A 143,266-nucleotide genomic window follows, 5' to 3' on the forward strand; every position below is an offset into this window, starting at 1 on the left:
TCTTCACATCCCCGGATGGCAGGGTGGTGTAACTGACCAAGTGATTAAATGCTTCTGATTGGAGTTGCAGCCGATCAAACTGGGAGGGACTCGAATGAAACAATTGGGGCTACATTAGTGTAAAAGAGGGGTCAGTGGGTTCAGAATCAGATCCAAGTTGTGCATGTTCACCATAAAACATAAAAACACCTCAAAGTTGCCTAGTTTGGGGAGTTTCGTTGTTGTTTGTTTGTTTTTTTTAAATACACCCTCACTCAAAAGGTTCGCAAACTTTTCAAATAAACCTGAGTCTTGTGGTCTTGCATTAAAATCATGTGGAGTTTGTGGATCCTGTGCAAAACCAGTCTCCCAGCCAACTACCTTCAAATCCAATGTTCAATGTGAGATTGCAGTGGAAGGGGTAAAGTTAGAAGCCCAGAGGAAATATTCACATGGACCCCTGCAGGGCATATTGGTTGAGTGTTGTACAGCTCTGCCTGGCAGTAGGCTTAAGTAATGGTATATTTTAAACTTGGCACCTGTCTGATCATCCTCCTTGAATAGTGTTATCATGTTTGAAAACACTTTGCTTCACTGATGGCTGTTCTGCTTTGATCAGTGTAGAACTTCCCCTAGTTTGACATGTTTCTGGGACTTGCAGCGTTGTTCACCCATTTTAGTCTTCAGCAGATAACAGTTAGATAAGGCTCAGCATGGGGGGATGGATGAGATGGCCTCTTGAGGTCCCTTCCAGCCCTACATTTCTATGATTCTATAATTGGGGCTTGGTCTATGCACATGAGCAGGGTAGCAAGAATCCCAGGTACACTCCTATGAAAGCTACCCAGACCTTGGGTCTGGATACATGTGGGTAAAGGGATGTTGCATGCCCCCTTTGTCCTTTGACCAAGTTAAGTAAGGCCTTGGTTCTCTTTACTCATTGGCTCTCTTTACTCATTGGCTCAAAGGGTGTATTAATTTTGCCGGTATAGGCCAGCAACAAATTGCTACTCCTCCCATTGGAGCAAGGAGGAAGGAGAGAATAAGAATGGAAATTCTAGGGCATCTCCTTGTGTTATGCAACATGCACGACACTGTACTCAGGGAGTGTCTCTAAAGGTGCAGCCTAACCCATAGTGAGCTTGAATTTCATATCCCTCCATTGAAGAAATGCATCCACTGCTCTAGCAACATGCATGCGTAACAACCCACACACACGACTCTTGGAGGGAGGAGCCCAGGTTGCAGCAGGGAAGAGTTTGGAGGAGGTATCACGAAGCCAATCTGTTTGCACCTGGCTGGAACGTGAGCTGTAATTGCAACATCTCTGTAAGTAAATCACTTAATAAAGAGCACATTTAGTTTTAGAAGCCTGGAGTCCTCTCCTGCTATTACCCAGGGCATGGTACATGAAACAACTGCAGGCTGAAACCTAGCGAAAATCTTTGGAATGGGACAAATATCTCCCTTCCACATGCCCCACTCTCACCTGTGCTCATTTGTCACTGCTACTGCAGCACAGATCACTTCATCTGGGCTCAGCCCCCGGTAGGTTGCCAGGCGTCCAGTTTTAGATCAGAACGCCTGATAAAAAAGGGACCCTGGTGGCTCTGGCAGCACCGCTGACTGGGTCATTAAAAATCTGGTTGACGGAGCAGCAGGGCTGGTAGGCTCCCTGCCTGCCCTGGCTCCGCGCGGCTCCTGGAAGCAGCCAACATGTCTCTGCAGCCCCTAGGCGCAGGGGTAGCCAGGGAGGCTTCGCGCGCTGCCTATGTGGCGAGTGCCAGCTCCACACCTCCCATTGGCCAGGAACCACAGCCAATGGGAGCTGCAGGGTGGTGCCGGGAAGTGCACAGAGCCCCCAGACCACCCCTGAACCTAGGGACCGCAGGGACATGCTGGCTACTTCCAGGAGCCGCCTGAGGTAAGCGTCGCCCAGAGCCCATGCCCCTCACCCCTTCTGCAACCCCCTGACCCAGCCCTGAGCCCCCTCCCTCCTGGAGCCCGCACCCCTCCCCCCTCCCACACCCCAACCCCCTGTCCCAGTGCCCTCCTGCACCCAAACTCCCTCCTGGAGCCCGTACCTCTCACCCCCTCCTGCACCGCAGCCCATGCCCCAGCCCTGAGCCCCTCCCGTACTCCGAACCCCTCGGCCCCTGGTGGCTGTGGCATGTTTGTGATGGGCTTTGGCTCACAAGCAATTCCCTTCAATAAACACTTTCCATGCAAACCACGATCTGACAATGGAGAACTATATGGCCACTTGGTATTGCTGCCACCCTACCATCATCTTTTCATGTAAATTCCATATACCTGGGATAAGGTAGACACGCTACTTCTTCTGGACAAAGGGTTTTCTTTCTCCAACCCCATGCCTTCTCCCCTTTCCCGTCATCCACCCTCTTTTTCCTTCCTTTTTACCAAGAAATAGTGCAGGGGCCAACAGGGGCACAGGATGGAGAGATATGATAAAGAAGGGAGGACTGTAGACTCTCAGGAACAGGGATCATCTTTGTGTTCAGTGTTTGTACAGCACCTAGCACAATGGGGTGAGGTCCATGACTGAGGCCACTAGGTGCTATGGTAATACAAGTCAATAATAAATAATAAGAGCAACATGCCATGTGGTGGGAACAAGTCATGGGCAGTATTGTGGCTGGAGCTTACATGAGTATCAGCATCTGTTCTATTCCTATTTGACCTGTGGGAAAGTTCAGTGGGTTTATAACTTTGTATGTCAGTGGTTGGGGTTTATTTTGGAAGCATAAGGATAAGTTTCTGAATGCTCCTTGATCCCCACACGTACTCCATTGTGATTCAAGACCAGTTCTAATCAACCTGTGTACTGGGTCAGGAGGACAGACTGCTACAAGACTAACCAATAAGAATTTTATAGCCAGGCTCTTCACCAACATCTGAAATACTGTCTGTCTGAGAGCACAGATTTTGCTAAAATTATCAGCTTTGGTTAGCACTCCAGCCCTTTTCCATGGGCTGGGGCTTGTCTGTCTCTTGCTTCGCCAGATGCCTTGATGAGGTTTTGTTATGGATGCCCAGAAACTGAATTAGGTCGCATCCAGAGAGACAGAGCCATGTTGTTGGGCAATTGTGCCTGGCTGAAAGAAACTGACAGTCATACAGAGTTACTGATTTGTACAGGGTGCAGTCACAAGGTTATGTAATTCTGAATGTGACCTGTATATATTTGTGTATGTTTTAACTGACAGTGAGCTGAGCCTTGAAGGTCTTAGGAGCTAATTAAAGAGTAGGCTGCTTAAGTAGGAGTTGCACAGAAAACAGAGCAGAAAGCAGGCCATTCAGTTAGAATCATAGAAGACTAGGGTTGGAAGAGACCTCAGGAGGTCATCTAGTCCAACCCCTTGCTCAAAGCAGGACCAAACCCAACTAAATCATATCAGCCAGGGCTTTGTCAAGCCGGGCCTTAAAAACCTCTACAGATGGAGATTCCACTACATGAAGTGAGCTGTAGCTCACGAAAGCTTATGCTCTAATAAATTTGTTAGTCTCTAAGGTGCCACAAGTACTCCTTTTCTTTTTGCAAATACAGACTAACACGGCTGCTACTCTGATACCTCCCTGGGTAACTCATTCCAGTGCCTCACCACCCTCCTACTGAAATAGTTTTTCCTAATATCCAGTCTAGACCTCCACCACTGCAACTTGAGACCATTGCTTCTTGTTCTGCCATCTGCCACCACTGAGAAGAGCCTCGCTCCATCCTCTTTGGAACCCCCTCCAGGTAGTTGAAGGCTGCTATCAAATCCCCCCTCACTCTTCTCTTCTGCAGACTAAATAACCTCAATTCCCTCAGCCTCTCCTCATAAGTCTCCCCAGTCATTTTCATTGTCCTCCACTGGACTCTCTCCAATTTGTCCATATCCCTTCTGTAGTGGGGGGGACCAAAACTGGACACAATACTCCAGCTGTGGCCTCCCCAGGGTCAAATAGAGGGGAATAATCACGTCCCTCAATCTGCTGGCAATGCTCCTACTAATACAGCCCAATATGCCATTGGCCTTCTTGGCAACGAGGGCGCACTGCTGACTCCTATCCAGCTTCTCATCCACTGTAATCCCCGGGTCCTTTTCAGTGTGTTTGGGTCACTCTCTGGGGTGTAGAGCAGGTTCCTCCATAGCAAAACTGCAGTTGGGATGTATGGAGAAATAAGTTATGAAGCAAAACAGAGTGAGTTGTGAGTTCAGCAAAGTTCTGAATCCAAACCTACTCCAACGTTAAAAAGCACATTTCCATCTTCAGTGTGACATGAACTGCTTTTCCCCCAGAGAAAGTGCCCCCCCTCCCCCATCAAAGTGTTCTTATTGAACAGAATCTTTTTTTCTATCTAATACAAACTGTGAGCTGGTATGAATTTCTGACGTACCTGTCTTCAAAATGGCAGGATAGTCTCAATGTTGGAACATCTGTTCAGCAACCAGGGAGCAGGATTTTTTCCAGGCCCTCCGCCCCCGCCGGTTAGCTGCTGGTGGCATCTGTTGGCTGCTGCTTCAGGTTAATTCCTGCTGACGCACTGGGGCAGGAGTGGCTCGTTAAACTCCACCCGGAACGCAAGGTTTGCTGCTGGGGCAGTGAGTTAGGGGGAAAGGAGTTCAATCAGCCAAAGCTAAGAAGAGTTACACTGGTTCATGGCATGTTATTTTGGAATTACCTTTTTGGAATTACCTATTAGTTTGTTAATAAAAACAAACAGGAAGAGGGACTTTTGGACTCTGTGTAATAGAGCTCATCAGGAATTTTCCAACACAACCTTTTTATTGTCTGAAATGCTAATTCATCAAAACTGAAACTGTTTGCCTGAATGGGTCGGTTTCAGTTGATCTCCCAGTTTGAAAATTTTGGGGGGAGAACAGTTTCAAACTTATCAAAAAAAATCCCATTTGCACATGTTTTGAAGTGAAACATTGTGCTTTCCAGTCTGAAACGCTCCTTCATTTCAAAATGGTAGTTTATTTACACTAATAATATTTCAAAAATAAAAACACCATGATTAAAACAAAATATTGCAAAATTGCCTACATGAAATATTTTACTTGCCCCAATTCAATTTTTTTTTAAATGATCAGTTCATGAAAGTTTTCAAAATTTTTACCTTTTGTCCTTATTCAGAGGCTGTCATCTGCAGCTTTTATTTGGAGCTGGTAGGGACTACACCAGCGTCTACTCCTGATTCCCTCTGCTAGAGGTTACAAAAAAGAAGGAAAAGAAGAGAGCTCTTCCAGTAGTGTCAGCTAGTTTGTAATCAGCAATGTCCAAAGGAATCTGAAACCTGTTAAGTTCCTCTCCAAGGAGCCAGTGAGCTGAAAGGAAGACACTGACTAGAATGAACACCTCTGAAGGTTGGTGATAGGGACACAGTGCAGTAAAACCTTCCTTTAGGACCAGATTCAACACAGTCCTAAGCATGTGCCTAACTTCAAAGTGTGCAAGGGTTCCACTGGTTTCAATGAAAATCCTGGATCATTTCACTGCACTGTGCAAATTACAGCTGTTATTTGAGTGACTCTCTACTTTCTAGTTGTTCTGTGGAAAAGATGCAGAGTTCACGAAGGTCTGAATGATTCAGCAAGTTACTTAAGCACTTGCCTAACTTTGTGCAGGACAGTCATGGCAGGAAGTCACTTTGTCATACTCCTCATTTACATACACACCAGGGCAATGCAGGCACTCTAGCCAGGGGCATGTGAAGTAGGAGTGCCCTTTAGATCATGTGGGACTGTGCTGGTTACAGTGCATCAACTGCAAGTCTCAAGTCACTTCATTACAATACATTTGTTAGTTTCTAAGGTGCCACAAGCACGCCTCGTTTTTGTGTGTGCACATTATAGCGGTGTGAGTGCCCCCCCACCAAAGGTGTTCGGGGGGGGTTCTGGGTTTGCAAACGTAAGCTACATCGCCTGAGATTTTTTTAGCTGCTTTAATTCCCTCTCTAAGAATCGAAAACTCCTCCCTTTAACAAGCTAGTGCCCCCGCTAGCTGGCATGCTCCTACTAATACAGCTAATATTACGCTAGCAAAGCAGGGACACAAGCTCATTCAGCGCTGATAATATTTTGGTGTAATGCAGCACATTGCTTTTCGGTGCAAACCTCAGCCCCTGAACAGCCCGGGCCCACAGCCTCTGAATAAGGCTGTATTGTTTGCTGGGGAGTAGCCTCTTGGCTCATAACAGCAGTCAGCACCTTATCAGCTAGCACATTAATCTTAATTAACAGATCAACAGCTGCAGTGCCTCCCTCCAACTCGCCAGAGCATTCACAAGCTCGGCCTGTGCACAGTGCTGTACAGCAGCTCAGACATCACCATTGTTTCCACTACAGGGAGGGCCAAATTCTGCTCTTGGCGCAAATGTGGAATCACTTTCGCTGACTTCAGCACTTCGATGCTATCCCATGACAGGAGCGTTGTAAATACCCGACTGGCACTAGGGGGACTGCGTGCAGAATCCAGGCCCCAGCTCATGTCCCCTCATGGTAAAGCCCAGGGGAGTGGGCCCAGCAGCAAGAACATTCTGTGAGGTGCCCGCTGTGAAGTTTCCACAAAATTCTCCTTTTCAGGAGGTGGGTTTGACCCATTCTCCCACCCCAGCAAGAAGCAGTAGATCTGGCCCCCATACTTCATGGATCACCCAAGCTCTGCCAGCAGCCCGTGACTCTTGCATATAGCCCTCAGACCTTTGCTTTGGCTGCAAATTTCTTCACACCTCTCCCGGCCTCCCTGCCAATCATGGCTTCAAGCCTGGGCTTCCTTGGCCAGTTTCTGCCCCCAAGAAAAGTGGGGGAGGTCCCTGGATGGCCCAGAGATGTAGAATGGGCAATTTAGCCTGGACTCTACTACCTAGTACCATTGGTTGCTGAGGGGATTCATGCACCTGGATCTACTTGCAGTCCACTCCTCATGCACAGGGTGCTGGTTCCAGACAGGGAGCTCCACAAGGTCAAGGGAAGATGGGAGGGTCCATGCCACAGAGGCTGTTGAACCTCCTCCCCTGCTCCATGAGGGAGGGGTGAGATCCGCATGTAGGGGGGACCCTCTAAACCAGAGATTCTCAAACTGTGGGTCAGGACCCCAAAGTGCCAGGCTGACTTGGGCTTGCTGGGGCCCCAGCCCGAGACCCACTGCCCAGGGCCGAAGCAGAAGCCTGAGAGCTTCAGCCCTGGGCAGAAGGGCTCAGCTTACAGGCCCCCTGCCTGGGGCTGGAGCCCTTGGGCTTTGTCCCCCTCGCCTGGGGCAGCGGGATTTGGGTGGGCTCAGGTTTCGGTCCCCCCTCCTGGGTAGTAATTTTTGTTGTCAGAAGAGGGTCACGGTGCAATGAAGTTTGAGAACTCCTGTTCTCAGTGAAACAATTCCCCTCCCCGCATTCTATACAATGGTAACTCAGTAGAGGCTTACACCTGATTCGTCAGTTGCTCTTGTGATCAAGGTGGTTACCTGTTGGGTATTTTAAGTAACTGCCCATTTCCCCTTCTCCTCATATTACTCATAGTTCAGGTTAAGAGTCTGTCATGGGTATTTTTATTAAAAGTCAGGGACAGGTCGCGGGCAATAAACAAAAATTCACAGAAACCCATGAACTGTCCCTGACTTTTAATAAAAATATCAAACAAACAGACAAACAGAGCTCTGCTGGGGTTTGCAGCTGCTCCAGCCCTGGTACTGCTTCTGTGGCCGGGCTGACTGCTGCTGCATCAGCCCCAAGGGGCTCACCGAACCTGGCAGATCAGGGCTGGCCGTTGGTCAGCTGTTCTATCACACCGTCCCATGCCCCCCCCCCCCCCCCCGACCACTGTTCTGGTGGCCCCAGGGCTGGCTGCTGGTCAGCTGCTCCGGCAGCTGCTGAGAGCTGCCCCAGAAGAAATCACAGTGGTCCTGGGGGGAAAATAATAATAATAAAAAAAAAAATCACAGAATCCGTGACCTCTGTGACAGAATCATATCCTTACTAATAGTCCCTGATTCAGACAAACACTGATGGCCGGATTTATATTGCCGAACCCTCTCTTAGCACCTTTTCCTTTGCAAGCACTTTGGGCTTCCAAGAACAGTTGGGAGAATTCACAATATACCAGCCAACAGCAGCCCCAAACGTGATGCTCTGTCCCCAGCCCACTGCTTTCAACTCCCTGTTATTACAGCCTTTCCCTTTGGCAGCAGAATGCAGGGCTGAGCCACTAGGAGACAAAAGAATCTTGGAAGAGTCCGTGCATTTCACTCTAGCTGGTCTCATTGCTTTACAGTGCTTTGCTCTAGTTTCAATATTGTTCCAAAACAATAAATAGTTAATCAGAGTCTGCTACACTACATGCTACATCAAAGAGGTAATAGATGCTATGAATAATAGTATATTACAACAGGATGGGCTGCTAGGTCAAAACTTCCACCTGGCTAGAACTTGGTATATAAAGACTTAGCTAGGGAAGCCATTTCCCCCCTTGTCTATTCCCAAACTCATGCTGGTTTTTCATTCAAGAGTTTGAGACCATTTTTATAACTTAAAATGGCAAGAATTTGTGTTACAGGTAAATTGATAATATGATAAAGTTGAGGCCAAAATTTTCAAAAACAGGAGCCTAATTCTACATACACAGCAATTAGATTCCTAAATAAGTGTCCTGATTTTCAAAAGTAAATTTCAGTGGAAGCGACTGGGAGCTCAGTAGTTTTGAAAATAGACTATGGAGCCATGCTTTAGACATCTACTTCTTAGTCTAAATGCTTTTCCAACTTAGGAAAAAAGAAATGGAGCTGAAATACTGAGGCTTTAAACATTAGTTGCTGTCCATGTGCAGTAGCTCTTGTCATTAAAAAGATCATAAAGGTTTTTACTATGCTGACTTAGGGTGTATGTTAAGCATCTAACTTGCCTTGACAGACCATAAAGGAACTTTTGTGACCTATTGGGCCAATGATGTGTGAAGAAGTGTTTACACCATAGTCTATAACTGGGATGCATTGTCAGTGTTAGTATGTTTTGTACCAAAATAATGCTTCAACCTGACAGATGGAGCTGCTAGGCTCTGATGCGTAAATAATGCATATATTCAACGTAAAAATTTGGATCAACCAACCTGTTTAATTGCTCTATAGATTGTATTTACTCAGAAGTACCCAGGATGGTATATTAACATTAGTACACATAACTGGATGTATTTAGCTGATTGTCTTTTAGGATCTTTTGAGTCACAAATATGGCTTTATAAAAGATCCTGAAAAGCTCACAGAAGGAAGCCCATTATAGTCCATCATGTCAATTCTCACACAGGGATAGGAGTCAGGAAATCTAAGTTCCAGTCTCAGCTCTGCTACTGATGTGTGTGATCTCAGGAAAGTCACTTAACTTCTCTAGGCCAGGTTTTGATCTCATTTACATCAGCATAAATCTGGAGTAACTGTGCAAAATCAGATTCTGCTCTCATTTACACCAGTGTTAATCTGGAATGACTTCAGTGAAGTCATGGAGTTACTTGGGATTTACAGTGGTGGAACTGAGCACTAAAGTGGAATCTTAGTTTTCCATTAGTATCCAGGAAAAATGGCAATGCTGCTCACCCATCTTTATAATGCATGTGACACAGCCTTCATGGCTAGATGGCCTAGTGGCTAGGTTGTTGGTTAGTCGCTAAAGGGAGTGGTAGGGGGACTTGAGTCCTCCCTCTCCACCAGGTCCCAGGACCATGTGTAGTTCAACCTCTAAGCAGAGGGTTGGGTCTCCCTCCTAGCAGTGGATGGACAGGGAGCTGGGGGGCAGGGTCAACAGCGGTTTCTCTGGGCTACTTCCTACAAGTCTTTTTAGTTTGGGGCATGGCCCCACAGTCCAGTTGCCCTGCAGTTGAGGCTTATCCACAGGCTCCCCTTGGCAGGGGAAGGCTTACTTGCTTTCTGTGGTCACACTGGCTGTCAGGTCACTGGTCCATCCCTTTGGGCAGGCAAACAGAGAGCTCCTACCTCTTCACCAGTCAGCCCCCAACTGAGCCAGCCTCCCTTCATTTCTTCCCCCTCCAGGCCTGGCATTGGCCGCAGGTACTGCGGGATAGGGCTAGCTGAGCATATGGGTTTTCTTTAACCCCTGCTCTGCCAGGCAGCAGTTTCTCTGCTCCCTCACAATGCACTTCGAGCTCTACGGATGTGTAGTGCGTCACACAGAAGCACAGACAAGTGAACGATTTAATCCTGCATTCCAGTGAAATCCAAATAGATGACTCGCAGATAGAAAATTTGGCAGGTGTCTTTATAAATTGAAGCAGTAGCCCCAATCATATCTCTGTAATCATCTGACTAAAAGTGCTCAGGAATTCATATCCCCAGTGAAAAGAAATTCCCTCAGCAGCAATCTTGGAATGTCTTGCTGAGAGTGCCTAGACGGGCACCAACTGGGGGGGGGCGATTGTAACCAGGACACTGATTACTAAGAACTGGACTTAATTGACAGCTTATTTCACTTTGTACTGATTTCCAGTCCCACCCACCCACCCAAACCTATCCAAGCAAGGGAACATCGTCATAACCCAACACCAGTCTCTGGCACCAGCCAGTTCCCCTTTTAGCGATGAAAAACAAACGTACACCAAACCCTGCCTCAATGATTTCTCTTGGAGACATTGACATGCCAAATTTTCTCTTTCACGGGACCAGATTCTGCCCACCGTGAGGGCAGAATGCACAAAATGAATATTTTCCCTATTATCCTCAACTGCAGGTGATTGGGATAGGGCAGTGCTGGGCAGGACATAACCCGTTAGCTGTGTGCCTATTGTCTCCTTTCGGAACAAATCGGTTGAGTGAGGGTAGCACTCTGGAGCTGGGCGCCTGTGGGAGGCAGAAGCAGTCTGACAATCAAACACTGCAGAAGTTTCTCTCCAAAGTGACAGTGTGGGCTGAAAGGAGGGGACCAAAGCATTTCAAGTGCTAGGGGTTGAAGGGCTCTTTCGGATGTATGCTCACTGCCATCTCTTTCCATCTGGATAAACCTTCTGAAATGTTTCCCAGTCGAGGAGCAGCCCTGTGTAGACCGTGAGGCTCTAGGAGTGTGGCACAAGTTCCACCTCTGGTTTTTACATGCTTAGAAAGGTCCCGTCCCTTTGGTGAAACTGCTGGCTAGAGACGCCCCCAGACTCCTCTTCATGTGTGCACTCACAGAGTGCCTAACAAAGATCCTCCAGAGCACTGCCCCACTTTATAGACCCATCCACACAGTATTATTTCAGGTTTCAGAGTAGCAGCCGTGTTAGTCTGTATTCGCAAAAAGAAAAGGAGTATGTGTGGCACCTTAGAGACTAACAAATTTATTTGAGCATAAGCTTTCGTGAGCTACAGCTCACTTCATCTGGTTTCCTTTGCCTGCCTTCTTCCCCAGCATTAGCCCCACGCTTTGCCCCTGGGGATGCAGCCACAAACCGAATAGGGGCTGCTGAACACATGGAATGGTTTCTTTAGCAACGATAGTAAAAGCTCGCTGCAATTTTCTTGCTCTCACTCACATGACTTTAGCTGCCCAGGTAATGGGGACTGTGGAAGCAAAGAAACTGTAAGCATCTGGTTTACATTACAGCTGCTGATAGGAATCAGCCACACGCTCCAGCCTGCCTGCTGCGTATTTATTCATTTGTTTGGCATCTGATTGATTGATGGAGTCCCTATCGCCCGGGCAGCAGCCTGGCACAATAATTCACTCAGGCTCATGCTGTAACAAAGCAGGGTGCTTTTGCCCTGCTCAGTGCTAGGCTGGAGGAGTCAATAGCGATGTAGTGCACCCTAGGTCCAGCATTAGGGCCCTGATCCTGCAGTCTAATCCGTGTGCACGGAGCCCTGCACCTGTGCTGAGGGCCCTTGGGCAGCAGGATTTCCTGTGCGGATCCAATTGTAAGTCAAGGGCCTTAGTTTCCTTCTGTCCCCTGCAACTTAATAGCTCAAACGACGCCAGAGAAGAGACTCACCAGCCCCTCCCCCGTACAACGTGTGCCGTACGTTACTGCCACTGCCCTGTGCCCTCTGGCTCTTCAGGCAGCTGCCACGTGTGACTGGAGCACCCACATCTACTGCTGCCTCAGCCCATTCAGCCCCAGCCACTCTCACTCTCACGCCAATGGGGCCCAGGCCAACCCTCAGGTGGGCTCTTCCGTGGGAGTGGAAGGGCTGCTCAGGGCTTGGTGAGTTTTCCCCAAGAAAACAGAGAGGCAGAAAGGGGAAACGCAGGACTCAGGGATACCTGGTGCCTGCTAAATGGAAGGAATCAAGCCCTGCGGAGGTGCATGCCTGAACGAGGCACCTCTGGGCATGCAATACCCCGGGCCAGCACCGGGAGTGAGCCGGAGGCACAAGTCAAAAATTGCCCCTGCCCTGCCCCCAGAATACATCCCAGTTTGTTTCAAGGCCCAGCTTGGTTTGGTTTCCTTGTTCATTTGCACTGGGGGCCTGTGTGTGTATTTCCTGTATGTTCCGGAGGAAGGTGAATGTCTCTGCCCCCTTGGAGGTTGCTCTGCTCTGATGCTTACCCAGTGCTCACCAATGGCCAGGCTGCTCTTTATGACACTCATGCTGTTACCATGTGTGCCCACCTCTGGCTGTTGCACCCACCTGCAGTCCAATACTTCAACTGTTGCTCTTTGGCAGGGGCAGGGCAGTGTACCTCACCTAGCACAATGGGGCCTACGTCCCTGCTTTAGTCAGGCCTCTAGTCCCTGCCACAAGTCAAATAATATTGGGGCTATAACCCCATTTATAACACCAGCAACATTATTTTACTTATTGAGTGCACAGGATCCCAGGGGCTTACAGGCATTAGGCCCTGACGGTGTAAAATGTGCGATTGCCCTGATGGTACCTGGTGGAGCAGCCCTAAGATCAATCCTTGCCGTCGGTGTCACGACGACACCAGACCTCAACACCTGGGCTTGGCTGTTTCGTTATGGATGAGAAAGCCCCGAGATGTTGGCTCATTACTAGCTAGCTTGGGGATCAGCAGCATCCATCAGTAGGACATTAGAACAAGCTGCAGCAGGGAGCCAGGGTCAACATAGCAGTAATTAGACTATCCCCTGCTGTTTGTTTCCATGCTTGTGGGTTTAAGACAGACTATTAATGTGCCTTAATCACTATATTATTTTTAGGGGCTTTTTAAATGAGAGCAATGTAAAAAGGATACAGGGGTGTTGGAGCTTTTTTATAGGCTCCCAAGAAACACAATGATTAGGGTGCAAGAAGGAAATTTGTAGGGGAATCATACTTGGCTAGCTCCTTTCTCCAGCATTTTAGAATGTTTGTTTTGTTCAGGGACCTTGGTTTTTAGGCAACTGTTTGTTAGCAACACTACTAGGAAGGAGATAGAGGATGGCCCAGTGGTCAGGGGCTAACCAGGGACTCGGCTGACCTGGATTCAATTGCATGCCATGCCCAGAGACTGCCTATAGGACCTCTGGTAAATAATAGAGTGAAATCCTGGCCGCCCTGACAACAAGGATTTTACCCAATTCCCCTCTCTGTGCCTCAGTTCCCCATTTGTAAAATGGGGATGAAAGTACTTCCTGGCCTTGTGGGAGTGTTGTGAGGAGAAATACATTAAAGATTGTGAGATGCTTGGTTGCTATGCTAGCAGGTGCCACGTAAGTATCTAAAAGTAGATAGAGCATGGGGCTATTTGCTAGAGCTTGCGTTTCATACATTTCTTTCCCTTTCGTCTTATAGTACTAATTGTATCGAACAATGTTAAGCTCTGCTATTCACTGGGCTGCTTCCCACATGGAAATAGCCTATAGAGTTTAAGAGGGATAAAAACAATAGTTTTCTGCTGAATGCTGCTTCCCGCATGGAAATATCGTAGCAAGATTAATAGGAAAAAAAACAGTAGCCTTCTTTGAAAATGTAAGAGGGTTCTTCTAAAGTTACCCTAATCATGTTGGGCCAGAGGCTGAAATCTTTACTCTCACTGAGTTCTCTGAGGAGCCCCATTGATTTCAGTGGACTTGCTTGTGGAATAAGTACGATTTAATAATACGAAAAAAGCAGAATATGGCCCTTATAGAACTTCAGAGGATTAAGTCCTTTCTTTTGGTTGGGGGGGAGGGATTTAGCCATCATATATAATTTGATTTCTAATTCATATTCTTAGTCTAAATTGTACAGGATGGTGCAGTAGAATGGTCATGTTCCATTCAATCCTAGAGGACTTTTGCCACATGGACTCTTATTTGGATTTGAACAAGAGGTTAATAAAGAGACTTTACAGCTTTTGCTGGATTAAACCACATTGCTAATGAGAAGGCCTGAAGCTAAAGGAACACCGGTGATTTAAAACAAATTTTTTTTTAGTTAATAGCCCAGTATCCCTTGTTCCATGAATGTGTAGCTGCCATGCTCGGTTCAGGCAGTCTGTTAGGAGGTGTTTGAAAATACTGAATGGTGTGTCTTGCACTGATCTGAGTCACTCACTGCGAGTTTGTGCATAAGAAAGGGTTTGGGGAGTGTGGCAATGGCTTCTGTTGAATGCAGCAATTCGACACTCATGCATCCCTGGTTTGAAAGCATTTTGCTTCTCTAATGTCGTACATTGGCATTTGCTGCTCTTGTGTGGGTAGCACCAGGGCACTTGTGCATGATGTGACTGCACAATAGTGTGGGTTTCTCTGAAGCCTCATCATGGGAGCTGTAATATGATGAGCACAATTATTTGCAGCAGCTTTCATCTACTAGCTTTACTGGACATGAATACACTGGAAGCGGTGTCGAAGGGATACCATTCTAAGTGACCCACAAGATTGGAGTCATTCCCACTGATTCACATATACCAGGGGAGAAAGTGCCTGAGACTGACCAAGATCCATTTAGCCAAACAAGCTCTTCTGCCCCCTCCAGGATCCCACTCCTTAGTCTACAAGCTCATAGGCAAAATCTCTGGATTGTGTGTGTATGTACATACACACACACACATACACACACACACATACACACACACACACACACACACACACACCCCCTTTCTAGCTTTAACCGTGTCTTCTTCAGTTCAGAAACTAAAGACAGGGTCACATCTCCCCACTTCTTCCAGCTCTCTAGCTCAGTGGGTTCCCAAACTTTTCCTCTCACACCCCCTTACCACTAATGGAATGCTCCCACAGGCCAGGAGTGGAGGTGCAGCTGTAGCAGGCACCAGAGCAGAGCTGGGGGGGCAGGTGGGTTGGATAGTGCTCCCTCCCTGCCTACTGTGAGGTCTGGCCTGGGTCCAACCACCTCCCCACCGGACATTCCTCCACACCCCCTGATCGGGGGGTGCCTCACAGTTTGGGGGGCCACTGGTCTAGCTGGAAGCCAAAAAATCAGTGGAATAATATGATATAACCCAGTGATCCTAGCTAACTTGCCATTGCTCATTAAAAGCAGGTTGTGCCAAAGCCCTGAGAGAGCTGCTACGGGAATCATACCTGTGACCTACATCTACCTGCTCACTGTGCTGCTCTTCTTGATGACATCAGTGGCTATTAAAGGTGCTGTTTCTCTCCCAGGACTTGGCTCCTAGTTACTAGCAGGCAGAAAAGCCCCTGATTTATGCCTGTTTAGCTTCTGTTTCAGAGTCCGCATGAGAGGGCAATGTGCCACTGGCAGCCTAGATCAATTAATTGTTGCCCAGCTGGGAGCATTTGGAATTTCTGAGAGTGAGCTGGAAAGAGGTGGGGAATTAGGACACTCACCCTGAATGTCCTTTCATTCTACAGAATGTCACTGGCTGCAGGAGATGGTGAAACACTGCAGGCAGCATATGCTGGTTTTGAGGATTTCGTAGCTGTATTTGAGCTGGGTTTGTCAGATCTGGTACTGCTGGAGAGCTGCATTTTACATTGGCATAGGCAAGACAAAAAGAAAAGGAGTACTTGTGGCACCTTAGAGACTAACAAATTTATTAGAGCATAAGCTTTCGTGAGCTACAGCTCACTTCATCGGATGCAAGACAGACCATTACAATAGAAAGTAACAGAGAGCCAGAGCATGGAGTGGATCAACAGAATCTCCCTTAGTTAATCTCAGGGCTAGGGAGATTCTAGCCAGAGGACACTTCCTCCAGGCTCCACCTCTCTCTAGTTGTGGTCATTAAAGACCACAGCACTTGTGAGACAAAGTGCTGTTAAACCCCATGTCAACCCGTAGTTTCAATAGAATGCATGGTATTTGCTTCGTTTGCGACAGACAGCAATGCAGTGAGATTAATTCAGTTTCTTTTGCCTCCTCCAGCGTTTTCAGTGTGCCACAGATCTCTGTACTGACAACACAAAACTATGAGGTAGCTGTTGTCAGGACAGAAGCTGGAAGTTTTGGGAGCTAGGTTTGTAAATTCTGGACAGCTGGGATTTTAGTGTGGGAGGCAATCTGCAGTTGTAGAGTAAGCACTGTTATGCTGGAAGGTGTTAATGTCTGCCATCAATCACAGACCTGCTTAAAGCTAATGGGTATGCTAACCATCTTTCATTCAGGCTAAATGGAAGGAAAAATTAGGCCCCCTTTACATAGTGATAGCTGAAAACCATAGAAGCTACTACCCAAGGCAGTAGGTGTATGGCAACATGAGAGCAGTATCTGGTAGATACAGAGGGGTTTCTCTGGGACTGATTGAAATCAAAGGGGCTAAGGGATAGTTTTGCAACCTGGGTGTGTGCAAGAGGTAGAAAGCCAGCACTATCTAGTAGACAGCAAGAGAAGTAGTCATGAGCATGGCCCTGGGAAGAAGCAGGGGGATGATGCTTGTTGGGCACAGGACTGGCAGGAAAAGCAGGCTTGGAATTGTGAGCAAGGAAACTGCCTGGTACTGTTTGTTCCTTTTGTGTCCAGGAACACAGGACATTGTGTACATCTTGTAAATAAATAGAAATACTTTGCTTGGATCATCAGTTCCTCCTCCTAACCAACCAGCCAATCAAGGTCCTGCACACTGGCTAACAACTCGAGCCCAAAGGGGCAAAAGTACAGCAGCTGAATGTCTCTGCTAAAGCAGTCAGCTGTGAATCATTAACAATGGTGACATTTACCTTATCATTTTAGGTTTCATAGTTGTAAAGAGACAGGCTGGCCCAGTGGTTGGGATACTAACCTAGGACTTGAGAGAGCTGGGCTCACTTCCCTGTGAGCATGTCACTAAGGTCTTATCTTCACTGTAGCACGAGCTGTAGCTCGAGTGTTGCTATAATGGTCGAGTGCAGGCAGCCGGACCAGGAGTCTAGTCTCAACTCCTCCCTTTGTTACCAAGCCATATCAGCAGACAGGACCAAGCTGGGCCAGGTTTGAAGGCAGGAGTCAGGAGCAAGATGGGGCGAAAGACGAGATCTGTAACAGGAGCCAGCTATTCTGCGGTGTTGCTCAGACAATTTCTTGGTTTGAATAGTTCATGTGGACCGATCAGGTGGCCGCAGGGTTCTGTCATTCTGGCTTCTCCAGGCGGTACTTCCTGCAGTGTCTAACCCACCACTAATTCTTGATGCTCCTTTGCCTAGCTCCCCAGTGGCAATGTGGAAGTGTCAATCATCCATGACTCCACAACTGCAGGTTCTAGCCCTGGGGATCCTTAGTTATCCATAACCTAACTCCTATCCACACACAAAAAATCTCTATTTGGGTTTGTAAATTCTGGACAGCTGGGATTTTAGTGTGGGAGGCTTTAAACTCCAGCTACTTACCCCCTTGCGGGAGAGGAGGTGTTGATGCCTGAGCAGTAGTGATGCATCACTCTGCAGCTGGAGCATTGCTTTGCAATGTTGTCAAGTGGAGTGACATTAGTTAACTTTTGCAGCGAAGACAAGTCCTCGGTGCCTCAGTTCCTCCTCTGTAAAATGGGATTAGTAAATACTACTTCACTACCCCACATTTTCCAGGTGATTATGGCAACTGAGGGCTAGACACAAAATCTTATGAAAAGAATGGCCTATTTTCTCTGGCTGGGAACGTATTCCTCCTCTGAAGAGTGGCTGATCACAAGGAGAGCATGTGTGCACACGCCCTGCTAAAGAGAACACTTGCCAGTTGGAAGGTCTAAAAAAAATGCAGCACTTCCATTTTTGTCTGGTAGGCCCAGGGGCTGGCATAAAGGAGGGGAACATTGGAGGACATGCTCCCTTCTCAGTTCACTCCTGTTCAGATTGGTTTTCATGTTGCTGTTCTCTGATTTTCCTTGGCAGAGTAAATACAGCACAAGGACAGGTCTGCTCAAGTTGCTCTCATTAGCCAAACAATACACACACACCACACCGAGTCCATGTGCTTCCCCCAGACAAGCTGGAAGCAAACCAGAGCCCTGCAGCAGGACTGGGATACCATGGGTTCCAGAGGACCCGCTGCCATAATAGTGGGAGCAGAATTAAAGAGGAGTCCTGCACAGGGCTCTAAAGCAAACCCCAGTCGTGGGCTACAGGGCTATGGCTGAATTGCCTGCTGTGTTGCCCCCTGGAAGTGACTGTCAGGATTGCCGTGTGGATTCATGGAACTCTGGCTGCTTTCACGCTGCAGCCTCCAAGCGACAAGCTATAATGCTTCCCTGGGAAGCCGAGCGAAGGTGGCTGCAGGCAACAGACTCCCCTCAGTTCTGAGTCAGAGCTGCCAGTCATCACACAACACCCAAACCTAGCACCTTCCCAGAGCAGCCTCCCCTCGCGCCCACTGCCTCTGATTTGTCTCAGCCCCCCCCCATGTCATCACATTTCATGATCATTTGCAGTCATGCAGGTTTCCCTTCAGTCATTTTTCTCCTTCCTATTGTATTACAGTGACTCCCAATTAGCTCCTTGTCACAGACTGTCACACACCCATCAAGCTCAACACTGCAGTAATAATTAAACCCTCTGGGTTGCCAGCACAGCACAGCACTTATCCCTACATCCAGGCCATGGTTTTAACTCCAGCCCTGGTTTTACGTCACTAAGTTCACACCAGCAACATTTCTATTGAATAGCTGGGAAGCAATTGGAACAGCTAATTACACAACCAGCCCCCACCGTCTCCTGATAGGGAGAACATACCCTGCAGCAAACACATCAGTGCACGTTGCTATGAGGATATTGTTTGGCTCACTGACGGTTTTTTCCCCCCTATCTGCTATATTCCGCCCATCAGTGCCCAAGCTCCTACAATCCCCCCAAACTCTTTGTGGCAAAGTCCAGATTCAGAACAGGAAGATTTCAAAGACCTTGCACGTTCTCCTTGATGGAAATCAAGGGCAGGAACGGCTGGATTAAGGATACTAACTGCTTTTTTGCAGTGTTGTAGAAGCTGTGATGGTCCCAGGATATGAGAGACACCAGGTGAGTGAGAATATTTTACTGGACCAACTGCTGTTGGTGGACGGATCAAGCTTTCAAGAACTCAAGGCACAGTTCTTCAGAGATTGGACGCACTGTGGTGGCCACCACCGTCTCCCTTGATGCCAGTTTGATGAAAGAAAATTGCAACGAACAGCTTCGGGCTTTGTTTAAACATTCATCAGCTTCAGACATTCACCCCAACCCCCAGCTGTGCACACACACAAACCGCTCCCAGCTTCCCGACACTCTCCTGGGTGTCCCACAAGGATCTGCAGTCAGGGACATTGGCATGGCCTAACATGGCTCCCAGGAAGATGGCATCTACATCTGATCAACATCCCTCTGGCTGTAGGGCAATCTATCCCCAGATGGTCTCTGATCCTCCTCCAACTGGCGCTCAGCCCAGAAGCACATTGTGGTGCTTAGCAAATAATGGGTGGGATTTTCAAAAATGCCTAAGGTAGATGGACACGCCAAACTCTGTCAAACGCTTGAAAATCCCCACCCATGTAACTGGCTTAGCGGACACTAAAGCCGCCCTGGAAATCAGTTTGCTGTCTGCCTCCAATGCAACGCCAAAAAAGAAAGAGCGGCTGAAGCACAAAGTGATCTAGCAAGCGATGAGGAGAAGATCTCGGGGGGCTGATAGCCAGCACGACTAAAGCACTCAGAGCCAGGCTGGGGGCCATTTTGGTGTGTGTCCAGAGCATATGCTGATTTTCCTCCTAGCTTCTGATCATAGTGGAGCAGGATCCCAGCAGTTACACATGAGCATAGGGGCTGTCGGTATCCTCACACTCCGGCTTACAGCTGCAGGGCAAGGCTGGTTTCAAAGTAGCAGCCGTGTTAGTCGTATTCGCAAAAAAGAAAAATGAGTACTTGTGGCACCTTAGAGGACTAACAAATTTATTTGAGCATAAGCTTTTGTGAGATGAGCTGTAGCTCCACGAAAGCTTATGCTCAATAAATTTGTTAGTCTCTAAGGTGCCACAAGTACTCTTTTTTTTTTTTTTTTTTTTTTTTTTTTTAGGGCAAGGCTGTGTGCTAGGTTATATAAAGCTGTGTGTGTTGAGGAATGAAACAGCAGCGACCCCATTTATTTACAGGCAACGAGGTGGGGGTGGAGTGGTACGATGGCAGCTGAGCAGTGAAGGTGTACAGAAAAGCAGTGTAACTCCATTCATGTGCATTATTCAACTCGTCTCAAATACAGAAGAGTAAACGACAAATGGAGGGAAGGGAAAAGCTTGTTCTGCTTTTGAACTGCTGGGCTACACATTCACCTGCTAAAAAACTGGTGGCAGATGGTAGGATTTATATTTGGTGTGGCTGTGAATTAGTCCTGGATGTGGTCAATGGAAGAATACCATTTCTTCAAAACTGGAAACTTTGTCCTGAGATCTCTACATTGAACATCCCAGAGAAGATCAGTCAGCAGCCATGAATTCTCACTATTGCAGATATGAGGGCAGATTTTGGCCTTCCTTGAACCTGGAAAGGTTACATTTAGCTACCAGAGTCCATATCTACCTGGCACTTACAGAAAGTCAAGATATCTCCTGCTGGAAAAGTCTACTCTCTTTATGTTTCAAGATACCCCTATGCTAGAGAAATCAGTTTAATGTAATAGGTAGTTAAAGTTTGTTTTATTATTTTACTATAAACTATTGGGAGCATCTCTGAGAACTGACTTAAGGAGCAAGTGGGCTGAAATCTTATGGCTCCAATTCAGTGATAACAGGCTAAGCTTTATGCAGAATAGTTGGGATTCTTATCCATAGTGATATGTTGCCAATTGCTTATTAGTGCAAAGATGAGCAGCCAGCAGAGGTGGGTGAGCAGACATTAGACAGAGAAATTTGGAAGTCACATCTTTCTATATTTTTCCCTGTTGCTGAGGATGTGGTCTGCAGCCCTGAGCCTGTTTCCATTTTAAATCCTAGATTTTTAACTTGCAGGGGAAAGGTGTAATTAAAATAATACAATGGTTTACCGATTCTGTACTGCTCTTGGCTTTACATTAAAAACAGCGAGTTGCACACGACGTGCAGGGTAATACAAACCCACATGTCTGAATGCTGCATTCTTCAGGCAGACAATCTGAAGCAAGCCATACAGCAGAAAGCCCCATAAACGCAGATGAAAGGCACAGCGTGGCACAGGCAAACAACTGTTTTGATGCATTATCGGTCCCTCCTCTTCTGCTGTGTGCAACATGCTGTCCCTCTGCAGCGTGCTGGAGCTCTGTTTGATTGCATACATGCTCCATCCCCCCGGGCCATTCTAAAATTCACTCTTTGTTTCCCTGCTAGCTTTCTCCAATGCTCTCCAACAGCCTTTCAGGCCCTTTAGATTTCTGGCCAGCTCTAGTAGCTCTACCAATGAATACATCCTAAAAGCTTTGATGTGCAATTTTCTCATGTGTATTACGCAGGATATTTCAAAGCATTTAAGGTTCAGAGTAGCAGCTGGTGTAGTCTGTATTCGCAAAAAGAAAAGGAGTACTTGTGGCACCTTAGAGACTAACAAATTTATTTGAGCATAAGCTTTTGTGAGCTACAACTCACTTCATCGGATGCATTCAGTGGAAAATACAGTGGGGAGATTTATATACACAGAGAACATGAAAGAAAGGGTGTTACCATACACACTGTAATGAGAGTGATCAGGTAAGCTATTACCAGCGGGGGGGGAGAGCACCTTTTGTAGTGATAATCAAGGTAGGCCATTTCCAGCAGTTGACAAGAACATCTGAGAAACGGGGGGGGGGGGGGGGGACAAGGGGAAATAGTTCAATACTTCAACAAAAAACTTAAAAAACAGACTCCAAGAGACTGCTGAATTGGAATTAATTTTCAAACTGGATACAATTAACTTAGATTTGAATAGGGACTGGGAGTGGATGGGTCATTACACAAAGTAAAACATTTCCCCATGTTATTCCCCCCCCCCCACTCCCCACTGTTCCTCAGACGTTCTTGTCAAGTGAAGGAAATGGCCCACCTTGATTATCACTAAAGTCCCGCTCTCCTGCTGGTAATAGCTCACCTTACCTGATTCACTCTCATTACAGTCTGTATGGTAACACCCATTGGTTCAATGTTCTCTGTGTATATAAATCTCCCCACTGTATTTTCCACTGAATGCATCCGATGAAGTGAGCTGTAGCTCACGAAAGCTTATGCTCAAATAAATTTGTTAGTCTCTAAGGTGCCACAAGTCCTCCTTTTCCTTTTTCAAAGCATTTAAGTGAACTGTCAGGTTACATGCTTCAAACATTTCTGACTCACCTGCTGGCAAGAGGAAATGGAGAGCAGCAGCTCCAGGGAATCCAAGATGTGGAGTTTCACAGCATGACATTTTGAGCACTTCAGGTGTAATTTTTATTTTGAAAATGAAAACACTTGTGAGCAAACAGGAAACAAGCATGCTGGAACACCCTTTCAGACACATCAGGTGCAACATTGCCAACACCAATGGTTTAAAAAACAAAATAATGAATCATGGCCCCAAAAAGAGATTTTCTAAAATATAAAATTTGGGGATTTTGACTTCTTGGTTCTTTATCCTTTAGGGGGGTACTATGCATCCGATGATGTGAGCTGTAGCTCACAAAAGTTTATGCTCAATAAATTTGTTAGTCTCTAAGGGTGCCACAAGTACTCCTTTCTTTTTTGGGGTACTTAGGTTACATTTAAGGCTACCCTCTGCAAGAGGGCTAGAAACTTTTTTTTTTTTTTTTTAAGGAAACTTGAGTCTCAGCACCAGGAGAAGCTGGACCTTAAACAAAGGAGTATATATTATGAGACTTGTGATAACATCATGAATTGGCAAGACTGCAGCTACCATATTTTCCAGTTGAAGCCAAAGAGCAAAGCAAGAAATAAAACTTCATCAATATTGCTCTTTACTGCTCTTCATTTTCTTGCTTGGCTGTGACTACATTGTTGGGACTTAGAACCTAAGTGCTTATTTAAAAAAAAAAAATCATTTTGGAATTTCTTACGTGTTGTTGCTGGTTTGCGCGCGCACATACACACACACACACACACACACACCCCTTCCTTTTGTGAGCGTACTACTTAGGGCAAACTTTGTCTCACTGATCTCTCTGTATTAGATGTAATGATAACAGGATAGCAGGTTTCAAAGGATGCATCCGTATTAGATTCAATCCATCCCTGGAGAATGATTTCTTATAAATACAAGCAAACATCACGAGGTTAGGGAGAGTAATAGATCTGTATTATTTGGCTTAATTATAGAAGTAAAAATAGGATTAGCAATTATATAACTATTATAGAAGGAAACCAGCAATACTCAAGAAACACAAGGAAAACATTGTAAATAAATATTTCCTAGGCCTTATAACAACTATGCACAGCAGCACGAACAGATTTGAAGTCTCAGATATCACAGTATCTTTCCTCAGGTGTGTCCTTCTGATCTTTCTTTTCCACAAGTAGTTGCCAGGGGTTATTCGTGCAACCTGAGCTGCAAATCCTCCTTTCCTTGCTGCTTAAATGGAATCCAGGCTCTTTCCACACAATCCTTCCACCAGCCTCAAGAGTTGGATAACTCCTGCTGGGCTCAATGCCGTATCACAGAAGAACTCTAACAGTTATAACCAAGTTAGAGACCGCTCTTCCAGGCTAGCATTCCAGATCTCTAGGTGAGACAGCGATGTCATCATAAGGTTCCTGAGCACATGGCTACCACATAAAACCCCATTTGAGACCAAATATACAAATATCAGACTACTATTTAGAACTTTAGCTGGTCACCATTAACATAATGAGCATTTCAGCAAATTGCCAAGAATCGACTCCTTCCAAAGTGGATTCAAGTTGGACTCCCGAAAAGGCCTGATGTTCCAGAAAGTGTGAGCACCCATCCTCTGAAAGATCAAGCCCCTTCAAGGCGTTTTCAAATTGGGCACGTAAAAACAGAGGCACCCAGCCTCACTAATCACTTCTGAAAAATCTTGACATTGCCACTGAAGAAGCTAAGAATAATGGATGGAGTTAAAGCAGTGGAGTTACCCAAGGGATCACTCCAGACCAACATTTAGCAAGTAGCAAGCACTGCCAGTCAGTGACAGACACACATTTTGACAAAGGATTGAGAGTGGACAGTACTGAGCTTATTGCATTGAAACAAGCCCAAAGCCACCAAGAAGAGAATTGCATATTCAAAGAAATTAAAAGAGCAGCACATCATCCTGCTGCAAGCTGTTCTTGCATTAAGTGGACACAGAAGTATTTTCTAATTAGACTGCACGGCGCTGTTTGAATTCAACATACCTCAACCAAAGATATCTCCACAGTGGTTCCAAAGAGGCTGCTGTCTCTGCTGCTTTGCACATGGGTATTAAAGAAACTGGAGTTATTTTGTCAGTCTTGCAATGATGCATGGGAGCAGCTACAATCCTAATGACAAAAGCAGCAGCCATTTCTTCTCTGATATAACAGTGTCTCCATGGGATTCTGAAGGGTTTTGCCTACACTCTGGATCTAACACAATCCTGTCTTCTGGTGTTTTTCTGATTTGACATGGTACTCCAGTGGTCTGTAATCCAACACCTTGCTACAGCTGGGGCAGAAACTGCCATTCGTCACATCTGTCATCTCTTTTGTAGACAATTTTCAGCTTGAGCCCTAGAAACTCCAATTGTGATTCACTGCAATAAAGTGATGCTAGGCACATGTAATTAATCACTATGAGGGTGTCCGTCTAGTAGTTATATAGAGTAATTCTGCTGTGGATTTCTAACACTCTTACCAGTCTTCAGGGGTATCTTTCTGTGTTAATTATCCTTTTAGTTTCTTTATGACTTTTTTGGTCATATTTAATTAGTAAGGCAGTTCTTTTACAGCAAATGCCACCCTCACACTCTTATTCACCGTGTTATTATAAAGCTAGATCAGGATTCCTACTCATTTGTGTGTCAGATAAAGACTTTTAGTGGAGCAGCTGATAATGGGGCTCCATATCCCTGGACTGAAATTCGTATGGCCTTGTGTCTTTCAAAGGATTGATTGCATGGATCTTTCAAACTGATTGTAATCTAACCCTTCATAACAAATTTTCTTGTATCTTATTAATAGGAAGTTATGGATATTAGGGCACAGGCAACAATTTCAAAACACGGCTCTTGGCTGTTCAGCCTGCGTGCCCAAACTACCCTGTGAGTTCATGGTTCTGCAATGGATGTTGAAAGTGACACCATGAACTAAGAGACTTCTACTAATTCTTATTACAGCTGGCGCCTCTGTGGTGCGTCTGTCCCTATTCTTCTCTACAAAGTCAGTAAAGAAAAGTTTTAAAATTAGCTGACATACAAGCTGATGAGATTTATCACCTTTATTTTGTATAATGAGATAGCAGGATACTATTTTATAACCATGACCAATATACATTTTAAAATATGTGACATTTTAGGACAGAAGTTGAACAGCTTGCTATGAACTAGATTCCTGCATGCAAGTACATCTGGCTTTTGCCTTGTTCCCTACAAGTAGCAGGTTAAAAACACTATTTAATGGATCTTTCAAGCTGTGTACATTCTTAATAAAAGTGATTGTATTACTGCAATCCTCACTTTCTCCTGTCTATCATTCTTATCAAAGCTGGCCTGAGGCCCCAATCCTGCAAATGATTACGCTGACTCTGAGGTCTGCCTGCCCAGTTCCTTGAAGGTCAGGGCCTTAGACTTTCAGTTCTTTGAGGCAAGGCCTGTTTCTTTACTTTTTTCTGTGATGCACCAAGCAATGCTTCTGGGCTCTACCTTCCCTGTTGATAAGTATTTTTGGCACAAATTCTTTTGACCACATTTCCAAGTGTGATTAATATTTAAACAGTTTGCATCCATAGTGAGGTGTTTTTTTTAAGCACTTCTAGTGAACTTAGTTATAAGACACAGAAGAATCAACTTCTTTTAATTTGATAACTTATACAGTTCTATTGAATTACTCAATCACTCAAAAAAAACCCAGAACCGGAAGGAGTGCAGTATTCATACCATCTTGTTTCCTAGACAGTGGAAGCAAATACTACTTGTAAATAGCAGTATTTTACAATGCAAAATATATCTAGATTTCCAATAAAGTCTTATAAAATGTCCCCTTAGAGTTTGTAGCTCAAGATAACCCACGGGCTCTCACTAAAATTCTTTGCACTAAACTTCACCATAGCTGCAGAAGTGGGGGAGGAGGGGAAATTGTCTATTTCTGTTATTTGCAAAGCAATATAATCCAAATTCTGCAAACATATGTGCAACTTTGCTCATGCGATTAGCCCCAGTGAACCATATGGTATTACTCACATGCATGAAGTTCACCACGTGCATTAAGTGTTTTGCAGGATTGGAGTACAGCAACTGTATTTCCCAATATCTAATAATTCTGTACATTCTGCAGAAAAGCAGATACAATAATACAAGCTCTTCACCTTGTCTGATTACTGGCATCTCCCAAAAAAGAGAGCTTTCAGATTTAATTAAATTTACATTTTATTTGTGAAAAAAACTACAAGCAGAATTTCATAAATAGACATTTCTATTTAAAGCAGGAAAATGATAAAGTGGCTTCTAATAAACAGTCGTGCACATGCCCAGTAACAGGAATATATAACATCTTTTATTGCTAGACAAAGCGCAGTGTCCAATATAAATTTCCCCGAAAACTTTAAGACCTTGTGAATTTCTGACCAGTTCACAAAACCACCATTGACACTTTAGCATGAAGATCAAAACAAACCTAACAGGACTGTCAGCTCTAAAGACTTTACAGCGCGGAGAAAACTTTCAAAAGCGTTTATACAAGCTGTCTTTCTGGGCAAATGAAAATATAGCTCGTATAATACATTAACATAAAAATCCACAAGATAAGATTATGTTTTGACATACTTAAACAAGCATTCTATATTTGTCTCCAACAACAAAGCTAAGGAAATAATGTAACCATCTTTACACAGTAAATTAAGGTTACAAGTCATACACAAGAACAGAACTGCTTGCGCATTAAAACTGTTCAGCTCCATTGTCATACTCTAAATGTTGGCTCTTAAAACCATTTTTTCGGTTACATACAAGCAAAGGTTATTATATAGTCAGCAATTAATAATTTTCAATAATTTAAGTTTATTGTAGCTTAAAAAGTAGACTGAGAATGATCTTAATAAGGCAGGTGAAAATATCCTCAGTGGAAATAAACTCACAGAAGCTACTGCCAAATTTTAAATCTGTCAAATTTGAAATGACCAAAGTGTTTGATTAAACTAAATAGTCTGTGTTAAAATTATTTCACTTTTCTTTTGCATGACTATGTCAAACTGAGCAAGTCAGGCAAGCTGTGTTTGTGTAAAAGTTTAAACTTGCAAACATAACACTGTGCTTTTCTTACCTGCTTTCTGTGCCACTGAATACCAAGCATTTCTGGTCTTTCCTTCTTTACACTAGTGTCTAATTTTTTTTAAACATGCTCCCTAATGATAGCAGGGTAAATTGAAAATGCAGAAAGTGAAGGGAATTCCATTTCCAGATACATGCCTTAGGGGTGTTATCAATTTCAGAAATTAAGTGTAAAAGTAAACACTATCCTTCAAATCCACAACACAACAGTTAAAAATGTGGCCCGGTTAGGTTTAAATGCTTAGCTAGCAATTTCTACTAAATGCAGAGTTTCAGTTCTCTTGTACCAAAGCAATTTTCCACTCCATCCTTACAAGCAGCTAATTTATCAAGGAGGCACACCCAAAATAAACCACCACCAAAGAAGATTTCACTGACCTAATCAGTAGCCTCTGAGTAGCTCGTTACTGTGTGTTAAAGCTTTTTCAAATAATCTATGGGTCCATTCATTTAACATGAAGTAATTTTCTGGTACATACAATGCTTTTTTGCACAAAGTACGACAGCCAACAAAGCACACAAGCACGTGCATAACTTTAAGCGTCAGTGTGGCCCCACTGAAGTCAGTGGGACTAGACTCCTGCTTACATGCTTTGCTGGCTTAGGCCAAATGCATTCAAGCTAACTGATTATGGTTCATTTATAAAGCAGTGCAAAGTTCAGGGGCATCTTCAGAAAATCTCTCTTTAAAAAAATTATTCCAATACATCTCAGTAAAATAAATAAATATGGCTGACCAGTTTACCCTCCCTGAGACCCTTAAAGGAACAGTAAAACTTGAAAAGGAATGTCTTTGCAATGTTCCACTAATGTTAAAATGTGGATTGAGAAATTCATAGTATTAAAACTATGTATAACATATTGATGCTCATAGGTAGCATCTGATTTCCTTTGGTTTTTCAATAAATACTTTAAAAATGCGGTTTAAAAAAGGTAAATATAGCTTATATCCCAGATATAAAACAGAATTAAAAGGGGGTGCCCATGTTAACGTGTTCAGAATAAAACTGCAGCTGTAAAGACACTGCTTTGTACCCTACACATGCAAGCAGAGCTGGTAACGGATTAATTAAGCACAGAATAATTTTATCATCATTTTGAAAGGAACCTACATGTCTGCTACTCAAAACCAAGCTGATTTCAAAATAGAATTTTATTCAGTTGCCTCCACAGACAGAAATTATTTTTACCAAGCAACTAATTCACAATGTGAGCAGCTGGCACCAAGTTACCGAGAAGTGGCCCTCTTTCCAAGTAGAGCACCCAAAAGCTATCCTGTTGATGTTGAATAAAGTTACAGACTCTGTGCCTGAAATTACTGCAAAGCACTCTGGGCCACATAATTAAGGATAAAAAAAACAAATAGAACTTGAATCTTAAAAAAACGTTTGTTTCACCTCTTCAGATTATTATTTTAGCAGGATAATGCACAGAAGGTAAACTGTAAAGCAATGCTAATAGATGAGGAACGAAGTTTATAGTCTGAAAAGATACAGAGCAAGAATGAAAGAGACACGGACCATCAACATGAGCAGCACTTGTTGCTGACCTGCCAGCATGGAAGATTTTTCTCAACTGTAGTTCCCACAGCAGAATATCTAGAAGTGTCCAAACATTAACAAGCCTATATATGACATAATTGGATGATATGCTGTTCAGAAATTGCTCTTGGAATACAAACCCACCTCAATTAAACCCAAAAATAATTCCCACAACAGAATGGAAAGAGACAGAAATGAAAAGGTTTGACCAAGAAAGAACCAAACCACATCATTTATGAACATGTAATGGTTTGGTTCATCCACTCCAAAAAGCTTCCAGCCTTAGGGTTCTCTTCTGCCTTGAATTCTAAAGCAAACAGCCACTCCACAGAGATTTAATGTCACCTCAGCCATTGATGCAGGTCTGGAAAATGGATGGAATTAATCAAAATTACAGAATACCACATTTTTGTGTGATTGGCTGTGAAAGAATTAACCATGTCAACAAGTAAACAAAATATACATTAATGCATGGCATTCTGAAACCAGCTTAGTTACTTTTGAATAAGCATACTCCAATTGGACACGGACTTGTGATTTGTCATTCTGAGTTATTCTATTGGGAATGCAGGCTATCTGGAGGAGTCTTCCCATTATAGATCACAACGTATAATAAAAACTATTTGTCCAGTACTGTTTAGCCAAAAGTTTGGGGGGGGGGGGGGGAAGAGAGAGAGAAAATCAGGTCTCATCTGGGTTTAAACCTTCTGGAACACACTTTTCATCTAAGCCTGGTTCCATTTCAGTATCAGCACTTTCACAAAAGGGGACTGTCCCAGATCTTTAACTATTCAATATTTTTGTTTCACTTCACAGTGTTTCAAGCACCAGCGTTTCCATGTATTGGTTTCAAATAACCCTTTTATATATTTATTTATATATATATTTATATATAATTTATATCAAAACTGATAGTACACAGTATAACTGGAAGAAAGAAAGAACTGAACTTAAAGGATATGCTGAAGGAGGATGGAGTTTGTGAATGCAATAAATAAAGTCCCCTTCCCCTCCCCCCACACACTCCAAAAAAACAAAAAAAGTTGTAATGTTCATGGAAAATTGTGCACAGCAGATATTATAAAAAAGTAGATTCAGGAGCACATCCAATTATAAATGATTGTTAGGAAAATTATATAAAACAATGGAATACATAAAAGTGTCAAGAGTAATTGTCAGGGTGCGAAATTCCTTGGTGGCCAAATGCCCATGACAAGCAGAAATTATCCTGGTTGCATCAGTAAGGGGGTGATGTCCAAGAAAGTGTGTGTTCAAGCACAGAAGAGGCTCTCCAGGACTGAAGCCGCATGGGCAGGTGGAGTGTTTGAATTTCATACCCTGATTCATAGTTTTCCACAACTCCATGTGCAATTTTCAGAAAGATTCATCGTTAACTGCTGACATGTCGCCCTTTGGCGTGGAGGAACGGGACGAGCCTTTGTCTGTGCTCTCAGAGCCGGAGCTGCTCTGATTCTGCTGTTCTGACCCTGCACTGGAGGTCACTGTAGATGAAGATGTGGAAGAGGAGCGAGTCTTTTCTTTAAAGTCTGTGATAATTACTGTGACGTTCCCCACTGTGACTGCCAGCTGCTGTGCAGTACTTCGGTCCACATTTTTCAGTCTGGGCCTAAAGAACAGGTGAGGAAAAAAAGGGAAAAAGTTTATTAGGAACCGTATTTCAGAAACAAACTTTCTATTAAGTGATATGTTCTGAGCTCTCTTGGACAGATCAGATCAGTTTGGAAGTGAGCTCTGGTACCAGCCCTATGGGACAGATGAAAGAATTCTGTTATCTGAATACTCCATCTTATCACATCATGTGCCCTGATGTTCTGAGACAAGGCTGTGACTTTGCAATACAAAACCACATGAAAGCATTTGAACATGGACCTTCATTCCCATGTGGGGAACACCGTAGCTGCAAATAACTCAGGCACTGGGACAACTTGGCTTCCCCTTCTCAACTGTTTTGAGTTTATACAAATCAGAGGCCCAATCAATCCAAGTATAAAATTGCTCAAAATGCTCCCTCTGGAAGGCTGTTGTAAGTAAAACCCAGGACATTTCTCACAGTGTTAGCTTTTCTCTGTCACGAGACAAAACGAAGCGAACACATTGGTTTTTATAGCTCAGGATTATGTCAGTAATTTGTTTCTGCGCTTTCATGCAATTAGTAACCCAGCTAATAAAGGACTGTGCTCTGCACAGAGGCTGACATCCATATGTTTGCAGGATTTGGTCCAAAATTCTGATACAAATACAATGCAATGAGTTTATTTAAGGGCGAACTTCTGCTGGCATGTGCTATTGTTGGCCGTGTGAGACAGTCCTTTAGCTGTTGGCGGATGCCACATCTGCTTCAGTGACTACCTGTGATTTACAGTCAACTCTTTTCCCTTCCAACTGTGGGTCAGACTGATGCAGCAGAACTTTCCCCACTAGGGAAATTAGAGGGGCATTCTCCAGACATCAGATAGAACTAGCTCGATAGCGCTAGAAATTGCCTTTTTCAGGGAAATAGGAAACAGACATGTTTTTCTTCAAGACCAGGCCCCCGTTTTCCAACTGAGCAGAAAATAACCTCTCCTCTACATTTGGGTCATATTGGACTAACTCAAAATAGTGAGAAAGAGGAAGTGGATCCAATTTTATATTTTCGATGCATCTCCGCTGGTGTCGAGAATTAGTAGATGATCATCCCAGTGCTACCCTGTTCAAGATTATCCTATAAAATCACTGAAATAGATGTAGGTTCTACACTAGGGTTATCTAAAGTGGTGGGAAATAGTGATAAATAGTTTCAAAAGGAAAATAAATCATATTCTTGTGAATTTAAACCTTTGATTAAATGTGCTGTAAATTTCTCACTCTAAAAAACTGTGTTTGTAGGTAACTTAGAAATAAAATTGCATCAAATTTAACAGAAAAACATTAATTTTTAATCACATTTAAATATTAAATTATAACTATGTAGGGAGAACAACCTGACACTGAATAACTTTATTTTCTTTTTAATACTGCCCCTCCACTTAGTCACTAGATTTTTCAAAACCATAGGTACTGTCAATAAGTTCTAATGTGAAGCCACACATACACTTAAGTATGTATATACTCATTTACACACCCAAGAGGTTGCGATTTGAACATGTAACCAGAGACTTAGATGAAATGATTAACGTCACCTGGCGTGTGGGTGATGCTAAAGGCCAACTACCTCAGCATATCTGGGCAATTTTGTCAGTTTTCAGACTTAGCAGGCAAAGGCTACCCTATACTGATAGATCCTTTGTATCTACAGTAAATATTCCAGGAAGTGTAGTAGGTTTGTTTATTTTTCTCCCCCAAGTCTCCATTTCCTTTAGGAAACCCAGTTCTTCCTGTAACTTTACAGACTCATTTGTTTTCTCTTGTATTCAGAAACAGCTAAAAATCCTGGCCCGGATTTTGTCTCTGGGATCCTGGTGCAGATCTCTCTGCCAGTGCCCTTCTCTGCTATTGAGTACACCTCTCTGCTGTCACTTGGCAGGAGCTGGAACAATGACAGGTGCACTGAGCAGACTGCTCCCTCTCCATGATCTGATTAACATGACCCCAAGCCACATTAACTTCTGTCCAGAATAACTCCATGCTACCCAAACCACTTCAGGGGATTCCTGAACAGCTGCAGCTGGGAGATAGCCTGTCACCATGACTCCATTGGAACATGCCGACAAGAAAATAGGGGAGAACTGCGGGAGTCTGATAGGTGGTAACAGCCGTGGCTTCCCATCCACCCTGATTTTTGGGACTAACCCCCCTGCTCATTCTTTAGGGTCTGGGAGGGCTTAACAAATCTGATTGAAGCTCAAAAGGGAGTTTAAAGGCACTCTCCTCCCCTTGGCACTTTCACACAGGTAGTCAAACTGTGGAGTCAAATTCTGCTGGTTGCCTCCATGGACTTCAAGGCGTAAAGAGTACCACAATTTGGGCCTGCTGCATTGGAGAAATAAGGAGCAATAGCTTTTATTTTAAAAGAAACCTGTAATGTCAGCACAGCTGAGGATAGGACTTAACTCTTAACACACAGGCAAAAGCCAATCTGAAATATCAGCTTGAATCAACTGTTTTATCCTTGGACAAAAATAAAGTTTGTAAATGCCTGAATTGTTTAATGAGACCTTTCATGCAATCCCCTAAGAACACAATCAAGAGAGAATTTTTCTCATAACTGCAGTGCTTGAATTGGAGGCATGGGTACAGGCAAATATATATATCCACTCCTTACACTGTTATTGGGTCTAAACGGAGAGAAGGTAAGAAGAAATTGACAGGTGACCTCCTTTGACCAGATTAATATCTATTTTCTGCATAGCAGTTTAACTGCCTAAAAGTAACAAACCACCACAACTGACACGATAGCTTTATTAGAAGGTGAAGGACTGAGTGTCTAGTGAGTCAACTGCTTCCACTATTTGAAGCTGTTCTTTTCCAGGTAATCATTCAGATGCACAGGCACAGAGGAAGCTTATACTACTGATGTTCATGCCTTACCAATTCTGTGGATAAATCAGAGTCTTCTGTCTCTAGGGCTGTCAACCCAATTAAAAAAACCCACTAGTTTGGACCCTTCAGTTCAATCTCAGATGTCAAGATCTAACTAAATGAACATCAATTGATTCTATAAAAAACTTACCTTGAAGTGTGATTGAGTCGCTGGTCTTTGTTGTAGTATTCCCAGATTGTATACTGTTTGCTTCACTAGGAGGATCTTTTACAATATCTGACTTGGTCTGTAAAAGTAGGAAAAATTATTATTATAGGTTTTCTTGCTGATTAATGTGCACTATTGCTTGGCAAGACAACCAATCATTGATAAAGCTTAAATAGTGAATAACTAACTGTACACCTATCTAGTGTCCCCCTGAAACTTACTTAGTCTTTTTACTGGTGTTCTTCTTCGTAACACTTGGACTGATTTCTTTTCTTTGTCAGGCTTTTCTTTGTCTTGTTTTTCCACTTTCTCTTTCTTCTCCTTTTTAGGTGGTGGGGGTGTGGCATATTGCTGGGCAACTTGTTGGGCAACCAGCTGAGAGTTTATTCTAGGTTTTCTATAAAGAGAAAAAAATAAGACCCACAATCAATGATTTAATAAAGGACATATCATTTCAAAAGTAGCAGAAGCACCATTAAGATCCGTTTCATTGTTTATGGAAGGATATTTGACTTTCAGGTACAGAGTATATTCCTTACTTAGTACACGTATTACCAGCTACCAGCAAGTATGAATTTTCAAACTAAAATTTGATAGTCCTACAAACTGGAATTTCATTGGTACTAACCCACAGTCCAGGAACCCTTCTCAATATTTCTAACAAATATAATGCTCTTTTTCCACATGCTTCACAAATTTACACTCTTTTAAATCTTTCAGAATTACATGGACAGACAGCTTTCAAACATCTAGACTTAAAGTTCTATCTCATTTTATTAAAAAGACATTGGTAATATGTTAAATACAGAAAAATAAAATTAGTAAGGTGTCATTCACATTTTAAATTTTCAGAATATGTTCTAGTTCCTTGAAGCAGTGGACTTGGCCTGGACAACAGATAAAGAGCAACAGAAAGTTTACGGATAAAGAGCAACTAGACTTACTGTGTCCCACCAAAAGCTCAGATTGTAATTCATGGCAAATAACAAACAAATGGGACATTCACTGTACCATTAAGTGTCACATCTGTCTGTGCCAATCTCCAACTAGCACTCACTCTCAACACAATGTTTACAAACTCCAAATAGTATTCAGTAATCTTTACAATGTATATTCATTTAGACAAAAAAGACAACAAAAATTGAAGGATGCTCTTTCTGGAATACGATATCCTCAGTCAAAGACCCTAGTGAGCTGACTGCTGTAACTGAGATCAAGAAGTCTAAAACGGTCTATTGCTGTCCAGGTGAGGGTCAAAAAGACAACTTGAGGTGAAATGGCTGGTTTCTGCTGTGACTAAAGGCTAGTAGGTTTGGGTTTTTGAGGGAAATAATGTGATTGAGGGGGCAGTAGTGTGCAGGCAAAACAAAGAGAAAAGGTTACATTAGAGAGGGGAAATGGGAAGAGAAGAGGTAAACAAATACTCTGTCTTTTTAGCCAGATTTTTATTTCAAATGTTTCAAGCAGAAATCTAACCCACAGATAGTTAACAATTCAGTGTTGAGTGCTCTCAGTAGAAATTCATACACTCATCCCTTCTATAATCCTCATTCCTGCCTTCATCTCCTCTCACCTTGACAACTGTGTATTTTCCTTCTCTCTGGCCTCTCCAAAGCCCAGCATGTGCAAACTGCTGACTTCCTTCTCATGTGTTCAAAGCAGCACTAACACATCCTCCCTATTGTCAAACAACTCCACTGGCTCCCTATTTTTATTTCAGGTTCAAGTTCAAAATTATTCTGGTTTATAAAACGTCTCTATGAATGTTTCCTAGGACAAAAATTTTCAAAAGCGTCTAAATGATGTAGCGTCCTAGATGATCAGAATGGTCCCTTCTGACCTTAGTATCTATGAATCTATGAAACTAAATGGATTAGGATCCTCAGTCTCACTAAAATCAATGGAACTCAGGCTCCAATTCACTCATGAATTTTTGAAATTTTACCAGATCTGCTCTGTGAACTTAGCTGCCTCTCTATTTCCCTCACCTAGCACCACCCTTTGCTCACTCTCTGCAAACTCCTTGGACCGTAGAGAGAGCATTCACCTCTGCAGTACTAACACTAATTCCTAACAGCCTCCTTCACGCTGCCCATCTCTTACATAGCTGTTTACTACCTCGTTTATACCCCTTCATTTCCTCTCTCCTGGTCCTAATGTTTAACTCTGGATATACGGAGACATTGCTTTTATAAATACTATATAAAATTAAAGTTGTAGTGTACACACATATTATATTAACACATTTTCAATTACTTTTTTTTTAAAGTAGATTTAAATATAGAGTAAACTCATCCAGCATGGATCTTTAGTTCTGATAGATTCAATCAAAAACAAAAATACTACAAACTACAAAATAACTCCTCTCAAGAGCCTGTTTTTCTTGGCACACGAAGTTCCCATTTCATACAAGATCCAAAGATAGCACAAAGTGTTCTGCAAGCAACCAGAGAGACAAACATAATCAATGCATCTTTGCTACAATACACATTTTTACATAGTCCATTTGTGTAACCACCACTCTTGTATGCCTTTACAAAGGACTCCAAAAATCACTGTACCTTAGCACTAAATGAAAAATTTAGAAAGGGTCAGTTACCATTAGTCCCAACGTTAAATAAATAAATGAATATAAATTTAAACAATCTCTAGTTTTACAAGAAAAAAATCAATTAAAATATTTGCTGAACACAACTTTTGGGGATTCAGACATTTCCTAAGTACTATGCTAGAGCAGAACTGGATACTGAAACTTGCTAGAAATTAAAAGTGAAATGACTAGTCTATTTTTGCTGTCCAACCTGAATGAAAGGAGATGAAACAGCAAAAATGGGTAAAAAGAGTCTTTCACAAATTTATTTGAGCATAAGCTTTCGTGAGCTACAGCTCAGCATCCGATGAAGTGAGCTGTAGCTCACAAAGCTTATGCTCAAATAAATTTGTTAGTCTCTAAGGTACCACAAGTACTCCTTTTCTTTTTGTAGATACAGACTAAAACGGCTGCTACTCTGAAACCTTTCATTTTTTTTAGCAGCAATGCAATTGCATCAGTGCTACCAGTTGTGTAGTGTAGACTCATCAGAGGCTTATAAAATAAATAAAATAAAATAAAATAACCCTATGATGCTGTGGTTAGATAACAGACTGTTAAAATTGTGCCCAATACCCATTAACAGAACTCCTGCATCTACACTGGTGCTGAAAAACAGATCTGCCTAGTTAGTGCATAGAAGGTCTCTGGTTTCACGTAGTCACATAGGACCACTGCTAGGAGGCCGTATGTCTGAAATAGTGTAAAAACAACTCTACATAGCACTATCCTATACTTCACTAGTTTAGGATCTGCTTTCTTAGTTATACACACATGCAATATAGGAGCAATTTTTTACTTTTTTTGGTCATGTGTCAGTATTTTGTCTTTCTAAGAATATTGATGGAGTCTGTAAGCCCAATAAAAGTTAGGGCTCTGTGACAAGATCAAAATTAACCTCTTTCTCTGTGCAAGTTAGCAATATGTAAATCACCACTGGAGATCACCAAATTCAGCACCATTGATTAGCCAGCCAGCTCTTCAAATGACAGTTCTGTGGCCCTGTTAGATCTTACCAAGTAGTAAAACAGGCAGCTAAAGATACCTACTGTAAATAGATAGTAGTTGCTTTTCCAGACTAAGAAGTCTGCTGTATAAACTTATTTTACAGAAGGAAGCACTACACTAAGAACTGCCTGTGACATTTCTGTTCTATAACACGAAAATTTAGATGAGAGAGCTTGTTTAAAACCTGCTTAGTGGTTTCATGTTTTTATAAATGAAGGTGATAAAAATGTAACATTTACATCTACAGATGCCACATAAAAACAATGAAAGTGTCCCAAAAAGCTTCTGCCACTATTATGTGAAGACATATGTAACAAAAAGCTTCTCTTGATATCAACAGAAGAGATTTTGCTGGCAGTTGTTTTGTGGGTCCAAAGCTGCTTCCATTAAGACTGTATCTGTACTACAACGTGGTCCTGTTTGTACAAAGGCTTTAGCTTTACTACAACATACTATTATGGTCAGTCTGCACAACAAATTGGAATAATATTTGTAACCAAGTTATGAAACACCATGCTGCATTAGATTCTTCAACACAGTTAGAGCCCAATACTGTTTATAATATGGTTTGCTTACACTTCAAGTATGTGCATACAGAGGGCCTCACTAAACAGTCAAACTGAAAAATGTATCCTAGAAAGCTTTTTTGGTACAATTATTGCTCATATGGCCTGTAGTATGGACAAGGCCCAAGATATGAACATTCTAATACATTACATTAACAGCCTACTTATCTTATTAATAATATTCCTCTGGGGGGATTAAGGGTAAGAGACTATCTACTGATTTTTTTAATGGAATACTGGGGACAGTTTTGCATTCTTGCATTTTAAATAAGGATTCTACAGCTGTGACTGCTAACAACTAGTGGATATAACATGACAAAACAGAGCAGTTGGGTTATGCAGTAGAAGGAAGATTTTACCTGATGAATCCATTCTCACAAAAGTCTTGCTTAAATAGCAGAGATTGTGAAATGCAACCTATGATCTTTTAAACGTTAATAATTTAAAGAATTTTGCAACTTTTACAATTTTTCATGTCATCAGCTTGTACTATTGGACCAAAAAATGGATGTTCACACATTGCTTCAGCTTCACATTCGTTCTCCAAAATGGATCACACAATAAAATAGGAGTTAACAAATCCTTGGAGAGCACAGGCTGTCCCCCTGCACGACTGACCTCACTGCTGAAGCTGCCTTTCCAGCAGTGACTGGAAGTTCTAGTTACTTGCTGCTTACATAACTACTTAAATCAGAAACTCTTACAATCATTTGTGCTTATGCATTTTGTCTAAAGATCATATTAGGAAACCTCACACTAAGAATCTCATATAAGGTTTTCTATTTAGTAGCATTTTGATCTGTTCTTCATAATGTTAGCCAAGTGTGGAGCTTTGCTTCAACTTCAGTGACTGGGGAGCTTGCATATCAGTATATTTTTGTTAATAAACCCTCCTTCCACATTCTTTGCTGAGGAGTTAAAGAGTGCAGTACTGTATAGTTAAAAACATAACTTCTTTCTGTAGCTCACGAAAGCTTATGCTCCAATAAATTTGTTAGTCTCTAAGGTGCACAAGTACTCCTGTTCTTTTTGCGGATACAGACTAACATGGCTGCTACTCTGAAAACTAAAACTTGAAAATCACATCTACCTCTGGAAACAGTCAAAGGTAACCTCCAGAAGAAAGATCACAGAAAAGGGGATTTTTCATAATTTCTCATGCTTTGTTTACTCTGTGCACTTCATAGCACTAGTCTATAAGGTGCCACAGGACTCTTTGCCACTTTTACAGATCCAGACTAACACGGCTACCCCTCTGATGCTTGACAGCACTGTATGTATAGTCAGTTTTACTGTCTCAGGGATGGTCAGTGACATAACTCTCATGCATAGTTCCAGCAAGCTCATGTACACACTCTTCCCTACTCCATGCAAAAGTTAGTAGCAGCAGCCACAAAGAGGTAGCAAGCAGGAGACTGCACAAATAAAGGGAAATTGGGAGAGTGGGGGCAGAAAAGGGATGGATCTGAGCATGTCTGATAGCGTTGCTCCTTTTAAACCCTTGCAAATATTTTTGTTTTTAATTCAGGACATGCTATTTTTAAAAAGACACTAGGTTAAAAAACAGTCTATTTAAATAATTAAAAAAGAAATCCAAAATGATAGTGTCCCTTTAAATCAAACTAAGAGCTTGTCTACATGAACGTTTATTTAGTTCAGGGCAAGCTCAAGTGTGAATCTAACCCGCAGTAGCCAGCCACGTGCTGTATGTGTAGACCTAACCGATGTGCACTAAAAGTTCATTAGTGCACTTTAATCTACTTGCATTTCAAAAGTGGCATAGAATAAAGTGCACTAATGAACTTCAGTGCACATCAGCAGGATCCACATGGACAGTTAGTGTCTTGTAGACTAGTGAGGGATCGATTCATACCTCACTCTGAACTAAATGTTCACGTAGACAAGGCGTCAGTAAACATTTAGTCTTCTACTTCACATTTCTATCAAACTTGGGAAAAAAGTAAACAATGCCTGGGTAAGTTATGGGGACCCCAAGTCCCTGAAAATCAAAGAAAAAAACACAATTTTAGGATATAGTTTACAAAACTGTGATAATCAAACTATACTGGGTAGAAGACCTTTGCATGGAGAAAAGCCAAGCAAGCAAGCACACACCTACCACAATGCATTTTTAACCACAGGGCATGATGCAGAAGTAATGCTTTTGCTGTGTCCAGATATGCAAGTTGCTTGCCTGGCCTCTAGGCCATACTCTCTCTCAAACAGGAGATCTTTTCCACAGACAACTCAATTTTTTAAGAGTTAAAAAAACATAAAACATAAAAATGCTTGGTACCCTTTGGTTATGTGTCCACATACAACATCCTTCATCTCAACTATTTTTCAAAACATCACATTATTTTCCTGAAATACGGGAACCTTTTTTCTATATTTTTGTATTTTATAGCTTAGGTTTTTCTGATTTTAGAGTGGAGCAGGACTTGTTACAAGACCTCACTATAACAATCTCATGAATCCTTCACCGGCCATGGTTAAAAAGCATTACTTTGCTGTCCAGAAAGGCAGAAGTAAGACAAAGTCAGTATATTCAGGGGGATACAATTCCTGTTCATATTTTAAAATGAAAAGGAGATGATAGTGACCTGAAGCTTCATTTCCACTTGGAATACAATGAATTAACCTTCTCAGGCATCTGTTCCAGAGTTCTGAGTCACTAAAATATAGAAGGATCTCTCTGTGCTAGTTTAACACCACATTGCACTTGAGTATTTCTGGCCACAATTTTGCTCTCATCTGCCATTTTATGACTGGAGATCTGCAAAAAAACAGACTACTGCTTTAAACAAAAATATCCCATTTTTAAAACAATTTAGCATGAGAGCAGAGTGACCTGAGCAGAAATTTGTCTCCAACATACACTTGTTGCAAGAAAAAAAAAATTACCTCAAAATTAAGATTAACTGCTTTGTGCCTAAATCCTGCTGAGACAGAAAGGAAATTGAACTTTAATGCACTTCAAATACCAAGATCCTGTTTGGGTGCCAAAACCAAAACACAAGGCAGTCTGCACTCTAAGCCTTCTGTCCAACGGAGGTGCTCAAGGAAACGGCTCAACTGTCACTGTATGGCATTTTAGTGTCTTTTACTCAGGCCTGATCTATACTAAAAAGTTACCCAGCTATGGTCGCTCAGAGGTGTGAAAAATCCACAGCCCGAGCGACATAGTTAAGCCGACCTAACCCCTAGGGGTAGACAGTATTGGGTTGATAAAAGAATTCTTCCATTCACTTAGCTACTGCCTCTCGGGCACACGTATTACAAATGCAGATGGGAGCTGCAGCACTGCAGCTGTGCCACTGACACATTGCAAGTGTAGACAAGCCCTCAGACAAGCTTCTCACTTGCATCAGTGAATGTATGAATAGACTGCATGAACTAGCGAGAATGTAACATTTAACAAGCATTGTACATAAGCCAGAGTTAGTTAATGAATCGCAATATCCCCCTGAAAACCAGAAGTGACATTTCAGGAATTCATGAAGCTACATTCACAAAAAACTACCACACATTAAATATGGTGGTAACTACAATGTCCTACATGTTTCTGCAGCCTAATCAGAGTCCTCCCAAAGCACCCATGCGAGTTGCAGAGGATTTTCCCCTCAGCAGTGGTGAGCTTAGTTGTTTCGTTAGTTCTCATGTTGTCACTTGGACAACACAGAGGCCAGCAAATATGTTATGTGCCTCCATGTTCTGTCCTGTGCCAAATCTGGTGTGTTATGGGGTGGGATGCCTATGAGGAACAGCTGTCTGTTGGCACTGTCCAGCCATCCTGTTTTAGGATTCCTAGGGAGTCTTTTCCATCCTGCTTTCACTGGATCCAAGTTGAAGATGATTCTTGCAGAAAAGCTGGTAGACATTTCGAGCAGATGACCATACTCTTTAGAGAGCATTGGGTGACCATTTGAGAGAGAGATGTGTTTAGTTAGGAAGTAGATCTCGTCAACTCAACTTTAATATGTGCTGAGGGCTACTGCAATTTGGTCACTCACAGAAGGCTTGACAGTAAATGTCACGTGACTGAATTCTGACTCCTATGGGTAGGTTTGGAAGGATTAAATTTTTATTGGTAAATATTGATAAATATCAACTTGAACACATATACACAAACCATTAAGAAATATTTCCATCGATAATGATCAAAATTTACAGAGTAAGAACAATGCTGCTTGAGAATTTCTTAGAGTTTGATTTAAGGCTATTTACTTTGTATATTTTTACATATATGTGCTGACAGTTTATGTTTTAACAGTTATAAAGCTTAACTTTTTGCATATCAACATCTGTCATTAAATGATGATTGTCTAGCCCCTCATTATTTCCTGCAACTGTGAAAATTTAAATCAATAGACATTGAAAAAAAGCTTTAAAATAAACATGATTATCTGTCAAAATACTAAAAAAATAAAAATTTAATTCTGCCAAGCTTACCTATGGACAGACACCAGCAACAGATTAGCCCAACTTTTCTGGATGTGACTTTTTACAAAAATTATTATTTCAAGTAGCTGGCAGTGAGAAATCATTGGCCAATATGGGTTCTAATTTGTCGTCACTGTTTAGTGGTTTTCAGAACAGGATCGCTGAGGTGTCATAGACCAGACCAAAAACAAAAAAGTGAGGGCCAAGTTTTACTAATGTTAAAACAACTGAGTAAAATCCAAAGGATATTCACACAACAATCACTATCGTTCCGAAGAATCTGAATCCCTGGGTCACAACATAATTCCAATGGATCTGGCCAGAGTCTGGATTCCAGGGTCACATGTGAACTGGTATTTGCTACATGTCAGCTGCCAGCTTTGCTTGTCAAGTATGTTTTACAGGTGTCTTATGTTAGTGAGACAAGTGATTGGAAATGAATGCAAAGTATTATATGACAGCTATGGAGAGAGTTAATGTGTCAGGACATTCTCCTCAGCCTAGCAAGCCACACTTAGATCCTTGATTCATGTGGACTTGGAGCAAGGCAAATATAACGCCCAGAGAGGCAGCAAGCAGACACAAATCCAGGTCTTGTGCTAGGCAAAAGTCTTAGTCAAGAAGTTTCTCCTCAGGTAGGAACAATGATTAGCAGACTCAGGCCCAGAGGAAAAGGAGGAGTAAATAGAGCAGGTTTTTATCTCTGGGATTATTTAGACCAATGGGAATGAGAAGGTAACTAATATGCTAGGCTAGCAAAGGAAACTGATCTAAAGACAGATAGGAAATATGTTCCTACCAGTAATAAAAAGGAGGCTGTTGTTACACTTTCACTCTTCAACTGAACAGATCCTTAAGACTGAAAGTAACTCAATAATGAGAGTTTAAACTGCTGAAGCAGGAAGGTTACAAAAGGCAAAAACACAAAGTGGTACAAACAGAAAGGTTGATGCATGCGGACGCTACTTTGTGTAGTGAAGCCTCACTTTCATCTTTACGAATGATTACGAAGAGGTACACTACAAGTATGAGCCTTCCTATGTTTTGACAGTCTGCACCTCTCCCATTTGCATCACCTTGATGCCATGATTATTTCTGAAATATGAGAGGAGATTCAGTTGGTGCCAGTTAGGCAAGGCAGATACTTCTTTCCCAATCAGGATTTTTTGGCATCTCTGTAGGAGAACGCACCTGCACATGGCTTTATAACTAGGAACTCATTGCAGACACCCCAGATTTCTGCATTAAAAATAAAAACCTTAAAATGACAAGCAAATTTCAAAACACCTTCAAGTTCTTTAATATTACCAACATATTAGTAGTGAAAGACCAAATTCTGACTCAAGCGTCTAAAACAATTAAATTTTTTCAGGTCAAATGCTGAGATTTTAGTCATTCCTTACTTGGCCTACTTATTTAAGTGACAGTTTTCCTGGATAAGGACTTAGCTATCAAATTTGACCCTGATGTGACTAACAACATACAAGATGATCTTCCTCTTTCAGAAGCAAGTAAACTAGAGAAATAATACCTACCTTTGTCCTCTAAGACAAGTCACAAAACCAAACCAAATCAATCTGTGTTTTGAAAATTATCACTGTAGAGCAATAAAATATTCCAATTAAAATTAGTTTGGCAGTCTCTGGGAAGCTGTAGCTCATGTCACAAAAGGAGATATTTGCAGAATAAAATACAATTAGTAATCTTTGTCGGAATACAATATTGAGGCACGAACTGACAGGCTGAAATACATTCACCTCTCCAGAAAGAAGTTTTGGCACCTAGGTCTTACAGATTGAAATTTTTATTACCAAAAAGTGATACCCAATCACTGTAATAGTTAAGTTTCACACATTGATAGATTCTAAGGCCAGAAAGGATCCTTATGATTATCTAGTCTGACCTCCTGTTTGGCCATACAATTTCTTCAAAGTAATTCTTAGAGCATATCTTTTAGAAATCTTGATTTAAAAATTAGAGGTGGAGAAACTACCGTAAAATTGTTCAAATAGTTAATTACTCTCACTGTTAAAAATTGTGTGCACATTCCTGATGTACACTTACCAAAACAACTGCTGTATGCCCAACTCACCAAAGGAGAAAAGAAACAGGGAGGCCAAAAGAAACGCTTTAAAGACACCCTCAAGGTATACATCAAGAGATGTGGCATCGACACCACACACTGGGAGACAGCAGCCCAGGATAGGGATAACTGGCGAAGACTTGTCAGAGAGGGAACGTCCACTTTTGAGGAAAATTGCCTTGCCCTGGCAGAAAACTGCCAGAAAACCGCCAGAAAAGAAAGGAAAGACAACTGTCAAATAGCAATCGTATCCCAGCCCTGTCTTCCAACACCACCTCTGCCAACGAGCCTGTGGCTTAAGGATCAGACTCCTTAGTCTTCAAAGGACCCATGAAAAACAAAACCTGTGAAAGAGATCATCCTCATCCTAGAGGGATTGCCGATGACTCTCATTGTTAAAAAATGTATCCCTTACTTCCAGTCTGAATTTGTCTAACTATTGGAGCCTTTATACCTTCTCTGATACAGTGAACAGCCCATTATTAAGTATTTGTTCCCCATGTAGGTACATATAGAATAATCAAGTCACCCCTAAATATTTTCCTTGTTAACCTAGACAGATTGACATCTTTAATAATCTATCACTGTAAGGAATGTTTTCTAATCCTTTAATCGTTCTCATAGCTCTTCCCTGAGCCCTCTCCAATTTTCAAACATGCTTCTTGAACTGTGGGCAGCGGAACTGGACCCAATATTCCAGCAGTGGTCACACCAACTCCAAATACAGAGTTAAGGAGTTTGGGTTTGGTTTGATTTTAGTGACATAGTGGCACAAGATCCCTCAGCAGGGGTCTCATGGCACATGTCTCTAATTTCCAAGAATGGTAACTGATCCACATTCTTGGGACTCTGATAAATCTCTGTAGATACCTTACACACATTTCCTTCCTTTTCTCCAACAAAATGTTTCCCTGCCAAACTACCATCTCTCCTTTGGAATCAGGTCCAGGATACTAAAATCCATTAGTTCTGCCCTTTTATTCACAACTACTGTTAATGCAAAATTAATCAGAATAATAGCCAGCAACCAAATTAATTGGAATAATAGCCATACTCTTGGTGCAAGTTATTTACTGGGAAATAAAGTGCAATTATGTAGCAAAATCACTTTCATCACATGGTATAGAATATTTTCTATGTGCTTCCGTATTCTGTCCCTGCTCAAGAGTCCTTGACCCTTTCTCTAGGATTTGAAAGGCATAAGCCATCTACCTCCTGAAGACAGAGAAGATTCTACCATGGAGGAGTCAATCAATGGCCTGCTTAACACACTGAAGCACAGAAAGTCTTAGAGGACTCGTGCAATTCCCAGGAATATGGATCTAATTATAATTGCTTTTACCTTAACACCAACTATGTTATCACAGGAGTGGAAGTAGCATCAATTGGTATTTTACAAAAAGTCAGAAACCTCATGGCAACATGAAGTACTGATGATTTGAATAATTTCACACAGTGTTGCAATATGTCAATCTCTGAGTCCACTATCATTTTCAGAGATCAGAAAGTGTAATCGACAGACTCTCCTTGTATAAACTGCACAACATTAATGACTTCAGTAGAAGTTGCTCTGATGTATCTGAGGGGAGATTTTAGTCCCAAGTGTATAGGCTAAGCAATACACCAAAAGGACAAGGCAACTGGATGACTACAGAGCACTAAAAGATAATACAGAACACACCAACAGGAACAGAAAGAGCATGAGTGATTAAATAAAAGCACACAAACCATTACTTCAAGAAAATCCAAAATCTTCTGAAGTATTGTTTCAATTGCGATTAGCCAAAAGTAAAACAAAAACTAATATGAATGACTTTTACTCTTAGATGACCAGAAGTAACCAGAAATAGTTAATTAATCTAAGTAACCCAAGAGTCTGATAAATATGACCAGAAACCGTATAGACTTCTCAAGTGAAGAAATACATTGTGCATCAGTTTTCACAGACACCTCCAAGGCCCTGTCTACATTACAGTAATAACCAAGACATAGAATCTGGCTCAAGCACAGTTAGCGTGATCAGACAGCAATGTGAAAAATCAGGACAAGGGATGGGGGGTAATAGGAGCCAATACAAGAAAAAGACCCCAAAAATCGGGACTGTCCCTATAAAATCAGGACATCTAGTCATGCTAAGCACAGTTCCGCTTTGCAGTGTAGATGGGAACCATAACAATGTTCCATAATTGGACTTAACAGTTGTGGTCCCACCCATACTTCAGTTTTGAACGAAACTAACAAGACCACAGGACAGCTATCTTGTAGCCAGTTGACAAATTATAACCACAGTGTAAATGGGGCTTTAATTGTTCTTTATACTATCAGTATGAAGCAATTATCTTTTCTAAGTGGGAAAAAAATGTGAACTGATATTAATCTAAGATGCAATATATAAAGAAATACAAGAAAGTTATCTCAAGAAAGCATCATATAAGATTAAGTATCACTGATAATATTTCCTAAATTTAACAAAAGGTGAAAGAGGAAAATCATCACCCATTTGACAAAAAGCCAAGATATGCAACTTTGCTCCTCAAACAAAACCTCCCCAACAAACTTAAGTATATTTAAACATACACAGACTATTGAAAGGTTTCAATACACCACTTACTGATTGGAACTTTTAACTCTTTGCTGCCAACTAAGTTGGAACACCTGATTTTGTGAAATCAACTCCCCTACCCTCAATTTTTTTTATGTAGTCTCATCCGTTCCTTTTAGTAAATTATAAAATAACCATGTTCATAGTTACAGGTACACATCAAGCTGTATCAATGGATCAACTGAGGTGCTTATTTAATAAAACTTTTAACTTGAGAGAACTCAGAAGAAATAGTTTACAACCAAAATATGCATTACAGGGGGAAACAACTGTAAGTATACCATTATGAGAGCGAGTCTATCAGCATTAAAGAGATACAAGAAGTTACATTAATATACTCACTAAAAATCCTAACTCTGCTCCATGAGGATTATTACCTAAAAAGAAGTCACTTTCTAAATCTAAGAGTTCCTTCTGACTTTGACATAGAACATTAGACTACAGTAGAGATACTGCATGTGATGTAATTAAAGACCGTAGGAATTTTTAAGCATGGAGGTCAAAGCTTCAGCTTTAAGGAAGTAATATCATCTCTTAAGTGCTTGGTTCCTGAAAACTGTATGCTGCAGGACTGGATGAAAATCTGTACTACAGGAGGAATTCTTAAGAAACTGAGTGAAATCTGCTCATGAGAATTTTTAAACCTTTGCAGAGTTTGAGGCCACCTAACAACGTTTCTAAGTAGTTAAGAAATAATTTATACTACGTACCAGAAAATATTAAAACAGGAGTTAAATCCCAAACAGGCTGCAGAGTAATTAAGGGAGAAAACTATAAAAAACCCAAAAAAACTGATTTTCAATTGATCTCAAGCCTGGGATCTGGAACAGTTACAATCGAAACCTTGACTCTTAAAACATCCAAATTTAAGCTACAGATTTTTCTTCAGAAGTAGCTTTCTCCTACAAAGAAGTTGCTGAAGAAAACGTTAATTTCTTTTCCTTATATTGCGAACTGGAGAGATCCACAATGAATACTGCATATTCAGACAGCTCATTTTGAAGGTACTGTGTATTTATTGAAAGGTTCAATATACATCCAGAGCCTCTAAAAAATTTGGGCACAATAGATCAAGAACTTAATGGCAGAAGGGGCATATTCTAAGGCCTGCCTGGCCCTTTTCTCTTCCCCAGATCTAGCACAGGCTGTCTTTGACAGCGAGACCAACAACCTGACTTCCCTCTTTCAAAAAAGGAGGCCCTACGTCAATGAGGAAGAGCCAGAAGGAGGCCTATCTAAGCCCACATTCCCTGGTGCTCCCTCTCCTCTCAGCAGCAACTGCAGAAAAGACCAGGCAGAAAGACTAGGGTCTCCCAGGTTCCTTCCCATGATCATCTTCACAGCCTGGTAGACCCTGGGCGCCACAGGAATCATTCAGTTTTGAAATCTCAGCTCTGGATTCTATATTTAATTCTCTGATCTGTGTCTCCCTTACTGACCAAAACTCCTTGGATACCCAACCTCCTTTTCCATGTTCACCCACCTTTCTCAGTCCTTTCCTTCCCTTTTACAAAATACATCAGCTTTTAATTCCCAGGCTACGGAGGGACCATTTTCAAGAGTGCGTGCAGGAGTGGGTCTTCAGTTTTCAAACAGGTATCCCCAGCTGGGATGACAAAGCTGATTTAGAAAGGAGGAGGGTATTTGGAACTTCATTCCTATTGAAGAATTTTATACTGCTGCCCATCACCCTAGTATGAGCATCTTTCTTATAAAATCAATAGTGAAGTCCCTACTAGGCTTCACAGAGTCTCTGCCTCTCCTCCATTTTAGGGGTAAAAAAGCTGCTTTTTTCCTCATAAGAGGATTTTTAAAAAGAGGACTGTAGGAGAACGATTATGAAGGGCAAGGTTTCATTTCTCTATTTAAATCACTATAACATAGACATTAGGGAAGGATGCATCTGCTGGTAATGGGCTAGCCATGTTCTGCCTATTTATTTATAATTAGTGTACTAGCTGAGTGCCCGTAGGAATCCAGGACACCATCATGCCACCAGGGATCCACATTTGTTTTATTTAAGGCTTATAATTAAGGATGCGAGTTTGTGACGGTGGTCACAGATTCCATGACTTTCTGTGACCTCCATGACTTCTGCAGCATGACCTGTCCATGACTTTTACTAAAAATACCCGTGACTAAAACGCAGCCTTACATAACCACAGTATCGAAGTATCAGGATTAAGGCTCTATATTTGTAACAGTTTGCCTTTCATGACCAATGCTTATGGTCTTTCACATTTTAGGAAATAATCTAAAAGTCAGAGTCTTTGTCATCCTACTTAATGAACTTATTACTGAGCAAGATTCCATGATTAATTTACAAATCTGTCTCTATGTGGTCTCCTTCCAGTATAGTAAAATTTCGTGTTTTTATACCTTTTAAAAATGTTACACAACATTATTGTTTGCAGTGTAGCCACACTGGTCTCGGGGTATTAGAAAGAGAAGGTGGGTGAGGTAATATCTTTTATTGGACCAACTCCTGTTGTGGGAAAACACAAGTTTTTGAGCTATTCAGAGTTCTTCAGGTCTGAGAAAGATATTACCTGTCCAACCTTGTTTCTCTTATACAACATTGTAGTTTTTATCATATTAAAGAATGAGTACTTGACTTCTTACAATTTCTATCGAAACAGCTTATTAGAATATTGTGACATGACTTTTCTTTAAAACTAAAATTATTATCAGATAATACCATGAAGATTCAGATATTTTGCAAGGACAAACAACCCGCCTAAAACTGTGATACCAAATCAAAACCATGTACACAAACTTCCCATAATTGGTAGCTCAGGCACTTTAACAAATCTAAATATAAAAGCAAAGCAGGACAACTAAGTAAGAGCCAAATCAAACAAACAACATCTTACATCGTCCTCAGTAAGCTGTCAAACTGAGGCTCTAGTAGACTGTCAATCAGAATGAGTTTCAAAGTTCAGACCCTGTACTGAGAAAGCCCAAGTGCCAATCCTGGAAAGTTCGACAGCAGGGCCAACAGTCAGAGAATACAAGTTGATTTTATCTTTATGGCATAACTAGTGTGAGGCACTCACTTAGGGTATATGCCTACACTTAAAATGCTACAGCAGCACAGCTGTAGCACTGCAGTAGTTAATCCACTTCACCAAGATGTGGTAACTAGAATCCTTCCTTTGACCTATCTACACTGTGAGAGAGAGAGAGAGAGAGAGAAGTTTTCAGCGCAGACCAGGAGGATCTGCTAAACTCAATACAACTACACACATCTAAGTTAAACACATTAATTCATCTTTTCAGCCTCAGGGCCTAAAATAGTTGGGTCCCACAGCATTCACTGCTAACCTTTAAATGCAAACAGGGAGTCTTTAAGGATAGCCCTAACAGAAGGACATTACAGTAATCCTGGCTGGAGGTAACAAAGACATGGATGCCATTGTGAGGCTTGCATTAAAGTAGTAAGGTCTAACTTCTTGATAGTCACAGATGGAAAACCACCGCTACTTCCTAAGAATCTACGAGCAGTGACGGATCCCAAAAAGATCCGGGGGCTATGAATCATGTTGGTGAACAGCAGGCAATTCCTATACAGAGTGTATTCCAGATGCAAATACTAAATTAAGAGAAGGATTAAATCAAGCAAGACATATCAGACATGCCTCTGGAGAGACTGCTCCTGAACAAATCAGTCAGTCTGTTCATTTGAGATGGTCTGCAAACCAAAAGAAAACTTTCAGAAACCTGAACCATCTATCCTCAAAGGAACAAACCTGCTATGGTACATATCCAAAATGAAAGGAGTCTGTTTTCCCATTTTGAGCAAGAAATGACAACAGACCAACAAGGTTAAACCAGATGAGGCAAGTTGTAAACTGTTAGTTAAAATGAGTTTGTGCTTTTAATTTTCCCCCACCCCCGCCAAACAGTCACAAGTATGGCTACAGGTTTGTCAGGGCATTAAAAAGGTCATGGATACCATCCATTTGTCCGTGCCTTTTTCTGGTGTCTGTGATTTTAATAACTCATTCTGCAGTGCTGGCTTCTGGCCTGCGGGGCTGGGCGTGGATTCCTGTTCCAGGTATTGCGACCTGGAACCAAGGGCTGCAGCACTGCTCAGGTTTGGCCCTGCCACTCCTCCATAATGACAGGAGTTGCCGCTGCAGGGCATGCTCATTTTCCAGCCCCTCCCAGTCTCCCACCTCTGGGTCAGGACTTTACATCTCCCCACCCCGCATAGCTCCATCACTTTAAATGGCACTCCCAGGACGTTACACATCACCTTCCCTTATACAGTGACTTTTACTAACTTGACCATGATTTTGATGTATTCCAAGACAAATCTGCCCTCCTAAATCATGACTGAAAGTCATATGGAGTTTTCACTGGGCTTACCTTCTATACATTCTTACACATAATTTTCTTCAGAAGTCCTTTCATAATTGTGAATAAAATTCACAATACTGCACACTGCCTTACCTGTATTGGAATGAGAGCTTCAATTATTCTCATAGGGCAAGAGCAAAAGGCACTGCACAGTCTGTTTTCAGAATAGCATGGTTTAAGACTAGGAGCAGCCAAATTTTCTTCCATTCATGAAATATTTCACACAGCAGCTCAATGTGGTTAGAAACAATATTAAACCAATATTTATTCTCCATCATTGTTCTATGCCAGCACATATGGGGTGGGGAGAAATTGGGGGGGGGGGGGAATTTCTGCTTTTCAAAAAATAAAACCATGATTAAAAAAAAGGGGGGGGGGAGACCAAGGATCACCTCGGCTATCTCACATATTGAAATTACAACTTCCCACGTCTACATTAGGATTTTAAAATAGGAGCCATCATGTTTTTAAAAAAGCAACACCCAGCACTTGTTCCCGGTCAAGCCCTCAGAGGGACTGACAACTCAATAGCATTAGAGAGATGGGAACCGCAGATGACACAGAGAATACAGAAGAATCTCAGAGTTACGAACTGACATGGGTGTAATTTGGGAGGGTTTGGGGGGGCACTGCCCAACCAAGCAGAGGCGGGGGGGGGGCACAGTGTTGAGTCACTGCCTCCACCCTCAATTTTTACAAGCACTGAACTGCTCATGGTTTCCTCTACTCGGCCTGCTGGGGAAGGGGGAATCTGTTGTTCACACACTGCACCTCCACACCCCCTGACATGTTTCCTGCTCACCCGGGTGGGGAGCAGAGGGAGTGGGACAGAGCTTCTTCTGCTGGGTGAGGGAGGGTGGCCGCTCCAGCTCACTGCCTGTGCAGCTGGACACCGCCTCCTGGATCCTAGAGCCAGTCATCCTCCCCTTCTGTATGTGCTGGACGCCTTGCATGGTCACCATCCTACTTCCTGTACAATGCTGAATGCCAGCGGTGGGGCAAGGCAAGGGAGGTGGGGTGGGGCAGTGGAAATAGGAGAAGGAGAGTGTGGTAGTGGGTTAGAGTTAGCATTTTTCTTTTGCACAGTAAGTTTCAAAGCTGTCTTAAATCAATGTTCAGTTGTAATCTTTTGAAAGAACCATAATGTTTTGTTCAGAGTTCCGAACAACCTCCATTCCTGAGTTGTTTGCAACTCTCAGGTTCTGTTGCTTCCAAATGTAATCTCTAGTTGCTAACAAAAGTGCTATGGGGAAGCCCAAGTTACTGTTCAGCAACTGCAGGGAGAGGCATCCACCTGCTTTGCCATGCCTAGTGTCTTGGCTGAATTCCAATTTGAGCAATTGAACTAAATTCTGCCTATCTATATCTCATCCTCCCCCTATAGTTGTAATTCTATCCAACCGTCTTCACTTCCTGTCCTAAGCAGTTGTGTTGGGAGTTGCTTATGCGCTTAGACAGACTTCTCTGTGAGCAGTTCAGTAACTCCCATATACGAAGTTTGTAAAGTACGACAATCTTTCGGAATGAGGATATATACATACAGTGTAAGATTATTTCATAAGAACATCAAAACGGCCATATTGGGGCAGACCAGTGGTCCATCTAGCCCAATACCCGGTCTTCTGGCAGTAGCCAATGCCAGGTGCTTCAGACGGAATGAACAGAATAGGTGATATATCAACTGATCCATCCCCTATCATCCAATCCCAGTTACTGGCAAACAGAGATTAGGGGCACTTCAGAGCAAGGTTTTGCATCTCTGCCCATCCTGGCTAATAGCCGTTGATGGACCTATCTTCCATGAACTTATCTAGTTCTTTTTTGAACTCCGTTATAGTCTTGGCTTTCACAACATCCTCTAGCAAAGAGTTCCATAAGTTGACTGTGAATTCTGTGAAGAAATACTTCCTTTTGTTTGTTTTAAACCTGCTGCCTATTAATTTCATTTGGTGACCCTGAGTTCCTGAATTGTGAGGAGTAAATAACATTTCCTTATTTACTTTCTCTATACCAGTCATGATTTTATAGATCTTATCCATATTCCCTCTTAGTCGTCTCTTTTCCAAGCTGAAAAGTCCCAGTCTTATTCTTATTATTTCACAGTTAACTTACACTTCCTCCAGTTAATTAAGTACATCTACTACAGGACAGAAAGAATAGTACAAATTAGCACATTCTATTTCCACTAGGATACTGATGAGCATAAAGTGTAAGAAAACAGTAAGAAGAAATTGGTACACTATTCAAAAATGACACAGATCTTGAGAGGAGAGAGAGAGAGAGAGAGAGAGAGACTTAATTAAAAAAATTTAAAATTAGGGCATTGGAAAACAGCACAAATATATCCATCCTCTTCTTAATGAAGAAAGACTGAATGCACAAGTCTTTCACCTCTTAAAAGAAAACCAAAGATACAGAAGGGATCTAAAACCCTTGGTGCTGTCATTATAAAAAACTCTTCATGTCATTAAAAATGTAGTCTTCATATCAAAACTACTGTGGTTCACACACTACATGAAAACTAAAAGAAAAGACACATCGTAGTTTATAATCAAATAGAATATCCATTTTCCAGAAGTGTTACTTACATTTTTTTTCTGCTGTTTTAAGCAAACAGAAATTCTCTATCCAGGTTAGGATATGAACAGAGTTAAACAGGAATTCAGAAACTAACTACGTAGGTAACGAGGAAAGAAACACCTTCCTTATGTGGCTCCCAAATCTGCAACGTATAGTAATTTACAGACTGTATTAATTTCCTGTTGCAATGTCCTCCAAACATCCAACGGGTCATGCAATTAAGGAAAGTTCTGTTTAGGCAAGAAAAAAAATTTTACAGAGTTTTTTTTTCCATGTAACAAGTGTTCCTGTATTAATTCCAATTATTAGTACCATGTCAAAGCATTAGTTTTGAGACTTTAAAGGAATTGAAAATACTGTTGAATAGAACTTCTATATTGTATCTAAAGGAAGAAAAGTTTTCTTACAACTCAGACAAGTCTTACAAGTGCAAACATACATGTTCCACACCAAGACTTTTGGGAAAGATGAGGAATAAGACAAGTGGCTCCAATATAAACCCCAAAAATGACGCCTGAACTGAAATATATATAAACAAACAAATAAATAAATAAACGGGCTATTTTAGATTTCTCATATGAAAAACACGATAGAAAATGAAACCACCTGTAAAGCATCACCAGAATTAAAAATATTGAACCACTATCATTTATTAAGCACACAACATTCTTTTTCGAAACAACTGGTATTTTAAGAAACTTTTGTGTCACAACTACAGCATTACTTACATTTCTCTGTAGTAAAGATAGTACTGTAAAAAGAGCCTCCTCTTTGCCCATAATGCAAGGAAATAACTGCACAACTGCAATCTTTGCACAGGCTCAGATTCATGAGCCAGCACAGGAACATTCCACAGAAACATTTAAGGGAAAAAAGAATTATTTGGTTCTTGTATAAATATGTTTTACATGAGTGGATTTGTCAATGTTAAGCCATATGTCAGGAATCATTTACCATTCTGCAGGAGCTAACTGATATGCCACCTGCACACTCATCATGTTCAACTAACCCTCTGAGTGACATTCAAACTGAGGAGGGAGGAGAAGAGACAAGAATACAAGATACCAAAAATGGATCTGAAACTCTCTGCCGCTGTCTTCAACTCAATAACGTAATCAATAAGCTACTGTTTGGGCTATAAATCTAGTACTGAAACTCCAAATTGGTACTTTGCATAAGAACAGAGGAAACATTAGGATGAGTTTTCTTGGGTTATTTTCACTTTTGTTTAAGCCTTCCAATTAAGTAAATGGTGAGAATTATTTAAGCCCCCGCCGCCCCATCACAGCATTTACCGCAGGCTCAAAATTTATGATGTCTTTCAAAAATCACTATGAAAATGTAGTAGTCTGGACACAAATTTCACTTGCCTGCTATTGCTAGGATTATGCAAAACTCATGAGATTTTACTTGCCTGTTTAAAAAAAAAGAAGTTGCTCGTCAGCAGAATTCAACAAGGCTGTGATAGAATGAGGAGCTACCAGTAAGTGGGAAGACCATAATCAAATGTTCAGATTTACAATACAAAGAGGTAATAGATTTATTTTAAATACTTCCTCAAATTTATGACGGTTTGTTAAGCTAAGTGAACCTTCTGAATCAAGACTCAGAACATACTAATTATAGCAGTGTGCATTCCACAATATGGAGTACAAATGGGTCCAAAACCAAGCTAGACTTATCATGTAGGTTTCACGGAAGTTTGCAGAACTACTGCTAATGGCTAGCACCATATGTTATTGTTTTAACTCAAACTCAGAACTGAGAAGTACAGATGGGATCTATTACAACATCAACCATATCTGAAGTAGAGTAATATTTGAATTAACACGATTTACACAAATACTTTAAAACAACTTCTAATATGTCTCAGACTCTGACTTCTCAAGTTTAAAAAGGGATATTGTCAAGGTTATATCACACCTTAATTTATCTTGACAGTTGTTCCCATCTGGAAGCATTTGTCTCAAGCATTTCAGCCACTTCAAACAAGAAGGTTCAACCTAATTTAAAATGCTTCAACTCAGTATTTCTCCAGCTTAGCTTTGGAAGGTGACAGATTGTGTCCCTTTTGGAGGTAGAGGAGCCCCATACTTGTTCGGGAGAGGAGCATATGCCAAAGAGGGATGGGAAAAGCTGCATGCTCTCATGTTTATCTCCTACTGCAAATGTGCTCCCCTGGCTTCGGGTATAGCGGTGGATGGCTGCTTGAAAACTGCCTGGCTTCCCTCCATGATCCCACAGCTGTCGCTATTACAGTGGGTTGCTGAAGAATTTCACATGTAAGCCGCAGGCTCTGACAGCAGCAGCCTGCCAAACTTTTCTCTGCTCCCACAGCACTCATCTCAGTCATTAGAGCACATGCAGCCCAGCCATGAATGAATGGTACCAAGTCCCAACTACAAACAGCATGTTGCTGTCTGCTGAAGGAATAGGAAGGAGGAAGAGAAACAAAAACAGGGAGAAAAGATGGCAACACTATCATCCAGAGAAAAAAAGGAAAAAAACAGGATAGGAAAAAGAAAAAGGTTGGGGAGAGAGAGACTACTGAGAGAAAAGGGATAAACGCTGATAACTTCGCCAGAGCACAGTGAGAAGGGACGTTGGGAATGGCAAACATCTTGGCCAAAAGTTGCTATAACAAAACAATGTGTTCTTCCCTAGACTCCTCATCATAAATGTTTCCAATTTTAAGTCCTTATTTCCATAGCCTGTATTAATCATGTCACAAAACAAAATTAGTATTTTATAAAAAAGTTTTAGAAGTATGGTCCTGGGTTACTCATATCAAAATATGTATGACATACAAGTTTCAGTGTTCTAACATTAAGTAGTACTGTTGTGATCCCTGAGAACTACTCCTACCCAAAAAAAGATGTGAAGACAATTTAACAGGATATAATCTATAAAACCAACAGATAAGTAATAAGGCACGACAACCATGCCCGGATAAATATAACAAATGTTGGATGGGATTCTAAAGCAGTTACAATGATCCCTTCAAAATTACTTTATCCAGGTTACTAGGTCCACAATTTGACATTTTTGATAACATATATGCTTTCCAGGTATGCATCCCTTTTATTACTAAATTTAGGGATGGATTCAAATTAGGAAATGTGGTGAATTTATTGCCATAGAGAATGAAATCTTTTTGATCAACAAAGTCAAGTACAGCATTAACTCAAACTTCCCCACATACTTCCCTAGCCATGTGCCTCAACCCTGACTCAAGGGACCACTTTTTAAATTATCCCCATACCCACATTCTTAAATATTGGCCTGAAGTCAATGCTGTCAGTTGCGTCTGAAACAGCTTTTGAATTTGTCAGCGGTGGTCCCTGGCAGGAACATCAACTAGCTGTTCCATCCAGGCCAGTCACTCTTGGGAGATCCATCGTTAAAATTACACAAAACAGTAGAACCTCAGAGTTACGAATTGAGTGGTCAACCACACCCCTCATTTGGAACTGGAATTATGCACTCAGATCAAAAAAAGCAAACACTGTATAATATAGTATAGTACTGTGTTAAACATGAACTACTAAAAAAATAAAGGGAAAGTTTAAAAAAGATTTGACAAAGAAAGAAAACTGTTTCTGTGCTTGTTTTATTTAAGTTAAGATGATTAAAAGCAGCATTTTCCTTCTGCATAGTAAAGACTTTTGAAAGAACAACCATAATGTTTTGTTCAGAGTTATGAACATTTCAGAGTTACAAACAACCTCAAGTCCCAAGGTGTTCATAACTCTGAGGTTCTACTATACACATACCTTTGGAGAAGCATGGATATTTCAAATATTTACATTTCTGCTTCCAATGTCATGTCACTATAAATATACCTGCTTCAAGTAACGGGTAGGTCTTGCTTAAAATGACTGAGAAACGGAATGGAGATTGATTTGTGCTGTAATACTACATGGTAAGCTGGGATACACTGGCAGATCACAGTAAAGTTTTACACTCACAAAATATTGGGACACCTTACACATATAGATAAGCAAAGGAGCACTGCCTTCACTCTATCATTCATTGTTAAGCACTACATTCATCATAAACAGGTAAAACTGGAAAGCCTACCTGTTCAAAAACAGATACACCTCCTACATGTTTTAGGATTCCATTTGAAAATCAAGTAAGAAGCGAATTATAAGAGACTTGTTTTCTCCAGCCACTTCAGATGCTAGAAGTTTTACTCAAATGAAGGGCGTTTGGACTTTAGAGGAAGTGAAAATCTATTTAAGAGAGGATCAACGATAGATTTCACTTGATATGAAAACAAAGCTTCAATCCTTCAAGTAACAGTAATTTTATAAACAAAGTTCCAGTTTATAGGACAAAGGCAATTTATGTCACACATTTCTGGCACAATTTGTAAGGAAATTTGGTTTGCCAATGGTTATTTTAAGAGGAAAATTTACCACTCAAGGTGTCAATTTGCTTCTTTCAAAAATGAAATGTGAGATTAAGAATTCCTGTAAATACCTTTATCAGCAGAAGACAGGGTGGATAAAATTCAATAGTTTTTTTTTTTAAATTTTTAAAACAGATTTTTATTAAAAACTGATTTTTTTGATAAAATGCTTTTAGAGGAAAAAACCTATCTAAAGATAGTTTTAATTAAGACACATTATAGCTCAAAGATATCATCATGGAATAGGGATTATAAACTCTAACTCTATAGTATGAGACAATATATTCATGTAATGTTTAAGAAAAGTTTTATAAATGAGTTCCAATAGTTCATGGATTAGGGACCCCACCTTATGGGGTTCCAGGGGCTTCTGTATAGATTATTTAGGTTAATCTTTCTATCTACCCAATGGGATTCAGTGCTCACTCTAGAAGATACCATCAGAGATGCTCATTTTTGCAGTTCTCAAACTGTGGATTTGTGTCTCCAGAGATGATATGCTTGTTAACAGCAAAAAATGTTTTTAATTAATTCATTAATTAAATAATACATAGAGGTGAGAAACAACAGACCTCAACCCTATTGTCCTCTGCAAATTTGTGTACACGGAGTCAATCCCTTACCTCTCTCTAAAAGTGCAAAGGTTCAAAAAATTCAATGAACAGAAGATTGTTGGGGGCGGAATAGATCTGGTCAAGAAGTCTGGAGATAAATGTGAGAAGGGAGGGACAGGCAGTAGAAACAAAAGTGAAACTCTTTGAGCAGCATATTCCAGAAGTCTTGAGGTCTTTCTGAGTGTAGCCTTCATTGATTTGAGATCTACCATACCATTCTTTCACTAGAAGGGAAAACCTATAATGGCAGCAGGTCGCAAGAGAGGCCCAATTTGGGACTAAGAACCATTCAAGAAATATATGTTTGCTGATGATGTTTTAAAGCAAGTCACACCAGTGAACTGGTGGAAGTCACTTAAGCACTTGGATTCAGAGACTGCTGAAGTGATAATCTCACTTTTAAACAGCAGTAGCTTCCTCTGCTGGTATAGAAAGAATATTTTCTTCCTTTGGACTAATTAATTCCAAATTGAGAAATCATTTGGGCCCTGAAAAAACAGGAAAGCTTGTTTTTCTTTTCCAGATTATGAACAAACAGGAAAACGAAGGTGAAGATGGGTGAGTTAGCTGCAGAAGCTAATATTTTAAGTTTCCCATGTCGACCTGGCTGACATAGTTGATTTAAATTTTTTTTAATATTTCATTTAACTATTTTAGTTAAAACAATTTTAAAAACTTGAGTGTTTAACTAAATTCAAAAATTCATATTGTTTTGTTAAAATATTATGCGTTTGCTGTTGAAGAAAAAAAATCCAGAACACACAACATTGTTGTTTTAGTTAAATAAAATAATTCAAATGTCTGTCTGGTGATGTTCTCCTCCTAATACAGCATGGCAAGAAAATCCTCCAAATATTAATGATTAACCTGTTGAATTGGAGATAGTTTGCTTCCCAATGACTTCATAAATATCTCTTCAATTACCTTTGGTAAATGAAATAACCAAACAATCATTCATTTTCTGATATAGTTGTAAAACTAATCTGAAAAGTTTTCAAAATAAATCACTTAAAAAATGTATAGTGTGTACTTTCTAAAAATGAAACCTACATCTATCGCTGAGTTGTGAAGAATATGTATTAAGGTTATAACAACCAACAAGAATGCACTTTTATGTAGAAAACTATGTTTAAATCGAGTCTTCCTAACTAGTGATTTAAAATAAATCCACCCTGGCAGAAAACAATCCATAGCATACCTGTATGTATCCTGTATTTTCAAATTTGCACCAACACATTTAAATACTATCAATATAGGTGCTGCTAGAACAGCTATTAAAAATACAGGACACTGTGTATCCCTACTTGCTAATTTTATTCTTAATGGGCTTGAGGATGTGGTCCAATGTGTGCTGAAAGTTTACAGGGAGCTTCAGAACGCATTACTATGCTCAGTTGAAAACCTTCCTCTTCCTCTCCCCCTGTCCTTTTACTTCCTAAACAATCAATTCCTCACTTACAGAGTACTAATCCTAATTGTCCACATGTACCAAACAAACTGTCCAATAAGGAAAAACAAACTTTCTTCATAATTATAAATTATAAACAAAATTAGCACCACAAAGAACAATCCTACGCAATAGAAAGCCAGGAATAATTAATTTAAGTAGCAGCATTTTCAAGCACTCTCAGAAGTCACCTCCTGACCTATATTCAAGGTATTTGTCCACGATGCAAAATTATCACTTTTAGGAAAAAAACTGCTTGCTTAAAGTGAGCCTAAGTAGTATAACATTAATTCCATTGTATTTGTCCAGCAGACTGAATATTTACATATTTTACTTGTCATTGCTTTGCCACTATTAACATGCCAAATATTTTAAATATATTTATGTGCCATATGTATAACATCTTTTAATCTCCTTCATTCTGGTGCATGCACTAAAGAAGAGTTGAAGCCAGCAAATTTCAGACTGAAGGTTTGTTTTCTTTTTAATTCTAAAAGCACATTTCTGGTGCAACATTCTGAAGTGGATAGTCTTGTTGAGAACTAATAGTTAAACTATGAACTTGTGCCAGCTGTAAATCATTCCAACCATCCTAGCACCATCATTTAAAGTCATTTTCCATTTAAAGAGTCTCACATCAATGCCAGTATAGCCTTTCATTACCCATCCCACTTAATACCCGCAATCTCTCCACAGATCACTTGTTCAGTCTCCACTGACCAAGGAGTATACAGAAACTGATGTGTGGATTATTGGGATTCCTAATGCTTTTTTCCCCTGCTGGCTAAATGCTGAACACTTGGCAGTGTGCCTGACCCACAACACGTGTGGACTTGTCAGCCCAATACAATGTGTCATCTGGAAAGTCTCAGATTGAAGTAGAACTAAACAATGCCTGATTAGCAACAGCCTCAGGCTTCCAAAACTTCCAACTATTATAATTTCAAATCATGGTCCAAAAAGATAGGGGCGTGAATATTTGGGGTTTTTCTCCCCCTTGACAAATTAATCTAATTCTTTTTTTAACCCAGTTATAGTTTTGGTTTTCACAACATCCCCTGGCAATGAGTTCCACACGTTGGCAATGAGTTCCACATGTTAACTGTGTTTTGTGAAGAAGTGCATCCTTTTGTTTGTTTTAAACCTGCTGTGTATTAATTTCATTGGGTGACCCCCTGATTCTTGTGTTACGTGACGGGGTGAATATGCACTTTCTCCACACCTTTCATGATTTTATGAACCTCTATCATATCCCCATCTTTGTGATCTCTTTTCTAAACTGAACCGTCCACATCTTTTTACTCTCGCTTCATATGCAAGCTGCTTCATACCCTCTCACTCACTTTTGTTGCCCTTCTTTGTACCTTTTCCAATCCCAATTTAATTTTTTTGAGATGGGGTGACCAGAACTGCACAGTATTCAATGTGTGGGCATACAATGGATCTATACAGTGGCATTATGATATTTTCTGTCTTATTATCTGTCCTGGTCTTAATGATTCCTAATGGTCTGTTATCTATTTTGACTGCCACTGCACACTGAACAGATATTTTCAGAGAACTATACATGAGGACTCCAAGATCTCTTTTCTTGAGTGGTAACAGCTTATTTAAAGCCCACAAATTTGTACATATAATTGGGATTAAGTTTTCTAATGTGCATTACTTTGCATTTATCAACACTGATGAAGGACACCGGGAAGGGATGCATCACACAGACAATATGATCAGACTGCTGATAGACAGATGTGATGTAAACAGGTATTACCAAAGTAAGGGGATAAATAATGAAACTTGCTTAAGTTTGAGTGCTTTGTACATGAATGACATATTGGAAGTTCAGAAACAACTGAACAAATGAAATACTGTATCTGAAAACAAAACAACATACGCTAAAAAGCCCAAACACAGCACGTGAAAGTCTCCTCAGAAATAACTCAGACATAGGCAGATATATAAAGTAGGATTTTTTTAGTTTGCAATGACTGGCAAACAGATCACAGATTACTGAATTTTGTGAATTAGCGCAAAAGCAAAGAAACATAATAAAAAAATCTGAAACTCCATCACAAAATACACTTTATTTTGACAAGCATAGTATAGTTCTCGTTTTTTTTCTTATTAGCAAATATACTATAATATATTTCATAAAGTAATATTTTCATTCAGTAATACAATCATAGAATCATAGAATATTAGGGTTGGAAGGGACCTCGGGAGGTCATCTAGTCCAACCCCTTGCTCAAAGCAGGACCAATCCCCAATTTTTGCCAAGAAGAATCATAAGAAATACAGTTGCATCACTCAGTTGGTTTGGTGCATAGAAGATCTTTTTTCCATCTCTCTGAATCATTAGGCCCTAGCCACTACAGATACGTTATCATAGCACAGCCATATTAAGTCTTTGCCGAGAAGTGGTAAGTGACCACCAGCTTGGATTGGTCTGGGGCTTTTATGGCTATTTTAAGTGTTTATATGACCCCCCTCCCCCATGGCTAAGGTATCAGAGTGTCTCACAACCTATTAGCATATTTATCCTCAACATCCCTGTGAGATAGGAAAATACTATTATCTTCATTTTACTGATGGGGAACTGAGGAACAAAGAAACTAAATGACTTACCTGAATTTTGCATAAGATTTTGTGCAATAAGGAATTAAACTCAGGTTTCCCTGAGTCCTGGCTAGTACCCTAACAACTAGACCATCCTTAATCAGGTTGGGACAATTACTGCTGTCTGCAGCTTAACAAAAATGAGCGAGTGAGATTCTAACTTACTTATGTTGCTTCCTATATTAATTGCTTCCTGGGATTGTATAGCCAATCACTTATTTTTTTTACTAACTTCTTGGGACTTGTGATGGTCTAGAAACAGTAACAAGTTCTTGCTGTATTATTTATTAATGAATCACATTGGATCTGATCCACTGACCTACTGAGCACCTCCCAAGAGGTACTGCATGCCCTAGCTCGTACTAACATCTGGTAGATTGGGGAGTGATTAGCAATTCACATGTCTCGTCCTAGTTTCAGGATAAACATACAAATTCATCAAGTAAATAAACTGAAAAGACTAGAAAAACATTTTCTCACTAACTTCTCAGTTTTAATGATCTGGGTGCCCTTTTTAACAATAGCAGGTACAAACTTATCAGACAAATGTGATTTTCATGTTAGTGGCACCCCTTTAAGTAAATTAGTAATTATTGCCCAATTTTCAAGTACAATTGGAAAGTTTACTTTCCATACAAGTTTCCTCAAGAGAAAAACAGTCTGCAAGTGATATAGATACACAAGCAAAATGCCTGGAAATGAACAATATTATGGCACAAATGAAAGTTCAAATGCTTCTTTCTGTACATCATTCCTAATAAAAAAAAAACCCCTCAATTTCAAACAACTGCTTTACCTATTTAGTTTTAAACACACTCTATGTAGGAGCAAAGTTTTACTTTGTTTCTGTTTATTCCATAGTTTCCCTGTTTATTCAGCCTCTTTCCTCCTCTGTAGCAGTAAGAAGCCATGCTGCTAGCTGAAGCACAGGGCAGATGGCTTTATCCAAAAAGAACTAGTACTCTCAATGGATTCATAATTCCATACCATTGGGCTCACTTCACACAAGACTCTTTAAAACTCAGATAGCTACTTCCTTTTTAATATGTACACAGGTTCAAATGGTTTTTAAGGAGAAGAGGGCAAATTATTTCAATTCAAAATGTGCTATTATGCAAACTAAAAAGAAATTTTTTACAGCTTCTGTATATTTTCTTTTTCCTGACACAGAGCGCGTAGTCTGAATTTTGTCTTGTACCTATAGAATTTACACTTTAAATACTACTTAAGAAGTTGAATCTGCATTCAAGACTTAAAGCAGGAAAAGAATTCTAAGTATTACAAAACCTTACACCACTGGCAAACATTTTCCCAGAGATCCTTTATTCGCTCTCATATGAACTAAATGTTGGGTATGAATTGTATTTCTTCAGGTTTCAGAGTAGCAGCCGTGTTAGTCTGTATTCGCAAAAAGAAAAGGAGTACTTGTGGCACCTTAGAGACTAACAAATTTATTAGAGCATAAGCTTTCGTGAGCTACAGCTCACTTCATCGGATGCATCGTGAGCTGTAGCTCACGAAAGCTTATGCTCTAATAAATTTGTTAGTCTCTAAGGTGCCACAAGTACTCCTTTTCTTTTTGTATTTCTTCAGATATTGAAAAGTACACCTCAGTGATGTGTTGTGTGTGCTCAGTAAGACCCTGATCCTGCACACATTTACCCATATACTTAACTTGATTCATGAGTAGGTCTTCAGACGGGCTACTCATATTTAAACAATTGTGTGTTCGCAGGATCGGGCTTACATTGAAAGTAAGGTCAAAAACAGCTAGCTAGATCCAAAACAGCGCAAATTTGTCCATATGTAGTTTGGCTAATGAGAATTGCTCCTAATATGCAACATCATTCCTATTCTAATGCTGTAGCCTTTCCATGCACAGATGACCATTATTGTAGAATAGCTTTGAGTGCATCCCCTCAGGTGTCAGGCCTTGTGCCTTTACCCATGCAAGGGCAGAATTCCACAGTTTCCCACTCTTAGATTGAGCCCTGAGATACAGTACCTTGTGTATCAGTCATGCTTACCCTGCAGATCCAATTCAGCTCAGCACCTGCGATTCTTCCCTTTTGGAATCTGTGAGCAGTGATAGATACAGTAACTAGACCACTTTTAAAACCAAATGATTGTTTATTTTAAAAGTAGGAACAAACCCACACCTATCTTACCTAAAGCCCTAGCATTCTGCATTGAAGATATAGGTAGGCCTATTTTCTAAGTCAGTCATGAAAACGTTGGCATAGAACAACGCTTCCTCAGCTCTCGTCCCCTAATGCCCCTACTCTACTTGCGCTACATTGATGACATCATCATCTAGACCCCTGGAAAAGAAGCCCTTGAGGAATTCCATCATGATTTCAACAATTTCCATCCCACCATCAACCTCAACCTGGACCAGTCCACACAAGAGATCCACTTCCTGGACACTACGGTGCTAATAAGCGATGGTCAAATAACCACCACCCTATACCGGAAACCTACTGACCACTATTCCTACCTACATGCCTCCAGCTTTCACCCAGATCACACCACACGATCCATTGTCTACAGCCGAGCTCTATGATACAACCGCATTTGCTCCAACCCGTCAGACAGAGACAAACACCTACAAGATCTCTGTCATGCATTCTTACAACTATAATACCCTGCTGTAACACTATAATAACACCTGCTGAAATGAAGAAACAGATTGACAGAGCCAGAAGAGTACCCGGAAGTCACCTACTACAGGACAGGCCCGACAAAGAAAACAACAGAACGCCACTAGCCATCACCTTCAGCGCCCAACTAAAACCTCTCCAACGCATCATCAAGATCTACAGCCTATCCTGAAGGACGACTCATCACTCTCACAGATCTTGGGAGACAGGCCAGTCCTTGCTTACAGACAGCCCCCCAACATGAAGCAAATACTCACCAGCAACCACACAGCACACAACAGAACCACTAACCCAGGAACCTATCCTTGCAACAAAGCCCGTTGCCAACTCTGCCCACATATCTATTCAGGGGACACCATCATAGGGCCTAATCACATCAGCCACACTATCAGAAGTTCGTTCACCTGCGCATCTACCAATGTGATATATGCCATCATGTGCCAGCAATGCCCCTCTGCCTTGTACATTGGTCAAACTGGACAGTCTCTATATAAAAGAATAAATGGAAACAAATCAGATGTCAAGAATTATAACATTCAAAAACTAGTCGGAGAACACTTCAATCTCTCTGGTCACTCAATTACAGACCTGAAAGTGGCTATTCTTCAACAAAAAAAACTTCAAAAACAGACTCCAACAAGAGACTGCTGAATTGGAATTAATTTGCAAACTGGATACAATTAACTTAGGCTTGAATAGAGACTGGGAGGGAATGGGTCATTACACAAAGTAAAACTATTTCCCCATTTTATTCCCCCCCGCCCCCATTCCTCAGACATTCTTGTCAACTGTTGGAAATGGCCCACCTTGATTATCACTACAAAAGGTTTTCTTCCTCCCCCCTGCCCCCTCCTGCTGGTAATAGCTCATCTTAAGTGATCACTCGCCTTATTGTGTATAACACCCATTGTATGATGTTCTCTGTGTATATAAATCATCTCCCCACTGTATTTTCCACTGAATGCATCCGTTGAAGTGAGCTGTAGCTCACAAAAGCTTATGCTCAAATAAAATTGTTAGTCTCTAAGGTGCCACAAGTCCTCCTTTTCTTTTTGCGAATACAAACTAACATGCTATACTACTCTGAAACTAGTGCCTGTGTGTCAGTTTGGTTCTACTGAACAACTTCTCCACTCTCTTGAGAGAGTTCCTTTTAACCCAGCAAAAGTTCCTTTGAACTTGCAAGCTCTCACATGTTGACCCTGCTTGTCAAAACCAGTTCTGTAAATGGGCTGGAACTAGGTGGTAGAATCTTCAAAAATAACAATTTGGGCATTATCTCTTAATAACCTGTAAATTTTTCACTGAGGGATGGCGTATCTTGAACCATTGTTTCCCTTTCTGCTTTTTTTTTTCCCCAGACAACCCCCTATTACTAAACTAACATTCACATAGTAAATGTCACAATAACCACATCATCATGCTGTGCTCAAATTATTTCAGAGAAGCTTCAATTCCATTACAAGCTGAATTAGTTGCAGCTCAAACTCATGTTCCCCTCTGGCTGAAGCCAGAATTAACACATGGAGGTTCTAAAAAAAAAGGATTAGGGCTAGTCTACACTGGCAACGCTAAAGTGCTCTCCCAGTGCTCTAAAAACCCACCTCAACGAGGGGCGTAGCGTGGCTCACAGCGCTGGGGCACTGTTTACATTGGTGCTTGACAGCACTGCAACTTGCTGCACTCAGGGATGCGTTTTTTTACACCCCGAGCGAGAAAGTTGCAGCACTGTTAATTACCAGTGTAGACAAGCCCTCAGTGAGGTGACAGTGCATCGGAAGGACAGAGGTAACTTGAAATCTAGTCAATTTTAAAAGAATTAATTAAAGTAGTTTTCCATGTTACACCTACCAGAGTCCCCCATGCTGATTTTTGTGCTTTTACCATCATATGTTCCGCATTCTTGGATGCTTCTCTCTCCCTAATTTGTGAGACTTTCATGCAGCAGCAGCAGAGTACAGCGGACTATATACAAGTGCTGTCAAAATCCACAATAAAGTAGCCTAAATCTTGGGTGTTACTCAGAATAAGTGGTGTGGGGAGAGGGAGGGGGGAAATTGTCAGATAGGTGTGTAATTTAAAGGCAATTTCAAATGACTGGTATGCATTTTCATGAAATATCTGAAAGTTAAAATAGTACACTTATAGCAAGAACAAACATTAGAGATCACCTTTACAAAATGCCTCAATAATACTGTAATTAACTCCACAAGGCAACTGAAGTCTGCCCACATGGAGCTCATTGCACGATCAGCACCTAAGTCTTTCACAAAGCCACGGTTATCCACCACTTCATAAATAACAAGCATCACACTTTGTTCCCAGTTTTAAGAATTTATTCATGTTTGTCCTATGTTTGCCTCTCAGATATGAGAAGACATACACCCTAATTAATGCCTCCCTGAGTAATGAAAACATGTTTTAAATAATTGGTGTACTTCACGAGACGGACCGGAACATCTAATATACATAGACTCTTCCATTCATTCCCTAGAAGTATTTCACTCAAAATGACACATACCCAAAGGACTATTAGTTGATTACTACTAATCATGTATTAATGATAGTTGAAAACTTTGCTACAAACTTCAAAACTTTGGATCATTTATTCTCTTTTAGCTCATTCCAGTGAGAAAGTTATTCCTATTACCATGGTGTTGGGTTCTTTCAGATCTTAAAGGAACAATGTGCCAAATTCCTCAGTATGATTAAACTATTTTAACCCTATATCCATACACTCCATAGACTAAACAGATACAAAAACAATTCTGCTCACTGGGAAGTGATTGCTCAGCAATGATTTACAAACCATATGGAAGTTAACCTGTAAGTATGTTTTAGATAAAGACTAGGGGCTTTTCTATCGAAGATGGAGACCTTTGCTATCAAAGCAGCATTCAGAAATTTGTGAATGTGTATATTCAGAAGATATTTCTAAGTCAATTAAAATGGTTTCCACACAAATGTTTTCCAAAAAAACCACTTAACATTATGTATGTTCTCCATTCTAAAATTTTAAGCTCTGATTTTTAGCTCTCATTATGTCCTAATTATCACACAATCCAACTGCTTAGGCAGGCCCCAATTTTAATTGGGGATTTTAAGAAAGTGAACAAAGAATGTGGTGTCAAGTTCAGGGCAATTGTACCAGTATTTCCTCACAGGGGTTCAGCAAGGGCACCCAGTCTCTGGCTTCCAGCTCCTCAGCTGTTGGCTCTCTTGGGTGGAGGCATATCTCACTCCCTTCTGACCAGGATATGTCCATGCTGAGTAGTTCCCTGCCTTCACTGTGTTATTCCCAGCAAAGACAGTCTGCCTAAACAGACCAACTTGCTTTCTCTTCAGAGACTGATAACAGGGTGATTGAGTAATTGCTACAGATATAAATCATCACACAGTTCTTTCTAAGCAAGCCTATTTTATTCTTAAGATAAAAAGCACTACAGAGAAAACATTAAAAACAATAAAAAGCAGTCTTTAAACACTCTACCCTAGGGTTTTTCTTGTGGTTACAAATTCACAACAGCTTCAGCTCAGAACATGCACCCAGTCTTATGGGGCCTCATTAGGCCAAAACCCTCCCATCCTTCCCTAAGGATTGAGGCCCTCTGTGGACCGGAGGATCTATGAAGTGTGTGTGGGGAAGAGGGATATGGGCATTCAGGAAGAAGGTTCTGAGTCTCAGGCTAGTTATCCCCGAGTCTTTTCTTTGTTGATCTCTAGAGAATCCCATCTGAACTACTATATGCAAACCTCCCCATTGATAGGTGGGGGGGGGGGCTTCAAAGGGTTGACAACTGGAAGAACTATATTAGCACATAACCCCTCCTCTTTGAGACACTCCCTTAATTTTAAACATTCGCATTGTTTCAAAAGGTCCTTTGAAGATCCTTACAATCCATTCCAGAGATTGCATTAAATCTTGGCTTCTTGCTAAAGAAATTCCATATAATCTCACAATAGTGCATATATATTTGCCTTTTAATACAATGAACTCCAAAGATGTTAAAACTAATTCAAAAGGTTTAATTTAATTCAATAAAGTTCATTCAGAACATTGTTAGTCTGTCACATGTGACTTCAAGTGCTTGATTTAACTCCTACTTCAGTCTTTCCCTTGACTTTAATGAGAGCTAGATGGACCCCTGTATCCCCATGTTTTATTTGGTTACTAAGGACCTGATGCTCAGACATAAACAGTGCTGGGGGCATTTAAAATACTTGGGTTACAACAACCCTGGAGCATATGCTTTAAAGTTGGAATATAAATTGACAGAGGAATGTTCCATCTTTTAGTTCTGCTGAAGTCTGGATCCACTTTGAGGGGATGTACTTGTACTGATAAGTAATTTTAGGTTCTTGTTAATATTTCTTGTTTTATACCACATTTCATTTCTAATCTCTGTTGTGAACACATTAAAAGGACAGTAATACATTTCCTTACATGGCAAAACGAAAAGGGAAAACTCTGGATTTTCTAAACACTTGTGATAGATATTGATAATGTTAAGTAATCTGTACACAAACTAACAGTCCTTTGGGTACATACCATTTTGAGTGAAGTACTTCCAGGAAACGAATGGAAGGACAGAAGAGTCTATGAATATCAGGCGTGCCTGTCTGCTTCATGAAGTGAGTCAATTGTTTAAAACAGTAATACAATTGTTTTCCTTACTCAGGGAAGCACAGATTAAGGTGTGTGTCTTATCATATGTGGGAGGCAAAGTATAAAATTCTCTCAAGTGGCAGCAAAATGTAGGAGGGAAAATAAATCACCCCTGGGAAGTACTAGTTGTGACAAGAAATATCTTCACTTTAATCCTTTTCTATTCTGGAAACAAAAAAAATCTTTTATTCTTAACTACACAACATGCAACAAATCCTCCTAATACATCTGTTTCCTAACAACCAGAATTTAGATGTGCATCCAATTTTCAGTTTAACTTTATAGAGGTATTATCAGTTTAATTTTATTCTAAGTAGTGGCCCCACGTATTGCTGTGGATTATCCATCACCGTCTCCTGAAAAGCTCTCCTGACTCTACTGGCAGAGCAAAGCTGATGATCAACAGCTGCCACCTCAACTGCTGAGTTCAGCCAACAAGCTACTTGTGAATTCAACAGCCAGAACAAATTTTATTGATCACTTTTAGTGCTCTCTATTTTACCAGAGAACACACAGGCATGGTCAGGTTCTTGCTAAAATATACAAGCAGGAAAGCACAAAAGGGGACAAGTGGCTTTGAGAGTCCTTTTTTGATGCTAGAAATGGTCTTTAATAAGTATTCCATTTTTGCCATCAATCTCATAAAAAGCAGAAGACTGAGATTATGCATCATTTTGAAAAGAATAAAGATGGGATCCACACTAGTTTAATAAAATAATTTAACTCCTAAAATGATACAAGTAATCAAAACAAATTTTATATATATTTAGAGTGGAAAATTTAACATAATCCTACTAAATACTCAGTATACATTTTCTTATCTTTTTATGAAATTAAATACACACACACACACACACACACACATTTTTAATTTCATAAAAAGATAAGAAAATATATACTGAGTATTTAGTAGGATTATGTTAAATTTTCCACTCTAAATAACATCTTTCCCCTCACTTGTTTCTCAGAACGCAGGATACAGGGTGGGAAATTGAATTGTTCATGAAAAGGGGTGTAAGCTCTTCTAAGAGTTGATACCACACTCTGTTCTGTGTCACTCCTATTGCAAATCAAGAACTACCTTAATTAAAGCCCTTCCCCATTCAACTTTTTCCACCTGCAGAAGTTAACTTTAATGTCAGTGACAGTCGCTGCCTGATTTTTTTAATCTATTTAACATTTTTATATCAAACCAATTACACACGTAAAACCTACAGTAGACAGACAGTGATAATTTCCATAACAAAGATTATACATCATTTCAAATAACTGAGATCCTATCAAAAAGGCTAAAATAAACAACCTTCCCCCCAAAGATTTTCAAAGTCTGCAGTCAATAAGTGGTGGTTTCAGAAGTTTGTAAAACTTGGACACCCCATATTTTTGTGTTTAGGGTTTGTACTTCAAGTTCAGTAATAAAGACCATTCCTATGAATTACTTGTACTATAGCAGTACCCAAAGATGCCAGCCATAATCAGTGATACGCTGTGTTAAGTGCTTTTTCAACAAATAGAATATACAGTCCTTATCAAGAAGAGCTTCCAGTCTGAGGGACTGCCTACGCAGGACATTCAGAAAAGTTAAGAATCAAATAAAGGTGTGAAGTCAGTTCACATAGATTAAAGACATTTAAAAATTTCTTCAATCAAGATCATAGAGCACCAAATAATGGAAGCGGGATGCTGATGTGATGTATGACATCCCAGCCAACACTGGGGAACTACAGAGCTAAAACCATGAGTAAGGCTAAGATTTAGCCATGGTTATTTTTAGTAAAAGTCATGGATAGGTCACAAGCAATAAATAAAAATTCATGGCCTGTGACCTGTCCATGACTTTTACCATAAATACCCTGACTAAATCTTAGCTCCTCCTGGGGCCCCAGGGCACCATTGCTGCCCTGGGTGAGGAGAGGCCCGCTGCTGCTTCAGACAGAGGGGGAGAGGGGCCTCCCTCGGGACCACTGCTCCGGGGCCGCCCTCCAGACTGCTGCTTGGGCAGCTCCAGGGCCAGCAGCTCCCTGGTGCGGCTGTGGAAGTCACAGAGGTCCCAGAAAGTCACAGAATCCCGGACTTCCATGACAGACTCGCAGACTCAACCATGAGCTAAAAACAATCAGGGGCTGTTACATAATCGTATGATCTGTACATCAAGCACAGATGGGGAGGACACGTTCCGTGCACTTACCAGAGGGTTATACATTTTCTCTAGAGAAGAAGAACTTTGTCTTTACCATCCAAGGCGCATAGCAGTTTGAATCCTGGACAAGCCCCCACTTATGGACGCACAGGGGGACATTCAACACACACTGAACAGTGGATTATACTAATTTGCCTGAAGCCATAGCACCGAAAAAAGCTGTACAAGTTTCTCAAGTTAGTTCTTTTCAAACGTAGCAATTCCTTTTCTAATGATCCTCCACTTGGAAAATTTTGAAATCTAATCAAACCAAGTATCAGCTGCAGTATTAATACCCATCTTTAAAATAGAGACATTGGGCTTGTATGCCAGCACAAACCTTCCTTCAGTTGACTACAGAATAGGACTCTTTAGAAGATAATGTTCAGAGGCACTCGAGCAGCTGTTTAACCTCATTCAATTACTTCTCCTCCCTCCCCTCAGAACTACAGCAGCATTTGATAATTTTGATTGACCATCACCTTTATATGCTTAGAACATTGATACAATAATAATCTTGGAGAACACACACGAATGGCATTCACCCACTTGGTTTGATGCCTATTAAGAGCTCAGACCTGAGAACTATACAGAATGGTTAGCACGACCTACCAAAAGCTTGGTGTCTCTACGAAGTCTATGGTCTTTCCAGATATTAGAGATTGTCAAATGGTGGCAATTTCTTTGCTAATTTTGATAACCAATTCAGCATCTCTGAAGGAAGTAGATTGTTCACAAGGTAGATAAAATACTGACCAAGTTAATACTCAATTAAAGAAAGGTGTTATACAATTTCTTCAAAACTCCTCAACAATACAGGCAACACAAGTAGCAGCAGGAAAAAAGTAGCTCATATTGTAAGGAACTGAAGGGTTTACTTAGGGTTAATCCCATACTCTGGGCAGAAGCCACACACCCCTCTCCCTTGCTGGGCATGCTCCATCTGGAGCAGCAGTATAAAAGGGAGCAGCCCAGCTCAGTCAGGGTTGACCCCTGAGGAGAGAAGACACATGTTGCAGGGCTCATCCTCCTACCTGCAATCTGCCAGAGCCCCAGATTGTGGAGGCCAGCCATGCCGAGACCCAGGCAGGTACCCTGCTACCTGCAGATGCCTGAGAGACGTCGGAACCGTCGGGAGTTTCATAGGCCAAAGACCCCGAAGACCTGTGGACCATGCCCCTGGAAGAAAGGGTAGGAAGCAGCCCACGGGAATTAGCCATTGGTCCAGTTGTAGAACCAAACAATAAATCGGCAGGTTTCAGTTGGATCCCCACTGACCCAGTGGTGAATATACTCGCCACTGATAGGGCCCTGGACTGCGACCTGGTGGAGTAAGGAGAGATCAGATCCCCCTGCCCCAGCCACTAGCCCTCTCTGGCCTCAGGCTACACAGCCCTGCTAAAGAGGGCAGCTGTATTGACTCCGGCCACTAAGCCACATAGCCTTGTGAAGAAGGTCAACTGTATTGACTCTGACCATTTGGACATGCAGCCCCACTGAAAAGGGCAGTCGTATTGACTCTGGACACTAGGCCATACTGCTATGAAGCTACGGGTGGTCAGTTGAGCTCAGCTGCGGGGCTATAACACCCTTTCCCCCACCCCAAAGGGGCAAGGGGGAAACTTGCCCTGCGACAATGGGTTTTAACACGTAAGAGTTACACACAACTTTGAGACAATTTCCTTTAAGAAGTGAGCAGCTTTTCAAACTGTATTCTATTTTCCTGTACTTGTTCATGATGCTGAAGGTTTGGTATATCCCATACTAGTAATTAGTTCATACTATTTTTCAAAGTCATTTACAGTGTGACAGATTCATAAACTGTTGCCAGTCCTCCATTTATCCAAAATGCATGGGTTGCTCCCTCTTTCTCTTTACAGAGGTACACAGACCTAGAGTATTTGTTTTTTCTATCTTTAAAAGTATTAAACAGCAGCCCTAATTTTGCCATTCAAATGTGCCTGAAAAAATTCTCTGCTAATGGAATTCAGAGCAGAAGATGAGAGTGAAGTGCTGTGCTAGTGTACTGAGGCCTTGTCTACACTACAGAGTTAAGTTACATCCACAATCATAAATCACTGTAATTACATCACTTGTGCGTGTTCACACAACGCTCCTTGCGTCAGTAGAGCACATCCACAGTTGGTGCACTAGTGCTGACCTAGAGCAGTGCACCGCGGGTAGCTATCCCACTAAAAAGTCACCACCTTCTCCCTCTCCCCAGAGACCCAAAAAGATACGGCAACTCCAGCGTACTCTATCAACTGATGTTTGCTGAGGGAAGCTGGCATGGTCATCTAGGAAGATGCAATGTGAGCTGTCCAGACTGAGCAAACAAGAAGTAGAATTTCAAAAATTCTTTAAAGGGGGAGGGGCACATGCCTTTGTACCTGGCTGCAGGGCAGCAGAGTAGAAACTGCTTATCAGAGCAGTCATGATGGGCATTGTGGAACATGTCCTGGAGGACACTTGGGTGACGTAAGCAAGCAGTGTCTACACTGACACTACGTGGCTCTAACTTTGGTGGAAAAAGCTCTATACCACTCGTCGAGTGTTTTATTATGTCAGTGTAGCAGGAGAGTAAAATCAGCGGGAGGAGCATTGTGTGTACACCTCCACTCTTTTGTCAACGAAATCTGACTTCGATCAAAAAACTAGTGTAGTGTAGACAAAGCCTGTGTGTGACTTTCACTCTCCTCTTTGTCCTCAAAGGCCCAGGCAACAGCTGACAAGGATGAATCCAGCTATATAACAGACAAAGAATAGCAGGTGAAGTGTACAGAAACTGGGAGCTGTTGTGAAAAAAAAAAAGCAACTGGCCATATAGAGCCAAAGGGGAAGCAGAGAGCCTGAAGAGTCCCACAGCAGACACCCTCAGTCATATGTCCTATAGGTTACAGGGAGCCTGCAATCTGGAGGCAAGAGGCAGAGGAAGGAATTTGCTCATGAGAGCAGAGCCAATGCAGGGGACGAAAGGGTTGTTCCCTACTCCTGCTTTGAGCAGAGGGTTGGCCTAGATGACCTCCTGAGGTCCCTTCCAACCCTGATATTCTATGATTCTACTCAAGCTCTCTGATCTCTCATGACTCAGGAAAAGGAGGAAGATAACTCCACTTGGTTGCCTATTCTCCTATGACTCCTGAACATCAGCTTCCCAAACTATCATCAATCCATTCCCTCCTGCATAATTCACATCACAACCCAGTCCCAAAACTGGATCCCCACCAAACTAGCTGAGCTCTTTAGGGAGAAATACTCTTGCCAACATCCCAGCACAGTAGCTAGTTCAGCATGTGCTGTCTCATCAGCTCCCTGCCCCAGACAGAAAGAGCTCTTCAACAATAAAGTAGAGGCTGGATTGGACAAATCCTAAATATAATCTGAAATTAAACTACAAGACAGCTTCAAACAAAACACCAGACTAGGTTTTATTTTTTTTAATTTTTTAAATGTTTTAATAATGTATCGGTGAAAACAAAGTGAGGCCAACTTTTAGAGTATGGTAGTGCCACTAATGACAATTGGTTTGCTAACATGGCAATGATAACCTTTAAGGAGGAAGTGGCCTCACAGCCAATAAGTGTAACAGAATAATGTTTTCAAAAAGAAAAGGAGTACTTGTGGCACCTTAGAGACTAACAAATTTATTAGAGCATAAGCTTTCGTGAGCTACAGCTCACTTCATCGGATGCATTTGGTGGAAAAGTTTTTTCCACCAAATGCATCCGATGAAGTGAGCTGTAGCTCACGAAAGCTTATGCTCTAATAAATTTGTTAGTCTCTAAGGTGCCACAAGTACTCCTTTTCTTTTTGAGAATACAGACTAACACGGCTGCTACTCTGAAAAGAATAATGTTTGGGACCCTTCTGCATCTTACTTAACATAAGCACTAGGAGTCTGAATTGAGTTAGTGGCTTCCAAGAAAAGGATCTGATGCGTCAGGCTGCGTGCGTTGTACCTTCTCCCTATCCTCCTTTCTCTTTCATCCACTCTGCCAGCATGCTTCTTCCCTTGCAAACGCCAACACAATTCTATATGCATTATTTATTGGTTCTGCTAAGTCATGCAGTGGGATAATTATTTAAATAATTGCAGTGATACTTTGCAATGATTGTATTAGATGTTATGTGCTCTATTATTCTCCCCGATTTTCTTGGGACTGCTTTTGATGCATGATTTGAGCACAGAAAATATATTTTTTCCTCATCATATTTAAAAAAATGTAAACTTTAAAAACCTTTGTTTAGGAGTAGAGTGTTAGAAGTGAATTTTAAAAAAAAAAGAGGATACCAATATGAAAGATTGTATTTTTAATAAAGCCAAAATTAATGCATTATTTAGATTTTCACATCTACCAATAACCACTGAAACACGAGCTGGTTTTGCAAAATATCTAATGAAATGTTAGGAAAGTTATTAAATTATTCTTTGTGATTTACAGGGCTTCATGTAGCATAACACTGAAATATGTTAAAGGTAAGATATCTATAGAATTTCTATTGATTAGCAAAGAATAAAGGAAATCAAGGCACATATCCTTGCTTTAACAGCACAATATATATTTTACTAGGACAAATACTCAGTTGACCACAATAAGAGCTCTTCTAATCAACAAGTACGTTCAGTCTCATTCAAGAACTTAACGTGATACAAGTTACATTGTAAAACAGCCCAATTAGACACTTAAAAATGATTTTTTAAAGAAATTTTTAAAAATTATGTCTCCTTTCCTCAAGAATACTCTTTCCTGCTACATAGTGATGAGCTGAAATAGACCTAAAAAAAAAAATTAGTGTTTTCCATTAGAAGTTTTATGGATCAAACTACATGAATTTAATAATAAAAACACAACCCAGGAGATCAAACTTAGTAAGGGTACACTGATATCCCGCTTTGCCTCAAGCCAGAAATTTTTCTGTACAGAAACATCATTGCTTTGCTGCTACTGCACACAGTGCTTCTTATTTGACCAGGCAGGGGCGGTAGCATGGAACTCACAGACTTCTGTTCTATTCTCTCCCACTCTCATGATTGTACAGGCATGATTCTCTGCAGCTGGGAGTCACTGTCTATGCCTATGATTTAGGCTAAGATTTTGTCATGGATATTTTTGGGAAAGTCAGACAGGTCACGGGCAATCATGAAAAATTCACGGAAGCCCCTAACCTCTCGCTGACTTTTACTAAAAATATTCATGACAAAATGGAGAGCCTGGACATCTGCTGTGGGCTGGGAGCTCCAGGGGCCCCCTCCGCCCATGGGGGCTTGGAGCTACAGGGTCCCACTCCTACTGTGGCTTCCAGCTGCAGGGTCCCCCCTGCCACCATGGTGGCAGGGAGCAGGCGGGGGTTCCCCGCTGCATCCCCCATACCACCCACAGTGGCGGGGAGCTCCAGGGATGCCCTGTGCCACCTGCTGGCACAGTGGTGGGAAACTCTAGGCGTGCCTTGTGCCACCTGCTGGCGCAGTGGCGGGGAGTCAGCCTGCCGTGGCTGAGAGCTGCAGAGGGCTCCCAACGCCTGGGGTGGAGGGGATACCCCAGAGTTACCTGCCTCCGCAGGCGGCAAGGGACCCTGCAGCTCCCAGCCAGTGCTGGCTGAAGTTATGGAGGTCTTTGGAAGTCACAGATTCTGTGACATCTGACCTCCGTGACTAAATCACAGCCTTACTTACTTATGACCAAAGGGTATTTGAAGTATAATGGTCAGACAGGCAGTTCACAGATATAGAAAAACTACTTATTTCTTTTATGTTTTTCATTTGGGTAATCTCCTGTGGACTCAGATCAAAACTTTTGAACTTAAATACTTAGCCTGATTTTCAGAGATGCCATGAATCTGCAACTTCAACTGAAGTCAATGGAATGCCTAAATATAGATATCAGTTCTTCAGTTAAGACACCCAAACCTAAATATTTTGGTCACAGTATACAGCAATAAGAAATCTGTTTGAGGGCATTTTTAAGTACTCTATTTCTTTAATTTGCAGAAACCATGTAGAAAAAGCTTTCAAATATATCAAGAGTGCCATACTTTGTTTGAAATTTTACTTTTGGCTAATCTGGTTGAGCTTCTGTCTGGATAATGTACCTGTTCCTTACCAGCGTGTGTGTGTCAAGTAACTGTGCAGAAAGTTATCTAACAGAACCTCCGGATTACACTCACTCCACTGATGCTAAGGCACCTTAGGAGGTACAGGGGTTTGCCTGCATGAAACAACTTACAGAATCAGAGCTGATGTGTCTAAGGTTTTTTGGCAATTTAAAAGGAATGAGGTGTGGCTTCCCCCATCTATTTCCAGATGTGATTGTATTATTTGTATTCGTAAGTAATGATCCTTAACTGTTCCCAGCATAACACACTGTAGTACCATCTTTAAGTAAATGTATTATTCACTCCTCTCTCCAAGACATAAAACATACAGCCCTCCAACTACCAATCATATGCCTATTTAAAAGTACGTATGAAACAGTACAATAATATATAATACAAATTATTCTGAATTTTAACTCCTGTAACATGTTGGAGAAATTTCACTGCAGTCCATACAACAGCAAAATTCTAGTAGATAAATCCAACTCGCACTTTAATCTATTAGCCATGCCACACCAACAATAATTTAGTAGGTGATCATCCCCAGTCCTCTTGCAGACCAGGTGGCGTCCCAGTCACTTTAAAGGCGTATTTGCATAGGTTGGGGAATGGAAGGTCCAAAAGTTGCTTCTAAGTTTAAGCCTACTTGCATTTATTTCAGATGGGGGGCAGGGGGAAGGAGAGGGGGAGACTGAGGATCTCAAAGCACTTTACAAACATTAAACAAACCACACAACAGTCATTTGTGGCTTGTTTTGCAAATGGATAAACTGAAGCACAAAAGAAGTTAGGCAATTGATTATGTCAAAGCAAGTTAATAGAACATCCAGAAATATCCTTTCTTGACTCCTACTTTCATGCTCTTAGCTCTGACTATTCCCTCTCCTGAGCCTCCCAAGCTGTAGCGCATAACATTAAGACCACGCAACTAATCCAACTAATACTCTTGTTAAACTCCCCTATCTTCTTTTGCCAGTGTTTATACTCTGCTGCTGCAGAAAAGGGAGAACAAGGGAGGAAGAAAGGGGGGGGAGGGAAGCACACCCACACACAAAATCAGATATCTTTGGACACTTAGCCTTCTCACACATGCAAAATTTTCAGCCCTTGTCTCTTTAGGCAGGACCTCCCTAAAACATCAAGATACTGTGGAAACAAACTCCTCCCCTTGGTCTGCTCCTCATTGAGGCAGCTGGGTTTACCTTTACACTAATCCCCGATGAATGATATCCAGTTGAATATACCCAAAATATATAGTAAGTTTCTGATATCTTGTAATGATAAAAGGTACAAGAGTTTTCTGATAAACAAGATTTAAAAATAAAAATAAAACTAAAACAAAGTTTAAACAAATAAATGCAGTGTCATAAGTCAATAACTCAGGCTCACATCTTACAAAGCTTTCTAGTATGCTTTGTTACAGGAAATGATGAACCTGACAGTAAATAGTTTGGGTGATAAGCTGAGTCCACCAAGAAAACTACTCCATCTTTAACCCACCATGATTAAAACTGAGTTCTGTCAGGCTCCATTATAATAGCAGTTCTTTGATCTAGAAGGCTGGATTTAATCATCGGCTGTCTGCCCCCATTTTTCCTTTCAAGAACGTTTTGTCACTCCATGAAAAATGCATTGGCCATTGGCAAACAGGAAGCTTTTCCTCAGCAAAGTGAAACTACTCAAAATAAGGGATAGGATGTGTCAATTTCACTCTGATATTTGAAGTTGTTCATAGAACAATAGAAAAACGTGGGTGATTTGGTTTTCTTTGGTCGGGTGGCAGAAGGTGGGGCTGACAGGGAGAGAAAGGTGAATGAGTGGCAAACTTCCCCAAGAACACTTTTTTGCAACCAGTCAAAGTTGTAAAGGTTGGGCTGACATGACAGAGACTCCCTCTCACAAGGCAACAAGAAGTTTCAAAATAAAAGATGCATCCCTTCTTTGTATTTATCTGGCAGCTGCAAGTCAGAATTACTATGAAAGATGAGCCGTAGACAGGGGTGTCTTGGAAACTGCACTCTTGGGAAAACATCCAATCTCAACCAACCAACATCTCCATCTCCTCCCGTTCCACACAGGGTTCAAAGCAGCCAAAGGGATGCACGAGGCCTCTCATCTCTGTGTTGCCCCACACCTTGCTGGGATGCTCCCTTTCTTTGATTTCTAACTTGAGCTAATAAGAGTCTGGTTTTCAAGCCCTGATCTTAATCATTTATAGAAAAGGCATCAAAATAAGTTATTAAGTTGTTTTTCTGATGTTCCAGTATTTAAACTGTCTGTAAAAATAAACAAACAAACAATCAGATAACCTTTGTCCACCACATTCTTGAAACTGATATTATTTGTCCCAACAGGAAAACGTACACTTAATTTTTGCTGTCCTTTATTACACCCAACATCCCATATTAAGCTATTTGTAATTAACTTGCCAGTAAAAATCTCCCCCTTTGGAAAACGTTGCTTATAAACAACTCTGGGTTTATAAAGAAAAAAACTGAATATTCAAAAGCTTTAAATAAACAATTTACATTATATGTTTTTGGGTGGGGGCGGGTTGAGATGGAGAGAAGTTTTTAACAATATGATCCTATTCAACAACCCTATTCCATTTCTTTTCTCTGTTTCAGTTTCCACCAATCTGAGTATGTTCAGTTTAAAGATAATTCCTTACTGTACTAGATTACTAGAGTAACATGTCCACAATTCTTAGTGAGACAATAAAGCTTTATGGGGACTCAGCTGTTCCCCGATACAAGTGTTTACAATTTTAATGCTAAAACTTTACTATACAAGCAGAATGCATAATGTTTCATTGAAACATTAAATACAACTTATTTACATTAAATACAACAAGCAGTTAGCTGTAGTCACGTATTTTAAAGAGACATATTATTCCTGCTTTATTTTTTATGTTTATAGTAATACCAGGCCAAAAATTCTAAAACTGCTAATATTTGACATAAAATATTGAAAGTATTTTTAAAAATAGCCTTCTTCCTTCCACATTCTACCTCTGATATAAAACTGGGACTGGACTCCTGAAATTTATTCCTAAATTAAGTGTATAAAAGCAGTTTAAAAACTACATATCACAAACAAAGGAAGGTTTGCAACTTTTGGACTTAAGCATTTGTTAGAAATATTTGTTTGTGACATAGTCTTACCTCTACTAAAGAGCATTTCAATAAGGCTCATTAAATATGTTATTAAACTGAGCAATACACCCACTCTTACTATATTTAAAAAATGAAAACAGGAAAATAAAACATTTTTCCAAAGTACCTAGAACACCACATAATAGCAGCAAAGGGATAGCGAAGTTTCTACATTATATTAACATCACAGAGGAGCAGCCCTCCCCGCCACAGCTAATGCCATGCTCCATCCTAGAGGAGACAAATGACTGAACTGGCTGATGGCCCTGTGATGGAGTCAATTGTCCATCAATGTATTGCCTCTTCTGTTGAACTCTCAGGAAGAGAAAGTGTTCAGTGCTGCTTCAGAAAAAAACAGTGCAAGCATTTTCAAAATAAGAATGCCAAATACAGCAGCTCAAATAATTAGATCCAAATATTTGAGCAGAATCTCAGAACACAGCTTCAAGAGCCTGAGCATATGTGAATGCACTGTTCAACTAAGTTAATATGCCCTCACATGCAACTGGATTTTACACAGCTACAAACAGGGAGTAAAACCCTTTGTACATAAATTAATCTATATAGAATTACATTCAGCCTTCACATCTGATCTCAACTAATTAGCAAATGATAAATTGGGGATAATTAAAAAAATACTAGTTGATCCCCTGACATTTTTAAAAACTGTTCTTTTCATATAGGCTCAGAATGCACTGGATATTACATTACCTTGATGGCCACTAAAGATGGGACTGAGAGGAAAATATAAAAGTAGGAGAATTTATATTACTTTACTATTAACCACATATAGAACATTGTTATATTCAGGTAGGCCTCCACCCTACACTCATTAAAAAGTCATGGCAAATTTTGTCATGGGTTTAAACAGAAGCAGGATTAGATCTCTAGTCCGTCTTCAACATACATCAGTTGATGGTCCCAATTTCCAAACCTGCAGAACTTCTGTAAAATAATTCGAACGAATTAATCTGGGTCCATCTACATCTCCTAACCAAATCTGTTAGAATGAATAATGATTAAATTACTCTGCTTGTTATGTCTGAATATTTTATGTAACATCTCCCAATATAGGTCAACTCCAGACAAATGAAGCCACCAACTTAGTTCAGAAAATAAACAGTATTTCAGATTCCACTCAGTCACACGTTTACCCACTACAAAAAGAAGACAGTTTTATCATAGGCAAGATAATTCACATCATTCAGCACTTCTGCGTGCTACAAAGAAATCTATCATAACTCTTAAATACTGATGAATATAGCCCTGCTTGTTGAAAGACGCACAAGTCTAAGCATTTATTCATTGTTTGTCCTTAGGTAGAATGCGAACTACCTAATGTTCATTACAAGAAATGGAGCAAGCTTTAAAAAAAAAAAAGATAGTCTAAAAGGATATCATGGGCTTTAAAGCAGCTAAAACCTGTGTACATATTTGAACACAAGTTGTAAAAAGGATTCTTGAGGATTTCAATACTTTCAAATTAAGAATGGCAGTAAAGGAGATAAAGAAAATACATTGCTACATTTACCTAAAAGTGGAGGCTTCCCCATCAAAAATAAATTATAAACTTTGATCAGATACACAATAATCTAAATTCATATCTGTCAGAAATGTGATCAGCTCAAAAATAAAAAAAATCCTGTGCTTCTATTGCAATTTCAAGCTAGGAATCTCAAAAGTGCATAACAAATATTAAGCCTCAACACCCTTTTAACGTAGAGTGTTATCACCATTGTACAGAGGCAAAGGTAGGAAGGAAGACTAGGGCCAGGTTTACATTACAGACCTATATCAGTATAACTATGTCGCTCGGGGGTGCAAAACATCCACAACCCTGAGCGATGCAGTTACACCATCTATTCAGGGGGTTAAATCAGTGCTATGTCAGGGGGAGAGCTTCTTGGGGAAGTGGATTAACTATGCCAACAGGAGAAGCTAGCCCATTGGTGTAGGACCGTCTTCACTGAAGCGCTACAGCAGCGTGGCTGCACCGGTGCAGTTGCAGAACTATAGTGCTTTATGTGAAGACAAGCCCTAGCAGAGTCAGGGATCAAATCCAGGTCATCTCCTAAGTACCACAAGTTCCTTGCTTTAACTGTAGATACATCTTTCATCTCAAGTATTCCTAGCAACAACCATTTGTGAAAAGAATGCTGACCAGGGACACACCAGGCCCGCTTCTACTTTCAGGCCTTGTCTACACTACAGAGTTTTGTTGACACAAGTTAAACTGACAATCAAAAAATAGTATAATTACATCACTTGTACATGGTCACACTACACTCCTGTCGGTGGAGCACGTCTACTCTTGGTGCTCTACCACTGACAGTGAGAGCAGTGCACTGTGGGTAGCTATCCCACTGTGTTGCTTGCCACCTTCTGCAGCTAGGAGTTGTGGGAAGGCAGAGTGGATCGCAGTGCATCATGGGTGTAGGCTCAACATGCCATGATGTAGTTCTTTCTGTCCCAACATTCTATGGTTTTCCAACTATGTTTCACAGTATTTTTTAACGGCCCCTGTTTACTGTGCGCTCGCCATCACTGTCTGAAAAGATGGATCCGCACAGCTCTCTACTGTTGCGGTCACAGTTACGAACACGTCACAGATGGTCATTCGTTCCCAATCTGAACAGGAATTAGAGTTCCCTGACCTGCTGTGTGCCACGGAAAAAACCACCACCAGATTACTTTTGGCATTCATGGAGCAACTGAACACAGTGGACCATTGCTTTTGGGCTCGGGAAACAAGCACTGAGCAGTGGGATCACATCGTTATGCAGGTTTGGAATGACAAGCAGTGGCTGCAGGACTGTCAGATGCAGAAAGCCACCTCCCTAGAACTTTGTGCAGATCTAGCCCCAGCACTGCGGTGCAAAGACACCAAAATCAGAGATCCCCTTGCAGTGGAAAAGCATGTGGCTATCGCTGTGTGGAACCAGGAGACTCCAGACTGCAACTGGTCAGTCGCGAATCAGTTTGGAGTCGGGAAATCGAGCGTTGGGGCGGCGATAACACAAGTGTGCAGGACATCCTGCTATGAGGGACAGTGACTCTGGACAATGTGCGTGAAATAGAGGATGGCTTTGCGGCAGTGGGATTCCTTCACTGCAGTGGGGCAATAGGTGGCAAATATATCCCAATTTTGGCTCCAGACCATCTTGCAATGGAGTACGGCAACAGAAAGGGCTAATTCTCTATGGTACTGCAGGCGCTGGTAGATCACCGGGGTCATTTCACCTATAGCAATGCAGGGTGGTCCAGGAAGATGCATGATGCACACATCTTCAGGAACACTGACCTGTACAGAAAGCTCCAAGCAGGGACTTTCTTTCCAGACTAGAAGATTCCATTGGAGGATGTTGAAATGCCCATAGTGATCTTGGGAGACCCAGAGTACCCCTTACTCCCACGACTCATGAAGCTTTACATGGGAAACTTGGACAGCAGCAAGGAGCGCTTCAACAATAGGCTGAGCGGGTGCAGAATGATAGTGGACCATGCCTTTAGAAGATTAAAAGCGTGCTGGCGCTGTCTTTATGGCAGGTTAAATCTAAATGAGAAAAATATTCCCATCATCACAGCAGCCTGCTGCATGCTCCATAATATTTGTGATGCTCAGGGTGAAAAGTTTCCCTGGTGTGGAGCATGGAGGCTGTTTGCCTGACTGCTGAATTTGAGCAGCCAGACACCAGGGCTATTAGGGGGGACACAATTTGAATCAGGGAGGCTTTGAAGCAACATTTTTATAATGACCACCAATAATGTATCTTTCTATACAGTACTCTGCCACGCTTTAACAACTTGCCACCTTGCATGAAAATTGTGCGGATTCCTGACCGGGATTTATAGTCAGAAAATAATCAAACTGATACTATGTATTACTACCAACAGAAATCACCATGTGTAGAAGACAAAGATTGGTTATATTTCAGAGTTTGTTTTTATTAAATAACAATTAATGCCACACACATAAGGTTTGATGGGAAGGATGATAACAGTGAGGGGCAGTGTAGGCTCTCATAGCTGTGTGTAAGTTCAGCTATCATTTTGGAAGCTGTCTGAAGGGGTGGAGTGAATGGAGTACTGAGATGGGCCAGGAAGTTGTAAGGAATGTGTAGGAGGAGTTTGAGAAGGCCATGGAAAGCAGTTCTGTATCAGCTTCGGGGAGGATAGACGGGGGTGCACGCATGTGCTATCATTGGAGCATGTTTAGGGACTTCAACATCTCTGTTTGCTCCTCCATCACTTTTATCATCCACTCCCAGCCCTTTACAATACGCTTCTCTCTCCTTTCTGTCCTGCCTTTCCTCTCTGCATTATCTTTTTTCGGCCTCTGAGGATTGGAACACCTCTTGGAACACGTCCTCCTTGCACCGCTTTGATCACTTCCTTATCTGGCAGCGGCATTCTGCCGGTGTGGCCTTCACAGGAACCCCCTATACCAGGGGTTCTCAAACTATGAGTCAGGACCCCATTTTAATGGGGTCACCAGGGCTGGTGTTAGACTTGCTGGGGCCTGGGGCCAAAGCCTCTGGATGGCTTCAGCTCTGGGTGGCGGGACTTAGGTTACAAGCCCTAGGGCTTTGGGCTCCCCACCCCGGGCGATGGGGCTCAGGCTTTGGCTCTCCCTGCTAAGGCAGCTGGGCTCGGATTTCCCCCGCCCCGAGGCAGTGGGGCTCAGGCTTTGATCCCCCATCCTGGGGTCGTGTAGTAATTTTTATCATCAAAAGGGGGTCACGGTGCAATGAAGTTTGAGAACCCCTACCCTACACATCTGCAGAAGCACAGGAAACAATACACAGAAGCATGGTTGTTAGTTCACGCACAGCATTGAATCATTATAGTAAAATACACAACTTTTTACATACAAATCACTTTCTCACTGTCCCTCTGCAAGTACACATCTCTGTGAATGCCCTAAACATGGTGAGTTAGGCCCGGGTACAAGTTGGGCATTTAAGATGGGGCAAAGGATCTAGGTGTTTATTTTAAGGTCATAAGTGCAGGCGACTTGGGACAATATTGTAAATTCTGCCATCGTTTTTCACAGGCAGGGATCATTGAAGCCGATATCTCACTCCTGAGAGTAAGCAAGGATGCAAGGGTGCATCTCCCGCATGCTTGTAGCTTCAGACCTATGCTGCTTGCCTGTGTGCTGCTTTGGTCTCTACGCAAGTGATTGCCAAGTGGCGCAGGAAAGTTTCCTACAACAGGGGAAGGAACAAAGCAGCTCTGCCAAGGAACCTTCGGCAGAGGATTGGCGAGTACCTCCAGGAAAGTTTCCTAGAGATCTCTCTGGATGAGTCCCATGAAATCTCAGTGTGCATTAACACACTGCTGTTCCACCACACTGCTTAGTTGCATAAAGGAATGCGGAGCACACTCAAACACAGCTAGTCTTGTACATTTCTGTCCCTTCACCCACTTCAAGAATATAAAGGACAATTCTATTTCATATAATCGAGCAGCATCAACTCAAAAAGATCACTTACCAGGGCTCTCCTCTCCTGCATCATGCGTGCCAGAGATGACAGCTGGGACTAGCTAGACCCTCCAGAGTGGAAAAGAGGTCCTGATTCACCGTGCCACCAGACAACCCTGCCATGTGCTCCACTTGATCTTTTCATCCATGACTTTGTCCTCGAGGTTAGGTCCACGGTCCACTACCTCCAGCCTTACCAAAGTATCCACAGGGCTCTTTGCAGTGGAAGTGGAGTTGCCACAGAGGATGGCATTCAATTCCTTATCAAAGCAGCAGGTCTTCGGCGCAGCATGAGAGCAACGGTTGGTCTCCCTTGCCATCTGGTATGCCTGTCTCAGCTCCTTTATCTTTTCACAGCACTGCTGCATGTCCTGTTCATAGCCCTTATCCAACAAGCCATGAGAAGCCTGCCCGTAGATGTCAAAGTTCCTATGGCTGGAGTGAAGCTGGGATTGCACAGCCTCCTCTCCCCACTATGCCAGCAAATCCAACAACTCAGGTGTGCTTCAAATGGAATAGTGTTTGCTACGTGGAGCCTCCATGATCAGCTGGGAAGATGCTATGTGACCTCTCCATGCCGAGCAAACAGGAAGTGAAATTTCAAAAATTCATGGGCCTTTAAAGGGGGAGGGGCAAATGCCTGTGTACCTAGCTATAGGCCAGGGGAGTTCAAACTGCTGATCAGAACGGCCAGAATGGGCAGTGTTTGACCCCTCCTGGAGGCCATTTTACAGCAACATAACCAAGCGCGGTGTCTATGATGACATTTTGTGGATACATCTTTGCCACAAAAAACTCTGTCTCGTCAAGGTGGTTTTATTTTGTCGGCAAAGCAGGAGAGTTTTGTTGGCAAAAGGAGTGCATACACTGCCTCAGATACACAGGCAACACCTCCTATGACAAAAGGGAAATGCCCCACGATACAATAGGAGTTGTACTCAGTTATTTAACCAATTCTATCATGTTTGTGTCAATTTTGATTTCTCTGGTTGGAGCAAAATTTATCTGAATTTTCTGAAAATACCATTGCTGACTCCAAAGTGAAAACAAGGAAAAACAGACCCACTTTCTCAGTCCTTAATTGAACATTGGGAATATCAGAATACTAACGCAAACTGATGTGGTTGACAAGCTTATTAGTATGTCAATATCCAGAACGTGCTTCTAATTTACCTGTTTTATGGAAGGGCTGATGCTGTGTTTAGAAATAAACTGAAAGAACTGGCTGTGCTTATAGATGCAGTAAAGATGTGTGAGTTGAGCACTGGTTGTTTGTTTACAGAAATATTTTGTTTGCACAAAAGGTTGACAGATGTAGCAAGCACATACAGCCATAGAGTGAACTTAGGTAGACGAGATAAGCCAAAAATTTCACAATTTTCTCCCTCCTCTGGAACACTGAAGATTTGCTTAGCATAATATATGAAGATTAGTAAATAGAGGTTTCTGTGATTTTGCTGAGTGCTGAACAGAAACCAAGCAGCAATAAGTACAAGTTGTCCAATCTGTCTGTCTAAAATATGCATACTTAAAATAAAATTTAAAAATCCACACAAGTCCTTTTGTAAAAGTGCTTCCATCCAGGAAAGCCCAAATTCTTTACTGTACCTTAGGAAGAGGAACAACAGGACAAAGACAAATACTATGCTACACCTAGAACGGCCACAAAAAGTAGTTGCATGCATAGCCTGGGTAAATTTTGTTTGAGGTCAAAAGCTGCTCATTACAGAAGCACTGCACACCTTCCAAGTGACTTACATTGTGGCATGGAAACCTACTGACCTACAGAACTAGCTGAATGCCCACAAAGTAGGTCATTGGGGTTCCTCTCTTTAAAAGGAGTGTGTAATCATTGTGAAAGCGACATGACTGACTACATATACGTAGAGACAAATTTACGTGTTTCATGCAGAGGAGCAAATAACCAAATGAGAACAGTCAGGGTAGGTCTTCACTATGAAATTAACTCAAGTGTTCGGCACTACGGTCTAAGCACCCAGGTTAGCCTAACCTGGGTATAAGCAGCCACACTGAAAAGCTATACCCATTACCAGGTCCTCACTGATGCTGTACTCAGCTGTGTGTGTGTGTGTCACTATGGCACATCCCATGATTCTTTGTGCTGCAATATATTGAGCCGCTTCAAGATACTTTTCTACTGAATTGTAGAAGAACTTTTCTGTCCTTCTGGACACACATGGTGGAATTGTGGGAAGGCACTGGAGGACTATCAGCATGAGTATCAAGTATGAGCCCAAGTTAATTCTGCAGAAAAGACATGCTCGAAGGAGGTGACAGGATCTGGCAGTTTCCTGACTACTTGGTATAGTGTACACTTGCTGCCTATTTCAGGTCCATGTGCGACTGGGTCCCAGTAATTTAAAGGGCCCATATAAGAGATCTTTAAGGGTGCACTGCATAGAAGCCAATCTCAAATCTGCTCAACTTTCCAGTTTTTTGACCAACCCATAGGAAAGTGAAACAATCAAGTCAGTTTAAGGAAAGCATGCACTTAAAGGGACTTTGCATTCCTCTGCCTTCACGTAGTTCCAGCACAAGACTCTATAGAGACACAGAGGGAGCTGGTGTCCAGCTGAAGCAGGGCCTGTTTACAAGAAGAGAGGAAAGATAGATAGATAGATTTTTTTTTTTTGCACGCTTTGGTTTCAGTACTTCGGCTTGAGAGACAAACCAAGATGAAGGGGGGCTATCTGGCGCTGGAGCAGCAGGCTATATCTGTGTATATTTGGCGCTGGAGCAGACTCAATGCCAGGGGCAGGGGCTCACCCATGGGAGCCTCCAAGGTCTTGTTTTCACTAGGAATAATGTTAGGTCTTTTACACCTTAAGCTTCCCCTTAGCGTTTACCTCATCCTGCTAACACATGAAACAGCCTGCTGTGTCCAAAATACAATTTTACCATGTCAGCTAACATAGAAAAAAAAACTCAACATTTTCCCAGTGGAAATGTACCCCAAAAGCTCTATTTATTTTGTTTGATTAAGGTGTTCAGAAACGGGAGGAGAGGAGTAGAGAATGGAGGTAGAAAACAAACGTCTCTGCCAGTGAGATGGCACCTACTGTATTAATCACCTGTAGCATTTCAGATGCCCAAGGCTGGGAGCTAAAAAGATCCAGGGAGCGGGATGGGGTGTCTCCTGGCATGCTTATTTGAATGTCAATACCCAGTACACACTTCCTGTTCAGCGTTTTAGCTCTGGGAAAAAACCTGAGCGGTTCAGGCCATGTTTGTGAACATCCAACATTTTGTGCCTCACAATGCCAGATTTGTGGAAGGTTCTTCCTATTTTTAGCTCCCCAATCACACTGGGTTTGCCAACTCCATTGTGGCTGGGGAGCTAAAAATAGGAAGAACCTTTTTACAGGGGTACAGCTGCAGCATATTAAGAGTATAGAAATATACTTATGTTGAAAAATCAAATGAATTTTAATACATGTGAAAGACACTTAACTTAGAGCTAAATGAAAGCAGCTTGCTTCTAACTACATCATGACTACGGAGTGAAACAAAAATCTTCAGGAAAGGATGGCCCGGCAGTTAAGTCAAAAGAATGGGACAACAATTAGAGTTCAGCCCCTGATTCCCAGAACAGAACTGAGCTACCTAGCAACTATTACGATGAGCTCAAGACTGAATAAATAGAGCCACACAGTGATGCGTGTTTATACTGGATAGAGTAATTTAGATTTTTGTCCCAAACTACAGATTATTAATTTTGTATCAAATGCTTTTATGTATGATCCATAACCAGTTATTTCCAAATAAGGATGTAATGGAAGCATTGTAAATCTGTGTTTCATAAATATACTCTGCTGAAATGAGAGATAAGATCAAGATTCTAATACCAGACATGTATTACCCTAAGTATAACAAAGATATCCAATCAGATCTCCAAGTGCATACCTTGTGTCTACAAATACTAGCGATAAGAACCACAGAAATGCCTATTAATAAACACACATACCCTCTTCAGGATATTTATGGAGCAAACTGTTGCTCTTTTATTCAAAAGTCACTTACTCTGAAGAATAAGATGGCAAATTGCCGCTCTCACATTTTTCAGACGTACAGAGAAGACTCCAATCGCTGCAACTTGATAGGAAAAGCCCTGCTGTAGGAACAGAGAGGCAAAGAAGGAGCCTATCCTAAAGAGTTAAGCTAGGAAAGTTATCACCCTCCCACATTTTCCCCAATCACCTGAGCAGGAAAATCCCAGAAAATGATCAATATTGTTGCTAAACACCACTTTTCTAGGAGTACCAGCAGCAGTGTGAAACGAATTATGAACAGGGGCAGGATTCTCAGGTATGATCACTCAGCTGGGAGAGGAAATGACCAGGAGATGTGGGGGAGGGGCTGGGTGAGAATGCAACATGTGCACACCTCAAAATAGAAACAAAGGGAGAGGACTGCCAGTACCTTTAAGAGAACTAGTTGGAAACAAAATGGACTAAACTCTGCCTCAAATAAACAACTCGTATTAATATGAATGGGGGCAAAATTTGGCCCTAAAATGTCCAGATTAAATATTCCTTCTATATTTTGAAGCAGTATTGGGTACTGGAAGGGTAGAATGTGTTAAGCAAATCTCCCCAATAGCAGAAGTTTTAATTCAAGCCCTAACCTCTTTTTAGCTACCAGGTAGCTATACTAGCACAAATCCCTTAGTAGATGCAAGTAGACTTGCCCTAGTGCAACTTTCCCTGGTTTGAAACCAAGATAAACCATGTTACCATAAGTCACTTTTTACACATGTGCACCACATCTACACTAGAAGTTCACATTGATGTGGCTATACCAGTACAAAAACTCCAGGGTAGGCAAAGCCTCAGCCTACTTGGCTTGATGTTACTATTGTTCAGTCTCAAATCAGCTTTGAAGTTTTCACCTCACTGAAATGAATGTTGGATTGTATGTAATTTGCACCTTTGTTTCTTTTACTGTTTATCGGAAAATTCCTTAGAACACCCGAACACTCAATACTAGATACATTTACTAAAGTAGAGGGAGATAAAATTTAGAAGTTAAAAAGTGAGAAGATAACTTGTGAAAGTAAATGGTTGCATATTACGACAACTTTAGAATTTACATCAATGTTATATGTTTAATCCAACCATAACATTTATGAATTGGGCTGAATGTGGCCCCACACATTTTAAAAATATTATTTTGTAACTTAAATATTTACAGGGGGTCCACTGAAAAACACTGTTCCAGTACAGATTAATAATTAATAGTCTATCTTGGTTCTTCCTGTTCATTAGCAAATTCAGAAGTCACTGGATTTGCACGTAAAATTCCCTTTTTAGGCTCCTAGGGAAGGGACATTAAATCAGAAAATAAGTGAAACTTCTCACTGAAGTCAGTCACCCCTCCCACACAGCAAACAAGGATTATATCAAGTCTGTAAAAACGTACACAATCAATCAAAGTTAGTTAAAGTTTAAACTAGTTCACAAATCAGAAAACATTAATCTGCCAAAATAAATTCTACAGCAAATCACTGACTTCACTGTGGGGTTTAAAAAAAAAAAAAAAGTGATTTTGAGTTCATGTAAATCTGTTGAAACTGGGAACATTTTAACTGCACACAGTTAAAGATGAACGACATTTGCTTCTCTTCAGATCTTCGAAAAATATTATGAATTTGTCCAAATTACTTTTAAATATAAAGTAAAATACTTCAAAAACTTTAATGAAACTCACTAGTTTTAGTGAGCTAAATGATATCAGTTTGTCAAATTATATCTTAAGTTGCTGATCCAATATCTCAGGTTAACCACAGTTTTATCTGGATAAAATTTATATAAAAATCACTCAAACAGATTTCGTCATCAAACAAAAGTATTCTGAGTAATAAATCGTCAGCCATAAACCACCACATTTCCTTAGTCACTTATGAAAAAACCCTGAAGAGTTTCCCAGCTATTGACTTATACGTCACATACAGTAACACTCAAAGCCAAACCACAATAAAGAACTCTGACCTCTGAGGTCTTCTACATACGCACACAAACAAAAGTGCACTCACAATAGTCAGTGACTACTACTTTCAGCTGAGTATTTGTAAATGACACTAAAGCAAAACTGTATGATTTTTAATGGCGTATCCTGTACCATACATACTTTCAAATTCTACAACATAAATCAAACAGCGGCACACAAACACTTAACTCACTTAAATGCACACAAACTTAATATATCCTAAATTAAAATAAGCTGTCCAGAAAAAGTGCTAATGGGAAAATGCTTTATGATGTTCCAGACCCAATGATCACATTTGCAAATTATGTAGCATTTCTTAACCTAAAGTTGTCTTCTACAAAACAATTTTTCATTCTTAACTGGAAGAGTAATTGTTTTGGCTGAACAAACATTTTCAAATGTATCATTTTCAAAAAAGTTTTATATGGATTTTCATTTCTCAGAAAGTACTGTGGTCAAATTGAAAAGATCATATAAGATACACCAAGTTAGTCCATGCACCACCCACACTTGGATTCCTAGTCTCATTTAGACTCCCATCCTGCAAGCACTTATACACATGCTCAACTTTATGACCATGTTTACACTCACTGATTTCAAGAGGACTACTCATAGGAGTAAAGTCAGGCCTTAACCCTGCAGATGGATCCATTAAAATATCCCACAGAAGCCCACAGCACTTTGCCCAGACTCAGATATCCACCTGAAGAAGTTAAATTGCAGGACTGGAGAGTAATAGAACAAAACTTAAAGATTTAGGTCCACATTCAAATGGCTTTATATTCTTCATATTATCATATCTAAATTAAGGATATGCCAATTTCAGATCAGCCAATTTATCTCAACACTTTTCAGAATACCCTACTGTAAAGCACATACACTCTTTAATCAACACGCAATATAATTAAAATATGCTAGTTACTTAGTGGAGTACTACAATACTACACAAAGCTGTCGTGGTCATGTCACCCACAGGCTCAATGGCCCAAAAGCTTGGTCCAAATTTAAAAACAAAAAAAATGCTTAGCACTTATAAAGGCATTTTTTTTTGTTCAAAGCACTGTACAAACAAACTAACTGAATACATTTTTAGCCTCCTTTGTCAATCAACTCAAAACACCAGAAGTCTTCAAGAAACAGTCTGCTCAGCATGCAAAGAGCTTTACTTAAAACACTGTCTTAAACTTTGAAAAAAATAAGAATATAATATTTCCTTAATAGAAAGAGACAAAAATATGAACTCCTCAAATTTAGGAATGTACTTGTACAAAATATAAAAATATTAAAATGAGTCAAAGGCATTTGAAAGGAGATTTGCAAACAAAAAAGCAGTTTCATGTTCACAGCCTAGTCCAGGGGTTGGCAACCTTTCAGAAGTGGTGTGCCGAGTCTTCATATATTCACTCTAATTTAAGGTTTCATGTGCCAGTAATACATTTTAAAGTTTTTATGAGGTCTCTTTCTATAAGACTATAATATATAACTAAACTATTGTTGTATGTAAAGTAAATAAGGTTTTTAAAATGTTTAAGAAGCTTCATTTAAATTAAATTAAATTAAAATGCAGAGCCCCCCGAACTGGTGTCCAGGACCCAGGCAGTGTGAGCGCCACTGAAAATCAGCATGCATGCCGCCTTTGGCACAGGTGCCATAGGTTGCTTACCCCGGCCTAGTCCTAACTCTCACTGTCATGAGTAACTTTCTAAACCCAAGTGAGTGGGGGGGGGAGAGGGGTGATTATGTGTAGTCATTTAACTAGAGTATGGCAGTCTCACTGTCTTGCAAAAACTTCCATCATGCAGAAAGAACCAACAGTTAAAGATTTCAGAAATCCACATGATTTCCACAAATAAATTTTCTGTGGCAAACCAACTAATCTCAAATGACAATAGAATTCAACGATCAACAAGACGAGAGGAATAAAAAAAAAGCTGTTTCTGTGGCATCTTTAGTTTCAGCTATTTCTCTTCAATTCCCTTATCCCCCAAAATGCAGAACAAATATTTCCAACAGAACAAAAATTGTTTCCCCAAATGACAGAGAGAAATGTCCACCCAAATCAGAATTGAAAAGGCTTAAAAAAAAAAAAAAAAAGAGTCTTTTTATCATCATCAAATGGAACATACAGAAAAAAACATCAGGTCACTACCATGCCTATAAAACAGTTGTGTCCAAGGTATACTTAAGCATTGGAACAGAATTTAAAACAACATACAGTATTAAGAGGAGAACAGGGGAGATTATTTCCTCTAAAGGAAATAAAATACTGAACCCACTTCAAGGTAGCAGGTAAAATCAACAAGACAGAATAATTATGGATTAAAGAAATAAAAAGCAGCGGCTACATATTTTAATGTATATGTATACCTTGTGGAGGTGCCTTTCCTGACATCGCAGATGCTGCATTTGAAGGCTTCAGCACTGTTCCTAAAGGTGCAGACACTACAATCCCAAAAGCCTTCGTCTGCTGCAGGTTTTGCTTGCCTTTTTGGCCTTGAGGAGAGAGTGTGCGTGTGCGTATGTGTGTATGGGGAGGAGGAAAAAAGGAGGAGGAGGAAGAGAGGAGGAGAAAAAGAAAAACACACACATTAGAAACCATATTATCAAGCGGTGAAATCCAGTGCATTCGGTAATTCTCAACTTGCATCGCCAGACTCCGTTTCTCTTCCTTGCCTAAAGAGTCACCAAATATCTGCTATTGGGGGCGAGGGGGGGGGGGCGCACTATTATAAAGCAGTAAGCCCATCCCCCCCCACACACACTTTGCTTTATCCTAGCCTTCGAGCCCCCCCCCCCCCCCACACACACTACGCACCCTGCATGAGCTAACCACCACCCCCCACACACACCCTGGAAGGAAAGAAACCGGGGTGGGGGGCGGGGGGGGGGGCTTTTCCTCTCAATGTTTAAACCCAGACAATCGACTTTCACACAAACAACAACGGTTACCCAGTGAACCTGGGAGGACGAGACTTGGGCAGGGGAGGGGAGAGACAAGAGGAGCCCGTCTCCCCCCCCCCTCACCCTCCTTTTTTGGAGAGGGGTGGGGGGGGTGAAGACGTGAAAAGCAGGGAGGCGTGTTCCCCCCCCCCATGTCTGTCTGTCTGTCTGTCTGTCTCCTCCACCTTGTTAAATCTCCCTTTGTCTGGGAGAAGTGAGGAGCGGAGGAGAGTGTGTTTGTGTGAGGGAGAGGAGCCGCCATAGCTGCTCTCACACCAGCTTAGCCCTGGCACCAGCAGCAAGGAGACACAAGCCCGTCTCCCTCCTCCTCTTGCCCTCACACGCTCCCTCCATCTTAGGAGCCTCGCGGCTGGCGAACAGCCCCCTCGCGCACCGCGGAGAGGCCGGAGTTGCTCTACCTGGCGGGAGGGGCACAAACAGCCCCCCCCCCCCCGCTGCCTCCATCTTAGGAGCCCCCCCGCCCCCGCCCCAGCCACACAAGGGCCTAGGCGCCCCCGGCACGAGGGGAGCTGCCCGCTGGGGGGAGGCCCCACAGTCCGCCCCTACCCCGGCCGGCCACCCGCCCTCCCTCCATCTTAGGAGCCTCTCTCCGCCGACCCGCCCCCGGGAGCCCGCTCGTTCTGCACCTGGTCGGGCTCTTCTTGTCGCCCATGGTCATGGATCGGGGCCCCCCTGCCCTGCGCGCGAAGGGAGAGGAGACGGCTCGGGGCGGACTCGGTCCAGCGGGCTCCGGCTGCTCCTCCGCCGCCGCCGCCGACGCTCCAGCCGCTGCCAGGCTCCGCTCCAGACTAGCAGCGCAGCCCGGCTCCCTCCCTCCCTCCCACACACCCACAGCACGGCGACAGCGGGCGGAGCTCGCCGCCCGGCCGGGCCAATCCGGGCCGCCCGGCCTTGGGCTCCGCCGGGGAGGGGAGAAGGGACGGGAAGGCGCCCTCCCCGCTCCCCACCCGCAAGGCGGGGGGGCCCCAGCCGGCAGCCCGCGGGGGGGGGGAAGGGAATGTGCCACCCCCCCCGAACCACCCACCGGCGGGGGAGAGAGGAACGTGCCCCCCCCCCCCCCCAGCCACAGGGCAACTGCCCCCGGAGGGGAACGTAGCCCCCCCCCACCAGCCACCCGCAGGGGAGAAAGGAACCTGCCTCCCCCCCCCGGGGAACGTGTCCCCCCCACCACCAGCCACCCGCAGGGGAGAGAGGAACCTGCCTCCCCCCCACAGGGAATGTGTCCCCCCCCCACAACCAGCCACCCACCCCTTGGGGAGAGAGAAACCTGCCTCCCCCCAGGGAACGTGTCTCCCCCCCCACAACCAGCCACCCACCCACTGGGGAGAGAGGAACCTGCCCTCCCCCCCCACAACCAACCACCCACCCACTGGGGAGAGAGGAACCTGCCTCCCCCCCAGGGAATGTGTCCCCCCCACAACCAACCACCCACCCACTGGGGAGAGAGGAACCTGCCTCCCCCCCCCCGGGAACGTGTCCCCCCCACCACCAGCCACCCGCAGGGGAGAGAGGAACCTGCCTCCCCCCCACAGGGAATGTGTCCCCCCCCCACAACCAGCCACCCACCCCTTGGGGAGAGAGAAACCTGCCTCCCCCCAGGGAACGTGTCTCCCCCCCCACAACCAGCCACCCACCCACTGGGGAGAGAGGAACCTGCCCTCCCCCCCCACAACCAACCACCCACCCACTGGGGAGAGAGGAACCTGCCTCCCCCCCAGGGAATGTGTCCCCCCCACAACCAACCACCCACCCACTGGGGAGAGAGGAACCTGCCTCCCCCCCCCCGGGAACGTGTCCCCCCCACCACCAGCCACCCGCAGGGGAGAGAGGAACCTGCCTCCCCCCCACAGGGAATGTGTCCCCCCCCCCCAACCAGCCACCCACCCACTGGGGAGAGAGGAACCTGCCCCCCCAACCAGCCACCCACCCACTGGGGAGAGAGGAACCTGCCTCCCCCCCAGGGAATGTGTCCCCCCCACAACCAGCCACCCCCTGGGGAGAGAGGAACCTGCTTCCCTCCCCCCAGGGGAATGTGTCCCCCCCACAACCAGCCACCCCCTGGGGAGAGAGGAACCTGCCTCCCCCTCAGGGAACGTGTCCCCCCCCCCACAACCAGCCACCCCCTGCGGAGAGAGGAACCTGCTTCCCTCCCCCCAGGGGAATGTGTCCCCCCCACAACCAGCCACCCCCTGGGGAGAGAGGAACCTGTCCTCCCCCTCCCCAACCAGCCACCCACCCACTGGGGAGAGAGGAACCTGCCTCCCCCCCAGGGAATGTGTCCCCCCCACAACCAGCCACCCCCTGGGGAGAGAGGAACCTGCTTCCCTCCCCCCAGGGGAATGTGTCCCCCCCACAACCAGCCACCCCCTGGGGAGAGAGGAACCTGCCTCCCCCCCAGGGAACGTGTCTCCCCCCCCCACAACCAGCCACCCCCTGGGGAGAGAGGAACCTGCCTCCCCCTCAGGGAACGTGTCCCCCCCCCACAACCAGCCACCCACTGGGGAGAGAGGAACCTGCTTCCCTCCTCCCAGGGGAATGTGTCCCCCCCTACAACCAGCCACCCACTGGGGAGAGAGGAACCTGCTTCCCTCCTCCCAGGGGAACGTGTCCCCCCCCCACAACCAGCCACCCACTGGGGAGAGAGGAACCTGCTTCCCTCCTCCCAGGGGAATGTGTCCCCCCCTACAACCAGCCACCCACTGGGGAGAGAGGAACCTGCTTCCCTCCTCCCAGGGGAATGTGTCCCCCCCCTACAACCAGCCACCCACTGGGGAGAGAGGAACGTGTCCCCCCCCACAACCAGCCACCCGCAGGGGAGAGGGGAACATGCCCCCCAGAACCAGCCACCCACTGGGAAGAGAGAAACCTGTTCCCCAGCTACCCTCCAAGGGAATGTGCCCCCCCCCCGCAGCTACGCACCCACAGGACAGAGGGAAACGTGCCTCCCATTGCCAGTCAGCTACCCACCCACAGGGGATGGAGGAATGTCCCTCCCTAACCACGGGGAGAGAGGAACATGTTCCCCAGCCAGTCACCCACAGGGGAGGGGGGAATGTGCCCCCCACAACCAGCCACCCACCCACCTGAAGGGGCAAGGGGAACGTAGGCAGCAACAATCCACCCACCTGCCCCCATCAGGGGAGAGGGGAATGTGCCCCCCCCCGACCCAGCCTGCTGCCCAGACATAGGAGAGAGGGGAATGTTCCCTGCAGCCAGCCCCGACCTCCCGAAAGGTGGGCCCAGGTAACCCAGGAGAGGGAAAGGGAGCTCCTGAGACCAGGTACAGAACAACAAGCTAAACCAAACAACTGGGAAGGCAGCCCAGGGAAGAGGGCGCTCTTGAAAGACAGCACAGTGGGGTCTATACCCACCCAAAGCAGGGTAGAGCCACCCCATGGGAATGGTGGGGTGCGGGAAAGCAAGGCGGCTTGTTCCTAGCTGTAACACAGTGGCCTGCCCTTTAAGGAGACAGGATGCCTGGGGCCAGCAAGGCCTGTTCTCAATAAAGGACAGAGACGTTAGCTGGAGGCAGCTCCAGAAGATGAGGGGCTCTGCAGTAGGCCCTGAAGGGGCGGGAGGTGACAGGAAGGGTGTGTCTTCTTTTTTGCAACTGCTGTGTTGTAATGGTTTTGCCTAAGTTTTATGTTGAAAACTAAGCCCTGGGGCAGGGCCCTGAAAGTCTCAGGTGTAGCCGTGAGTCCTTCCTAGGCTGGGAGACAGGCCAGCAGCCTACGCCATCCAACAGCCTTAAGAGAAGAGGCCTGTGAATGTGCCCCATCCAGTTCTGCTATCAGGGGCACAAAATAGCCCAGGGGAAGGAGAGGTATGGCTTCCCCCACTGAACCCAAAGAGATTTTATTGCCCAGGGCCAGGAGAATAGAGGCTTCCTGAGAGAGAGTAAGGTCACAAACCCCTCTGCAGCCAATGCAACCAGAGGGGACCCCAGTGAGCCCAGGGGAGAATGAAGCACTGTTTCCCCAACAGCCCTCCTCCCCTCCTGGCTAGGAGTCCAGCCAAGTGGAGAGAGAGTATGGGGAGAAGGCAAGGGGCACTGTGTCCATTCCCAGCCCACACAGAAAACCAAGAGCTAGCCCTGGGAAAAGGCCAATGGGAGCCCTGATCAAGGAACAGAGGATATCTACTCCCATTCCTTCCCTATAGGGACCAGCGATGGGAGATCTTGGGAGAGGGCATTGAGAAAAGACCAGCATCACCCCCAGTCAGCCCAGTGAAAAGGGGACTTGTGCACCAGGGCAGTGGGAGATATGCTCACCCTCCCATCCACCAAAAGGAGGGCTCAGTGAGCCCGCGGGAGAGAGGGGAGGTACCCACCCAAAGGACGATGTAATAAGCCCCAGGGCAAGGGAAGGAGAGTCTACTCCCACGGGAGCAAAGTTGAGTATCTCAGAGTCAAGGGACATGAAGAGGAAGGCCGAGCAGACATATCCCCATTCCCCAGCCGCACATTCCCTCAGACCCTGCAGCATAGCCAGCTCAGGGGAGAGACGGGGCCATTCTCTGTCCTCGCACACGTATGCAACCTCATGGACTTCAATGGAATTTGCCCTGATGTAATGGAGTGTGGAATTTAGCCTGAAAGGAGAAGCAAAGAGTGTAGGGAGTGCCTTCGGAGAGACATCCATTCTTGAGCCCCAAATCTCCACTTCCCCCTCCTCAGAGCCCATGAGCTACCTCTGAAGATGTCCAGACTTTACCTACTTTCTTCCTTCTCTCTATTGTTCTTTGTCGTGAATCATAGACCCACACAGATACTTGACTATTGCCTTTATGGCATATTTGTAATTTCTTAACTTTTCAAAAGTGACATTCACATTTGTTCATGATTGACTCATGAACCATTTGACATTCTTTAAAAACTAAAAGGGAATAGGGAGTTGCATATTCAGCACAAGCTGTGCATCCTCTCCCCTTCCCCTAACATACAAGCAAAGGGCAGTGCAAAGGGGTGCATCTATAGTGGTATTAGCCACAACCATATTTCTGCTCCAATGTAGCAGAATAGTGGAAGCTATGTAGTGTACACAGGCGCTTTTATCACATTACCAGGGTTAGATGATGCACTGGCAAAAAATGTGTGTCTACATTAACAGCCTCCACTGCTGGAAAATTACGGCTGCCAAATTTGCTAGTGCAGACAAGACCGCAAGATGCAACATAATCTAGAGGGCCAAGTCTACTCTTAAAATTTAGAATGACCTAGCCATGTCATTCAGGGGTGTGAAAAATTCACATCCCTGAGCAACCTAGTTAAGCTGACCTAACCAGGTAGATTGACAGAAGAATTATTCCATCACCCTAGCTATCGCCGCTCAGAGAAGTGGATTAACTATAGCAATGGAAAATCCCCTTCTGTTGATGTAGGACACAGCTATACTATGACGCTACAGCGACACAATGGCAGTGCCATGCCTGTGCCACTATATGGCCTGTAGTATTAGCCTAGGAGAGTTTAAGTGGCACGCACTGAGCCATACCCAGCATTCCAAAGGGAAAAAGATCAGTCAGTAAGAAGGCAGGGCTTGGGGGTGGCAAAGGATGGCAGGGCTGGAGAAGTTAGCTGGTGACAATGCACCCCAAAAAAGGGAGTTTTTTCATGATTTAGAAAACAAAGCCTTGTAAATAATGACTTGAGGTAACATATGCTTGTATCAGGAAAAGGCGAGAGTGTGGCTGTGCTTTGTACTTTAAAACCTCAGTGACACAGGCTTATCCATAGGTGGTGAAAGTCCTGCCCAGGTGCCCATTCAAAGCCAAAGGTATAATTTAACAGATTCAGATTGCATTTTTATGGAGCAGCAGGCCTTTCAATAATCAAAGGTTGCAGCCCAGTTCCACGCCTAGACCTTCCCACACATGAAAACTTCACAACCTAAACCTTTTGACCACAGGGATGGCAAGAGAAACTCAGAACACCACTATATCCTACCTACCTTTAACACAAAGCAGAATTACCAACCCAAAGGTTCAAAAACCATGAGTCAGGCACCTAAAAATCATGATAATTTTAAAAAATAATAAATGTTGGGTTCTTTTTATTTGGCTTTTGAGCCTTTAGGCATTATGTTTTCAAGTTTTTTCCACAACCCTTAGGGATAGAAAATTACTTTAAAAAAAGAACGAAAGGTAGGATTCTCAGGTAACCACATGACTCCAGGAGCTGTGGCTTTAAAGAAGAACACCAGATATGAGATTTGTGAAAAAATCAGTGGAGTTAGCAACACTGAAAAGTTCCATGTTATCTGGACCCACCATAACTTCAAATTAAGATTCCTATTTGTCCATCCTGTGTAGTAGCAGTGATCTGCACAGTAATTGCTACTGATTGACAGACTGCTACCACTCCTCCTTGTTTCCAGCAGCACAATTACAGTTAAAGAGGCTAACAATACACTAGGGAATTTCCAAAAATTGCTTTCTTATACTTTATACAGATCACCGATTCCCTCTTCATCCAGCCCCAAGGACTGAGACAACAGGATGCTCACATCCCTACCAGAACAAACTTAAGGTTATGTGGATATATGTGAGAAATGCCACCTTATTTCCTGTTTTCTTAATATTTGCTGTTTGCTCTATATCTTAGCTGTAATGTTCTTGTGAGGGATTTATGTTAGAACAGTAACTGTAACTTTCAGTAAGGACATCATGAGGTTGTCTTCACATACAGTACTACAGCGGTGCAATTGCACCAGTGCAACCGTGCCACTGTAGCCCCTTAGTGAAGACACTACTATGCCAACAGGAGAGCTTCTTAATCCACCTCCCCCAGAGGCGGTAGCTATGTTGGTAGGAGAAGCTCTCCTGTCAACATAGCGCTCTCTACATAGGGGGTTAGACCAGTATAACTATGTCGTTCAGGGGTGTGGATTTTTCACACCCCTGAGCACCAGAGTTATACCGGTATAGGTCTGTAGCGTAGACCTGGCCAGTAACTGCAATGGCCCAGATCCTCAACGATATAGAGGCCTGATCTACACTAAAAAGTTAGGTCGACCCAGCTACGTCATTCAGAGCTCTGCAAAATCCACACTGAGTGACGTAGTAAGGCGACCTAACCCTTGGTGTTGTCAGCACTAAGTCGTTAGAAGAATTCCGTCAACCTAGCTACCATCTTTCAGGGAGGTGAATTACCAACACTGATGGGAAGGGTTCTGTACTGTCTACACTAAAGTACTATGCAGCGCAGCTGAGGCTCTGCCTCTGTGCTGCTGTAGCATCTCAAGTGTAGACAAACCCTTAGGCACCTAACTTCCATTGATTTCAGTAGATCTGGGCCAAGGGTGACTGCAACGAGAACACTATCATACCAAAGATTTTGTGTGTGTGATTGAGTACTTTGAGGAACATCAATGGATAATCAGAAAGGAATACATGGAATTGAAAAGCTTTAGAACTTTGATTCAATAGTTGATCGGAGCAGAATTTGACTCTCACGTTCTGAAATACCAGAAAAATCTCATGTTTGCTTGAGGTTTTTGCTAACGATTTAACTCAGAGTGCCTGTACTGTACTAGGTTTCAGAGTAGCTGCTGTGTTAGTCTGTATTCGCAAAAAGGAAAGGAGGACTTGTGGCACTTTAGAAGCTAACAAATTTATTGGAGCGTAAGCTGTAGCTCACGAAAGCTTATGCTCCAATAAATTTGTTAGTCTCTAAGGTGCCACAAGTACTCCTGTACTGTACTAAAGGACAGTCTCTATAAACAAAGAGTAAGTTATTGTTGAGAGGTACTAAGGAGCCATGACACATCATAGGAAGCAATTTATCTTCTCTAAAAGTTAACTTTTTTCTTAGTGAAAATTGTTTTCTTTCTAAAACCTACAACATCCGTTACGTAAATTGCCCTGGAAACCTTCCTTGCTTAGCAAATAATGTTTTCATAGTCACATGTTGAAAGCTTGGCAACCTAACCATAGTGTGACTTCATTTAATCATGTATATGCAACAGGAGGGAATTATTCCCAGTTTATTAAATGCTCTTCAAGTGGCAATTAGTAGATTCTAGCTTCCTAGACTGGATAGAAAGGTTGCAATGGTTCGCTGAGAAGCAGCATAGTCTAGTGGTTGTGCTATAGTTACTCTTCATCAGGAAGCCTGATGTTGCCACATCTTACAGGACACTATTTCCTGCTGACCCACGCAGACTCTCTAACACAGAGAGAGACAGGAACCAGTTGCAGAGAGTAAGTCTGTAACTATAGTCAGCATTAGTGCAGTATTTACTTCATAAATTGTTTAAATTAGTTTAATAAAAAGTTGTCCTAAAGCCTGCCTCCGAATTCACTGAAATGCAGCAGGGGCTAGAGCAGAAGACTGAACATGAGGAGACCTGTATTGTCATCCAGGTTCTGTTATTGACCCACTATGGGGCCTTGGACAAGTCACTTAGCATCTGCTTATTAACTCCAGCACTACTGATGTTAAGAGCTAAAGTGGTAGATTGCTTAGCTCACATGTGAAATCTATGGCACCCATTTCAAAACTAAACAATCCCAGTTAGATCTAGGGTGGCTTTGCCAGCAGTAAACCCACAAACCCTAAAATTTGGGACACACCCACTCTGAATTTCTAACCTGTAGTTCTGTTGTGTAATTAAAGTGGCACATTAGGAACAGCTCTGAGATCAAACAGCTGCAGCCTTCTACCATCTTACTATCATTTCTTTGAAAGACTCCTCAGTAGCTTGTTCTCCCTCCCCCCGGATGTGTCTTTTTAGCCCTCTTCCCCCGCTAGTCAGCTTGCCACTCCTCTATTGTACATCCAGGGCCTCTCTGGGCACAACTGCAGTTGTTATTGTTAAACTTGTGCCATTCAAATTAAGCCAGCCACTCCATTGGCTGCTCCCTTCCTAGTGACCCTCTTTTTGATTTCCTGGTCCACCCCCATGCCTGGCTGCATGTCTAAATCAGTGTCCACTAAATAGTTGTACACTATGCCAGATCTTTGTATTCCTGGTAGTTAATAAAGCACTGATTTGGTCATTTCTTGGGGTGTAGGGGGGAGAAAGTGCTACTAAACATAGATAAATACATGCAAATCATAAATTACCATCTTAATCTGGGTAGATCCAACAGTTTGCAGTTAGTACTGATCCATCTTTTTTCTATGGTAATCACTGGATGAAGAACCTAGATACCCAGGTGATTAGAAATGCCAAATGGGCAGATAGCTTTAACAAATGATAACCACTTTCTCTGCACTTTTGTTCACAAAGGTCACATTGACCATGTGAGAGAGGAATACTAGCAAGGGCATCTCCTCCCAACCTCCCAATATATAAGAATCCCCCTAGAGAAATCTAAGCAACACACCTAACTCTGCCTTCCCAATCCCTCTCCTTGCAGCCACTTAACTCCTGATTGAATGATCTCTCATCCCCAGTAGCAAGCAACTGCAGCTGCTCTGGCTTCTTTGCTTCAGCTGAGAAAGTGGGATACAGTCCAAGTCTACTGTCCAGGCCTCTCCATGGAGCAGCTGGCAAGAGATGCTCTGTGAGTGTACCAACAACTTGCATCCTCCAACTCAGCACCCAGTTAATTGCTTCTGCAATGTGGGTGGATTTCCCCAACCCAGGGAGCAGAGATCCTGAGATTATTTTCCTGCACCTAGTCTGTCAGTATAAACAAGGAGCTACAGTCAGTATTTGTGTATAGGGTTTGATGCCAAATGTAAATATTAACTTGATCTTAATAGCCACCAATGTGATAAATATGCATTTTTAAAATTTTATGTCAAATATGTGTAACTTCTGAGAAGAGATCTGTTGTGCACAGCTGCCTGATTCCTAACCACTTGTATATGGCTATTTTTATTTGTTTGTTTATTGGTGGTGGGTTTATTTTAGTAAAGAATTTATTACGGAGGATTTGGGAACAAACTCAGGACTTGGGGCTCTGTATTAAGGTATGTCTATACTACAGCAGAACAAGGGGGTGAGGTAATATCTTTTTTTTTTTTTTTGAACCAGCTTCTATTGGTGAGAAAGACAAGCTTTTGAGCTACCCAGAGCTCTTCCTCACATCTGGGAGAGGTACTCAGAGTGTCGCAGCTAAATACAAGGTTGAACAGATAGTTTAGCATAAGTAGTTAGCCCATATTCTAAGAGACCATTCAAAGTGAAGGGGCCGTTGTCATAGGACAAAAAAAGGGGGAGAGGGGTCAGTGGGTTACAGACTGTTATAATAAGCCATAAATCCAGTGTCCTTATTAAGAATAGGATTTTTAGTGTCTAGCAAAGTTATAAATTTAAGCTCCTAGGCTTGTCTTTTGAAAGTGTTATGCAGGTTTCCTTTGAGGATGGGGACTGATAGGTTAGATATGGAGTGATTGCTTTGTGAAAAGTGTTCACCCACAGGTGATACAGTGTTTTTGTCTTTTATCATTTTCCTGTGAGAGTTCATTTGAGATTGTCTGGTTTCATCCATTTAGTTGTTATTGGGACATTTATTGCATTTGATAAGGTACACCATATGTTGTGACAGGCATGCGTAGGACCCATGGATCTTCAAAGCTATGTTGTGGAGGGTATTGATCATTGTAGTAGTGAAGATATATCTGCAGGTTTTGCATCTGTTGGTCTGGTGCTACTTTGAGTTGCTGTGTCCTTGTCTGTGGGAAGCCTGCTTCTGATGATGAGATTGGGGGTTGTTTGAAGGCCAGAAGAGGGGGTTTGGGAAAGATTTCTTTCGGGATGGTGAGCAGGTTCTCTCGAGGTTTTTGGGTGGCCCATTACATAATGAGATCTCCTTCTCAGGGGAAGGCAGTTTTGTGTGTGTTAAGGTGCATACTCTGGACTTTCTCCTTGGAGCATATCCTGTGGTGTCTGAGTGCCTGGCTTTACATAACCGATTTCTTGGTGAGTTTTGGGGGTTACTTTCAAGATCACGGGGTCTTACACATGTCTATCTCAACATATGGAGTACCTCGTCCAGTGCACTAAATGACTCCAGCCACACCTCTAGAAAAAAAGGGGATGGATTGGTAACAGCCTGTGGACCTCACACAGACCAACATCATATGCTGTAGCCTGTGATCGCTCCCTTGGCTGGGGCCTTGAGGAAGACATGCTCAGAAGCCTGAAAGTCTCCACTACAAGAGAAAATACCAGAACAGAAAGTATGTGTTAAATTTGTCCAACTGACCTCACCATCTTTTATGGTCACATACTCTTAAAAAATAGCACTACAGCACACTGGCTGTCAGGTGTTGATTTCAATGGGAGTTAGACACATGAGCCCAGATCCTCAAAGATATTCATGAGTCTAAGGCTATGTCTACACAGGCAATTGAACCCCCTCCTGCAAAAGACAAAAGGTTTTTCCTGACAAGTGCCAGTGTGAACAGCATGTTGTAAGCAGGAGCGCTCTCCTGCCGACAACCGAAATGCGGCTCATTGCAGGTGGAAGTTTTTTGTCAGCAGGAGAGCCAATGTACAGCAGCTACACTGCATGACTTTTAGCGGCACAGCTATGGCAACACAGCCATGTCGCTAAAAGCTGTGTAATGTAGACAAAGCCTAACTCCCATTGAGATCAATGCCTAAATACCTTTTGAGGATCTGGTAGGGTTGCCAACTTTCTGATTGCAGAAAACCAAACAACCTTGCCCCGCGGCCCCACCCCCGCTCACTCCATCTCCATCCCCTCTCCCTCCATCGATCATTCTCCCCCACCCTCACTCACACGCTCATTTTCACTGGACTGGGGCAGGGGTAGAGTGACCAGACAGCAAGTGTGAAAAATCGGGACGGAGGTAGGGGGGGTAATAGGAGCCTATATAAGAAAAAGACCCAAAACTTGGGACTGTCTCTATAAATTCGGGACATCTGGTCACCCTAGGCAGGGGTTTGAGAGGGGGTATGTGCTCTGGGATGGGGCTGGGGATGAGGGATTTGAGGTGCGGGAAGAGGCTCAGGGCTGGGGCCAGAGGCTGGGGATTGGAATGCGGGAGGCTGAGGGCTCCAGCTGAGGGTGTGGGCTCTGGCATGGGTCTGGGGTGCAAGAGTGGGCTGGGGGTTGGGGTGCGGGGAAAGGGGTGAGGGATCCGGCTGGCGGTGCGGGCTCTGGGGTGGGGCTGGGAATGAGGGGTTTGAGGTGCGGGACGGGGCTCAGGGCTGGGGTAGGGGGCCTGAAGAAACTGTAGTGACAATCACAAGAACCCTTGAGGAGAGAAGCAGGAAATAGTTGAGGAAGCATTAATAGAAACCATGGCAGTTTGTGAGGAGGGCGTTGTCAGAGGAGGGAAGAGGAGTTAAAGAAATTAAAAACAGACACAGTTAAAATATAAAACCGGGGGAGTAAGTGGCAAAGAAAGAAGACCAGACTGAGAAATTTACCATGAATGACGAACGTGCTCCCGAGTCTCTCTAACTAGTAGGAAGGGCTGTAGTTTTGAATTGCTCTCTCTGACCCCTCTTTTGTCCAAGGCCTTTTCCACATGTACAGTGCTTCAGCGGCCCCACATCACCGTAGCGCTTTAGTAGTAGCTTCTCCTGTCAGCATAGTTAATCCACCTCCAGGATAGGTGGTAGCATGGATTTTTCACACCCCTGAGTGATGTAATTATACTGATGTAAGTTTGTAGTGTAGAAGACTTGGCCTAAATATTGTTATACTCAGAGGTAGTGGTAACTGCGTTGATCAAAAACCTCACAGAGATTGGGTGTGAACACATAATTCAGTTAACATAACTGTCAGGATGAGTTAATCGGAAGCCCCTCACCTAAGAGAAAAGCAGGTTGTGAACCTGCCCAGGCCGTGGAGTGAGTGGGGGGTGTTGCTGAACTATGTGTATGTGTACAGTGGCGCTGGAACATTTTTAATAATAGGGGTGCTGAAAGCTAGCCCCCTTACCCCGTCCACACACCCATCCCCTCCAGAGCTGAGGCCGGGAGCAAAGCCCCAGGTGCTGGGTGGCAACAGAGCCCCTGGCGTGTGGGGCGGCAGCCAGGACCCTGGGCGCAGGGCTAGCAGGAGGGAGCTCAGGGGTGCACCCCCAACACCTCAAGTTCCGATGTCTATGTGTGTGTAGGGAGAACACACAGAAACCGAGAATAGACAGAACAGAGGGAGGCAGAGGCAAAAGGCCATACCATTAATTTGGGCTTGAATAGGGATTGGGAGTGGCTGGCTAATTACAGAAGCAGCTTTGCCTCTCCTGGAATTGACACCTCCTCATCTATTGTTGGGGGTGGACTACATCCATCCTGATCGAATTGGCCCTGTCAGCACTGTTTCTCCACTTGTGATGTAACTCCCTTCTCTTCATGTGCCAGTATATTTATGTCTGCATCTGTAACTTTTACTCCATGCATCTGAAGAAGTGAGGTTTTTACCCCCAAAAGCTTATGCTCAAATAAATCTGTTAGTCTTTAAAGTGCCACCAGACTCCTTGTTGTTTTTGTGGATACAGACTAACACGGCTACCCCCTGATACTGAACACAGTGTGACCCTAGAAAAAGCTAGACAGAACTTGGGTCTGTTGGCTAAAGAGAGTTGGGGCTATAAGTTAAGAAACTCATCCTTTTGTTCTTGGTTCCTCCTGTGTTCAGAGACGCAGGACTTTGTACTTCCTTGTAAATAAACAAGATTGCATCAAACAAAATACCAGACTCCATCAATTTCTGCTCCCAGATGGAACATCGCTTGGGCCCTGCACTTTGACTAGCCACTCAAATCAGAAAGGGGGCAACAATATATGTTATTTTTAACCCTAGCCTTCTTTTTCCCTCCCTGAATACATTTCTCTGACTTAGTTCTAGTGAATAGGATTCAGGGGATGCTACTATTGATAAGTATTTGCAACTTATGTGTCAAGGCACAGGGATTTAGAGGTAAGGGGAGAGAGAGGCACCTCATGGTTATATGTGCCTAGTTACAAATGCAGTTTGCACATTGAAATTCCCAGCAGGTTTTGGCTTGTTTTTAAATTCCGTTTCTTAATTTGAAGTCTTCCAGAAAAACAAAATAGTTTTTGTGGTGTAAATCTGAAGAAGTGCTTTTTACCCACAAAAGCTTTTGCCCAAATAAATCTGTTATTCTTTCAGGTGCCACCGGACTCCTTGTTGTTAAAATAGTTTTTAATAATCTATTTCTAGATTACCTTTCATGATTCTTTAGGAACAATAAATAATATAGCTAATTAGTACCAAATTAGCAAATGATCAAATCTCTGCCATCAATAACTTAAATTAATGAGCCAAAAACTTTCCGTTAGAAACATCCTACAGCAAGCACAACATAGTGTAAAAGGGATCTGAAAGATGAGATGTAATATGCAAGCCCGTCAGTGCCATGAATCTACAAACAGTGTCTACGTGCCCTTAAACTGCCAACCACTGACAGAGCATGGAGTAGAAAAAAAATCTGGATAGGTAAAAAGATGCATGAAATGCATTGTGTGGCAGAGTCAAATATGAATCTCACCTGAGCAGAACTGAAGAGAAAACCAGCTGAAAGCAGAGACAATGGTAAAGCATCCCACTTGCTGTATTCTGCAGTGGCTGATGTCCGTGCAATTTAAATCTCTAATCCCTTGCCTACTGTCAAGGTTCCTTCCCCACTCTGAACTCTAGGGTACGGATGTGGGGACCTGCATGAAAGACCCCCTAAGCTTATTCTTACCAGCTTAGGTTAAAACTTCCCCAAAGTAAAAACTTTTTACCTTTTGTCCTTGAACCTTTATGCTGCCACCACCGAAGTGTCTAACAAAAATAACAGGGGAAGTACCCACTTTGAAATGTCTCCCCCCCCCCAAAAAATATCCCCCCAAGCCCTACACCCCCTTTCCTGGGGAAGGCTTGATAAAAATCTTCACCAATTTGCATAGGTGAACACAGACCCAACCCTTGGATCTTAAGAACAATGAAAAAGCAATCAGGTTCTTAAAAGAAGAATTTTAATTAAAGAAAAAGTAAAAGAATCACCTCTGTAAAATCAGGATGGTAAATAGCTTACAGGGTAGTCGGATTCAAAACATAGAGAGGTTTCAGAGTAGCAGCCGTGTTAGTCTGTATTCACAAAAAGAAAAGGAGTACTTGTGGCACCTTAGAGACTAACAAATTTATTTGAGCATAAGCTTTCGTGAGCTACGGCACAGATGCATCCGATGAAGTGAGTTGTAGCTCACGAAAGCTTATGCTCAAATAAATTTGTTAGTCACTAAGGTGCCACAAGTACTCCTTTTCTTTTTGCGAAAACATAGAGAATCCCTCTAGGCAAAACCTTAAGTTACAAAAAGACACAAAAACAGGAATATACATCCCATTCAGCACAACTTATTTTATTAGCCATTTAAACAAAACAGAATCTAACACATATCTAACTAGATTGCTCACTAACTCTTTACAGGAGTTCTGACCTGAATTCCTGCTCTGGTTCCGGCAAAAGCATCACACAGACAAATAGAACTCTTTGTCCCCCCACTCCAGATTTGAAAGTATCTTGTCTCCTCATTGGTCACTGTGGTCAGCTGCCAGTGAGGTTGTCTTAGCTTCTTAACCCTTTACAGATGAAAGGGTTTTTCCTCTGGCCAGGAGGGATTTAAAGGTGGTTAGCCTTCCCTTTATATTTATGACACCTACCAAAGAGTTTTTTGCAACAGTACAATCTGGATGTCACTAGTGTATGAATAGGCATCTTGGGACCACTCTGGGGAGCATAGGTCAAAGTTTAGTGATGTATGTAGTTGTCTTTCTAATGGGTCTTATTGATTATTATCCATAGAAATAACCAACAGCTCAGAATCTTCCCTCTCTTGCCAGACACTGGCAACCCACAAAAAAGCACCTTTGTCTACCAGCTCTGAACAATTCAAGCTTGCAATATGGAAAGACAGTAAGGCACTGAAGAGATTACCACAACAGGATAAGTGGAAAATGATAAATAGATCTGTGTAACATCTGCATAACAATGATACCTAGCAGCAAAATGCTGGAAAACAATAAATATCATATTAAAACACTGAAAAGCAGGGGAGCATGATGGAGCGCTCGGGGACCCAACATTGCAGTTCAACCAGCTGAGCAAAATATGGTTGGTGGAAACAAATTGACGGCACTAGTGCAGACAAAAATGAATCCACACTAGCTCAGTCTCTTGTATTTCAGCAAGGGTTCTGAAGTATTCCAACGAAACCTCCAGGCTCACAGTACAAAATGCTGCTCACAGTTTGATGTGCTAGCAACACGGAGCCAATCCTGTAGTCAGGATTTCAATGGGATCAGTAAGGATGTTTTCAGGATTGAGTAATTGTTTGCAGGACTGTCTGGGCTAATAAATGCTAATCTAGAATCTACAGCCTTGGCTACAGACTTGTGGTGGCATGAACAGCAAATCCCCTTTTACAGCACAATCAGACAACACCAATGATGTGGCCGCCTTATCAGAGGTCAAATCCTGCTTGTTCTATTCTTATCAGCAGTGGCATGAAGCCAGCAGGATTGGCCTCAACTTTCTAACCAAGAGCCAGAAACCCCCTTGAAAATGGAGATCAGACTAAAGGGGGAATCTATCTTTGCAAGGGTCTTTGTCAGAGAGTGCTGGGGTTCAGATTTAGTTCGGAAAAGGAACCAAAATGACGAATGCTTATTTGAACTATCAAAACTTCCTGTGTGTGCAAGCTTGAGCTTGTGGGGACTGTTATGCTCACAAGATTTCTAGCTATGACCAGAAGTGGAAGTGAAAAAGCCCTATCCATGGGTTTCACAATTTTACTAAAAGATTCCATTAGTGTGCAGTGCTAGAAAAGGTCTGTGGTGGAAATAGGGGTCTGGCTTTCTTGGAACCAATTTGCGCATTGCCAGACCCAGTCAACACTAGTGTCCTGTGACTAATAGGCACATAAAGCAATCCCCTGAAAAAATAGCATCAGGTCATAGCCAAAGCAACATCTGTACATGAGCATAAAACCAAACTGCAAAGAGTTGTTTTGACTCTTGTATGTATTTTCGCAAATTTTAGAGGGCTTTAAATTTTAAAGTTAAGGCAGGGAGGGCAGTGTGATTCAACAGGGGTGGGGATAAATAGGAACTGGCTGGATCCTACCACTGTTCATTTACATTTAACACCTTACACTTGAATTCTTACAACCTGCCCTGGTATTGCCAACACTCATGATTTTATCCTGAGTCTCACAATATTTGGTGTTCTTTAAGCCCCAGCTCTTGGAATCTTATTACGAGGTGAGAATCTGAGATAGGGTTGCCAACTGTCTGGGATTGTCCTGGAGTCTCCAGGAATTAAAGATGAATCTTTAATGATTATGTCGTGATGAAACGTCCAGCAATATGTCCAACCAAAATTGGCAACCCAAATTTAAAAAAAGTTCCTAGCCCTCATGGCTGCAGAGCTTGAAAACGTGAACTCAAAAACCGAATGGCAAATAAAAAGAACCTCAAACATTAAAAAAAATGTTTTAATCATTTAAGCCAAACTCACGATTTTTGAATGCTTGGAGCTGGCACTACTGCTGTCCTTAATATTTCTGTTGGAGAGTTGGCAACCCTATTAAGTCCCATTTCAATGGCACAATCCTTAAGGCTGAAGAAAGTTGAGCCTTAATAATTGGCCCAAGAAGCTGCTGCTATGTAACATAAGACATCTCTCTCTAACCAAAGGCTGAGACTATGTCTACACTACAAGCGCTACTGCAGCTATGCCAATGTAGCACAATAGCATGAACATGTCCTGCATCGTCAGAAGGGGTTTTTCCATTGATGTAGGTCATCCACCTCCCTGAGTGGTGGTAGCTAGGTTGAAAGTATTCTTCCATTGACCTAACCCCATCTACACTGGGGGTAGGTTGGCTTAACTACACTGCTCAGGGGTGTGAACTGTAAGTGTAGACCAGGTCTAATGCCCACCCCCTGCAGTACATTCAGTCCCTGCTGCCTGGAAACAATAGCAATGGAACAATGTTCCTGCAGGAGCCCCACACATGCAACTCCTATTGACCTTAACTGGAGTGCCCCAGGCAGAGGTCTGAAAATCCAAAGTGAAGTTTCTCCTGGCACTAGAATTTGAGCACATGATCTTTGCAGATAAGGTTTCTGCTGCCCCAGAGGAATGGAGGCACTTCACTGCTGCATCAGAAACAATAGGGCTTGTCTACATAGGGACACTCAGGAAAATTAATCCAAATTAACTTTAGTGCCTTCATTAAACCCCTGTGTGGATGCTCTTATTTAGAATGGCCTCAATTCAACGTAGCACTTCAGTGAAGACACAACCTATGCTGATGATCAATGGGAGAATTTTCCCTTTGACCCAGTACTGTCTACACCAGGGGTTAGGTTGGTTTAACTGTGTTGCTGAAGGGTGTGGATTTTTCACAACCTTGATCAATGCAGTTAAACTGAGCTAATTTTCTAGTGTAGACCTGGTCTTCAGTTCCAAAGTAGCCTTACATTGATTTAGCTATTTTTTTCGTGGAGGTGGTTTTTTTAATAGCACTGGGAGAGTTCTCTCCCAGTGTTATGCCGTGACTACATAAGCCACTTTAAAATAGCTACCAGCGCTGATGCACTGTCTGTTGCATGGAATGATGCAGAGATTTCAAATCTTTGTTACAGGTGCTGTGAACCCATCTTGCTCTGGGACATAGTAAAAGCGCAGCCTTGGAAACGGACAGCTGGCTGGGCTCTGTACACCTGCCATCATTAATATCAGTAGCATTTGAAATGAGAGCAGCTGGATAGGACTTAATGTTTTAAATGAGTCATTTTTTCCCTGTGACCCCCTTCCCTAGCATGCGGATCCTCAGCCAGTATGAGTGGGTGTAGCTTCATATTGTTTGATTTACACCATTTGCCATTTATGCTAGCTGAGGCTCTGGCCCACTGTTTCTGAGTCCCATTCCAAAGGGGGGTGGGTGTGTTTTTAAATTAACTTAAACATTTTTAGTAGTAAACTCTTTTTAAAAAGAAAGCTTCAAGCCAAAGAACATTTGCCAAGTTTCAGCTCAATGTGAATTTTAATGACGGAGTAATAAACACCTCAATATGGGGGTTTAAAATGGAAACGCCGGGAGAACTTTCCTTCCAGCAGCCCCCAAAAATACAAAACAAAAGTATTCTTTACAGAGGAAAATCATCAAGTAAGCCTAGGGGTTGTTTTACAACCCTTTGGTTAAAAAAAAAAAAGGAAGAAAAAAGAAGAGGAGAAAAGGTAATATACAAAACACCATGACTGTTGACTGTGGTCCTGATCCTGCAGGTGGACCCTGGCAGGAACAAGGATTTTGCTTTCTGTGAACTACAACCAGGCTCCACAGTGTTTTAAAACCTGTTCCTGTGGCCAGCTCCATCGATTCTGTGGCAGGTAATGCTATTTCTGGGGTGTAATACCTAACTTCCTCTAGCACAATAACGATTACTGTGTACCACAACAGTGATCAGTGGAGGCACTGGAACCAGATGGCCTGTGAGTTAAAAGAGATGGCTGGTGGCAAAGCATTCCCCATGAGTGGCCCTCAGCTGTGGAATCAATTCACCGCTTTGATCTGAATAGCCCAGTTTTGTTGGCCTTCAAGGCATAGTGGGGCAGAGCTTCTCTACTTATCTGGGCCTTTGAAGATGGTGAGGTTTGATGGGGACTCAGATTTGTGTGGGAGGTGGGGAATTCCTTGGTGGTCAAATTTTATTGTCTCTTTGGGGACGGCTGCGAGTTTGTTTGGGTTTGAAACTCATGTCAAAGGCACCATAGAGTCCCAAATAGGTACCTTTTAAAATCTGTCTAACCAGGGCATGGTAACTGCCTGCCTCATATCCTGAAGGGATAACTATCTCTGCTGAGCAATCAGCGGCACTGCGATGGGTACCCGCATAGCCCCACAGTATGCCAACATTTTTATGGATGACTTAAAACAACGCTTCCTCAGCTCTTGTCCCCTAATGCCCCTACTCTACTTGCGCTACATTGATGACATCATCATCATCTGGACCCATGGAAAAGAAGCCCTTGAGGAATTCCATCATGATTTCAACAATTTCCATCCCACCATCAACCTCAGCCTGGACCAGTCCAGGCAAGAGATCCATTTCCTGGACACTATGGTGCTAATAAGCGATAGTCACATAAACACCACCCTACACCGGAAACCTGCTGACTGCTATTCCTACCTACATGCCTCCAGCTTTCACCCAGATCACACCACACGATCCATTGTCTATAGCCAAGCTCTACGATACAACCGCCTTTGCTCCAACCCCTCAGACAGAGACAAACACTGACAAGATTTCTATCATGCATTCTTACAACTACAATACCCACCTGCTGAAGTGAAGAAACAGATTGACAGAGCCAGAAGAGTACCCAGAAGTCACCTACTACAGGACAGGCCCAACAAAGAAAATAACAGAACACCACTAGCCATCACCTTCAGCCCCCAATTAAAACCTCTCCAACGCATCATCAAGGATCTACAACCTATCCTGAAGGATGACCCATCACTCTCACAGATCTTGGGAGACAGGCCAGTCCTTGCTTACAGACAGCCCCCCAACCTGAAGCAAATATTCACCAGCAACCACACACCACACTAATCACTAACCCAGGAACCTATCCTTGCAACAAAGCCCATTGCCAACTCTGTCCATACATCTATTCAGGGGACACCATCATAGGGCCTAATCACTTCAGCCACACTATCAGAAGCTCATTCACCTGCGCATCTACCTATGTGATATATGCCATCATGTGCCAGCAATGCCCCTCTGCCATGTACATTGGTCAAACTGGACAGTCTCTATGTAAATGAATAAATGGACACAAATCAGACATCAAGAATTATAACATTCAAAAACCAGTCGGAGAACACTTCAATCTCTCCTGTCACTCGATTACAGACCTGAGAGTACTATTCTTCAACAAAAAAACTTCAAAAACAGACTCCAACGAGAGACTGCTGAATTGGAATTAATTTGCAAACTGGATACCATTAACATAGGCTTGAATAGAGACTGGGAGGGGATGGGTCATTACACAAAGTAAAACTATTTCCCCATGTTATTCCCTCCCCCCCACCCGCTACTGTTCCTCAGAGGTTCTTGTCAACTGCTGGAAATGGCCCACCTTGATTATCACCACAAAAGGTTTTCTTCCTTCCCCCCACCCTCCCTACCTGCTGGTAATAGCTCATCTTAAGTGATCACTCTCCTTACAGTGTGTATGGCAATACCCATTGTTTCATGTTCTCTATGTGTGTATATAAATCTCCCCACTGTATTTTCCACTGAATGCATCCGATGAAGTGAGCTGTAGCTCACGAAAGCTTATGCTCAAATAAATTTGTTAGTCTCTAAGGTGCCACAAGTACTCCTTTTCTTTTTGCGAATACAGACTAACACGGCTGCTACTCTGAAACGAGCCATCCACAGTGATTCCACAGGCCCTGGGATCACAGCACCACCATGACAACAGAGTCAGAGATGGCCAACATGCATGGGCTGAAAATAACCTAAGAGTCATGGAGTCCGGCAGCAATCACGAGGCAGAAAAGAAAGACAATTAATGGACAGAGTGCAGTACCTTTTTCAAAACCCCGAGAGACAAAGAGTTCCTGAAAATTCTTTACTTTAGACTTTACTTCTATTCATTTTCTTGGATGGATAGAAGTTTTCCTTCGACGTACACATTGGGTTCACAAATCCCATCCCCATTTTCAAACACGAATTACAGAGAGGCTAATTTTGAAAATGCTAGAACATCACAGCACTTACTGCCCCCCACCAGCCCTGCTCAGACTGGGCCCTGGTCTACACTACGGGGTTAGGTCGAATTTAGCCGCGTTAGGTTGATTTTAAAATGAATGCATCTACACAACCAACCCCATTGCACCGACCTAAAGGGCTCTTAAAATTGACTTCTGTACTCCTCCCCGGCGAGGGGAGTAGTGCTAAAATCGACCTTGCTGGGTTGAATTTGGGGTAGTACAGAAGCAATTTGATTGTATTGGCCTCCGGTAGCTATCCCAGAGTGCTCCAATGCGACCACTCTGGACAGCACTTTGAACTCTGATGCACTAGCCAGGTACACAGGAAAAACCCCGGGAAATTTTGAATTTCATTTTCTGTTTGGTCAACATGGTGAGCTCAGCAGCACATGTGACCATGCAGTCCCCCCAGAATCGCAATGAGCTCCAGCATGGACTGAAAGGGAGACACTAGATCTGATTGCTGTATGGGGAGAAGAATCTGTGCAGGCCAAACTCTGATCAAAAAGAAGAAATGCTAATATATATGCCAAAATCGCACAGGGCATGATGGAGAGAGGCTACAACAGGGACACACAGCAGTGCCGCGTGAAAATTAAGGAGCTCAGGCAAGCCTACCAAAAGACAAAGGAGGCAAACGGTCGTTCCAGGTCAGAGCCCCATACGTGCCACTTCTATGATCAGCTGCATGGCATTCTAGGGGGGAACCCTACGACTACCCCACCACTGTCCATGGACACCTGCAAGGCGGGAGTCTCACGCAACAGGGAGAAGGATTTGTGGATGAGGATGAGGAGAATGCACAGCAGGCAAATGGTGAATCCGTTCTCCCCGGCAGCGAGGTCCTTTTCATCACCCTGGACCCAGTATCCTCCGAAGGCGGGATCCCCAACCCTGAAGCCAGAGAAGGCAGCTCTGGTGAGTGCACATTTGTAACTACAGTACAGGGTTTAAAAGCAATAGTGTTTAATGTTTGATTTGCCCTGAAGAATTGGGATGCATTTGTGGCCAGTACAGCTACTGGAAAAGTCTGTTAACCTGTCCTCCAGGGACATCTCCATGAAGCTTTCCTGGAGGTACCCTGAAAGCCTTTGCAGAAGGTTTCTGGGGAGGGCTGCCTTATTTCGTCCTCTACAGTAGGACACTTTACCACACCGAGCCAGTAGCAAGTAGTCTGGAATCATTGCAGTACAAAGCATGGCAGCTAATGGTCCTGGGTTTTGGTCACATTTAAGCAACATTTAGTCTATATCTTTCTGTGTTATCCTCAGGAGAGTGATATCATTCATGGTCACCTGGTTGAAATAGGGGAATTTTTGTAAGGGAACAGTAGAAGGACCCCATTCATGCTGGGCTGTTTGCGCTTGGCTAAAAAGGATCATCCCAGAGAATAGCCACGCAGTTGGGTGGGGGGAGGTGTGTGCTGCACATCCACCCGAAAACTACAGCCCCTCCTTTTAAATGCAAACCCAACCGGCATTGCTTGCTATGGGAGAGGATGGTGCTGCAGTTTGAAACCATTCCCACATGTTATGAAGGCATAAGAAGCCAACCCCGTGTACCCTTTGGCTTTTGATGGCTGCCTGGAAACCAAATTCTGTTGCCCAGCTGTGTGTGATGTGTCACCATACCAACAGGTGCTCAATCTAAAAGGCAAAATGCTACCTTGTACCTAAAGCACATGTGCTGTCTGCTGTGAATTGCTTGTTTCATTGTTGAAGAGTCTCCCTTTTGTTCTCAGAAATGTACCATCTTAAATTTAACTCTCCCTTTTTACCTCCCCGCAGGTGCAAAAGTTTCTATGCTCCCCCTATCATCTCTGTCCCTGAGGTTATCACAGATTAGAAGACAAAAAAAAAGCACTCGCGATGACATTTTTGGAGCACTCCACCGACTTAATGCGCTTAGTGGGGACATACACAATCAACTGTATAAAATCAATTTCTAAAGATCAACTTTTATAAAATTGTCCTAATTTTGTAGTGTAGACATACCCTGGGAATGACTCCAGCTGTGATCGGGAGAGCAGGAGCCCCTGGTCTGGTACTCCCTGCCGCAAGCAATTGGAAATGACAGGCGTAGAGATGGGTCGAAAGTGGGAGGACTAAAAGCCCTGCTGCTGTAGGTCTTAATCCCCGGCCAGGGGCACAGGAAGGAGTAAAACACTCCACAGAAAGGGGTGAACTCGCTGGGGGAGCAGAAGAGGAAGTCTGACTCTGAGTCATAATCCAGTCTCTGGTCTGCTTCTGGGGTGGTGCAGCTACAACTCTTCCACACAGCTGACTGGATAGTCACAATCAGACAATAATACTTTCCTCTTTAGAAGAGGAATCTACTTCGGGGGCTGAAGCCATGATTTAGTTAAACTTGTCCAGACAAAAAAATGAGTGGATTTTTTCTCTAGGCTATGAGTAAAATGTTTCCTTAGGATCAATTCAAACATAACAGATTGCAGCATTCAGAGCTAAAATTAATCTTATGCCAAGAGGATGAATTAAAAACTAACAGGTTGCAGCGTTCAGAGCTAACAATTAATCTGGTGCTGAGAGCCTCCCTTTTCTACTTTCCAACTGGCTGCCTTGCTTTCATTCAAAGAAAGTCTGAGTGGAAATGTGTTTCCAGGTGGTTTTGGTTAAAGCAGCAAAGAGCAATGAATTCTGTCACTGTCTGGTTTCAATCACGGAATAAGGTGGAGGGTTAGCCAAAAGAGAGAGAACTGGCCTAATTAGCAATAGCAATTCCACTAATTAGTAATTAGATTAATTACCTAATTAACTGAGATTGTTGTTAGGCAAAGGCAGGTAGAGCCTCAGAGGTGATAAGAAAGATACCCGATCAAGGTTACTTCCTGATTTATATTGATTTCTGTAACAGTTCAACAAGTCCCTGGGTCTCCATATATATTTACCTTGGTCGTCGTCCTCCAGGATGCTTGTTACATTATTAAAAATTTAATTAAAAAGGAATTCCCACCTCAAATTTATCTCCATTATATCAACTTGGGCCAATGAACATCCAGAATCCAGGCTCAATGAGAATACAACAGAGGGTTGGCCTGGACAGGCTGCATGGCAATATTTCCTGTGCTAACACGTGCAAACACTTGTAGATAGTAACACTGCACATCCCCTGAGCCTTCTGTGGGCATTCAGAATTCCACTTCCCTGCATCCCATACTGAGTTCCTTGTGCCACCCCAATTCCCTTTGTCTTAAGTGGGAGGCTGGAGTGCACAATCATGTACCGATTATTCACGTGATGGGTTGGGCATAACCATTCAGGATAAATGTAAAGAAGTGGCTGAAACAATAGCAGCAGCACCCAAAACACAAGCACATGAAAAAGCTTGAGTAGAAGTTGAACCATGTGGCTCCAGGGGTTTGAAAGGCAGTGGCTAGGGCTTGGATTGGTGGAGCTGTTTTTGTCTCTGTGTGAGTCACACAAAGTGCAAGGAGCAGGACACACAAGAGAGAGACAAAACAGAGCCCTCCCCCATCTACTGTCCTATCACTGGCCATTGGAGATATTTGCTGCTAGCAGATGCGGAGCAGCTACATGCCATTGTAGGCAGTTGCATCATATCATCCCCTCCATAAACTTATCAAGCACAGTCTTGAAGGCAGTTAGTTGTGTTGCCACCACTGCTCCCCTTGAAAGACTGCTCCAGAACTTCACTCCACTGATGGTTAGAAACCTTTGCCTAGTTTTCAAGCCTAAATTTGTTGACAGGCAGTTTATATCCATTTGTTCTTGTGTCCACATTGGTGCTTAACTTAAATAACTCCTCTCCCTCCCTGGTATTTATCCCTCTGATGTATTTATAGAAAACAATCGTATCTCCCCTCAGCCTTCTTTTGGTTAGGCTAAACAAGCCCAGCTCTTTGAGTCTCCTCTCATAAGGTAGGTTTTCTATTCCTCAGATCATCCTAGTAGCTCTTTGCAGCATCTGTTGCAGTTTAAATTCATCTTTCTTAAACAAGGGAGACCAGAATTGCACATGGTATTCCAGATGAAGTCTCACCAGTGCCTTGTATAATGGCACTAATGCTTCCCTGTCTCTACTGGAAATACCTCACCTGATGCATCCTTGAGAACTGTCTTTTTCATGGCCACATCACATCTAGCGGCTTATAGTCATTCTGTGATCAACTAATATACCCAGGTCTTTCTCCTCCTCTGTCACTTCCAACGGATAAGTCCCCAGCTTATAGCAAAAATTCTTGTTGTTAGTCCCTAAATATATGACCTTGCACTTTGCACTATTAAATTTCATCCCATTTTTATTACTCCAGTTTACAAGGACCTCCAGATCTTCTTGTATGATATTCTGGCCCTCTTCTATATTGGTAATACCTCCTAACTTTATTATCCACAAATGTTATTCACACACTCCCTTTTTGTGCCAAAATGTTAACTAAGATTGGTCCCAAGACCGATCCCTCAGGAAGTCCACTAGTAACCTCCCTCCAGCCTGACAGTTCACCTTTCTGTTTGACCCCTTGTTGTCTCCCCTTCAACCAGTTCCTTATCCATTTTCAGTTCTCACATTAATCCCCAACTTCTTCACTTTAACTAATAACTGTATCAAATGCTTTACTGAAATCCAGGTAGATAACATCTGCATTTCCTTTGTCTGAAAAATCAGTGATCTTCTCAAAGGAGGAGATCAGGTTGGCATGGCACAATCTACCGTTTGTAAACCATGATGTAGTTTATCCCAATTACCATTCACCTCTATCGCCTTAACTATTTTCTCTTTCAACATTTGTTCCAAGACCTTGCATAAAATTGAGGTCAAACTAACAGGCCCAGATCAATTTTTTTCCCTTTCTTAAATATAGGTACAGTACTATATTAGTATTTCTCCAGTCATAGGGTACGACCCCCGAATTTACAGATTCATTAAAAATCCTTGCTACTGGGCTTGCAATTTCATGCACCAGTTCCTTTAATATTCTTGGACAGAGATCATTTGGGCCCCCCAATTTAGTCCCATTAAGCTGTTTGAGTTTGATTTCCACTTTGGATGTGGTAATTTCTACCTCCATATCCTCCTTCCTATTAGCCACCCTTCCACTAACCCTAAGCAATTTGTTAGCCTCATTAAAAACTGAGGCTAAGAATTTGTTTAGGTTTTGGGCCGTGACTAGATCATCTTTAATCTCCACCCCATCCTCAGTGCTTAGTGGTCCCACTTCTTCTTCTTTCCTTATTTTCTTCTTATTTATATGGCTATAGAATATTTTACTATTGGTTTTAATTCCCTTTGCAAGGTCCACCTCTGCTTGGCTTTTAGCAGTTCTCCCTACACTTTCTGACCTCCAAGAGGTAACTTTCCTCACTGATCCCTCTCATCTTCCATTCCTTGTAGGCTTTCTGCTTTCTCTTAATCAACTCTTTGAGATGTTTGCTCATTCTGCTTAGTCTGCAACCCTTTCCTGTGAATGTTTTCTCCTTGCCTGGGATGCAGGCATCAGATAGTTTCTCCAGAAAGATGTTGCTCACAAGCCCAATACTGAGGCATTAGTGAATTAGAAGAGAGCACGTCACCTATGGAAACATTTCTTGCAGCATCTCTGCTTTCCTTAGACATCTGCAGTGTAAGCACTAACCAAGCCCAACCCTGATTAGCCTACATCGGTGAGACAGAATGAGATCACAGCATGACATGGGATGGCCACAGATCACAGCTAACAGGAAGATTTTATACACTGGTGCAGAAACCAGAGGTCCTGATTCTGTTTTCACTTGGTTCAATAGGTTTGCCTGAATAAAGGCTGAGTAAGAATCTCAGGATTCAGGCCATTTACTTCAAGTTGCTGAAGGTTGATCAGCTAATAGAGAGCAGCTAATCTGCCTGTTATGCTTGGTTCTCCCAGGCCCCAGTGGCAGCTATTTCATTTTGAGGACTCAAAACCGAGTAGTATTTCCTAGCTCAGCATCTCAGTTTGAACCCCCATGGACTGTAAATCACAGAATGGAGCACAGGCCATATGTTGACACTCTGGAGTAGAAATATCAATTTTTCACACCATAGTGGGGTTTGATAAGTGTAGAGAATTAGTGTGGTGACATGATTTTATAAAGGCCTGGTTGAGATTAATGATTTTCCATCCAGTTACTCTAGATAGCTGGATTCCTAGTGATCAGCAGTTAATTAAGATACTATTCAAACTACAAAGGAAGGTGATGGACAATAGCAGAAAACAAAAACGGGCAACATATAAAGAAAGTAATGTCAGGTACTATCTGACTTCTAAGACTGAACCCACGTTTATGGGCAGTGTAAATATTTAGTCCTTATCTGAATGTTCCATCTATCTCTGATGTGTCAAAGAAAGTACGGCAGCTATGTGCGTAGCTACATATACCAGGTATCAAAGAAAAATTGATAGACTAAGGCCATGTCTGCACTACCACTTATTTCAGCAAAACTTCTGTTGCTCAGGGATGTGAAAAACCACACCCCTGAGCAACATAAATTTTGCCAGCATAAGTGGTAGTGTTCACAGCAGTATGCTGGCAGGTGAGCTTCTCCCACTTACATAGCTACTACCGCTCGTGAAAGTGGGTTTATGATGTCAACAGGAGAGCTCTCTCCTGTTGGTGTAGAGCAGCTACATGAGCGAGCTTACAGCAGTGCGGCTGCATCGGTATAGCTGTGCCACTATAAGCTCTCTAGTGTAGACATGGCCTTATATCATAATAGACAAGAATGCAGGATTGAATATATGTCTGAGACAGCTTCATTGCACGGGACTAAAATGAAGAGTAAGTGTGCATTAGAGCTATATCCACCAGTCTAGAGCTATAGCTTTTTCACACCATATAATATTACTGGGGTAGAAAGGTGTTTCTAAAGTAAAGATTAAATTCGTATGTTTTCTTTAGTGTATTGTGACGGGACAAGGCCAGATGGCTATAGAAAAGTAGTCTTATTGAGATCCGGAAAGTGGGCGGGCGAAGCCCGTCCACCGCTAAAGGATCCCCCCCAGCCTAAAAGGGGGATCCACAGGACCTAGATGCCCAAAAAATTAGTTGGGGGACAACTAATAAAACAACAGGGACAGGAGTGTGGTCAAAGGGTCAAACGAAGGGAACCGGACAGGGACACTGAGCAGAGAACCCCGGACAGCACCCACTGCTCCTCAAAGGCGTCAAGGGAGTCAGAGGACGCCACCCAGAGGAACTCTGCCCGGATACGTGAACGGACCGAGGATTGGAAATAGGCCCCACAGTCAAAGGAGACTCCATCGGCCAACCTCCTCACTCTGGTTTTGTAGATGGCCATTTTACCTAGGGCCAGGAGGAGGTTGACCAGGAGATCCCTTGACTTTGTACGGAGTGCATAAATGAGAAGGTGAGGGGAGAAGTGCAACCAAAAAGTATAAAATACTGGTGAGGAGCCGGAATAGGGGCTGCAGCCTGGCACATACCAGGTATACATGTGCCAGGGTATTCCTCACGCCGCAAAAGGGGCAAGTGTCTGGGATTGAAGTGAACCTCGCCAAGTCCACGCCCGTGCTCACGGCTTCGTGAAGGAGCCACCAACTGACATCCCCGGCGGGCCTTGGGACTAAGGTGGAATATAGGCTGGCCCACCAGGGCTCCTCACCCTCCAAAGGTGGCAGGAGATCCCGCCATTTTGTATCGGGGCGGGACACGAGGGTGCGGGAGTGAAGGGTGTGGAGCACGAGCGTATAGAGATGTTTTCTTGGCGCGGTTTGAAAGCAGACCGGCTGCATCTCGTGCAGCCGGCTTCTAGTGAAGGGGTGAAGGGGTCGGTTGGGTCCACAGGGCAGGGGTCCAATTAAAAGGTCCGGCGGGCCTGGGATAACGGGTGGGCGGGGCGTGCCCTCGTGCAGGACCCGGTCGAGATGAACCCGAGCAGCGGGCGGCAAAGCGGCCTTCACCTCCTGAAGTATGCGCCAGGGAGTACAAGGTCTGGAAAGCCCCATGCGCTGAGCGAAGGTCAGGGGATCCAGCCAGTCTCCCCGATCTCCGACTCTTGTGACCTCTGCCAGGACCAACCTCTGGCCCACCGAGCGGGACTCCGCCACCTGCACATGGAGCTGGGGGTTGTGTAGCAGGGGCTCCGTGAGGAGATCTGCCCCCTCGGTGGCCGCCACAGACCTGGTCATTGAAAAGAGTTTCCAGGTCCGGAGGAGGTCCTGGTAGAAGACCGGCAGCCTGGAGATAAAGGAGCTGCCGGTCGTATCGGAGCCCTCGGAAGCGGCGCAGGAAGGCGTGCACCAGCATGCTCCACGCCGGACTACCTGCACCATAAAGGAGCCTCTGCAGGGTCTGGAGGTGGAAGACATGGACCTGAGTGAGCAGACATTTTACGCCCTGCCCTCCCTCCTCCAGAGGTAGATGGAGAACCCCTGCAAGGACCCAGTGCAGTCCTGACCAAAAGAACTCCAGAATCGATGTCCGGAGGTTGGTCAGGAAAGCCGGGGCCAGGACCAGGGTGTTGAGCCGGAAGCAGAGCATGGACAGGACTAGTTGATTAAGCACCAGCGCTCTCCCTCGAAGGGAGAGGCACCGGAGTAGTCGGAGTAGGGCCGCACAGCAGTCCGTGACCCACCCCGTAGGTGAGTAAGCTGGACTTTGTTGCGGGAGCCACGGACGTCTTCTAGAAACTCCCGCAACTCCTCTCGCAGCGGATGGCGGGCTGGAGTTAAGGTCTGGTTACTCCCCGACGGGGCCCTTGGTACAGCCCCGTGGCCCACCGAGAGGGGCAGACAGGGTGCGGACCCCCAACGGGGCTCCTGATGGGTTGACCTGAATGCTGGGGCGATAGGGGCGGCGGAGGGAGGATAGCAGCCCCTGGTGGGTCGGGACGGATAAACACAAAGGCCACTCCCTGGGAGTCATCTGTTGGAAAGGGGAAGGAGACAGTCCCAGGGGTGGCAATAATATCTCGGGAGGTGGGCGGGATAAGGGCAGGGGCAGGGGTAAAGGTGAGAGTCTGGGTCGAGAGAGGGCTCTCACTGATGCCGGGCGCAAGCTCTATGGTGGATTTGGCAGCCACGGCATCAGGAGGTGGACTTTCTTCTGTAGGGTCCTCTCCCGGAAAGGAGGTCGAATGCTCCTCACCAGCGAGGGATGCCCCTGGTGGCTCAGGTTCCAGCCGCGTGGCACTGGCCGTCGCCTCAACTGGCTCGGCGGCTCTCAGCGGGGTGCCCTCTGCAGCCGGGTTGATGGAGGAGTCCAGGGGCTCCTCGGAGGTGGGAGCAGAAGCAACGGTTAGGGGGAGGGAGTATGGGGAAAGGGGGGCTGGAGTGAAGTCGCCCAGATCGAGGCCCACTGGCATAGGATCATCCTCCCCCTGGGTGACCGGGGTCAGACCCAGGGCCTCGATCTCCTCATATATAGAAGGGAAATTGTTTTCCGCTACCCCGGGATTCTCCCTGCCGGCACCTGACGTGACGGTTGCTTCGGGGCACACTGGGGTTTCAGATGGTGCCTCGGGGCTCTTGGAGGGGAGGGACTCCCGTGGAGGGAAGATACTGCCTTCCAGTGCTGCCACGTCTTCCCCAGCCGGCTCTGGTGGATGGAGCACACCCGTGGGTAGAGCGGAAGGCTTGGCATCAGTGCCCCCCTTCCTGGTCTTCCGGGGGGCCTCCGCGTCAGATGGGAGGAGCGGAGCTCGAGCCTTCCGCTTGCCCCGCTTCCCCTGGACTAGGGCCCAGCCCTCCATGGCATCATCCGGGGGCTGGCTAGCAGGGGTTGTGTCAGGGGGCAGAGACGATGGCTCAGGGACGCGAGAGGGTAACGGTGGGGTAGCACAAGGGAGGGAAGATTCCCCTTGGGGCGGGCCCTCTCCCATGCTTGGCGGTGTCCCTGCCGCACCCTCCTCCACAGGCCCCGCCAGATTGCAAACAGCGGGGGAGGGGTTCTCCCGCTCGTCTGGGCATAGTGGGGGAGGTACCCCTTGGGCCCGATCGGGAGCAATGGTGGACTGGGAAGGAGGAGGGGCGGTTTCGGGCGCCGGGCAGCCAGGGGCGTCGGGGATGAGGGGGCCGGTGCCTTGCCGGGGCTTGGGGGTCCTGGATGCCGCTCCTTCCTGGGCCAGGGGGCAGTCCCTCCGGACGTGCCCCATCGCCCGGCAGAGGTAGCACCGGGCCTCCCCCGTGGAATAATGCACCCTGTAACGGGCCCCCTGGTAGGGGACTAGGAAGGACCCCTCCAGTGCCTCTCCGTCACGCGCTGCCGGCGGCCGTTGAAGCTGCACTTGCCGGCGGAAGGAGAGGACGTAACGAAGGGCGGGGTCTTTGCAGCCCAACGGGAGAGGGCTGATGACAGAGATGGGCTTTCCCAAGGTAGAAAGGGCGGGTAACAGGGCGGCATTGGAGAGAAAGGGAGGGACGGAGGTCAGGACCAGGCGGACGCCCAGGTCCTCTAGCGGCTCTAAGGGGACGAACACGCCCCCCACCGCCAGGCCCTTCTCCACCGCCTCCTGGGCGGCAGCCTCCGATGCTAAGAAGAAGACGACCTTGCCATACATTTTGGAGGCCGCCACAATGGCCGTGGGCCCCACCACCCTCGCCAACGCCCGCACATAGGTCTCCACGTGGGGCGAGGCGGGCACCAGGAGGCAACGGACGCCGTGCTTCCTGGTCATGGTGGGAAAGGGGCCCCAGCCGCTATAGATGGTAGCGGAGGCGGTGGGCTGGAGAAATGACGTAGCGGCAGGCGGGGGGGCCGCCGCCACCTGGGCGTATGCTCTGGGGGCTGGGGAAGGGACACCTGCAGAGCTGGTGGAGGGAACAGCGGGGAGGGACACCCCAGCTGGAGATGGGGCCTGGGTATTGGGGGCAGCCCTTGCCATGGAGGGCCTGGTCTTTTTAGCGGGGCCCTTCCCCTTCTTCTTCCCCTGGCCCTTCCCGCCGGCTGGGGGGACTCCCCCCGAATCTGCGGAGGGGAGAGACGTGGCAGCAGTGGAGGTCACCCCGGTGCCCGTCGCTGCTGGTGCCCCAGCGGGGGCCAATGGCAGATAGTTCGGCAGCGGAGGTAGAAGCTTGGGGGGGTGACGGAGGGGTAGGCGGGGGAGGGGGAGCTCGGGCTGCTGGAGGGGTCTCACCCATCTCATCCCCCGCCATCATGAGCAAGGAGGAAAGGGGGGACACCAAAAGGAGGAGGGGAGAGGGGAAGCAGGTCGACCTCTCCTCCCCACTAGGCTGCAGGCAGGGGAGGAGGGCACCAAAAGGGGTGGGCTGGACGGGGGGCAATCAGGGGTTAGGGGTCAGTCACCGACACAAGGTGGAAATTCCGGCTCCTCTTGGTGCGCTAGGGGAGGGGGGGATACAACAACATTGAGGGTGCAGTGAAGAGGGTTGCAACTAAAATGGGGAATTGCACAAGCGCATGGGAGGGGGCATGGGCACACGGAGCGAGAGCCTAAGCGGTCTGGGGGTAGAACAGGGAAACCAAGGGGCTAGCTTCAGAGGCTGGGGCGGGGCAAACAAACAAAGGCTGCAGAAGGAAATGGGCGGGGCAGGCAAACAAACTGAAGCTAGTAAGGGGGGCTGGGGCAAAAGAGGAGGCAAAGCAAGTGGCAAATGGGGCAGGTAGTAAAGGGCAAAGCTGGGGGGTAGGCAGTCCGGGGGGGGGGCACATGTGCCTATGAGCACTTGCACAAGTGTTTTTTAGCTGGCTGCTGCTTCTGGCCCAAAGGGTGGAAATAGGGCGTGGCAAGCCAAGCAAGCAGCTGAGTCCAGAGGTAGGAGCTGAGGCAGATGGTATAGAGCCAGTGGGGGTGGTGGAGGGGGCAGCGGTGGTGGTAATAGTGGTGGGGGTTGGGGGGGACACACAGATGGATCGGGGGGGCAGCTCCACGCCACACCCCCTGTGTCCCTGTAAACACAGTCAAAACCCCCACCACAAGAGCACAGTTTGAAAATTACTCAGTCTTAGGGCCCCCTCCACGGTGGTCTGCAAAGTCTCTAGGTGCTGCCCCACTGGTAGATGGTCCTCTTCTTCCCCTCCTCGGGCTCCAGCAGCTCCAGACAGCGGCCTCTGCAGCAGCAGCAGCTCCAGGAACTCCAGGTGGTCGTCCAGGCAGGCAGAAAGGACCCCTCTCAGGTGCTGGTGGTGGTGGTGGTATCCACAACAGCAGTGGCTGCGGTCCCTCACTTCTCCTCTCTGGGGAGTGGGCTAGCAGCCCCCTCCCCACCCCAGGGCTGCAGTTGGAGCAGTAGCAGCAGCAGCACCCAAGAGTGGGGGGGTCTAGCAACCAGGTAGCAGAGAACGGGGGAGGGGGTGTCTGGCCCAGCCAGGGGAGCAGCTGGAGCAGCAGGGAGAGCTTAGGGCCTAGCAGCAGCAGGAGTAACAGCTTCCCACCTCCCTCCAAGCTAGAAGGCTATGGGAAAGCAGTCTTATTGGGATCCGGGAAGTGGGCGGGCGAGGCCCGTCCACAGCTAAAGGATCCCCCCCAGCCTAAAAGGGGGATCCACAGGACCTAGATGCCCAAAAAATTCCGGGGGACAACTAATAAAATAACAGGGACAGGTGTGCGGTCAAAGGGTCAAAAGAAGGGAACCGGACGGGGACACCGAGCAGAGAACCCCGGACAGCGCCCACTGCTCCTCAAAGGTGTCAAGGGAGTCAGAGGATGCCGCCCAGAGGAACTCTGCCCGGATACGTGAACGGACCGAGGATCGGAAATAGGCCCTACAGTCACAGGAGACTCCATCGGCCAACCTCCTCACTCTGGTTTTGTAGATGGCCATTTTAGCTAGGGCCAGGAGGAGGTTGACCAGGAGATCCCGTGACTTTGTGGGGCCACGGATAGGGAGTGCATAAATGAGAAGGTGAGGGGAGAAGTGCAACCAAAAACGTAATAAGATATTGGTGAGGAGCCGGAATAGGGGCTGCAGCCTGGCACACTCCAGGTAGACATGTGCCAGGGTATCCCTCACGCCGCAAAAGGGGCAAGTGTCTGGGATTGTGGTGAACCGCGCCAAGTACACGCCCGTGCTCACGGCTCCGTGAAGGAGCCGCCAACTGATATCCCCGGCGGGCTTTGGGACTAAGATGGAATATAGGCTGGCCCACCAGGGCTCCTCACCCTCCAAAGGTGGCAGGAGGTCCCGCCATTTTGTATCGGGGCGGGACATGCGGGTACGGGCGTGAAGGGTGTGGAGCACGAGCGTGTAGAGATGTTGGCGCGGTTTGAAAACAGACCGGCTGCATCTCGTGCAGCCGGCTTCTAGTGAAGGGGTGAAGGGATAGGTTGGGTCCACGGGGCAGGGGTCCAATTAAAAGGTCCGGCGGGCCTGGGGTAGTGGGTGGGCGGGGCGTGCCCTCGTGCAGGACCCGGTCGAGATAAACCCGAGCAGCGGGCGGCAAAGCGGCCTTCACCTCCTGAAGTATGCCTCGGGGAGTACAAGGTCTGGAAAGCCCCATGCGCTGAGCGAAGGTTAGGGGATCCAGCCAATCTCCCCGGTCATAGTCCAGGAGGTCTCCGACTCTTGTGACCTCTGCCAGGACCAACCTCTGGCGCACCGAGCGGGACTCCGCCACCTGCAAACGGAGCTGGGGGTTGTGTAGCAGGGGCTCCGCGAGGAGATCTGCCCCCTCGGTGGCCGCCACGGACCTGCTCGTTGTAAAGAGTTTCCAGGTCCGGAGGAGGTCCTGGTAGAAGACCGGCAGCCCGGAGAGGTCTCGCGGAAGACCTCTCGGATGGAGATAAAGGAGCTGCCGGTCGTATCGGAGCCCTCGGAAGCGGCGCAGGAAGGCGTGCGCCAGTATGCTCCACGCCGGACTACCTGCACCATAAAGGAGCCTCTGCAGGGTCTGGAGGTGGAAGACATGGACCTGAGTAAGCAGACATTTGAGGCCCTGCCCTCCCTCCTCCACAGGTAGATGGAGAACCCCTGCAGGGACCCAGTGCAGTCCTGACCAAAAGAACTCCAGAATCGATGTCCGCAGGTTGGTCAGGAAAGCCGGGGCCGGGACCAGGGTGTTGAGCCGGTACCAAAGCATGGACAGGACTAGTTGATTAAGCACTAACGCTCTCCCTCGAAGGGAGAGGCACCGGAGTAGTCCTGTCCATTTCCGGAGCCGCTCTATCACCCCGCCCTCTAAATTCTGCCAGTTCTCCGGCGGAGAGGGATGCATGGCAGAAAGGTAAACGCCCAGATAGAGCAGCGGACCCGTGCTCCACCGGATGGCTTGAAGCATGGGTGGGCGGGGGCTCGCCTGCCGCCAGTCCCCTACCACCAAGCCAGAGCTCTTGACCCAGTTGACCCGCGCAGAGGAGGCTGCTGAATAGATGGCCTGGCAAGCCTCCACTCGCACCAAGTCGCCCGGGTCCTGGACCATGAGGAGCACGTCATCAGCGTACGCCGACAGGACCAGCCGCAGCTCCGGCTCCCTCAGCACCAACCCTGTCAACCTCCTTCGGAGGAGACAGAGGAAGGGCTCGATCGCCAGAGCGTACAGCTGGCCTGAGAGGGGGCACCCCTGCCGTACTCCTCGCCCGAAGTTGACCGGTTCGGTCAGGGTCCAGTTGAGCCTGACCAGACACTCTGCGGAAGCGTACAGCACCCGGAGAAAGTTCACAAACCTGGGTCCGAAGCCAAACGCCTGCAGAGTGCTCAGGAGATACCCGTGATCCATCCTGTCGAACGCCTTCTCCTGATCTAAGGACAGGAGGGCGAACGACAGACCATCCCTACACCCAAGTTCCAATAGGTCCCGGACCAGATATAGGTTGTCGAAAATGCTGCGGCCCGGGACGGTGTAGGTCTGGTCTGGGTGGACCACGTCCGCCAGCATGGACCCTAGCCTCAGGGAGATGGCTTTTGCCACGATTTTGTAGTCCGTGCTGAGGAGCGAGACGGGACGCCAATTTCGTAAATCGCGGAGGTCCCCCTTCTTCGGCAATAAGGCGAGCACGGCTCGCCTGCACGAAAGAGGGAGGACCCCGCTCTGCAAAGACTCGGCCCAGACGGTGACTAGGTCTGGGCCCAGGACGTCCCAGAACACGCGGTAGAACTCCACGGTCAGCCCGTCCATGCCCGGAGATTTATTGGTGGGCATGCGACGAAGGGCTTCCGAGAACTCGGCCAGAGTGAGAGGCAGCTCTAGTCGGTCTCGGTTGCCCACGCTGGCGGTCGGGAGCTCCTCCCACAGCACTCTGCAAGCGTTAGGATCGGTCGGCTCCGGGGAGAATAGGCTTGCGTAGAAGGCTCTCGCCCTCTCGCACATCTCCACCGGATCCGTGAGGGGGGTGCCGTCTTCTGCCAGTAGGCAGATGATATGTTTCTTAGCCCCCCTCTTTTTTTCCAGGGCGTAGAAGAAGCGGGAGCCGCAATCCATCTCCCGAAGGAGACGGATGCGGGATCGAACAAAGGCACCCCGGGCCCGATGGTCCTCGAGGCTCCGGAGCTCCTCCCGCTTCTCCCGGCACGCTCCGCAGAGGGGTGGATCCTCGGGGCTGGCGGCCAGACGCCTCTCCAGCTCTAAGACCTCCTGTTCCAACTGCTCTATCGCTGCATCCCTCCGTCGGCTGGTGCCCCGGGTGTAGTCACGGCAGAAGAGCCGGACGCACACCTTCCCTACGTCCCACCACCGCCGTGCCGAGGGAAAGGCACGCCGCTGCCCTCGCCAGGCCAGCCAGAACTCCCGGAAGGACGCCACGAAGCCCGCATCCTCCAGCAAGCTGTTGTTAAAATGCCAATAGGCCGGCCCCGGCCTCTCCGCGCAGAGGGAGGCTGTCACGGTGGCTATGTGATGGTCAGAAAATGGGGCCGGCCGGATGCTGGAGGAGTGGGCTCGTGAAAGATGAAAGCGTGATAAACAAATGCGGTCCAACTGGGAGTGGCGCGACCGATGGGCCTCCACCCGGACAAAGGTGAACGTGGAAGTGTCATCCGGGTGGTGGTCGCGCCAGACGTCCACCAGGGAGTGGTGTTCGACTATCTCCTGGAGGACGGCGACGGCGGCCGGGTTCTGTTCGGTTCCCGAGCGGTCCCGTTCCTCAAGGGTGATGTTAAAGTCCCCTCCTAGGACCAGGCACTCCTGAGGATCCAAGGTGCCGAGGAAGGTGGATGCCTGCTGATAGAATTGCAGCCGCTCCGGGCTCGCTGCTGGGGCATATATGTTGACTAGGTTGACTACGAGCCCCTCCATGTGGACCCGGAGGTGCAGCAGGCGACCCGGCACAGCCTCGGCGACCCCCAGCACCTCGGGCCGTAGGTCGGGGGAGAACAGGGTCACCACTCCACCCGTATGAACTGTGAGGTGGCTAAAGTAGACCCTGTCCCCCCAATCCAGCCGCCAGCTGTCTTCGGCGGTCGGATCCGTATGGGTCTCCTGCAGGAAAACCACAGAGCACCTCCCCTCTCGAAGGAAGGAGAGCACCTGGGACCTGCGGAGACCCATCTTACAGCCACGGGTGTTCAATGTTGCGATGGTAAAGGGTGCCATGAGGAGGGCTGGGGGGGATCCTCGCCGGCAGGGATGCTCGTGGCTCCCGGCGGGCCGCGTAGCAGTCCGTGACCCACCCCGTAGGTGAGTAAGGAGTCACAGAAGTGGCGGACCCCCTGGTAGGCCGTGGCGCCCTGTCTCCCGGTCCTTTTCCCCTCCCCCATGAGGGCCCTTGCGGCCCGGAGGATTTGATTAAAGTCCCCCCATCGCTGGAGGGCAAGCTGGACTTTGTTGCGGGAGCCAAGGACGTCTTCTAGGAACTCCCGCAACTCCTCTCGCAGCGCATGGGGGGCTGGGGTTATGGTCTGGTTGCTTCCCGATGGGGCCCTTGGTACAGCCCCCTGGCCCAGCGAGACGGGCAGACAGGGTGCGGACCCCCGACGGGGCTCTTGATGGGTTGACCTGAATGCTGGGGCGATAGGGGCGGCGGAGGGAGGATAGCAGCCCCTGGTGGGTCGGGACGGGCAAACACAAAGGCCATTCCCTGGGAGTCATCTGTTGGAAAGGGGAAGGAGACAGTCCCAGGGGTGGCAATAATATCTCGGGAGGTGGGCGGGAGAAGGGCAGGGGCAGGGGTAGAGGTGAGAGTCTGGGTCGGGAGAAGGCTCTCACTGATGCCGGGCGCAAGCTCTCTGGTGGATTTGGCAGCCACGGCATCAGGAGGTGGACTTTCTTCTGTAGGGTCCTCTCCCGGAAAGGAGGTCGAATGCTCCTCACCAGTGAGGGATGCCCCTGGTGGCTCAGGTTCCAGCCGCGTGACACTGGCCGTCGCCTCAACTGGCTCGGCGGCTCTCAGCGGGGTGCCCTCTGCAGCCGGGTTGATGGAGGAGTCCAGGGGCTCCTCGGAGGTGGGAGCAGAAGCAACGGTTAGGGGGAGGGAGTATGGGGAAAGGGGGGCTGGAATGAAGTCGCCCAGATCGAGGCCCGCTGGCATAGGATCGTCCTCCCCCTGGGTGAACGGGGTCAGACCCAGGGCCTCGATCTTCTCATATATAGAAGGGAAATTGTTTTCCGCTACCCCGGGATTCTCCCCGCCGGCACCTGACGCGACGGTTGCTTCGGGGCACACTGGGGTTTCAGATGGTGCCTCGGGGGTCTTGGAGGGGAGGGACTCCCGTGGAGGGGAGATACCGCCTTCCAGTGCTGCCACGTCTTCCCCAGCCGGCTCTGGTGGATGGAGCACACCCGTGGGTAGAGCGGAAGGCTCGGCATCGGTGCCCCCTTCCTGGTCTTCCGGGGGGCCTCCGCGTCAGATGGGAGGAGCGGAGCTCGAGCCTTCCGCTTGCCCCGCTTCCCCTGGACTAGGGCCCAGCCCTCCATGGCATCATCCGGGGGCTGGCTAGCAGGGGTTGTGTCAGGGGGCAGAGGCGATGGCTCAGGGACTCGAGGGGATAACGGTGGGGCAGCACAAGGGAGGGAAGATTCCCCTTGGGGCGGGCCCTCTCCCATGCTTGGCGCTGTCCCTGCCGCACCCTCCTCCACAGGCCCCGCCAGATTGCAAACAGCGGGGGCGGGGTTCTCCCGCTCGTTTGGGCATAGTGGGGGAGGTGCCCCTTGGGCCCGATCGGGAGCAATGGTGGATTGTGAAGGAGGAGGGGCAGTTTCAGGTGCTGGGCAGCCAGGGGCGTTGGCGATGACGGGGCCGGGGCCCTGCCGGGGCTCGGGGGTCCTGGGTGCCCCTTCTTCCCGGGCCAGGGGGCAGTCCCTCCGGACGTGCCCCATCGCCCGGCAGAGGTAGCACCGGGCCTCCCCCGTGGAATAATGCACCCTGTAACGGGCCCCCTGGTAGGGGACTAGGAAGGACCCCTCGAGTGCCTCTCCGTCGTGCGCCGCCGGCGGCAGTTGAAGCTGCACTTGCCGGCGGGAAGGAGAGGACGTGACGGAGGGCGGGGACAGAGATGGGCTTCCCCAAGGTAGAAAGGGCGGGTAACAGGGTGGCATTGGGGAGAAAGGGAGGGACGGAGGTCAGGACCAGGCGGACGCCCAGGTCCTCTAGCGGCTCTAAGGGGACGAACACGCCCCCCACCGCCAGGCCCTTCTCCACCGCCTCCTGGGCGGCAGCCTCCGATGCTAAGAAGAAGACGACCTTCCCGTACATTTTGGAGGCTGCCACAATGGCCGTGGACCCCACCACCCTCGCCAGCGCCCGCACATAGGTCTCCACGTGGGGTGAGGCGGGCACCAGGAGGCCACGGACGCCGTGCTTCCTGGTCATGGTGGGAAAGGGGCTCCGGCCGCTATAGATGGTAGCGGAGGCGGTGGGCTGGAGAAATGACGTAGCGGCAGGCGAAGGGGCTGCCGCCACCTGGGCGTATGCTCTGGGGGCCAGGGGAGGGTCACCTGCAGAGCTGGTGGAGGGAACAGCTGGAGATGGGGCCGGGGCATCGGGGACAGCCCCTGCCATGGAGGGCCTGGTCTTTTTAGCGGGGCCCTTCCCCTTCTTCTTCCCCTGGCCCTTCCCGCCGGTTGGGGGGACTCCCCCCAAATCTGAGGGGGGGAGAGATGTGGCAGCAGTGGAGGTCACCCCGGTGCCCGTCGCTGCTGGTGCCCCAGCGGGGGCGATGGCAGATGGTTTGGCAGCGGAGGTAGAAGCTTGAGGGAGTGACGGAGGGGTAGGCGGGGGAGGGGGAGCTCGGGCTGCTGGAGGGGTCTCACCCATCTCATCCCCCGCCATCATGAACAAGGAGGGAAGGGGGACACCAAAAGGAGGAGGGGAGAGGGGAAGCAGGTCGACCACTCCTCCCCGCTAGGCTGCAGGCAGGGGAGGAGGGCGCCAAAAGGGGTGGGCTGGACGGGGGGCAATCAGGGGTTAGGGGTCAGTCACCAACACAAGGTGGGAATTCCGGCTCCTCTTGGTGCACTACCGGGGGGGGGATTCAACAACATTGAAGGTGCAGTGAAGAGGGTTGCAACTGAAATGGGGAGTTGCACAAGCGCATGGGAGGGGGCATGGGCACACGGAGCGAGGGGCTAAGCGGTCTGGGGGTAGAACAGGGAAACCAAGGGGCTAGCTTCAGAGGCTGGGGCGGGGCAAACAAACAAAGGCTGCAGAAGGAAATGGGCGGGGCAGGCAAACAAACTGAAGCTAGTAAGGGAGGCTGGAGCAAAAGAGGAGGCAAAGCAAGTGGCAAATGGGGCAGGTAGTAAAGGGCAAAGCTGGGGGGTAGGCAGTCCGGGGGGGCCACATGTGCCCATGTGCACTTGCACAAGTCTTTTTTAGCTGGCTGCTGCTTCTGGCCCAAAGGGTGGAAATAGGGCGTGGCAAGCCAAGCAAGCAGCTGAGTCCACAGGCAGAAGCTGAGGCAGATGGTATAGAGCCAGTGGGGGTGGTGGAGGGGGCAGCGGTGGTGGTAATAGTGGTGGGGGTTGGGGGGGACACACAGATGGATCGGGGGGGCAGCTCCACGCCACACCCCCTGTGTCATAGAATCATAGAATCATAGAATATCAGGGTTGGAAGGGACCCCAGAAGGTCATCTAGTCCAACCCCCTGCTCAAAGCAGGACCAAGTCCCAGTTAAATCATCCCAGCCAGGGCTTTGTCAAGCCTGACCTTAAAAACCTCTAAGGAAGGAGATTCTACCACCTCCCTAGGTAACGCATTCCAGTGTTTCACCACCCTCTTAGTGAAAAAGTTTTTCCTAATATCCAATCTAAACCTCCCCCATTGCAACTTGAGACCATTACTCCTCGTTCTGTCATCTGCTACCATTGAGAACAGTCTAGAGCCATCCTCTTTGAAACCCCCTTTCAGGTAGTTGAAAGCAGCTATCAAATCCCCCCTCATTCTTCTCTTCTGCAGACTAAACAATCCCAGCTCCCTCAGCCTCTCCTCATAAGTCATGTGCTCTAGACCCCTAATCATTTTTGTTGCCCTTCGTTGTACTCTTTCCAATTTATCCACATCCTTCCTGTAGTGTGGGGCCCAAAACTGGACACAGTACTCCAGATGAGGCCTCACCAGTGTCGAATAGAGGGGAACGATCACGTCCCTCGATCTGCTCGCTATGCCCCTACTTATACAACCCAAAATGCCATTGGCCTTCTTGGCAACAAGGGCACACTGCTGACTCATATCCAGCTTCTCGTCCACTGTCACCCCTAGGTCCTTTTCCGCAGAACTGCTGCCGAGCCATTCGGTCCCTAGTCTGTAGCGGTGCATTGGATTCTTCCATCCTAAGTGCAGGACCCTGCACTTATCCTTATTGAACCTCATTAGATTTCTTTTGGCCCAATCCTCCAATTTGTCTAGGTCCTTCTGTATCCTATCCCTCCCCTCCAGCGTATCTACCACTCCTCCCAGTTTAGTATCATCCGCAAATTTGCTGAGAGTGCAATCCACACCATCCTCCAGATCATTTATGAAGATATTGAACAAAACGGGCCCCAGGACCGACCCCGGGGGCACTCCACTTGACACCGGCTGCCAACTAGACATGGAGCCATTGATCACTACCCGTTGAGCCCGACAATCTAGCCAGCTTTCTACCCACCTTATAGTGCATTCATCCAGCCCATACTTCCTTAACTTGCTGACAAGAATGCTGTGGGAGACCGTGTCAAAAGCTTTGCTAAAGTCAAGAAACAATACATCCACTGCTTTCCCTTCATCCACAGAACCAGTAATCTCATCATAAAAGGCGATTAGATTAGTCAGGCATGACCTTCCCTTGGTGAATCCATGCTGACTGTTCCTGATCACTTTCCTCTCCTCTAAGTGCTTCAGGATTGATTCTTTGAGGACCTGCTCCATGATTTTTCCAGGGACTGAGGTGAGGCTGACCGGCCTGTAGTTCCCAGGATCCTCCTTCTTCCCTTTTTTAAAGATGGGCACTACATTAGCCTTTTTCCAGTCATCCGGGACTTCCCCCGGTCCCTGTAAACACAGTCAAAACCCCCACCACAAGAGCACAGTTTGAAAATTACTCAGTCTTAGGGCCCCCTCCACGGTGGTCTGCAAAGTCTCTAGGTGCTGCCCCACTGGCAGATGATCCTCTTCTTCTCCTCCTCGGGCTTCAGCAGCTCCAGGCAGCGGCCTCTGCAGCAGCAGCAGCTCCAGGAACTCCAGGTTGTAGTCCAGGCAGGCAGAAAGGACCCCTCTCAGGTGGTGGTGGTGTCCACAACAGCAGTGGCTGGGGTCCCTCACTCCTCCTCTCTGGGGAGTGGGCTAGCAGCCCCCCCCCCGGGACTGCAGTTGCAGCAGTAGCAGCACCCAAGAGTGGGGGGTCCAGTAGTCAAGTAGCAGAGAATGGGGGGTGTCTGGCCCAGCCAGGGGAGCAGCTGGAGCAGCAGGGAGAGCTTAGGGCCTAGCAGCAGCAGGAGTAACAGCTTCCCACCTCCCTCCAAGCTAGAAGGCTATGGGAAAGCAGTGGGAGAGAGAGAGACAGAGAGATTTGCTCCAGGCTAAACAAATCCCTGGTACCAGGATAATGAAATGGCAGCTGCTTCAGGTCAATTAAGACACCTGGGGCCAATTAAGAACTTTCCAGAAGGCAGGGAGAAGGCTAGGTTGATTGGGACACCTGAAGCCAATTAGGGGCTGGCTGAAACTAGTTAAAAGCCTCCCATTCCAGTCAGTCAGGGGATGTGCATGTCAGGAGCTGTGGGAAGAAGTTGCGCGGTTGGAGAGGCTGAGTAGTACACACCATATCAGGCACAAGGAAGGAGGCCCTGAGGTAAGGGTGAAGTGGAGCTTGAGGAAGTGAGGGCTGCTGTGGGGGAAGTAGCCCAGGGAATTGTACATGTCATATTTCTAAAAGGTCAGCTATCATACCTGATACTATTAGGGTCCCTGGGCTGGAGCCTGGAGTAGAGGGTGGGCCTGGACTCCCCGCCTCCCTCACCTTTGCCCCCTGATTAATCACTGAGACTGGGAGACAACAGAGATTGTGCAAGGAAGGATAACTTCTCCTCACCTCCCTCGCTGGCTCAGGATGAAAATGGCTCAGTAGACTGTGACCCTTGTCTTTAGAGAGAGAAGGGTTACTTGGAGGGTCATGGTGAGCCTCTGAGGCTAGCGAAATCCGCCAGGAAACGCGGGACCCACAGAGGCAAGGACAGAGCTTTGTCACAGTATGTAAAAAACTCTTTCACCTTTCTTTTCTTGCTAAGAGAGCCCATATTTACTGAATCCTACTTGGTACTGTTATCTACTACATAAAGATGGTCTATAGGAAAAGGTCTCAAACTGGCATCTGCAGAAATCCATGGAGACTTCATTGGGATGATCCTAAAGTGTCTGAGTGGTTGCTCTTGTAAATTTGCAAATTTACATCTCCATTTGATAGGAGGTCCATGAATATCTCTGCCATCCAGTGTAAAGAGAGGTGAATATCAACTATCTTTGTTCAAAACCCATCCTGCGCAACATCCTCAAAGAAGATAGCTTTTTCTAAGTCATCAACAGTAGGTAGAGAGAGCTCATGATAGAGTCTCATGCAAGTAAAGTCCTTTTTATGGCTCATAAGGAGATGTTTAGATTTTTCATTCTAGCATCATCTATCTAATTCAAGTCTACCTGGCAGAAGAGAACATGTCTAATTTAGTGCTTTCTTTGTACAGGTTCTGCTGGAAGAGGTTCCTCTCTTGGTGTAAGAACTCAGTCAGTGCCTCTTGAGAGTCCTTCAACTCATGTTCCAAGGCAGAAGTTCTTTTACAGAAATGTGGCACTCCTGAACGGTTGCATTAAACAAAAGTGGGGCTCTTAAAATGTTCTTTCTTTCAAGCATATATGGGAGTGCCCATCAGACACACACACAGATACCCTCATTTAATGCCCTATTCATCCTCCAGCAGACGCAGGAAATCCCTCTGTACCAACCAACCAACTGTAGGCTAGTGGAGGGGAAGTAAGAGGAGACATCAGCTGTTGCCATGTCAAGATATAGAATAAGTGCACAAAGAAACAGAAACCATCCCATTCAAGTTCCTGCTGTCGGTCCTTTACCCTGTTCCTCCTCCTTCGCCCTCTCGCTCTTTACACTGTGATTCAGAAGATTTTGTGGCCTGCAGTTATGACTGTTAGCATGAAGGGGAAGAAGGGAGAGAAGCACAGTGAGTTTACGGAGCACGAGGTGTATACACCTTCCATACAAGATCTGCATCTGTCTTATCTATCCTCAGCTGCTCTAAATCAAGGAAAACAACAAAGAGGTGCTTCTCATTGTTCCCACTCTTCCTGTCCAGTGAGTAGGCAGCTTTTTGTTATCCACAGCAGAGGACAGTAGCAGTGGTGTGTCCGACAAGGGTAGGGATGAGGCCCATGGCCTTGTATGAGACTGATCTACAGAGCTTCCATAAAGATAAAAGCCACTTGGCAAGATAATGTAAACACTGTATGTTCACAGCAGATTTTCTCCAACCCTACAGTCCCTTCTCATGTTCCCAGAGGTTGGTAAAACAGCACAGAGCGAGTATGGTTTGCTGATCTCTCTGCTCCCTCTTTCCTCTGATACTACAGGTGGCAGTGCTCAGATACTACAGTGATAAGTGCAGCATAAGACCCTAGAAATCCCATCCAGCTTTCTAGTCCTTTATTCAATCCTACACTCCTTTTCCCAGCAGCACCAGTGAGAGTGAGGGTATGGCATACCCACCTCCCTCTCAGCCCTCCTGCTGGACAGTACTGCAATTATAAGCACTTTCTAGACTATGGAATAAATACATACACCACAATGGGCCAAACTCATCCCAGGTGTCCTTCCATCGACATAAATGAAGGGGCACCTGGGATGAATTTGGCCCATTATGCAGCATGTAAATCATATTACCGCAGAAACCTGACACATTTCCCAAAGCGTAGGCTGGAGAATTCTCCCACCACCTTGCAGGCCTCCAAACCTCATTTCCAGCATGCCAGAGGTACTTTTATTCATTAATCATATTTGCTTAATAACCTCGTTGTATCTCTTCTGTGCAGGAAACTGACAGGGTCACATAAGGTAATTGTAAGATGTCTCTTCTGGTGAAAAGAAGTGTTAGATGTACTGTCATTTTCTGCTGATGCATATGGTATAAATCCTTATTAATTTATTTTCCCAACCTCACCCAGGAAGTTACTGTGAGATGCATAAAGATGTTCAGATGCTTGGTACCTATTCTGACAATACTTCAGTTTAAACCTTGCAGTAAAGTTTATGATGGTGAATTTATAATGTTCTGGCTTTCACTTGCCGGTTGATTGAGAATCCTGAGCTGTAATGTGTTTATTGCAGATAATCACTGGTGATGTCAAGGAAAAGATTGCAGAGAGAGAATATCCTGGATTCAATCTGTTCATTAGCTCATTGTACTAATTTCCCTCATTAAAAGTTTTGGTAACTATAATCCATAAAACAGTCTATCCCCATAAGAATGCATAAAACCTAAGGCCCTAATCTTGCTGCCATTGAAATCAGTGGGAATTTGCCATTGGGGGCAGGATCCGGCCCTCGATGGTCTTTTCCATCTCCTAGTTCTGTGATCCTGTGTTAACGTACATGAAATTGCATAGACGTTAATTGTGGAGTGTGCTTGTTTCTCTCTCTTAGGTGAGTAAAAACCTGCCTGAATCCCTAGGGTATGTACCCTGCATGGCTTTCTACAAGCAGCGCTTCCCCTGTCTACACAGATGTTTTTAGCAGTGTAGTCTTCCACTGCTGGAACCTTTCC

At 44.5% G+C, this 143,266-nt stretch overlaps 1 protein-coding gene and 2 long non-coding RNA genes across 3 annotated transcripts in view; 1 reads left to right on the top strand and 2 right to left on the bottom strand.

Moving 5' to 3' along the window:
- The window catches only part of LOC122461089, a 17,438-nt gene extending 7,461 nt beyond the window's left edge, over positions 1-9,977 (bottom strand). The window contains exon 1 of the long non-coding RNA XR_006282815.1: positions 9,888-9,977. This is a non-coding gene — a long non-coding RNA (uncharacterized LOC122461089). The remainder of the gene's footprint in view (positions 1-9,887) is intronic.
- Positions 9,978-25,896: 15,919 nt separating this feature from the next.
- LOC119859161 (RING1 and YY1 binding protein) lies at positions 25,897-97,269 on the bottom strand. Its single transcript, XM_038410918.2, is given in 7 exon segments — positions 25,897-30,864; positions 33,910-33,925; positions 33,928-34,006; positions 34,145-34,200; positions 34,203-34,324; positions 95,861-95,986; positions 97,081-97,269. Coding segments are annotated over 7 exon segments (684 nt in total). The 5' UTR covers positions 97,113-97,269; the 3' UTR covers positions 25,897-30,611.
- A 9,756-nt stretch (positions 97,270-107,025) lies between these two features.
- LOC122461113 lies at positions 107,026-116,309 on the top strand. The gene is made up of 3 exons (XR_006282852.1): positions 107,026-107,166; positions 114,296-114,299; positions 116,298-116,309. It is a non-coding gene; the product is annotated as an uncharacterized LOC122461113 (long non-coding RNA).
- Positions 116,310-143,266: the final 26,957 nt, after the last annotated feature.

This window comes from Dermochelys coriacea, chromosome 7 (assembly GCF_009764565.3).
Source record: "Dermochelys coriacea isolate rDerCor1 chromosome 7, rDerCor1.pri.v4, whole genome shotgun sequence".
In the NCBI taxonomy this organism is placed as follows: Eukaryota; Metazoa; Chordata; order Testudines; family Dermochelyidae; genus Dermochelys; species Dermochelys coriacea.